At 38.7% G+C, this 144179-nt stretch overlaps 6 protein-coding genes across 7 annotated transcripts; 4 read left to right on the forward strand and 2 right to left on the reverse strand.

Moving 5' to 3' along the window:
- The first annotated feature begins 489 nt into the window (after nucleotides 1-489).
- Nucleotides 490-3173, forward strand: cox5ab (cytochrome c oxidase subunit 5Ab). The gene is made up of 5 exons (XM_035916030.2): nucleotides 490-646; nucleotides 2218-2334; nucleotides 2445-2566; nucleotides 2711-2833; nucleotides 3044-3173. Exons 1-4 carry the CDS (start codon nucleotides 574-576, stop codon nucleotides 2822-2824), a joined length of 426 nt encoding a protein of 141 aa, XP_035771923.1. The 5' UTR covers nucleotides 490-573; the 3' UTR covers nucleotides 2825-2833; nucleotides 3044-3173.
- Nucleotides 3174-4243: 1070 nt separating this feature from the next.
- Nucleotides 4244-12567, forward strand: fam219b (family with sequence similarity 219 member B). The gene is made up of 7 exons (XM_006779735.2): nucleotides 4244-4495; nucleotides 6401-6509; nucleotides 7235-7328; nucleotides 7452-7529; nucleotides 8658-8709; nucleotides 10137-10287; nucleotides 10378-12567. The coding sequence occupies exons 1-6, from the start codon at nucleotides 4421-4423 to the stop codon at nucleotides 10284-10286; spliced, it is 558 nt and encodes a 185-aa protein (XP_006779798.1). The 5' UTR covers nucleotides 4244-4420; the 3' UTR covers nucleotide 10287; nucleotides 10378-12567.
- Nucleotides 12568-15843: 3276 nt separating this feature from the next.
- LOC102790211 (AT-rich interactive domain-containing protein 3B) lies at nucleotides 15844-73290 on the forward strand. Of its 2 annotated transcripts, none has more exons than XM_087846738.1 (9): nucleotides 15844-16009; nucleotides 16992-17624; nucleotides 43582-43656; nucleotides 44330-44402; nucleotides 61737-61920; nucleotides 63852-64111; nucleotides 66452-66724; nucleotides 69113-69205; nucleotides 70502-73290. In XM_087846738.1, the coding sequence occupies exons 1-9, from the start codon at nucleotides 15974-15976 to the stop codon at nucleotides 70702-70704; spliced, it is 1830 nt and encodes a 609-aa protein (XP_087702864.1). In that variant the 5' UTR covers nucleotides 15844-15973; the 3' UTR covers nucleotides 70705-73290. The 2 variants fall into 2 exon arrangements, with proteins under 2 accessions (XP_087702864.1, XP_087702901.1); XM_087846775.1 differs by lacking the exon at nucleotides 15844-16009 and adding an exon at nucleotides 16020-16160.
- A 3765-nt stretch (nucleotides 73291-77055) lies between these two features.
- LOC102792605 (semaphorin-7A-like) lies at nucleotides 77056-93097 on the reverse strand. The gene is made up of 14 exons (XM_087846719.1): nucleotides 92585-93097; nucleotides 90278-90408; nucleotides 90128-90163; nucleotides 89926-90024; nucleotides 89531-89618; nucleotides 89158-89265; nucleotides 88917-89059; nucleotides 88634-88812; nucleotides 88158-88263; nucleotides 87553-87748; nucleotides 86055-86170; nucleotides 85682-85827; nucleotides 82188-82243; nucleotides 77056-79930 (listed from the first exon to the last, which is right to left on the reverse strand). The coding sequence occupies exons 1-14, from the start codon at nucleotides 92700-92702 to the stop codon at nucleotides 79554-79556; spliced, it is 1899 nt and encodes a 632-aa protein (XP_087702845.1). The 5' UTR covers nucleotides 92703-93097; the 3' UTR covers nucleotides 77056-79553.
- A 3312-nt stretch (nucleotides 93098-96409) lies between these two features.
- Nucleotides 96410-107582, reverse strand: LOC102793096 (semaphorin-7A-like). Its single transcript, XM_087846823.1, has 14 exons — nucleotides 107288-107582; nucleotides 105306-105436; nucleotides 105151-105201; nucleotides 104964-105062; nucleotides 102955-103063; nucleotides 102601-102708; nucleotides 102377-102519; nucleotides 102114-102292; nucleotides 101702-101807; nucleotides 101161-101356; nucleotides 100713-100825; nucleotides 100347-100492; nucleotides 99513-99574; nucleotides 96410-97415 (listed from the first exon to the last, which is right to left on the reverse strand). The coding sequence occupies exons 1-14, from the start codon at nucleotides 107385-107387 to the stop codon at nucleotides 97093-97095; spliced, it is 1866 nt and encodes a 621-aa protein (XP_087702949.1). The 5' UTR covers nucleotides 107388-107582; the 3' UTR covers nucleotides 96410-97092.
- Nucleotides 107583-119021: 11439 nt separating this feature from the next.
- On the forward strand, nucleotides 119022-130518 carry LOC118453984 (synaptotagmin-5). Its single transcript, XM_035906443.2, has 5 exons — nucleotides 119022-119048; nucleotides 120638-121638; nucleotides 127054-127225; nucleotides 129760-129926; nucleotides 130009-130518. Exons 1-5 carry the CDS (start codon nucleotides 119027-119029, stop codon nucleotides 130156-130158), a joined length of 1512 nt encoding a protein of 503 aa, XP_035762336.2. The 5' UTR covers nucleotides 119022-119026; the 3' UTR covers nucleotides 130159-130518.
- The last annotated feature ends 13661 nt before the right edge of the window (nucleotides 130519-144179 follow it).

Genomic DNA, 144179 nt, shown 5'->3' on the forward strand with positions numbered 1-144179 from the left:
AAGATTCATGTATTTAGTGAAGGAGTACATGCAGAGGGTTGGGCTGACAGAGGAAGATGATCGGGATATTGTGAGCATCGATACTCAGCTATGGCGACCCCTAAAGGAAGCAGCCAAAAGAAGATAAGTGAAAGCAAAAATTCAACGCAAAATAAATAAAAACATAATCTAATTCGAAAATATAAAACTGTAATAACTTTTATTTCTGCATATATGACCATATTGGGCATAATACTAATTTCCCATGATTGGAAAACGAAACTAAAAATAAAATGGAAACTAAAGTGAAAAAAATATAGATGAGCAAGAAGAAAAAAATTATTTTTAGAAATTTTATTGTTAAATCAATATAATTATATTTTACTTTATAGTAGCAAAAAAAAAAAAAACCCAAACAAAAAACAACAACAACAAAAAACAAAATTTAAAAAATCGCTCAAGTCAACGGCCTGGAGGAGGCATTCGGCTATCTTCGTTCAGTCACGTGACCATGGCGCCCTCGTCGTGTCCTTTCGTAGGTCCAGAGTACCCCTTTCTAGCACGTACAGGACGGTTAGTATCCAGTGCGGAAACATGTTCCGGGCCGTTTTCCGACTGTCAGCTTCAGGAGCGCGGAGTCTGACTCGGTCACGACCCTGCTACTCAGGTAGGACCGTCTGCTTTGCACCTTACGTGAAATTAAACAAACTGTGTGATAAATTAAGTAAAATGGGCTCGTATAGCTACCCAGCTAGCTTAGCTAACCCTGTGTGCTTGTATGTAGCTAGAAGCTAACATGGGGTGACATTGAATTAAAGTTGTGACCTGCTGTGTTTAAGGGTCTGAAATTAAAATAGTCTGGTGTTTTCACCTTTCGTTGTGTGATTTAAATATTGAGGCGCGAAGTGAATTGAAGCGTAAAAGTCACGACCTTGCGATGACCCTCCTCGGTTTGTTTGAGAGAGTCAGCGACCGCAGTTTGCACGCAGCTCATATCAACACGTTGGACTATGGTCAAAATTGAATGCAGATCACAATGCTACAGAGTTTGATCTAAAATTAACACCATGAGCATGTATTTTTGGCCTTTTTAATGCTGCTGTTCTCCTGAAATAACCGACCTGAGCTCACCTGTGCAGGTCATCTAATGTTAGTTGACGGTATATGGCAGACGGGTTTAGAACATTAATGAGTGCTATGTAAAAAGTTACTCATTATTCAGGATTGTTGGACTAAATAAATGGAGGCATTACAGTATTTGGTAGAAGTGGTTTTCAGTATCTGTCCTTTAGTTAGTTTAAGAAGGTGTCCGCTGCCTGTCCAGTAAGCGGTGCAGAGGGTCATCTGGATTATCCATAATGCATAACAGTTTGTTCAGTGACCTCCTCTCTACGACAAATGCTTAGTTTGCTGGCTTCCTACACTGGAAATAAAGAAACTGAAACCAAACTCGTTTACGTCTTCAAATGTACACGCAAACACCAGCTACTCGGATCTAGGCGATGTAGCAATAAATTGCATGACCCTATTTTACTTTACTCCCTCAAAATGTGTAACGACTACTGTTGTGCGTGTTTTCACTCTTTCTGTAATGCCGCTGGAATTTATAACTTTGGTACAGTACTTTGAGTTCTAAAATGCAATTTCATACCAGAGTAGAAATGAAAATGAATTAGAAGGTTTTGACAATGTGCCCTTGTTCAAAAGCCTCTGAGGTTGCATTCAGCCAGAGTGAAAAGTGATAAGAAGCAGCACTGTTAATGATAAGGCGATGCGAAGAGCAGTGGTGCTTTGGGTACTGTGAAAAAAAAAAAATCAGTTTAACAGCAAAATGAACATATTGTTTTAAAATATATTGGTTGTTAAAAATACTTGTGATATCTATTTAAAAAGGTAAATGTTTATTACTATGGTTCAGCACCAAGATGCACTTCCTGTTCATTTGTAGATGCAGACATTGTTTTTAACTTGTGGTAGATCATTAAATAAGGTCATTTTACAGTGTGTTCCAAAAGTTTAAAATGTCACTGTGTGTATGTTTGATTAAGGACCTGGAATGTTTTATTTACTTCAAGTACAATACAGTGCTTTAAAACTTTCTTTGTCTCGGGTAACAAAAGAAATAAATGTATGTTTTTTTTTTAAGTCCAAATTAGTTCAATATTAAACTGTATTATGTATGTATGTATGTAATACAAGTATGTCCTTGAAACTTATTTATTGAATCCTTTTTTTAAGCTCCCTTGGCCTCCAGGTGCTACTCCCATGGAAAGGTGGAGACAGATGAGGAGTTTGATTCCCGTTGGGTCACTTACTTCAGCAAGCCTGACTTAGATGCTTGGGAACTCAGGAAAGGTGACTTTAAGTGGATTATTTTTGTATTGTTATAGTTCAAATGAGGGTTATTCTAAAAATCATAACTTTAAAATTACATTGCTACTTCTGTAAACTAAACACACACACAGGAATGAACACCCTAATTGGATATGATTTGGTACCTGAACCCAAGATCTTGGATTCGGCATTAAGAGCTTGTCGGAGGCTGAACGACCTGGCCAGTGCCATCCGCATCCTTGAAGCTGTCAAGGTGTGTAAGACTCACTTCAATAAAATATGCCATTAGAGGAAATGAAGTCACATAAATTGTACTCTTTGAGATTACAATTGGATGTACACCTTGTTAGGATTTTTTTGTGCCTTACAGCTGATCACATTTTAATCTTTATCTTAGGACAAAGCAGGCCCCCATAAAGACATCTATCCCTACCTGATCCAAGAGCTAAAGCCCACCCTCACAGAACTCGGCATTTCAACACCAGAAGAGCTGGGAATTGACAAGTTGTAGATTATCAAGGTGAGACTGCACCATACTGCAGCATGCTACCTGGATGGGCAGTGTGGATTTTAAAAAGAATTGCTTCAGGCATTAGTAACTGATGCTGCCCAGTACTACCTCAAACTGTGCATTTGCATACTGGTCTACTTTATTGCACAATATTATTGCAGATTATGTGGCCCGTTACGTACTTTCAATTGCAAACTTGTTTTGTTTCTCTTTCCTCAGGTTATTAGATGTATAAAGAGATGAGCTTTCCCGATTCTCTCCATGCTGAATTGCCCATATTGTTTGAATCCTAGCTGTCCTGTGGTGTACAAAATAATGGACCTTATAAATAAATCAGAAATTGATGATGTGTGCTTGTTCTTTGTCTATGACTAATACATCCTTTGATGTACTTAATTACACCTTTGTAAATATCTGATGTGAAGAATAAATAATAACCAGCTGAACTCTATTTAAAAGGATAAGAACTGTAGCATTTTTTTTTTTAAACGGATGGTCACATTGAATTTGATGAACCAGTGTTTTAGATTTTAGTCAGTCCTTACAGTACCCATGTTTATTGCCTATAAATTAAAAAAAAAAAAAACCCACTCCAAAGCCTTCAGGGTCGCAAGCAAACAGGAGGCTGAAGACGATCAAAGGAGCAAAAGAAGTGTGAGCAAAATCCATCGTAGTGAATCAGAAGACTCCCTGATAGCTGCAGATCCTGACTGTAGACTATGCAGAGCTGGGCTAGTAATTACATCTCAAAGAGAGCAATTAATTTGTATTTTGAACTGTTTCTCATTTTCATATTTTTATATACAGAGATGAAACCCTAATGAAAATGTAATTTTTAAAGTAATTCCCAAATTATAGAATTTTAAGTGTTTCCTTTTGCTCCTCTTGCTTTCTAAAGAAACCTAGTTTAGATATGCTATGTTAAAACTTAAAAGTTATTTTTAATAATAAAATATTACTATTCAGATATTTAGGTGTATATGTAATACAAATGTAGACTTTTTATTTTTCACTTGGTCACAACCGTTTTAGATCTCTCTCTGGGCTCTTATTTTTGCCCATCAGGTGGCGATGAGAGGCTACAAATCATCCTGGTTGTAACTATATATTTGCGTAAATAAGATATTTAAATTGATACGTGTATTTTATTCATTTTTACTTAATATATTGCTTAATATATTTATTGTATTACTGTGACTTGAAACCAAGTCATTACTTGAAACTGCTTGGAAAAGTTTTCGTTTAGTTCCACGTGGACCGTGAACATTAATTGGCAAATATGACAGTCTAGTATTATGACAGTTTAGTGACACATTTAAGGCCCCTGTAATATTTATCCGCAATTTTCTTAATAAGCTGGGCCGGGCTGCTTTGTCGTACTTCATGATTTTATTAACCATTTAAGCAAACATTCTCGGGTCGAGCAGGGTTTTATTTTGAAATGTTTGTTTCCCGGAAGTAGTATGAAACCTGTCCCGCGAGAGCACAGCTAGCTAACAGAAGTTCCTGTTTGCTTATGGACTAAAAGTCCCTTCCCGATGGGGCAGCTGTCAACATGGATGTGTTGCGGCGTAAACTGTGACAACTAAAGCCAAGATGATGAACGACATTTTGGAGGAGCCGGAGAAGGACTCCCTGCTGGAGGCACAGCAGGATTCGCAGGGTTTGTCGGTAATGTCAGCTAAACCTAGCTAACGGGGGAGGATAGCTAACTAGCTTAGCTTTTGATTTTTGACATTTCGCTAACTGGGAAATCATTTCAAAATCATTATAAGGATGAACGAGACTTCGTTGGTAGACCTTAATAAGTGTGGGAGAAATTAATGGAGAGTGAGTGAAATTAAAAATTATCAGACGTATAGCTGTTTTTGCAAATCGAAAGGACTAAAACTATAGATTTTAATTTCTCTGATTTTCTTTGGCTGCTGCAATGTAATAGCCAGCCCTGGGGAGGAGCTGGAGCTAAATCAAAAATGAATCCAAACGAGATTCGTTGCAATATTAAACATATTAACTAATTGTTTCTGAATTCATTTTCTATTTCTGTTTTGTAAATAATATCACTAGGAAATTTTTCTAAAAAGATGACTAATTACAATAATATTTGACTGATGTACAGTACTGTGCAATTGTCTTGGGTAGCTTCTCATTTCTGTATATTTTTCTGCAAAAATGGGAAATAGTTGCAGTGATTTTTTTGAAACTTGTGCAAGTATGCATGAAAATAAGGCTGTTGCTTGGTCTGTAATACACTGAAGCCATGTTGGGAGAAAATCCTCTTGAGTTTCTGTGACAAACCTGCTACATAAAAGACAACAGTGCTGTTACAGTTTTGATTCTCTTTCTTCCTGGTTGGTGTCTGGCATTCATTCATATGCATCTTTGCTGATTTGACAAAAGTCCAACTGGGATAACCGCATGTTTTAAGAGCTTTCTTTACAAGCCTATATTACTTTTCTTTCTGTCGGTGCTATAGAGTGCTGACTATCCCAAGTTTGTGTTCCAGTGGCTGGTGGGAGTCACAGAGTAGGTGCTGGAAAGTGTGTGTTTCCAGTAAACTTAAAGGTTTAGGCTTCTATCCTCCTTAATGATCACAGCGCAGACCAGGGACAGTAACCTATTATCCTTCGTATCCTCCCTGGTGAACCTTGTTTTTATCCACTGTTGATTTGTTTGGTAAAGGCTTCTACTTGTTTTTTTTTTTTTTGCCATCCATGTATCAGTACCAGTGGCTAGGTGTTATCCCTTTGAAGGAGCCCAAAGCTTTAATTTCCACTTCCTCTGTGTAAAGGTTATGTACAATGGGTTATAGGGGGAGCCCATGGTACATCCGTGCTTATGTCTGTAGCAATTCTAATTGTTTTTGATATATGTTGTGGTAAGGCAAAAGTGTACTGCAGTGCAAATCTGATTGTAAAGCTGGTTCTGTTGTGTAAGGAACTTTCTTTACTCTTACTATACTCATTTAATGACTGTCTCCAATGCCTCGGTTGTAGGTAGGTATACAAACGAAAAGGTAGACAACATCAAAGGACACTATGGTTAAACCGGAATGAGTGCAAGTTTGCAAACCTTGTTGGTGAAGTCAGTGGAGTTTTTGAACAAATGTGTTTTTTGTAACAGGCTACTGATAAGAAATTGTTTTTTCTTATGGTTTCTCTTATGTGTAGATGCAACACTAGTTTATACCTTAAGTTAAGTGTTTTTCATGGTTGAATGTTTTATAAGTCTGTGTGAAGTGGTTTTGAAAAACTTTGAAAGACCTTCAAAAGCTGAGAGAACTGTTGCTCAAGACATTTGAAAAGATTAGAAGACAGATTCTTAGAATCAAAATACTTAAAAAAAAAATGAGTGGTGTTTCAAGACTTTACACGGTGCTGTATATCTTGTTTTGTCCTTTTGTTCCACCCTGTTATTGTAACATGTAAACCATTTTATCTTTTCAGTGATTTTCACCATATAAAGGACAGTCATTTCATTTCATTGTACAGTACATTGTATTCTAAGAGTGAAGCTGTTGATTGAGTAATTTATTAAGTAAGATACTGATTGTGCTTTCAATTTTTGAAACTTAAGGGGCCAAGTAGTGGCACAAGACCTAAGAGCATAGATGGCGGCATCAGGCCTGTGGAAAAAAGAGGACCTTACATCATGTCCAGAGCGCCAGCCATCCATCTCAAACTACGTAAGTATTTCCTCACCTCAAACAGTTGGTGGCATAAACACGTCAATTTTATAACTGTCTGTAGGTCACCAGTCCTCCTGTGATTGTTGTTTTTATGAGGTGATTTATGCTGATGTGCATGAATAGTGTTGAATGTGCACCTAGCAGGAAAACAAATCCTGAGTCATATGACACTGTTGGGCACTTTCAGCTTAACTTAGCCACAAAATATCTTCCTCTTGTTTTTTTTGTTGTTGTTGTTTGTTTGTTTTAATGCAGTCCTGCCTAGGTGCCTGAAGATCTTAGCCTAGTCTTTTTTTGGGGCCCTGTCCCTTGCACAGAGTTTCTTTTGGATTTTCTAAATCTTGTAATGATACCACGTATAATATACAATAAGACTCTCATCTTATGTTTTTCACAGAGTGGTAAACCACTCCCAGTCTGCCTCTCCCTGGGATGTTCTTTATATACAAAGTTATGTTACTTATTAACTAAATAGATGTTAGACATTTCATTGGATACAAAGCTTTTCTAGTCAATGGTTCATACATCCCAATTTATTTTTAAAAGTGCAAAGGAGTGTTTTTAGTCTGACTCACTATGAAATTCGTAGGTGTTATGAAAATGGGTTATAGGTTATATAGGTTACATTTTTCTGCCTGTGTAAACTGTCAGTGTTTACTTTCATTCTCCACTCCCTCTATGGTCAGTTCTGCCCTAACAAAAATGTATTTTGTTATCTCTAGAGAAACACAGGGAGATGGCGAGGAAAGCGCTGAAGAAGAAAGCTCTCTCACCGGGGCCTCCAGTGACGCACCAGCCTAGACAGGGAGCCAAGAGGTCAGAAGAAAAGAATATCAAAGAGGAAGCAGCTTTTTGTGATGTCAGCATAATGAAGATGAACTGTGATTTATTATTTTAATGTTGTTTCTGGTTGTCTTTTGGGTTTTGTTTTTTTTTTAGGATGGTGAAATATAACAAGGGCTATGCTGCTTTGAGTCAGCACGCTGAGGATACTTTGGTTGCAATTGACTCAGACAGGTATGGTCAAACCTGGTATTCATGTTATTAGGTTAAAACAGTAGTACACTAAGGACTAACGGTCTGGTGTTATCATTTGTGAGGTTTTTTTCAGTCTTTCAAAAAAAATCAAAAAGAACAATTCTTTTTTTTTTTAAAAAAACAACTGTAAGAATTACTGTTTCTCTGACCATAAAACCATGATTTAAAATGTTTCTGTTGTATTCATGTACAACAAAGAATATGTTCCAACATAAAAATCCATATCTACTTTAACTCTGTCCAAAGAATGTAAGATGAATCAAGATGTTAAACTCATTTAGACGTTAAATGACCACATGATGTCTAACCCACCATATGTCATATCTTACCAATTCAGGTTAGTGTCTGTAAACCTATACTTTACAATCTAAAATGTAAACCTGTTAAGAAAAGTCAAAAGGCTTTTAGTAGAATTTTACACATCAAAATGACTGAATTTATTTATGTATGTGTAAATTTATGTTTATATGTATGTAATCACAAGTCAATGTCTTTTTCAAATCGTCAAGGAGAAAGCACACCATTTCAAATATTAAACAAACCAGAACACTTCATAAATTACAGTTGCACTGTTAGGTTTGATATTTATTTATAGGAGTTTTGAACTCTTCCAGCAAGCCCAAAACATTAACATATAGTGCATTATGATTGGTGTTTGGGTCCTTAAAAGTGGAGGAATCTAGAAGAGGTAAAATCACAGCAGCTGTTTGTAAAAGACAAGCGATTACATAGAATAAGATGTGGGTATTTGTCCAGTATAGTTTTGTAAATAGAACGTATACCAGTGCTTCTGGGTTAATGAAGGCCAAGAAGCCAGATTATAAAGTACACCCATGATGTGCGATCGATAATGAATTTGATATAAACTGTAACACAGAATATACAAATGTAGTCCAAAGGCAACAGCATGTACGCATATAAGTAAAGTTACCATAATGAATAGCGTTTAATAACTTGGTCTGTACAAGTATTTTCCTAACTGTTAAATTAAAACAGGCCCATTTCTGTAATTCAGTCTAACCTTAATTTTCTTCACTGGATTCTCAATTTGCTTTCTAAAATTGTGCCTCCTAAGTTATGAAGAATCTGTCCTTCATGTCTTAACAGTGATGAGGAGATTGATTTTGAGCAGTATTCCTCTGGATACTCTTCAGCTGAGGTGAGTTATTTCCACAGGACATTTTTTAGATTCTCTTCGAATCTGTTACCACGGTGTCAAACTGGTTGGGTGACTTTTAGCCACAGCATGCGGAACTATAGTTTATGTTCTTATCAAATCTGGCTTTTTGATTTTTGTTTTAATTTTAGCTCCCTGCCTTGGTGCTTTGGTGCTTTTTTCACAAACACATTGGATTGACTTGTCAGCACACACCACTGAAAGGAGACCACTGAAAACACTACCCTTTGCACCACCAAATTACATGCAAACTTGGGAATTTTTTTTGTTGATTAGCATTCAAATCTCTCAATGAATACAGAAGAGAGACTTACCACAAAGCACGAGATAAGGCTAATCAAAAAGGTATTGGCTGAAGCACATGATTATTATGCCAACAAAGATCATTCAGCAAGCAGCTCATTTACAGCTGCACCAGAAATGCATCAGACATTCACAACTGGTAGCAAATTGTTTTTTGTTTGAATTTGTACGCATGCCAGAAACGACATGTACTGAGTACATGTGTGAATAAATGTGAGAATAAAGGATAAGTTTTACTTCTGTTATTTGTTTTTCCCAGGCACTGAGGCTCGTGATTTAAGATTATTATCTTGGTTTGTACCTTGTGGCAAACTCTGTCTTGTTCTATTCTAACAAGACATACAGAGACTGAGTCATAAAATCTGGAAATAACTTGGCATGTTTCACTTCCAGTTCCTTCCTCTTGAGGTTGGTGGGTTTTTTGAAGGTTTTCTGGTGACAAAAGCTTTAGACACTTTCAAGTTTACTGTCCAACATGCAGGATGCAAGTAGATACCCCCATCATGAATTTGGAACCTTTTACATGTCCCAGAAGTGTTTGCTAAAGAAGACTTCAGAAGTTGTCAGCTAAAATGGATACATTACAGTTGAATGACTTCCACATTGTCACCAAAATGTTTCTGACATTAGTGTTTTAAGTTTGATCAAGGCTGCATTGATTTTTAAAGATTTACATTCCAAAACTAATATAATAAAGTAACATAACAAAATAACATAACAACACTTCCAAGCTGGCTTACAAAACTATGTGCTAAATGGACTGGTACTCATCCAGTGCTTTTGTACTCTTACTTAAAAATTAAAGTGCTTTTTACACCAATTTGGGGCAGTTTGGGGTTTAGTAGTTTGCCCAAGGACGAGGACACCAAGAGCCAGGGAATCAAATCATATGCCTTCTGTTTAATAAATGAGCTGTTCTACCTCATGAGCACAGCCTCTCACAGAGTGCAGCAGCTCTTGATAGACTTGCCTTTAAATATGTTATTTTGAGGGGGGGCAGACTTTCCATGTAAAAATTCATTCATTCATTAAGTAACATTATTTTTAAGTGGTTACACTAATCTGGTTGCATCACATCTCACTTATATTCTGTCTTTGCTCTCCAGATCCATCCTGATTTGAGCAAGCAGCTGCTTCAGGATGGCTATCGCCTGGATGAGATCCCTGACGATGAGGACCTGGACCTGATTCCACCCAAAGCCATGGGCTCCTCTGTGTGCTGCTGCTCTGAGGGCCCGTCCTGCCCCATACAGTGATGTCAGTGCAGTGACTCAAATCTAACAAAGTCTTGGCTCCTGCTTCAGCTTACTTTAATGACTGGTGCCTGACGCCTTCTTTGTCACGCAGCTCCACTGCTGCACTGCTAGAGGACTTCCAGCTCTAAAGCCAAACACCTCTTCATGCAGGACTGCGTGCACTGAGATTGCTCAACTCCCTTTGAAAATGCAGGTGGACGTGAGAACAAGCCTTATCCACTGTGACCCCAAAGCTTGACCTATTTTTTTATTTATTCTTTTTTTCTTTTGTTTCTTAAAAAAAAACAGGACTGTGTGAAATGCTAACTACACTACTGCTCCTAACAGATTAATTCAACATTTAGGATGATGCCCTTGTTAACCCAAGGGTGAACTGGTTACCGTCTTTTGTAATCGGGCAGTTACTTGTGCAACCCTCTAAGCATGACATGCATACAGATATGCTATACAGTCTGTTTAAGCTCTTTGGTGAATCTGCATTACCCAGTTATCAACCAACAGTGAAGTAATTGCACCTTGTTTTATCAATGACATTCCCAGATCACTGAAGTATTAACTCTTTTTTTTCTTTAAAATTACATTTGAGTTTTATTCCTAAATGAAATGGCCACCACATAAACAGTCATGTCTCAACAAAAATAACTGCTTACAATCTGAAAAAATATATAGTTTTTGAGTGGACTTATTAATAACACACACAAAAGGTCACTACATTTTACAAGTTGTAATTGAGAAAACTACGACAAACCGAGGAGGACTAAGCCATCCTCTCCTTAAAAAAAACAAAACAAAAAAAGGTCATTGGACAGATTGGATAAGGATAAAGTGAAGCATACTAGTATTCTAGTTGGCAAATGCCACACTGCTGTTTAAGGCACAGCTGTGAGCAGATGGAATAAAGTGCTTTGATAGAAGAACACATGACATTTAACTACATTTGGACTTCATAGAAGTCATTATGTGACATTTGCATTTCAGTTTTTTTATTTGATATGCATTAAGTGACATGGTGTGGTTGAGAAAAATTCAAATATAGATTTATGTTAAAGACTTTTGTGTTCAAAGATGGATATGTAGCATTTTGGTTTAGAGCCTCATTCAGGTTATGATTCAACTAAGAGTTACTTATTTTATTTATATATATATTTGTCATTATTTGTTGAAGACACTAACTATTGTGACACGATAACATGACAGCAGATCACCATTAGAATCAAACTTTTAGTCCAGCCTTATGTTATTTTATTAAGCTTATACTATATGTTGGCCTCATTTTCTGTGTTATGTGTTGCTAATTCCTACATAATGGACACAGTTATGTACTGAAAAAAATTAAACTGGAAGACAATTTTTCCTTTTTCCACTTTTAAAAATGTATGTGTTCACTGACATGCTACAGCCTGGGTAATATTTTACTGTTAACTGTTTGAAACCGTAGTAAAAGGAAAAAATGTTAAATGTCAGAGTAAGTGGTAGTGATCACTTCTCAGGAGATTTGTTTGTGTGTATGTGTGTGCATGCGTGAGTGCTGGATGGATGGGTGGGTGTATGATCATAAATAGAAACATTTACAAAATAGAAATTAGGAAACTGCACAACGAGTCAAGTGCAGGGAGGACATGTGGCTGCTATTTTACTGAAATACTGGCCACTCTGTTACTTCCTTTGCTGTGATGGTAACTCTCAGTGGTGTGAATAAATGATATAGCATACCACTTGATCAACATAACAAATTGAGGACTGGAAAAGTGACATTTTGTGCAGTGACAAAGTAGGAACCTTGGTTTGTACTTTACAAAGTTGGAATCAGTTCCTTTTTTTCCCCCTCACACCTTTGCACTGTAAGGTATTAGAAAATCTTACCTTACTAGTATTTGTCACGCACACCATCTCCTCCCAGCACTCTTTGGTTGTAATGTGGGTGTTTAAGGAATAAAAGCTGATTCTACTATAACACTTAAGTGTGAGTTACTCGATACAGGTGTGAACTAAATGCTTTAAAATGGACCAGCTGAATTTATAGTGTATTGACGCCGCCCCTGGCTCTGCACGTTCTTATGTACATACAATTTTGCACTTAACACCAGTGGTCAGTAGCAAGTACACTTGACTCACCTGTACTATGCAACTATTGGGACAATCTGTATGGTGTACATCCCTGTGATGAGATAGTGTTGTTGCGTGCAAAATGCAATAACAGGTTGTTTTTTTATGACGGTAAATGCTAATCTTTTTATTTGAATTGTATTGTTAATTGGTTTACATTAAAAAATAAAAATCGGTTGATTATGCTTATGTGTCTTATTTTTGATTAGCTATTATTAGTTGTTCTTTGGTAAATGGGTAGTAACCACTTGCCTGCTACTATGTGGATTTTCGAGATATTGAAACTTATGAACGTAGACATTTGTAGACATTTGCAGCTTTAAATCCTGGAATTTTTGAGCCCTGGACCTTTATGAATTGGACATCCCACAGATTCTCAGTCAAAATACGATTTGTGGAATTTGTAGAACAACCTTTTGTCATGTCCTTCAAAGATTTTATGCTACTGAACCATTGTTGCTCTATCAGAATACATTTTGCTCTTTCTTTTAGTGTTTAGTTACATTTACATTTACATGAATGTTACGTTTCATAGCAGAACATTCACCAGAATAGCACAGAGTTCTTCTGTGTTTTGCTGCCATCTCTTTTAGGTAAAAAAAGATGCAAACACACCTGAAATTGTCAGTGACACCTGGAACATCTCAGAGGACGCGCACATTTTGATCACATTTTTCATCAATCAGTAATTTAAAAAAACAAAAAAATCCACCTTAGATGTTACTTTAATAATAATCAGCACAACAGCATCAATAGCCTAATTTGTTTTATTTCCCTAACAGCCCTCCCCATCCTTATTTATATTAGTTTCACTTCATATTTTTCACCAACTTGTCTGTGCCCCACCAGTGGGGACCCACCCAACCCCTCACAGTTTCAGAACCACTGCTGTCAGGAGATATTCAGTATTACAGACTGCACCTATCTGTGTCTTCACTGACACGGCTGATTACTGCAGTTGTAGTAGTTTTTACTTTTATTCAGCACTTTTGTTTTCATTACTTTCCAGGCTGCATTTTCTCATTTCAATTTGATTTTTGTTGGCAAGTTTTATGGAAACACATTATAATAACCACACACTATTAAGCATTTGCAAGATGTTAGTTAATATGTATTTCATCGTCAAAGCATTACTTCTTCTTAGTATGTCGTTTATAAACACTGATATAAATGCTTTGCTGTTCCTTAACAAGCTCACCTATAACGTGTTCAACGGCAGCATTTTTATATTTTATAAATGACGGATTAACAATTTCTAAATACAGTTACATAAATTACATCAAGCATAAACAAGTGTTTTATAAATACTTGTATTACATTGCAATTCATGAATAATTAAAATAGTTACTAGTCGTTAGTAAAGCATTTTGTGTGAATCTAAAGTGAGGACAATCTATGTCTGACAAAGCTTTACAAATTAAACTGTTAGCACTCTTTAATATGGTTATCAGCCCACCCTGTGCAGCTATAACAGCTTCAACTCTTCTAGAAAGCTTTCCACAAGTTTTAGGAGTGTGTTTATGGGAATTTTTGTCCATTCTTCCAGAACCGCATTTGTAAGATCAGACACTGATGTTGGGCAAGAACGCCCGTCTCGTAGTCGCCACTCTGATTCATCCCAGAGGTGTTCTATCGGCACTTCTATCAGCACTCTGTGTAGGCCAATTAAGTTCTTCCACACCAAACTCGCTCATCCATGTCTTTATAGACCTTGCTTTGTGCACTGGTGTGTAGTCATGTTGGAACAGGAAGGAAATTGTCCAAAATGCCTTGGAATGCTATAGTATCAACAGTTCATTTCACTGAAACTAAGGGGGTGAGCAAAACTCTTTCAAATCAACACCATACAATAATCCCCACTCCACCAAACTTTACATTTTGCACAGTGAAGTCACACAAGTACCGTTCTCCTGCCAACCACCAAACCCAGAGTCATTCTTTGGATTTCCAGATGATTTTCTGTCTAGAGAACAGGTTTCGACGGCTCTAGAGTCCGGTGATGGCGTGCTTAATATAACTGCACCTGATTTTTTGGTGGTGTGAGGTTTAAACGCAGTTGTTCAGCTACAAAAAACTATTTCATTAAGCTCTCTACACACTGTTCTTGAGCTACACATGAAGTTTAGAGGTCTGTAGCAAAAGTTGGCGACCTCTGCACACTATGTGCCTCGGCGTCCGCTGACCCTACTACTGTAGTAGTAGGGTAAATATTTAGTAGTGAGGAAATTTCACAACTGGACTTGCTGCACAAGTGGCATCCTGTCACAGTACCACACTGAAATCCACTGAACTTCTGTGTGGGTTCTCAATCACCCTGGTCATTTTCGTCTAAGGGACTACCATGGGAAGAAAGTTTTTTGAAAATTAAAGAAGTGGGTATTCGTCAGGGTTTAGAGGAATTAATGTACAACACAAACACCGAACCAACAGCCATTTACATATCTCAGTTTCAAAACACATAAGCACCAAAGCCTTGTGACCAAAATGATAAAGAATAAAAGTAATGCCAATATTGTTTATATATAGTTTTTGGTTACTTTGTATAAAGTCTATTTTTTTTTATTTCAGTTTACTATAAAATTTTCCCCAACACATTTTAGTTCTTAGTTTAGTTTTAGTTAACTGTAATGGCCTTGGATCAGTTTACGAACTAAGCAGCATGAACCATACACTGTCTGTGGTTTCCTCAAGGGGGTAGCAGGGAGCCACACTGCAATTTAATGATTATGCTGTGCTTCAACCTCAGCACAGCCCTGTCCCATTAAGTTTTTGTAGAATTATTTTAAACCTTGCCTAATAATGGTTCATGTTTCATTTTTTAAAATTAATAGAACAGGTTGTTTTCTTTAAACGGGCCGACTTACTAACCGTCTACCTATTGAGAGACCAATATCCATGTGCAGAAAGATCAATTTCAAGCTTTAAAACTATCCATTTGTAACTGACAACATCCACATCTACTTGCGCTTACATTTTCATATGTTGTGCCTGCATTTGGCACTTTAAAATCAGTTCAATACCTTCTGAAAATATACCATTTTGGTTCGAGGTTTTAGTTGATCTTATGCGAAGAATTATGGATATTCAGACCATGCGGTGTAAAATAAAGACTCGGAAGAATCGGAATTAACACATTACAGGTAAAAGAGCTTAATAAAAGTGGTGAACTGAAAAGGGCTGATACTTGTTGCTGTCGCTGGGCGGGCCTAACGCTGTAGTGCGCCATGCTGGGGGTGTCAATTGAAGGCGAGGAAAAAAACCGACTGGGAGTTACCTCAGCGCTTTCCGAGATATGAGATCTGGCCGTTTTCCAGTCGGTGCACTTTTTTATTAAAGAAGAAAACCCCGAAAATCACGGGGCAAAAAAAAAGAGCGAAAGAGACGCACACGCATTTGAAGAGGTCACCCAGAAAAACAGCGTTCAGCGGCTTTCTGCCGGCGGATCAGTCGGAATCTGCGGTGTACGCTCGGAGTCTCTCTCCCCCAACCCCCCCGTGCGCGCGCGCGCGTGTGTGCGTGTGTTTACAAGTGTTTGAACGACTGCCAAAAGAAGAAGGGAGGAAAACGCCAAGGAAGGAGGGATGGTGGACAATTCAAGCAGTAGTAAGGCACAAATGGTGAGTCGGGGTTCTGCTTCTCGCCCTTTTGCACTTTCCTAAACGGCAGCGAGCTGAAAACGCTCCAATTGTTTTTTTATTTTACGGCATTGGCTCGTTCAACGTTGTAAAATTCAAAGGAAAAAAACTTTTTGGGGTAATCTGACTTTTGGTAGGTTACTTTTATTTATTCATTTGATAGTTTTTCGACAACACTGTAATAACTTTATTCATTTTTCCCTAAAGCGTTGTTGCATATTTGGCATTTGTTGGGAGTATCCTGAAATCGTATCCAGGTTTGAGGTTGCGGCACTTCACTATATAAACGCGGAAAATGTGTTTTACCAGTTTTTTTTTCCTTTTCTTTTTTCACTTTGATGGTTGTTTATCTAGTTTAGTTAAACTAGTTGTTAATCTAGTTTATCGGGATAACTACTTTTATGATTGTAGATACATGAATATCCGTTTAACTTTCTTACTAATACACACCTCTTACTGCGTTGTCGTTTTGACAAATTACTGCAATACTTCCTTAAGAGCTTAGCAAAACTCAGAGTGGGTTACTGCATTTCAATTATTTCCTCTAATCTTAACAGAGATTTTTCTGTGGCTGGTTACTGTAATGTTTACTTTCCAAACTCTTTATGTAGATTAGTCCTTTGTGTAAAAGTTTGATTTGGCTACTTTCTAGTCTAGGATTTTTTTTTCTGCTTTTATTCATGCTCAGGTTTTAAGAGCTCCAGTTACTAGCGAGATTTTTGTAATTTTTTTCCAATTTCTTTATTTAGCTTAAAGTAATTTAAATTTCTTGTTGGGATATTGTAGGTTTAAAAGTACACAAGCGTTTTGCTTCTTTAATCTGAGGAAAATCATGTGGGTGAATTATCCAAATTTGTTTGAGTTAATGTTTAAATCGGGCTTCTTTGGCTCCACTGTAGCTTTCAGGAGTAATTAGGTTTCAGTATACAGTAAGTCATCCATGACTCCTCTCTTCCTCTCACAGCCCGGAATGTCTCAGGAGCCTGGTGTGGCCTTTCCTCCAAGCACCTCCGCAGGAGGAATGAAACTCGAAGCAGTGATGGAGCAGCTCCAACGCCAGCAGCAGGCACGATTAGAAATGGAGCGCAAGGAGAGAAAGATACGAGAAGCCCACATCATGTACGCTCAGCAGGTTGCTGCCCAACAGGCCATCTTAGCAGCTGCTCGGGCTTCTGGAGCCAGCTTCATGGGGAAAGGCCTGCCTGGAGGCATCGCTGGTGGTGGATTGCCTCCCCGGGTGTCCAATCAGAGCAGTGTAGACTCAGACAGAGAGGATGACGAGGACAGAGGTCGGGATTCTGGAGATGAGGACGATGACAATGAGATGATGGAAGGGGATGAGGGCAGCGATGATGATGAGGGAAGCGCCAGTGGTCTGGAGTTCCTCCGCAAGCAAACCCTTGCTTTACAGCAGAATGCCTCACGAATCCCAGCCCGTCCATTTGGCAGTTACTCTGCATCGGCTCCCCAGAGGACCGCTTCCCCACCTGTTAGAGTGAAGCAGGAACCTGACGAGGGCCTGTCTCCTGCAGGGGCACACTCTGCTACTTCTCCTAATGGACAAGCTGACTGGGGCTTTGATGACCACTTTAGACAGGTTAGTATCTTGCCAGTTGTTGCCCTTCTTTCCACAGGATTTCCTTTGTAATCCATCTGATCCTATTATGTCCTTTCACAGTTATCTCATTCAAATATGAGTATAAAACTTCAGAATTTAAAATTGTCCATCTTTCCTTAAATATTGCAAATCAAGGCAGAATTTTTTTGTTTTGTTTTTTTTATACTTTAAATTATCACTATAGTTTACTGAGATCCCAATGACTATGTCCTTATACTGCTTGTCAGATTTCCATTTAGGGTCTTGTTTGTATTCTCAGTCCAGCCCCCTGCCGTGAGAGACAACTTAATCTTAACTGTGGCTTGAACCGCTCCAGGAGTATCTTTGTGAGTCCCTTCAAATCTCTGCGGAGGTTTGACCGCCGATTGGCTTTTGTGGCCAAAAAAAAACAAAACTACTAAGTGACTGCTGGCAGAGGGCCAGGCCAAGGCGCAATGTTTTCACGCTCACTAGTTCTCTCCCCATGCGCTCTCATTTTGTATGCCTCTCTCACTCTGTGTCCCTCTTGGCGCTTTGCTTGGGCTCTGGTTTGGCTCTGATCCAGGTAGTGGAGTCAGGCGAGACATAGCTGCTGTGAGGCTGTGGGTGGTTTGCTGGGTCAGTTGGAGGATTTCGGGTGGGTGGAAAGGTTGGATGTAGTACACAGCAGCAGCAGCAGTCTGTCACACCCCACTCTCGCCGCCCCAAGAGTCAGGGCTCTGTGCCAAGTGTAGGCTACTTTCACTTGAAAGTAAATATTGCCTCAGCACAGTCTTACTGAACTCTGGAATGCCAACTGGGAACCAAGCCGAGCTGCATGTTTTAGCATCATGGCAGGTTAAAGAGAGCGCAGCAGGCTGCGGGTGATATAAAAAGCCTTAGCTGTGCAGTAGTTGGCAGTGTCGCAAATATATCTGTGCTCTATCAGTGGGCTGAGGGTGCTGGACTATCATGTGTCGGGATTTTATTACTGTCTATTTAAAGGTAAATGTCTTTGCATGGTGCTTCTCTAGTTCACATGTCCAAATTTAGCTTTAGAGCGTGTACATTTGGTAATGACACGTAGAAGTACCACAGCGTGAGATGGTGAGAGAAGCCAGTATATACATGTTGTGGAAGGAGGCACAATGTTGTTTATATTGTTCATTTGCTAAAGTCACCGGCTTCACATGAATCTTCACACTTTATCGAAGGGATGCTGCTGGGACTGTTTAAATGGAGAATAAATGAAACTGTCTTCCTTTGTTCTTCAATATTTATTATTTTAAGTGCTGCTGAAACTTGGCAGTAGATGTCATTGGCAGTGTCAACACCAGCAGCCTTATTTCCTTTCGGGTTAATTTCCATGTCATGCCAGCATGAGACACCATTGACTGTCATCAGATGAAGGTAGCCTGTGGGTTTAATGGCCATTGTTCTGGTATCCGGGCTAAGGGGTACATTTCCAAGAAGCTAATAGCTGATTGTTTTCAGATTGGACAATGTCTTCCTCTCTTGCTCTTCCCATGGACCGCTTGTGTGCATCGAGCCATATGCTCGCTCAAATGTGATTGGTCAGTGATACTTTCATTATGAAAGAAAACCAGAAAGCCTGTTTTTTTTTCTTATGCCCATTGCCTATAGATTCTGCATAGTCATATACAGAATCTGTACACAGAAACACACCCCTGTTCCTGTTCTTATCAGGATAATTTTACTCTTACAGACACTCTCATTGATTCTACTCTGAATGAAACCAGGTATGTGTGCAATTAGTCAACTAGATAATTTTTTTAAAAAGTTGGTAAAAACTGTTTTTACTTTATTAATATACAACGGCAGTTAACTGTTGGGTCTGAGATTTCATCCCCTGGAGGTGGCAATGGAAATTTGTGAACGGCCCCGCAAACAGTTGCATTTCTCGTGCAGTTATTTTAGAAAACTAATGGTTATATGTAGACTTTGTCAACATCAACTGGCATAACAAGGCACAACAATTCTGGACAAGCATGTGAAGTTTTTTTTTTTTTTTTTTTTTTAAAAGCTACTCGTATAGCAAAACTAACATTAGCCACTCTCTGCAAATGACACTGTTACACATGGGGCTAAGTCAGCAGCATTTAAAATGTTTTAGCAGCTTCAAAAGTCTTTTAAATACTAGAGTATTTCTACGAAAGACCTTTAACGTCTATTCTTAAAAATTGTGCTTTTTCAAATTTTCAAAGGTTTTCTTAGTGTTTTTGATTTTAGACTTGCCAATTTGTAAAACTTTCTGCTCTCATTTCATTAACAAATTAGTCACTAGAAGAATCTTTGCTTAATTTCCAAGCTAATCTGTTAAGCTAAGCAGGTATGAGCTTGTTTCAGAATATGCCTCTGGCATCAAGTGCTGCATTAATCTGAACAGTTAGAAGTATTCATTAGATTATATATTTTATTAAATTAAATTAAACTACTATTTCCGGACGTGACTAACAGGCATATCAAAGTTTGATTGTCATGTGACAAACCAAACATGTGACAAATGATGACTATATAGTTTCTGTTTCTGAATATATGTATAAAATCGGGCTTTCCTGCATTGTGTGGGATGTGTTTTAGTTCCAGATGTCAAGGTGTCAGAATGAGTGGATGAGTATTATTTGCAGGGATGAGCAGGCTTTGTCTCGGCATTGTTAGAGCTGAAGATCATAGCAGCAAAGTTGTTGCTGACCAGTGTCCTATCTGTGGCCTGGTGTCTTTTATTATAGAGTGAAGGCTGAGCCAGGGGGTTGGGGGAGGCATTATGGGACGAGAATTGGTCTGGCCTTTTTTTTTTTTTTTTTTTGTTTCCTCCCTTTTATCTTTCCTGTCATTATGTCAGCTCTGCAGTATTTAATGACGGCTCATCTCTTCAGGCAGTTTCAGGTTGCACCGCTGTAGGGGGAGGGGGGGGGGCAGTAGAGGCAGAACAGTTTTTTTTTCTTTTCTTTTTCTTTTCTTTTTTTTTTTTTTGATGTCATTGTCTTCTAGAGGCCAGAGACAAGCCTGGCGGATGCCGCAAATACCAACCTGCTGTAATAATGGGGGGAGCACATTTATTATGTTCTAAAAGCAGTGACAGAGGACAGATGAGACGACAGCTAAAGAGCCAGTTGGATGGAAGACCATTTACATTAACATTTAAATTTCATGTAAACGGTCAGATTGGACCAAGGCTTTTATCCAAAGAACTCTTTGTATGATATCTGCCATGCTTCTTGAATCATAGCAAACCACATTCAGAGAGAGACTCCGGATTTCATCTTAATGACATATAAATAAAATAATAATGCTCATGTGCTAGTTCACCAACAGTTTACTGAAATAAAAGTGTTGATTGTAATGATCTCTAAACAATAGGTAGCGTGTGTCAGATATGATAATGAACAATCAGTGTACATATGTAACATATAGATATGAAGGGTTATTTGTTTTAGTTTTTTTTGACCGCACACAAATGTTGATGGACTATACAGGTCAGACTGAGTGGACAGACATGGTAGCCAGTGTTTTCTTGTCAGTGATGTATGTATGGTGACCTCAGCCCCATCCTAAACAGCAGAGTAAATAATTGTCAAACAAGGAGATGGACAAAGGCGTCGCGTGGTGAGAGAGCTGGACCGGATAACCGACCGGCCCCAGCGCTCTGGCCTTTGGACAGAGGCTACATGACCTCTGTAATCCAGCCCCCACCCGCCCCACCTCTCCTGTCACAAACACACACATATCCAATGTCCTCCTCTTCTTGCCATAATAAGTCTGTGACTAATTGTTTTAATTGTGCCTGCAGATTGTGTACTATGTCCAACTCTATTGGCAGCGATATTGCTTTGGTTGGATTAGCTGGATGTTTAACATGTTGGGTGTTGTAGCCTTGTTTTAGGTTTAAGAGTTTACCAGCTTACATCCAGATTTTATTTGAGGTTTTGAGTGTTATGTATGTGACCTATGTCGTTGTAGAATACTGAGAGCAAAACGGTTTGGTTCAATCTTCCTTGTGTCACATAAACTAATGGCCATGAATATTAGCAGAGGACATTTAGATTATAGTTTTGCATGGTTATACATTTGCATGCAGTTGATTTACATGATGCCTGAGTAATTACCCTTTGCAGCCTGATTAGATTTGTAATTTTATTTGCTTAGACTGGATGACTTTTTGTTATGGAGATGCTGAAAACAAGGACAGGGCTGAAAACCTACTTGCCTTAGCATTTCAGGCTTAAGTAAGTCAGTGCAACAAATGAAGCCCAGTCAGAACAGAGAAAAGGCAGAATAGGTGTTCGAGTTGGATGAAGGATGCGAAACACAGGGAAGTGGTAGAAATGCACTCATTGATTACCTGATGACTGGTGTTGGGTGTTTTATTTAAGTTGATCTGCCATGGCTAGCTTGTCAGCCAGAATTGAACAATCATTTTATCTGACGTTCTCATAATGATAACAGTGTAGCCAGTAATGTCACTGCTGCCTTTATGGACTTCTATTCAGAAGATCACTGGTTCAGTTCTAGTCGGAGACAAAAATCCTATTTGGGTTTGTGTCAGAAAGGGAATCTGGCATAAAGGTAGAGGTAGAGCAGATTATCAACCAATTATAAGGTTGGTGGTTTAATCCTTGGCTGCTTCAGTCTGCATGCCAAAGTATCCCTGGGGAAGATACTGAACCCCACGTTGCTCTCCCATGCATTCATTGGCGTGTGGCATCGAAAAATGTGTATGAATGGGTGAATCAAGCAATTGCGATAGAGCACTACACCACAGAGTGCTACAGTGGAGTAGAAACACACTATATAAGAACAAGTCCACTTACCGAAACTTCCGTCCTTTATATATTGCAGCAATTTCAGTAAAAGTGATGATCATGCCACAGATGGATCTAATGACCAACTCAGTTATGCCAACATTGTTTACATAAGGTATGCAGTTGTGGAGAAGATGTAAAACTACACCTAGAAGGGATTAAAGAAAATATGCAGCCAACCGGACCTATCTGAATCCAATGTCTGGCCAATGGTCATGAATAAGCCCTGGCATCGCTATCACTCTTAAGCCCTCTTTTTGCTATTTACTACTTCTGTTGAGGCAGCGCTGTTGCATAATTTAGCTGTCGCCCCAGCAACATCAGCCAGGAAGTGCAGAGCTACACAGCTGCAGCAAGGAGATCAATAAGGATTGTGAATGAGCTTTAAGAGGTTGGAGTGTTTGCACAAATTTTCCCCTCATTTATGATAGATGAGCAGGACATTGTATTTAGCAAATTTACTTTTAGTTTGAATTTTGACAGGTTTGCGGAGACTTTACCAGCAGGTTGCTGTTTTTGTTGGGCGCATGCAGCTGTTTCTCCATGTCTTATGTTGAAGTGGGAGAAAGGAGGCCTCACTGCCATATATGCCAGTCTGACCTTGTTTGTGCTTTCTCAGTGTTATGTTGTTTTCCCATATGCCATAACTGTCAGTGGGTTTTAAAAGTACTGTGTATTATTTTGTTTACTGGAATTCCTGTTATGTTGATTTTATGAGGCTGGAATTGCTGTCTGACCTCTGCTTCCACAAACTGCCTGCAAATGGAGGTCATTCAGATGAGACATAATGAGGAAGGCTGAGTTCCTTTAAAACACGCTGCAGTGCTTGTTCAGAAGAAGAAGCTGCACGGTAATGCGTGAGAACGGCATCATTTCTGCCATGCTGTTGAGCCACACAAGGAATTGAAAGCCTCAACCCTGACCGTTCAGTTATTGGTATAAGTCCTAACAACTGCTTGCATTTTCAATTAATTAATAATTGAAAAACGCTGAAAAAAATCCTCTTTTACAGCCCAATAGGTGTTTCTAAATTTCGTGCTTGTTATTTAGCACAGTGTAGGTGGGATATGTTCGTTTGGTTCTTTTTTTAATCTTGCATATGTGTTGCACTTTTGCAAGTAAAAATTCTATCTACTTCTTTTTGTTTGTGGCAAAGTAAATTCCCCAGTTTCTTTGTTACACGCTTTACTGATTCGCACTCGAATCAAAGTCCTTCTAGATGCCACTCAGCATCTTTAGTTCCTTTTGGGCAGTCATTTTGGGATTACAGTCAGTTGCGGATTATCTCAACTGGCTGTAATTTCAGTTTCACACTGACAACCAAACTGCATGTATGTGCAGTTTATGTGCCAGATTTGATAACATGCTTAAAAGGTTTGTTGCCTAAAACCTAAAATAAGATTTGAAAAGTATTTCTTTTTCCCCACTGGAGCTTATGCTTTTATTATGATCTATACTTCTGTGGAGTCCTACAGATTTCAGTTTAGATTTTGTGTGTGTGTGTGTTTCTCTAATATTGATGGTCAAGTATATTTCTTGTTCAGTCTTTCTTGTGAGCACAATTCTTTTTAAAAACCTTTTCAGCTTTATTGTCATGTAGATAATGACTGCTTTGGACATTAAAACTATTTTACCCAATTTCTAAATCTGCCACATTGATTTCAGATTAGACTGGCTAAAAGGGTCATATTTCAGCTATGTTTTAAGCGCATTAGTGTGAGAGTCTCTTTCTTTCTGTCTTCATGTCATACATAAAATCAACCACAGCAGCATCATAATGAATGTGAATCTTAAACTGTTTAAGTTCCCATAAACATGTTCGCGTTTGTTCCTCAAGCACTTAACTCTTAAAACTCATTTCCCACACTTTGTTTGGGGGATCTTTAAACAGTATTTATAACACAGTGAGGTTGTCTTATATCCGTGGTTCAGTGCTGAGTGAACTTTGGTTTACCTCATTAAGGCCAGATGTAAGCTGGCTGATTGGATGGAGATGTCTGGGCTTTTAGCCTTGTGTTTCCATCTTTAATGTCTGATTGATGCTGCTCTTAATGTAGCTTAATGTTGGTCACTGGCTATGGCTCCACTCGAATTTGTGTCAGGATGGAAACAAATAAAGGTGACGCATAATTGTGTTTTGCACCCCCATTTGCTAGTCGAGATATTGTATAAGTAACATCAGAACATCTAACTTCACTTCGTCTGCCCGTTAAATTGATACATATGAGGAAATCAAAAGAATAAAAAGCACATTATCTAAAAATTATTAGAATTAATTCGCTTAATAATCTCAGTGCTGTTGCACAACTGTTTGCTCAAACTTTAAACAATAAAATACATTATTCTCTTTATTTCCGATAAAAGCAGCCAGCTTATCAAACATCTAGTTGAGGATGTTTTCTCATTCGAATCTCTGAATCGGTGTGTAAAGTGTAATTGCCCTGGTTATAAAACAAGCCTCATTTTGTGCAGAGCTCCTCTTAACAGTTAAGTGCAAAAGACCCCCCCATCTGAAATAGAGGTATTGAATTTAGTAGGGAGATGAAGGGGGAGGGAAAGGGGGAGGAGATGCTATGGAACTAGAAGAGGGGTTAGTGGTCTGGCTCAGCACACTAAACTGCCCCACCCAGAGGAAACATTCCAGACAGAATTAAAGAGTTAACTCTTCAAACAGTGAACATTCCCACTGGGGGCTCCCATCGAGGGGTTTGATGGGGGTGGGTGGGTGCATGCCCATGTTGTAATCGTGCCTCTGATTGGTGATCTTTCTATTCATTTTGCTCAGTGTCACAGGGGCTGTAAAAGAAAGAAAGCCAAAGGCCCTGAATGGGAGGAGCTGGATGGGAGGACACAGTAGTCCAGGCAGAGACAGTTTTTTATTTGTCTGAGTCCCAAAGGGCACATCTGCTGCTGACAGGCAGGAGGAAGCTTCTCATAGTGAAACCAGTCACCTCTGTCACAGTGTGGCTTGGTTAAACGCAGCACTAACTACCAGTCTTGAGTCTGCCATCCACGCTCAAAACTATAACACTTATAGTTAATCTTATAGTAGTGTTTCACATGCTGGGCACAGCAGTCATTTGCCTGTAAAAAGTTACATTTAAAAAAATGTCTTTGCACATTCAGAAGATAAAATCTTTTATCTTTTGAGGGGATACTCCCACTGGGTTTAAATCTGGGACTCTCCACCATTTGACCTTAGAACTGAAGAAGCTTCTCGGATGAGAGGTGAAACGTCTTCAAGCAACTTAAGGAAGTCCAGACGCTTTTCTTTCCAAGCTCCTTAGACTACGGTGACCTGGATGACTGAGAACCTTCACAGACATGTTATCATTTATTATCATTTTTGAAGTTTAAATAATAGTTTGAGTTATTACAGGTACAAGCCATGGTATCAGTGGCAACAGCTGTAAAAGGTGGTTGTGTGTAAGAGTGCTTTTACATCCATTTATGGACTATTGAAGCTTGTACATGTTTTCCTGTTTTCACTGTGATTTAGATCAAACTACGCCGACTTACACATAAGTCAGATATTAATCTAATATTTTATTTGAGCCTAGCAGATAAGAAGGGATGAAAAAAAGTTTATTCTATAGTAATGGTCGTGTATACAGTATACCTGTTTACCGGACATGATGTCTTGTTACATCAATTTCAAACAGGGAGACATCTATAGTGATGTGCAGCACATAAATACATTCAGATAGAGGAGATAATTCTGCCATTCTAAGACTGTAAAGTTCCATAAATAGTGCATAATGAAGAAAAAAAAACAAAGCTTGAAAGAGAGATACAATGTCTGCCTTCTTTCTCACCTCTAATCAGCGGGCCCCTCGTGGCCTGAATGTCGGTTTGTCAGGGTTGGAAAGTTACAGATAATAGGCGACACAGTCAGTGAAGTTGACTTTGGAAAAGTGTGGGCGTGAAGAGATTTCCAGTGCCACCTGACAGGCACTCAGACAGTTTGATGGATTGCTTCTGCAACATCATGCAAATGACATTTAAAAAGACCCATCTTGTCTGGCAGTGATGGCCACAGTTTTCCTTTCTGTTTAATTGAATTGTATAACAAAAATTGTCTCATTTAAATGCAGATTGCGCATATCCGTTGGGGTTATTACACTCTTAAATTGACCCTGGAGGATTGACTTTCTTGCTTCTAATGGAACTGGAGTTACTGATGTATGCTGTAATTTGATCGGTTTGTAGTAAAACCACAAGCCCCCACCCTTCGCACACCATCTCTGGTTCTTTTTGTTTTTTTACAAGCACTTCTACTGAACATATCTCAACACCTGCTCTTTAATGACGGCAAACATAGAAAGAGGAATAGCCAAATTAAAATGGAGAGACACCCGCCCTCAACTTTGGCAGCTGGGGGGAAACGGAGGCAAGGTCATATGACACCTTGGAGAGAAGTCTCCTTGAGTTTTATATAGGTTGGCACCATATAACAGTATGTACAGTGCACGTGTGAATCGGTTACTGTTCACACTCGTGCAGTGACTCTTGGCACACTATGTGAGGTCATGTTGTCCCCGTGATGTGTATGCTCTTATTTGTTTATCTCGATTTCATAAAATTAATTACATTTTAATGAATGATGTGCTTTATGTGACATATAAAAACAAAATGTTATAGCTGCTTTTTTGCTAGCATCAAGTCTGTAAATCAACTCACATCTAACCAGTGTTAGTTTAGTAGCTCTCACATTAGCTTTCCCCCACTGTCCGCCATTTTCCTAAGGAGGTTTCACCTTTACTGCCAGCTAATTACCATTGGTTCTTAATAATTAAGGGAGCTTTACCACAAGGAGTCATTAAGTAGTGACTCTGGTAAGTCAAACTGGTGGGTGGAATTTGTTGGAGCACCAGCATGTTCGAATGAAAGAGAATGTGAAGTGATATTTTTGTCCTATTGATATTTTGTCCCATCCTTTTTACATATCTTTGAATCTTGATGTGAATACTTTGCATTGAGGCGTATAAACAAATGTTAGTCTTTTTGCAAGAGATGCAAAAAGAATAAAATAAGCAGGTAATGAAAACATCGTCTGCCTCGATTGTGTCCTCGCTCAGGGTGAACCTTTTGCAAGGGTGCTGTCAGGGAGTTCAATGAGGAGCTCTATTCTCAAATGAGCTCAGTCAGACAAATTGAAATAGTGTATGTGAGAAAATTACTTGGAATTATTTGAATTGGAAATTGGCTTTAGTCATCTTTCATTGTCAAGTGGCTCTTTTTTTACATCATTCTTTGAATAAGGAAGCTAAATGGCAGATTTTTTTTTCCTTCTTCTGTGTGTTCGCAATAGCGGATGGAAATGCACAGAAATGCTTAAATGATTTTCACATCCATACACTTTCTTAACTAACTTCGTTGAAGGTTTTAGTGCTGTAGTCCAGATTGGATTATGGGATTATTATCCTGATACTGATAAGCTAAAAATGTCCCAGCCCTGCCAAAATCACCAACAGCAGGTGTTTCAGAAACATAATGCAATTAAGGTATAGACCTTGTCATGGGAGGAACATAAAGCAGCGTGACATTTATGAGGCTGTCTGTGTTGTAGCCGCAACATCCTCCAAATGGTAAATTGCAGATGGAGTCAAAAGATATGGTCTCTTTTTTGCACCTTGTAGAAAGGCAGAGGCTGTGATGAGGTGAAGGGTGAGAGTTGTCTATTGTTTTTGGCTTTCTTGGCCGTCTCGTGCTACTGGTTTGGCTCAGCTCCAGCCTAGTGTCAGGGGGCTAAAAGTGCTAACTGGACCACTGTGTCAAGGCACTTGGGTAAACATTGCAGCTGACTGGGACCTGGCACAAAGCCACGCAGAGTAGAACAAGTTGAAAGAGGTGCAGAAGGGTTTCCTTTCACTGTTGCCTCTCTGCTTTTCAGTCTCCATTCCACTGGCTGCCAAAATCCCATGTAGTTTATAATAGCTTGTGGCCAGATTGTTTTTCAGCCAAGTCTTCAAACACAAGCTTAGTATAATCATGTACTTGTGAGAGGGAGAAAGGAGCAAAAAAAAAAAGAAAAAAAAAGACAGACTCCCATACGCTCAGAAAATGCAATGTGTTCAGACTCCACATCCAACATTTACATTCTACGTTCAGGGATTTACATGCCCCTAAGTTTCACAGTTCCTGAATCACAATCACCACAAGAAGTGAGCTTTAAGTGGAGTGTCTGTAAAAAAGCCACAGGCTAACCGCTGGGTAAATCCTAAATGTTGTAAAGGTTTATGGAAAGTTTCATATTAAAGAAAAAAAGAAGCTTGTTTTTTCATTAACCTGGTCAAAGTCCTCTTTGTCACAACAAGTTATTTAAATGAGTTTTGGATATATTATTTGATAGTATCTTGTAGGGCTGTGCGATATGACCAAAATCTCATATCCCGATATAAGAATTCTATCGTCCGATAACGATATAAATCACAAAAATGTAACATTTTCTGTAAATTCTGTGAATCTCGGGCAGCTCGACTTGCGTGAAGTGTTTCCAGCTGCGCGTCATGTAGCTGGAGTCGAGTGTTTTAACCGATGCATGAAACTATACATTTTTAGACATAAGCTGTAACAGCCACCGTTTTCTTTGTGAGTATTTATTACACGGCGTGCTGCGGGGAAAAGCCTGTTATAACGTTTGAGTCAAAGGTTTATTTTTTAGGACCTGGCGGCTCTTTTTTTAATTCTCATCCCTAAATAATCTGCTCTTTCACGTGATTCAGTTTATTTTGAAAAGTCTCAACAGGATCTTGAGCTTTATTGTGAAAGGTTTATGTGGAACATAAACAAGCGGACACGTGATGCTGTTACCGTCGTTGTTGCTAACCACAACGCATAAAAACAGTCGCTTGTCCGTCCATAGTGTGGTTATATAAAATATAAGAGAAAGAGAGAACTTTAAGAAATTAATATAGCCACTACAGTGACCATCAAAACGATGAAAAATTATTGCCGTAAACAGTTTATTTTGCGACACCACGAAACAAACGATAGCGTAAAATGAAACAGACGTTTTTATATCGTCATCCGATATATATCGTTATATCGAACAGCCCTAGTATCTTGTACAAAACTAAATAATCAAAAAAGAAACTGATAGTATATTTTAAGAAGCGTAATGAAACTTCAAGCTTTCATTATTGTAGAGATTGTAGATTAATGTCAGCAGCATATATATTGTTAGATTCACCAATGAATTGCTTATACTGAATTATATCAAATGTCAAAAAACCCACCAGGCTCTGACCTGCAGTCGATCTGGTTAATAGACAATCGCTCTGTGAATGGAACTATGGACCACATCAACTTCAGTCGATAATTTCAAAAGCCATGGTAGTAAATGATTAAAGAGTAGCACAGAAAATTAGAATTAGTAACAGCAGGGGCTTCACTGCACCTACATTATTATAAGAAATAAGTGTAATGGCTTTAAGAAATGCAAGAAAACTACACCTCCATTGTTCAGTTTCTTTTCAGCCTGTAATGTATGGAGATTATTCTGTTGAGTTCAATTATTAGTCAAAATATAATGTATACTGCCGTCAGTGCCCAGGCATTGATCTTTTCCGAAGAAGCTCTTCTTCCAAAAAAGATAAGCATAAACATGGGACTTTTTTCCAATAATGTTTGTCACAGATTTGGGAGTCCCCCCAACCCCCAGTGGAGCCAGCCTAATTAGCCAGCCATCTGGTCAAACAAAGACAACTCAGGTTTTTCCTGCCCTAAATAAATGTGATTAGAAAACCTAAAGAGGCCCTGTGGTTTCAGTAAGTAATAAGGATGTGTGGAGGCAGACGTTCATAAATTCCAAAAGGATTAAAATATAAAGTGAAATGTAATATTTGGAGACAGTAATTTAAGTTTCTCATCTAGAATTTGGAAATAAGCTTTTGTGATTGCTTACTTTAAGTGGGTGCGCATAGATATAAAATGAAAGTGCAACAATGATGTTTGTGAAAGTTTAGCATGCTTTTCTTTTTCATATATTTGAGGCACTGGTAAAATGTTAATTGATTTCAATATAAAAACTGCACTGTTTTTTTTATTATTTTTTTATTTTATTTATGTCTTTCAAGCTGTATTTAATCTGCAGTTATGTATACTTTAAGCTGAACACCACTGTAGTAAGTGACCAAATATTTTCCAAAGTGTCTCGAGCTTTTGGTGTTGAGGTTGAAGCTGCGAGGAGGTGGGGGGTTTCTGCTTTTAAATCTGTCAATATTAGTCATCTTTAGGTATAAATATAATAAGGCATATTTAAATATTTATATATTATTTAAGTTCAATTCGGTTTTGTTTGTATCATGTCAGATCACAAGAACAGTTGCCTCAAGGCGATTATCATTACTCCCCATCCATTTGAGAGATGAAGCTGCTGCTGTCTAAATGTAGAGCAAGGTTTCAGTTCTTCATCTATAGATTTCCTACCTTGGTGTGGGCAGGTGGTCCTGCAGAAGGCAGTGGGAGGGGAAATGCATAGTTTACAAAACACAGTTTTTAAGCTGTGTAAACTCTCTATTTGCACGTTTGCCTAAATACATTGACATCTATTTTTAGTATAAAAAGCAAATAAAAAAATCGGCATGTCAAGCTCTACACCACTCTGGGTTACTTGTGTGGTCTGTAAGTTCTCTTTTGTGCATGATGGAAACAATAGTGGCATTAAATTTTAGTGGATTGGATAAATGCTAATCTTGTTGTTCAAACATTTGCTTCCTTTTAAATCTATTTTTGGAAATAATAAAGGTCTGTACATTGTGCTGTTGTACTCCATGTGCCTTTACTAATGTTCTATTAACAGTGAGCACAGTTTGTTTGCTGTGTTATCTATATCATATTCCCTGCTGCTATAAAACTCAATTCCCCCGTGGAATTCATTATATTTTATCTCATTTTACCACATATACACTGCACTCAGTTATGGCTGTTTATGAACACACTAAGCTTCATCACCGAGTAGTTTAAAGTATCTGATTGGATTCCTCATATTGAGATATGTCTCAGATTTAAATATTTAGATAGACTAAGCACAATACTTGAATGCCAAATGTAATTTCCTTTTATACCAGCCTGTGCAGAAAAAAATGAACTTGCACAGGACCTTTTCTAAACTCAGTTTTGTAAGATATGTACAGTGCTGTGAAAAAGTATTTGCCCCTTTCCTTATTTCTTAGTCTTTAGCATATTTGTCGAATTGAAATGTTTCAGATCATAAAAAAATTGTAATATTAGACAGAGATGATACACATTATGTAGTAGGACAGCGATCCGAAGCACACTAGGAAGCTCACCCCTGAATGGCTAAAATTAAGCTTTTCGAGCGACCAAGTCAAAGTCCAGGCTCACATCAGATTAAGATGCTTTGTCCCGATCTCAAATAAGTTGTTCATGCTCGAAAATCTTCTAATATGGATTAATTAAAACAATTCTGCAAACAAGAATTGGCTGTGATGTGAAAAACACACTGCAAATTATTGCAGTTGCTTGATTGCGATATTGGCTGTCATGGACGGCACAACCAATTACTGTGTTAGGGAAGTTTAGTTCTAGGTGTATTTTTTTCACACATGGCCTTAATAAATGAAATTATCAAATAAAACAGCTTTTTTTCAGGTTATCTGTATCTAGTATTAAAAATGTGTTTAATGATTAGAAACATGCAAGTGTAACAAATGTGCAAAAAACTAAAAGAAAATAAATCAGGAAGGTAGCAAATACTTTTTCATTGCTCTATATATTCTGGTACAACTAAAAACAAACAAACAAACAACAACAAAATTATGTAGGTCCCCTCATGCTGCCAAAACTGCTCTGACCTGTGAAGGTACAGACTCTATGTCTAGAGGTGTCCTTTGGTATCAGACATGATGACAGTCAGAGATCCTTTTAGCCCTAAGTTGGGAATTGGAGCCTCCTTGGATTGAACTTGTTTTTTCAAGAGATCAAGACACCAAGTCAACACCTCTTTGTGATGTTCCTCAGTCCATTCCTGAACACAAATGTGAATGGGTGCATTATCCTGCTCAAAGTAGCCAGTGTGGTTAGAGAATAACATGTTCATGTTCAAGCGGTGTATGTCTACCATTACTCCATTATCCAGTTCTAATGCCAACATGTCTATTGCGGGTACTTTTAAGTGGTGGACAGGAGATTGCGATGCAAGCTTCTTTTTTTTTTTTTTTTTTTTTTTTTTTTTTTACAGTGTTTTGAAGTTCATCGCTAGTATTAAGGTTTTCATCCATGTGATCTTCTGTGGGAGTGGGCCACAAAGACCACCCATTTCACTCCATGTTTCAAGAGGCCTAGTGTGCTGATGATGGAATCAGTTGTTGTCATTCATTTACTTGCCACTTTTGGTAGCTGCTAATTATTCCAGACAGGTAACAACATCTGTCTTTTTGGAGATGCTCTAACTGGTTGTCTGTCCATTGCCACCCTGAGATCCATGCGCTTAGGGTCAAACCATCAACTTCAAGAACTGATTATTAACTTGACATTGACAGTTGTCTTAATGTTATGGCTCATCAATGCATATGCTAAATGTATGTGGAAGCAGGTGTGGCTAAATGCAAGTTAAGCTGTTTGATCCCGATGGCCTGCCAATGGCTTACATAGATGCTCGTCTGCTTTGGGTGTGTCTTCATGTGATATTTTTGAATAAGAAATAGTTTCAAGTGCTTTGTAGAACCATTATGGTTTTAAGTTCAAGCCATTTCCAGTATATCTTAATGTATAACTGGTGACTGAGTAATGACAAGTAAGAATCTGGTCGATCAAGAAGTGTGAACAACATTATTCTATAGGTATTTGCAGTATTCTGCAAAGCACAATTGATTCCAATGAACAACCACGATATGGCATTTCTGGAAGAGTATGTTTTGTTACAAAAATAGCTTTCTCAACTGTCAACAGACGCTTTGATTTTTTACTTTTGGTTTGGTAGTTTCCACAGTTACTGTGAGTTTTAGTGTTTGTTCGTTTCAAGGTTTTGATCGTTTCAGCTATTCTCTGCACCCAGTAAAGATGTAGCATATTGTCGGGCTGTGGAGATGAGCTCCAGATGCGTGACGATTGCAACATCTCGGCCCGGATCCCCAGGGGGTGCTGGCCTGTCAGCGGTGGAATGCCCCTGCACACTTAACGCTAGCTGAGAGGAAACAGATCCCTTTGGTTCGGAAGAGAGCGATCACATCCCATCGATTAGACTCTACGGAAAGCTGTGAATTGTGCTTATGGTTTTAACATTTGATAGTGCAAATTCAGAGAGGCAGTCATAACATTAGCGTCTCAGATAGAGCGCCTACCCCCAGCCCGTATCTGCCCCACTGTTATAAGCCTGACAAAGAAGTAATTTACCCATCTGACTGCAGGCATTGCGACCTTTGTCATTTCACATGTAATTAAATGTGACGTGAAGGTTTTTTACTTGATTGTGAATGTATCAAGTTCCTGCCACTGTCAGTATAATGAAAATGTCTATAAAGGCCTATCAGGTGTGTGTGATGTCTCCAGCTGCCATTAACGTGGGGGTGAAGTGGATGCTTGCTCTTTGAAAGATGTGAGATATGCAAGGTATTTTTAACCAAAGCTTTTAACCTAGAAGTAGTAGCTAATAGCTCCTTTAGCCTCAATGCAGTGCTATGGCTTCTTGCTTAAAGATTCACCAGTGACACGTGGAGTTGAAATATACATTTATTATCCAGCCATTAGCTTTCAAGCTCTTTGAGAATCTTCATACTCTTGTGTCATTGTCATATAATCTAATATCTATCAAGTATGATAGATGAAGCAAAGGGGATAGGCACCAACTATTAGGCACCAAGGGACCAATGTTTTACCTTAAAGTTAAGTTTTAATTATAAACACTATGGTAGGGAGTTAAAGTATGAAGTACTGTATGTGATTGACTAAAATGTTTGGCTGTGAAAGGGTCTTTGAACCAATGAGTGTGAACTTCTGGCCACACCACCCTACAAACGTTGCATTTGTGTGAGGCAGCGAGAGGGGCCAGCTATGTGATGGGGGATGGGGCCTCTGCCTGTGGAATGTGGTGTCTTGGTGAAAGGGCTGGAGCTGAACAAATGCAGTTTATTTGGCAAACCAGACCTGCTGGTCACCAACAGACATGTTTACCCAAGGACTAAATAGGGAGATTCACCTCTCTCCTCGTGTCTATTTTTTTGGTTCGAGTGCAGCCACTTTCTCACACTCTCTGGCTTTAAAATTGTACAAAAGCGTTGATCCATCTGGAAGTTTGTTTTTCCCATCTGTGTGCCTGACTACCTGTCTATCTCTGTCTTTCTATCCATTACCTTTCACCCCCCACACCTTTCTTTTTCTCTGTTTCTCTTTTTCAGCTTTGTAATTGGAGTGATTAATGGAGGGAGGGGTGGTCTTGCCTGAAGGCCTGTTTTTCAGTGGCTTATTCAAAGGTGCAGCACCGCTGAGGCCAGGGCAGGTAGCAACACGTTCTGCCCCTGGACGTTTAGCCCCTTGTCCCCGCCACTTTGTCTGTTCCCTTAAAAGCCAGAAATCTCTCAAACATGACTGGACACTCAGAGGCAGGCACGCCCCTGGGTCCTGTTCTCTGCTGCCGGTCTGCTCTCTTGTGATTTGTGACCTTTTTTATGCTCCATAATAATTCTTAATGAGAGCACAGAGTAAGGAGTGGATCTGGCCGTAAGCAAGAATTTTACCATATGTTCCCGAGTGGCAGTGAGATTTACTTACATCTTGTCGCACATGGGATCACGATTAGCCCTTTGTTGGCGGTGGTGTATGACCAGCTCACCATGAGATTCTTTTCAGTAATTAGGAGATAAAGGACGCCATCCACTCAGCTCAACTTCCCATGCACCCACCACTCGCCCTCCACCCCCTCCTGATAGACAGTGCCCCTATAAATGATTCCTGGAGTCCTACAGAGGGATCAAGACCCCAATTATTTGATTAGGATTAGAGATGTCTGCCCCCCACATTGTTCGTTATTACTGCCATGCTGAGAGGAAGCACATTCACTTTCTTTGAGATCATGAAGGCAAATTGGCAGATGGGCTAATAAATGGCTAGGCTTTTATTCTCTAGTAAATGTAGGGATGCACCGATAAACATAAAGATATATAGCTATTTGTGTGTATCTGTATGTGTTTTGTGGGAAATGCGGCACAATTTCTACTTTTTTTTAGTTTGTTTGCTTGTAAGCACATGCTTGTATTTCTTTATTTCAGATCTGCACGTTGCATTGTTATCAGCTTTTTAATAGCAGACAATGAATAATATTACTGGCCATTTCAGTCAACTATCCAAAAAATCAGGTCTAACAACAAAGCAGGCCTGTAGCCTCTTTTGTGGGTACTTCCCATTTATCACTATTGTTGGCCGCAATCCAGATATGTGCTGGAGGCCTTGATTGTGATTAAATTACTGCTGCCGTGTCTGTTTAAAAGATTTTCTTTGCTGAACTGTTTTGACAGGCAGCAATTTGGCTAAAAAAGATTAGTCCGGGAATGAGATGTTAAGAGTACCTGTGGGATGAGTGGGGCTCTCCTGTTATTGTGAGATCCTGTTTCTGGTGTACAGGAATGTTGGTGAATTTAAAGCCAACCTCCCTCCTATCTGTTCTGGCAGAGCTCGCACTAACAGCACTGAACTTTCTGTTGCCCTTCATTTAGTGCCTGCGGTTGCTATAGGGATTTTGCTTGTATGAGCATGTATTTTGTTTTCATTGAGGTTAGGTGTGGCTGCCTTACATTGTTTATTTTAGAAAACGGCAATTTGATGAGGGTCCTCTTTGAAAACCTGTGCCGTGTTACTTAAAGTAAGGTTGTGTTGCTGAAGGTGCAGAGGAAGGTTAACTCTGGGAGCTGTGATCTTGCCCTCGTCTCAGTCTCTCTGGCTTGGCGGTAGATGACTGAGGATGATGAGTATTGACTTATGCTGTGAGATTGCGTCCGGAGGGGGCTGGGGACTTCCCTGTGTTTGCACATCCAGAGCTATTGATTTGGACTGCCTGTTCAATGGCTGTGGCCCAGGGGACTTGGTTTGCAATGTTCAGCTGTGTAGGGTGCGACACAGGGCTGTAACGGTGCGTGGATAAGGAAGACGGGGGTTATGGGTATGTCTCAGGGCTAACAGGGTTCTAATATGGCACAGACATGCGCCTCTTGTCATTAGCCTTTGTTTAGTCTACAGGGTCACTCTTGCAGTCTGCAGAACAACAACTATTTTGTACTCCATGCTTTAGATGAGCTTGCTTTTACTCCCATCCCAACAGTCATCAACCTGTTATCTATAGTATGAAAACGACCTACTTCCCACAGGTGCAGGACTGCTTACAGACTATTCAAATGGATGCTAATCTGTTTTAAAAAACAAATGTGGAAGTTTTCTTAGTCTATTTTTCCTCCCAGCTGCTTTTAATATCTTAAAACAATTCCCAACTAGTTGAAAAGTGATTATTTTCTAAGCTGAGTGGTTGGTATTTGAGTCTCCCCCATCTGCTTTCATCAGGAGTGAAGGCAAATCACATGATGCTTTTATTAAGAGCAAGCCCTCTTCATCTAATAACAGCACCACTATCAAATTGGAGAAGTGCTGTCAACATCCTGAGCAATCAATGCCATCCATCCCCCTCTCCCCAAGCAGCAGCCATTAACCCTTCTTGTTCCGGCATGCCTGGCCTCACTAAAATGGTGGCTCTTCCTCAGACATCTTTCTATAATGGCTGAGTAGAATTACCTCCAAGCTATTCATCAACATTCAAGTACGAGTGCGTGCTATGTTGTTTGTCCAGTGCAGGGTGATTCAAAGAATGTCGGCTTGTTAAAGGTTGTGCACTGAAATGTGTGGCAGCAATGTTGCACAAATGCACAATGCATTTGTCTGCATTTTAATTTTATTTTTTGCCAAAATTGCATGTTTTACTCAAGGACCAGAAGATTAGCACTATCTCTGTCGGTACTTACCTTTTTCTTTCTTCTTTCTTTTTACTGAGATGATTTAATTGACTAATTAAATATTAGCTTTATAGTGGAGCCTGGTTTTTATTCACCTGTGCGCTACAAAGTCTTTAAAGTCAATCTATGAAAATGTTCATCATCTCCGGGAAGCTTTGGCCCCCATTTAGAAACGATTTCTATGGGGAGAACTTGTCCAGGCACAGAGGTGTGATCCGTATGTCAACGTGTGCACAGATTTTCCTTCATCCCCCTGTGGGTTGACAAACTCCTGCACACTAATGGTCATCTACCTTATTCTTATCCCTGATTTGGCGCTGTGCCAGTCAGTCACGTATGGCCGTAATGTGATTAGGCCACCCACAGCCTGTCCAGTAAACCTGCTAAGAGCATGAGAGAAACAGGGAGAGAACACATGTTGTTTAAACATACGAAGGCTCCTGTTTATCCTCCACCCAACGCACACACACATGTATAGACATCCGCATGTGTAAGTAGTACAAATGCATAGACACACACATACACGTGCCATATGTGGAAAAGATATATAATATCATTTGACCCTAATTGAAATATTAGCTCACATAAATATACTCCGGCCATAAGTTCAAAATGTAAAAACTGTCTAGAATCTATACTGCATTAAAAAAGTTACTTGAAGTATAGGTGCTAATGTAAAGACACATGCTTCCAGCAGTTCATTGAAGCAATTACAAATTATATCAGACAAGCCAGGCCTTGTATATGACTGCCATAAATATAAGCAGGGTGTGGGAATCGCTTTCTTTAAGAACTGCTTTCTGGGTGGAGCACTGAAAGTGATGTAGGGTATGAATCGACTTATCATAAGGAGTGGTTCCAACAATTCACTATCCACTCTAGCATTTAAAACAACAACAACGTAGTGTTAACATTCCTCAGCTGACCAAGGTCTCGATTCAAGAGCCAACATGTCTATTCAGGGTTAATGGCTTCCATCTTACAATTACTGTGCTTTTTTTGACCCAGCTGAAGAAGCAGAGGGTCTTCTATAGAGCCATCTGAACGTATTCACATTCTTACAAGTGACAGCTCTAAGACTTAATTATAGGGAATCTGTCATAGTAGAGCCTGAGCTCGGCACTCATTTTTAGGGAGTAAAATATCCAGCTATTGATTTGATTTTTTTACCATATACAAAAAGATAGTGTGACACTATTTTCCATTTTTTGTTATGTCACATTTTAATAGATTTTCCAATAGTGTTTAAATAATTAGGAACCTATCATGAAAACAGGGGAGTGTCACTATGTACGTTTGTGTGCTGCAGGCATCACTGAGAGTTAGAGTATTTCGAATGACTAATTTAATAGTGTTAATCATTTCAATCATTTCAAACCGTTAATCACATTCTTCAAGAAGTAGCTTTCTTTTTCTTACTATTTTCTTTTTCTTTTTTTTTGCTTGTATGCTTGCTGACTCTGACGCTGGGTACAATGTTCATTTTCAAAGAGTGCTGAAGAGCTATGCTGTTTCTACGGCTGTGAACTGTCTTACTTTCCAACTTGCTTGTTTACAGCTTCCTGGCTCGGATAGAAAGGTGCTGTTCAATGGCAAATGGCTACTTAAAATCATGTATTTCTGTTGAAAACTAGTGAGGGAAGCAACATTTAGGCTTCTGTTCAGCATGCCACGTTCATCCCTAGTTAAGAGTAGTTTCCTTCATTCAGTTTTCACTTCATTCATCCCTACTGCAGATTAGAGTCAAAGCTACTCTGATGGATACATTATGTGAGAAGACGGTTTATAATATCATCAGTGCTTATCTTCTGTAATATAATCTGGTGATAAAATGGAAAAAATATTAATATCCAGACATATTGGACAATATATGTGGAAATGGTTATCCGTCAGCCAAAAACCGATGTCTTATTTCGCCTCTACTTTGAAGTTGTTGGTTCAAAGACCAAAAAACTATTGTAAAAACATCAACACTGATCCAGCAAAGTGGTGCAGACATTTTGTTTTAGCAGGAAGGCAGTTAGTTGTTGTGGCTTTGGTTAAGATGTCTAGTTGAAGTAACTGATAATACCTTTTAAAGTCGTTGTCTGTTTCATCACATGTTAGTTTGCAGTTAACTGTTTTTATCTTGGCCACCATCTGCTCTTTATCACATCATCCACTCCACTTTTCCTTTATTGCAGCTGAAGAGGAAAAACTGACGGTCGTGGTTTAGAGCAGGAAAGCACTCCACAGTTGCAGTAGTCGAATGTGTGTGTTTGTGTCGGTTTTAAATGTGTGGTTGTATTGTGTGTTTTTAAATTTAACAAAAAAAAAAAACAACAACATATAAACTTTAAAGTAGTCACATTATTACATTTGTCATCATCTTTCACCTTTGTTTACAACAGTGAAACTGTAATGGACCCTTTATGTGCGTTGTTCTCAGCCTCACAAACAACACCACAAAAAGTTAAATTTACATCAACTGGCACAAGCTGTACTTTGGTGTGTTTTTGGCCACTCGTACGCGTCTCAGTTTTTGAAACCTTGCTTAAGCTGTGACTAGTTTTGCTGCCATTTTAATGATATTTCAGTGCAGAAGCTCAGAGATTCATAGATTGTGTAGCGGTGTTCATTTTGACAGCAAATTTTGTTTTAGTTTCAGTCATAGTCTTTTGACTAAAATGCCAATTATTTTTAGTCATAATTTCGGCATTTATTCTGATATTTAGTCAGATTTAAGCCTAATTATCATAAGATTATCACTGATTCAGCTCACTAAAGTCTCAAGTGTAAAAGTTTGCCATGTTTTTTCCAGGGAGAGTTGTTCCACGCGTTTTACAAAGCTTCTTATTTTCCTTGACATCAAATGTTGAATGTGTCCATGTGTCTACTCTTCTCTTCCTCCCAAATCTTGACATTCTTGACATTTTGTCACGTTTTCATGAGAAACTGAGAGCACGCGAGCTCCCCCCCTCACTACATGTCTTTGCGGCAGCAGCTCAAATGTGCGCATCTAACCTTACTGCACAAGGAGATTACTTCTGATTGGATCACCTCTAAACTCCTCCTGCCTTTTTACACAACTTAATTAGTTCTGATTGGATCATTGAATCGCTTTTTCATCTTGTTTTTATTTGCTGATGAAAATGCCAGTACATTTCATCGTATTTATCATCCTCTTGCATTAGTTTTTATTTAGTTATCGTCTCGCTTTCGTCAGGAACAAAAGGTATTAGATGAAAATATGCAGAAAATTATTGATCCATGAAATTAATACTGTTGTACAGAGAGAGATATGAAAAAACAAGACTTTCTGGAAAAAAATTCTGTTTCATTGTTTCTGGTTTTGACGTCTTCTCCTCTTGTACCTCTTGTTGTGGAGGTTTTGATGTGCTTTTGTTTTTGCTGACAATGGTTATTCAGGAGAACACTGCAGAGAGTACTGACACCCTCAGCGCTGGTATAAATGGTACAAAGCGACACTGTTGTCACTGTTTGCACGCAACATGAACAATGTGGTGAGAATAATAGGCCTAAGGCATAGAGAAGGTATATGTGTGGGCAACTAGGTGGGAATGAAATGTTAATAACCACTGGTCTGCAAATACATTTTTAGTAAATTCTTAGATATTAGATGTTACTCCTTTAACTGAACGAGGAATAGATAATTAGACAAAGTAATAGAAGATCTGGTTGTATTGTCTGAAAGATTAGAAAAAGTATGTCAACTGTAGAAAGCATTTTCTTTAATATTTTTATATTCGTCTTTTAGATGTGGGACTAGATGTACTCACAAGTGAGGATATAGCAGTAAGCCTTTCATTGACTGGACACTGGTGTTCTGTCACATTAGACCTTTGTTCCAGGCTAACATCAGGAACACCTTGACCCCTGCACTCCCATGACACAAGTGTCACTCAGGGAAGTGTGATGTTTGTATGCGAGCCTGCAACCCAGACGCTACAGTCTGCTTCTTTTGTTTTAACATCTCACACCAATGAACTGGGAGCTAATTGTAATGTTGCAAGTCCCAAAATAATTTACTTTGAACAAGAGCGCCTGTTAAATAGTATGAATTTTTGGACGATGAATCAATAAACAAACATAGGTTTTACTTTGTGTCCTCTCAGTGCAGAAACGTAACCATCTTGATCTTGAAATATTGAACTCTGGGTCACAGAAGGGGGAACATCCTGTTTGTATAAAAGGTGCTGCCAGCATTTTTTTTCCTATGTAGGACTACATATGTCTGCAATGTGAATTATCTTCACTTATAATCATTTATAATGGTTAAAGTTTAACAGACGTGGTCAATTGTGAGCAAAGGTCTATAGGCCCTTCAGATGTACCATACCTTATGTTTACTTTTACATGATATGTTAATCTGGATCACATATAAGAGATTATATAATATAGGAAGCTGTTTTTGATGATGAAAAAGGTTTTGTTGTGCACACATTTTCAATACAACACTTCACAGTCTGTGAAGTCCAGTAGGATAACGTAGTGTTGATTTTTTTTTTTTTTTAAGTTTTGAACACTGAACTTTAGAACTATACGTTTTTTACACAGGGAAAACATTTTCGAACAAACCCTTTTATGGTTGCTCAAGGAAAAGAAAACATTTTATCACATGTCGTCATTGCCCCTGTTAGAAATAACAGCATTGGATCGTTTGTGCTTGTGGTGTGGTGCAGACCATGTTTGCCTTTCTAAATAGCAGATGTCTCATTTTGTCTTCATGCTTTTGCCTTGAAACCCACCATTTGCAGTAGGTTTTCAACTTGATGGCTGATGGTATTTGTATAGGGAGCAATTGTTGACAACCGTTACACATACTGAGAGTGAGAGGGTGAAAATGACTTGCTCTCAGGGGCCTTGACAACCTTTGCCCCCCTGGCTCTTGTTTCAGGCCCTGTAATTGCCACTGACCAATGGGCTCCCGGTTGAAACTAGACTCCAGGCTGCAGCTATTAACGTCCCCCTCCAAACGGATCTTGTTTTGATTCCTGATGCTTTTATAGGTTTTGTCTTTAGGAGACATTCCTAGTCGGCACATACCGTGCACCCCTTTCTGCCCTTATTTTCCTTCCTTCCCGTCTTGTGGGGCCATTGCCCCCCCCTTCCTGCACTCACAAACATACACATAGCCTTGATCAGCTTTTGCGTGTGTGTGTGTGAGTGTGAGTTTATGTGTGTGTGTGTGTATGTGTGGGCGCCAAGGCTGCTGACCAGCCCACCCTTCTCTGGCCCCTCCTGACTGCCATCTACACTCCATGAACTTGGCCACCCGTCACAGCTGCGTTAAGATTGAAGGATGGGGGGCCCTTGTATCCAGCTGGGTCGGAAGACATTGTTGGGGGCAGGGCAGGCCCAGATGCAGATGGTTTAGGTCAAATGGAGATGTTTGAGGATGAAGGGGGAGGGGGGATTTAGGAGCTCAGAGGTACCATAACTCCAGAGGTTACTACTTCAACCCCTGGACTATGCACCTTAGTCTTTGAGTATATATTTGTTTTGATAAGTGTGTATTGCAGATTGTACTTTGTCCTATCTAGCTTAGCGAATGCGCCACTTTTAAAGCTTGTTGCAAACTATTTGAAGGGAATTCAGGCTTAACTTAATAAATGTTTGGTGTAACAACAGATGAATACATTTTTTTTTCATGGAAATGAGTCAGCTTTCTAAAAATAATACATTTGTATATACATTAGTGTTGCAGTATATGTTTTTGCTTGATTAAACAAATGTTAAACTGGAAGAATGTGGGTTCAATGGGAAGCATTCACTTTTACGGCAAAGTTCTTTATGTTATGGAGTCCTAGGCAAGGGTTTGAGTCCAACACAGAGAGGGTCGTCTCCTCAGCCGATTCAGCACCCACAGACTGGAGCCTTAACGTTTTGTTGAAATTTCCCAGTGGAGATGCATTTCACAATGTGCGCGTTTGGGATTGTCAAATCAGACATTACATAATTCTGCCCACCTGAAATTAGTGCAGCTAAAGGTAACTCACCCAAATGGAGCATTTTCAGTAGTATTTTCAGTAATTTGTATATTTCAGTAGTTAGAATGCATCTGAAGCAGACTGTCTCCTGTTTTGTGTCAAAACTTGAATTACCTAAAGTTATCCAGAGCTGATGTGTGAAAACCTGCTTATTTGTTTGTTTCGTTTTTTTACCGACCTCATCTGTATTTACTCTCATTTGTTGCAGAATGGCAGTGCAGGATGGGCAGATGAGGCTGACAGCAGCAGAGGAAGAGGAGAGGCCTCCAGAGACTTTGCTAAGGTGAAAAACAAAATCAAGGAAAAGAAAACAACAAATAAAATCCCAAAAGTTTTGTTACAAAAGTAGCAAAAGGAGCCCTTTATGACAGTTACGTGGTAACATACATTCTCATTTCAGTAGCACATGTGGGACATGTATATAGGTCAACCTTTTGAAGTATTATACAATTGCAGAACTATAAAAATGCAGGATCTTTGCGTTCCTGAAACTCTAAGCCAGCTTCAAAGAACTAAAAGTGTCGAAGCCTGAAAGATTCATCTGTGCACACCTCAAAGATAACAGTTAGCTGCTGACATGTATGTTTTGTGGCTAAGTGAGATGAAAGCATCTGTTCTAAAAAGAACATTTCAGGGAGAAAAAAGAACAAATGTCTTCCAGACAAACATTATGTATAGAGTATATGAGTCATAACAATGGTGCAATTACAATGTTTTGCAATGCTATTATGAACTATCATCATATAGTCTAACATTAAAAAGAGCAGTAGAGAAAAATACAGACATTCAGGATTAAGCACTGGACAATAAACTGTATACTTAAGCACTTTGAGGCGACTGTTGTTGTGATTTGGTGCTATATCTAAAATTGAATTGAGTAGACGTTGTGGCTGAGCAGCCACACAGCTCTATTTTTAGCAAACAGTACCCTAATAACTTTCTATTTTTCTTTACAGCTGTATGAGCTTGATAATGACCCAAAAAGAAAAGAGTTTTTGGATGATCTCTTTGCCTTCATGCAAAAAAGAGGTAAGCACACAAAAATATTATTTTACTAATATCAGATCCTGTGGCTTGGCATGTACTGGATGGAGCATTGAACTGGAGGTTTATTTGGGACCTAGATAACTTTTAGACTTTAAGGAAGACTATAAGTTATCATCATTATACTTCAAAGTTATAATATTTTCTGAGATGGAAATTATTATATTGTTGCATTCCTACTCTCAAAACATGTGGGGTGCTTTAAACTTTAACTTTCAGTGTGACTCTATGGGAATTGCCACAGATGTGTCACTAAAGTTAATTTCTTTTTTAGAGAGCACCAGGAATTTCAGTGTTGATTGAGCAATGTCACACCTGCAGCACAAATAGATTACTTCTTCATACAATTGCTAGAAGCCATACAAAATCAACGAGGATGAAAGTACATACAGAATGTAACTCCGTGTCTGATGCCAGTGAAACATGTTTTGCCACTAAACAACTCACACACTGGCTGAGAAATACTTCATTAATTCCCCTCTCAAGAATAAAGGCCTTAAGGTATCAGCAGGTAAGATCTGCCTCAGCTGATCCTGTGTTTCTGTAGCATCACAGTCAAGTGGATCTGGCAGTGGCCTAGCTTAGTTGGCCAGCAGGCTTCAAGGATCAGCTGACTTTGTGCTGCTTTGACACTGCTTACGAGACCTGTCTGACCAGGGCTGCTAATGCACTTAGGCTTTTATCAGACAAACCTATTGCAAAGCAAATTACACTGCTTGAGCAATACCTCCCAAGGTGAATCACAATGTTATTACAGTGGTGCATACTTCACATTATGTTTTGGCAGGCTGTGATAGGTGATGATAATCTGTGAGTGTGCGTGTGTGTGTGGTTCACTTCAATATGTTTTGCTACAGGCTTCAGTGGTGGGTACCGTACATGAGTGAAACTTTATTTGATGCATAGTTTGTTTTGTCGGACTGACAGATGATCGCTTTGTGCAATTTTTTTTTTTTTTGGGTAAATGGGCCCGTGTGCATCGACACCTATGTGTATGTACTTGCATATGTGTGTTTACCCACTAAGGTGCACGAGAGCAGCAGCTTCTGAGAGTCTGGTTAGGTCTTACCACCCAGAGGTCTTGTTTGGTGGGTGATGAATTAAGCCGAGTAGGAGAGGGAGGGATGGGATCTGTCAAGGCCCTGTTAGCATCTCTGTCCAGTGGCAGACGCTGGGAGTGGCTGCCTGACCCTTTACTCACGCTGGTCAGATGAAGAAATCCATCAAGCTGACTAAATCGCCACCTGACAGCAGATAACTAGCTGATTACAGTGTCACATTATTTTTCATGCAGATTGAAACGAGTCAGCACAAACATTGAGTGAATAATAACGCTGATTTAAAACAAACAAATTAACATGTAACTTGTGAATTATACTGCCATAAAGTAAATTAGGAAGAAGCACAGTAGCTGGTAACTCTTTGGTGTTTAACTTGTTTAACTGAATTACATTTCCAAAGAGAATCATTGTGAGTGTAACTGGAATCGGCTTGCGCGTTTCAGGTTGGTTCCCATGTCAACATTAATACAAGCGATCAATGTTGAGTCCAAGAGTCAGTGCTAGTTGTTGCAGTTATCACTAAATTTCCAGAGTGCTCATCTTCAAGAGAAAGATACTGCAAAAGACAAAGGAAAATTATTGTGAGATTAAAAAGTGTTATTTATTTGAATAGTTTTATTTTACAGTTACAAGTGCAAAGTTGAAATCTAAATATCCATGGCTGCACAGTGCTTTAAATATAGATGCAGGATATGACATTAGAGACTGGATGAAACCATTGTACAAGAGAGGGTATAATTTCAGCTAGACTAGAGTGCTGTCTTCACCCCTCCCTTAAGTCAGGAGCCACTTGGCTGACCTATGCTGTCCCTCAAGCCGGAGTCTTAATCATAGGGCATTGCTTGGCTGGATTTCTTTTACACTCAGTGCCAAGAGTAAATGAGATGAAGAGCAAGCCTCACTAAGCTCTTATTTACGGTACCCTCTAATTTCTGTGCATTGGCTCCTCCCTCCATTTCATTTCATAGATATGTTGTCAAGATTATTGCAGTCCATTTTTTGTAATTAAAGAGCACTTAGGAAGCATGTTTTTTTTTTTTCTTTAAATGCAATGTCATTATTTGAGACTTTCTAAGAAGGGCGTAGCAAAGGGAAAATACCTCTTAAATTGAATGAGATTACAAGTGGACTCTGAAAAATGAGGCAGAGTGTGAGGTTAAGTTAAATCCAGTGGAAACTCTGGCGAGAGTGAGACAAATGGTGAAGTGCTTTTCCCACCTTGGCGTGGGGCCTCTGAGCCCTGAGAGGGAAGCAAACGGCGGAAGGAAAACTTACGAGGGATTCGCATTTCCTGCCTCTGCTGCTTAAAAACAGGCACATGTGTTTGTGTGTGTGTGCGCGTCTGTGCGTTAATGCTTGAGGAATTTTACCAGCTGTCCTAAATAGAGTCTGAGTGTAAAGGGAACCCATTGATGGGCTTTGAATCACAGACATGACAGAAGACACACATACAACCCCCCCGCCTCTTTTTGTCACAGATGATCACTGTAGGGTCAGAGGAATATTTGTTACATCCATTACTGAACCCAGCCAGCTTTCACCACTGACCTCTGTGCTATTTGTTGCTTGTAAGGAGCTCAGCCTCATTCAGCTGGAGACCCTCATGTATATATTAGTCATTTGGTCCAGGTAGAAACATTAGCTAATGGCCTGACATGTACATGTAAATGCACCAGGGCTGCTCACATAGAAAGAGCGCGGGTGGAGGATATTAGCCAAGATGAGTTACGGTGACATCACTGTTCATTACATCCATTACAGGTTTTCCTGTCTCACCCCCAGTTGCTGCAAAGAAAGCTTGGCGGTGGCTTGATGCTTTTAACCACCTCAAAGGTTTCGATTAAGCATATGGGTGATTGTTTGTTTTGGTTTGACACTCGACCGCTTTGTCATTGGGGATGGGGGTTTGGACCAGGAGGTGGGCTTTTGAGAAGGTGGGGGAGCAGGCAGTAAATGAGGCAACAGTTGCTCGATGAAGAAAAAAAAAGAAGGGAAGAAACTCAGAGAGTGATGCAGCCAACTGCCTGTCAGTGCTGTCCACTTGAGATGATTAATGGCCACGAGCTGTGATGGACAGAGCCAGAGAGAGAGAGAGGCTCCTGTTCAGTGAAGTCACCAGTCGAGAACCGCCGCCCCGCCCCACGAAGCGTTTTACTCGTTCTCCTCTCACCAGAAAACCACACACATCGTGGTCAGAGATCAAGATCCATCTCAGTGTGACACTCTTAATTGGAAGTGTAGCTTCAGCTTAAGAGGGACCACATGCTGTGCTATCACAGCTTTAGAGTTATTTTAGTGGAAAATCCCAGATTTAGCTCTGTTAATAGTAATAAAGTGGTAAGCAGGACTTGTCTGTGTGATTAAATTATAGTCCTGATGTTGGGGCTAGAGGAAGATTTATAAAATGAAATGAAGGGTTCTTATTTAGCTGTAGCTCCACGGTGAAATGCACGAGGAGAGCAGTGTTTGTTCCTTTGAAGCTCCCAGAATTTGCTGCAGGAGACAGAAAAATGGCACTAAAGGGATTTTGATCAAAACAGAGCAAGTCAGCAATTTAGTGACGTAGCAATATTTGCATATTCCTTTACACTCAATTTTTTTTTTTGACTAAATAACAAATGTTAAACATGCCTTTGTATTACCTTTTACAAAGCACAGCATTTTTCCCCCCCAAGGTTTAGATGGATTTTATTTGAAGTATTTGTGGTGTGGGAACAGTGGCCTCTCAGCAGGACATTAGAGGAAGTTCCCCAACTGTAACCCAGAGACCGAGCGCTCTGTCCACACCAATTACAGCATGAATGGGCTCTGGGGGATCCACGTATGCATTATATTACTCCCCTGGTCAGCCTCACACTGGCCCTCGTAACAGGCAGCCCCTCTGTACAAACACCACACCACAATAGGAACATTCTCTGGCTCTGTGATATGGACTCGTTTTCCTTTAGTTAACACCCCACAACTTCTGGAAAGTGGCAGCACCTGGTTGGTTTAACAACAAAGCCCAAGGTTTTGTGAGCATATTTGTCCATTTCAGATGAAGTGTTGGGTTATAGTTAAAAGGATTTTTTTTTTTCGGGTGGTGGTGGCGGTGGTGAGGTGTAGGGGCAGAACTAGAATCCTGCTAATTGGTTTGGCAGGTTAAAGGCTGTAGATGTAAAAGTTTTCATTCATAATTTTGTAATAACCTTGTTTTCCTATTATATTTATAATCTGAATCATGACAGATCTTCTCCTAATAGATGCTATTTTTTAAAGCCTGTGAAACGTGTTTTACACAGAGTCCACCAATAAAATAGAAAGAGGAAATGACATTATGTCCTCTCTTTTCTTTCTTTTCATTCCCGTCCTCTTCCTTTGCACCCACTGAATTCTCCTCCCCTCTCTGTTTATTGTGCTACAGTTACAACCGCTGAAACTTGATAACACCATGGGGGATAGGGTTGGAGGGCCGCACTGTGGCCTGCTTGCTTGGTGAGACCGGGGGAAGGAAGGACTGGCTGGATTAAGGGGCCTCCTGTCCTACGCACGATGATTAATGATCTCTAAATAAGTGGAGGCAAGTCTTTTAGATATGGTAACCCTGATAGACATCAGACATGTGACTGTCACATGTCTGATGTCTGTGAAAAAGACAAAAGAAAGGATGAGGGATGAATGCGGCCAACATGGAAGTAAGAGACGAGTGCAGACGGGGTGCCAGGGTTACTGAGGAGAGGTTAAAGGAGACATCAGGCAGCTTGTATGGGAGAACGCAGTGTTCTTTGATTTCCCTTTCAAAGCACTTTGCCAGTGGTCTGAAACTGACTGAGGTTACCAATCAGACTGAAAGATAATGAGGGAACTGTACAAGAAGATTAGAACTGGTAGTAAAGGGGCCCTTCTCTCAGCATAGGGTGGAAACCCAAATGATACATAGATTCCAACCACCGCTTTCTAATCATTTTCCAAAAGAAGAGATGAAACTCTGCCTTTTGGACACATCCTCCCATGCATTTTTCATCAAAGATTTGGTGGTAATTACCCTGATACATTTGAGGGTTGAGATTGTCTTTGGTTTGGGCAAACCCCACCCATCCCCTGCCAAATTACAGCCCAGCCTTAAGGGCACAAGCATCTAGAGTGGTTATCCATTTCCTTCAAAACAAAAGGAAATAGTAGTTTTCCTGATGTTTTGCGTGTGGGATGGTTTATTGTGGGAAGCTTAGATTAAAATCTTGTGACTTTTTAATTTTTTTTTGTTTTTGCTTCTTTCTTTCCAACTAAGGCTACTCTTTGTGTCCTTTCCTCTCTGTGTTTCTTCATCCCAGCCCCCAATTGCTTCCACCCCCTGTTATTTCCTCTGTTCTGTGGCCAGACTATTCCACGGCCCTAGATTGCCACTGTGCTGTCCATCTTTAATTACGACCGTACTGTACTGGGATTTGAGACCCTAAATCGCCATGGTCATATGACCAGGCAAGAGGACAAGTGCAGGCCCTCAAACAGATTCATGCTTCCCAGTGAGGTCATCGGTCAGGGTAAAAATAATACTGGCTGGCTGCTCTGTTCATTCACCCATCTTGTTTTGCACTCACTGAAAAATACTTACAAGTGAATGCTCTTATGGGAAATGGGAAAGTAATAGGGTGGAGGATGTTATTGAACGGAAAAAATAACATGACTTGTGATACAAGTTGGATAAAATAGTAACGGTTTGAAGAAAGAAATTCAGAAAACTGTGGCCGAAAGTGAAACAGTAAGAAATCTGTTCCTCAAACAATGTATGCAATACAGGAACTTAAAATGTAGTATGTATATTCCTGCTTAAAGGAAGTAGGCCGCAGTGTATATTGTAAATTAAGTTAAAGAAACGCAAAGTTAAAAGTAAGAGATTTCAATAATTACAAATGATTTGTGTTGATTCAGCATAAGCACATTAATAATATGGTGCCAAATCAAGCTTTTCTGTAAATATATGTATGCTTTTAATTTTGTATTTGTGTTAATTGGAAACTTGTTTACTTCATTGTGCTGTTTCATATGAAATATATTTAATCTTTAGGCAATCAAAATGGGGTTTGTGGTTCCATCGTAAAGCTTTCTGCGCACAGAATTCTCCTGCGATCGACAAATTCCCTAAGCCTCTGCTATCTGTATATCTGCATGTCTTGCTTCTCCATCTGTGTCCTGTGTGTGCTCTTAAAGCAATGTTTCCTGGCCTCCACACCCTTGTGATGGATGGTATGAAATGCATTACAGCCCCCAGAGGAGCCCTACACCCGTACAATAGCCCTGAGCTCACTTCCACTGCAGCTTTGCAGCCTTGCTCCATAAGCCACACAGCAGCAGAGGTCTGAGTGCCTAATGGAAAACGAGACGCTTGATTTGAGGGAAGAAATGGACATGAAACACACGAGTGCTGTTGCCTCTTTGCCAGTGGCGCTTTAGTTGATGTGGTTTATTGTTTGGGGTACATGATTACATAAAGGCAGTGGTTACTTAACAAGTGGTGATATACGAGTGTGAGATGAGTTATCATCATTTGCAGTTAGGCTTAAAATAAAATCTTTAGTGTTGCAGTATACAGTGTGTCATCATCAGTTTTCTAGTGGTTTACTTTCTTTTGTATCGTTGACGCCAAAAGAAAAAATAAATTAGAGTTTTAAGCCCTAAATTAACAAATAACCTTTATCGTGAATTCACTAAAAGGGTTTTATTGTACATGTGTTACTTGCAAATTAAAGCTTTTTTTCTGATGTTGATTTCATTTTCAGTTACTCTGCATTAGCATCAGCTAAGACCCTGAAAGGTAAACATATGACCCACTCTCATGGATCTTAGAAGTCAAAAGTAATTAGCATTGACACGAGGTAAAATTTGCAAGATGAGTGCACAACCCCCAACAATCCCCTTATGTGCGTGAACAGATTCCCCTTTCTCCCAGGCTTATAGCATTTGATGTCTCCGGTATTGATCAGTGGTGCTCGGCCTCAAATGGTGCTCATCAGCTGATGGCTTTATCCGTCAATCCGGGTGGTCATTGATTGAAGCAGTTAGCTGTGTTATAAAGCTTGCTTTATGGGACAGAGGGGCCCCTCAATGCATCAGTAAAGTCATCACTGCCTCGTGTGTACTCTTTAATCCAGCAAAAACTAGTTTGACTAGTCACCAGTGTTGGCCAGGCATATTTTGGTCTCAGGATATCCTGCAGAACCCAGGTGTCCATAGCCAAAAGTTTTATTTATGTCCACTGTGGAATAGTCAGACCCAGGCATCTGTAGCCAACAGAGTTATAACACGTGAAATGCTGTTTTAATTCAAAAGATGGCCTTTCTTAAACCTGAAGTACTTTTGTTACTTCAACTAAAAATAACTAAAGGAGAAAAAAATGTTTTTTTGTGTAGTCCTGTCCTGTTTGTCCTGTTTGTCTACCTCACCACTTCTTTCTCTAGAAAGGCTTTCTTCCCCTTGTCTTTTTTTAACCTCCTAGGACTTGGCGTCCACATACGTGGACATCACATTTTGGATTATTTAGACCAAAATATTCCATTTTGCTCTACAAGGGCCTGATATCCACTTACGAGGACATTATACTGCTACTGTTCTGTCGAAATTTTATACGAATATTCTCATACGTGGCTCTCATTTTTCTTAGAAGCACAAATCAGGTTAAAAAAAAAAATCTGGTAATTCTTTGTTTTTACATTCATTGGGTCCCAATATGCTGTGGAAGAGTTCGAGTATTTGGAGGTTAAAGCAGAAAGACCTGAAACCCAAGTTTTCTCTATCACACTGCCTTCTGTTCTTAGAACTTATAGCCCTCAACTAAAGCCATAAATTAACGTGCAAAAATGCATGTAAAACAGTCCTTTTATGAAGCCTGGGGGGGCTGTTGTACTTACTAAATAGCTGTTGTGTGTCTGTTTGCACCATGGCATTTTCCCCTCTCTCTATTTGTCTCCAGGCCTCCTTCCTCTAGTTGTTGTTTTTAAGCTTTATCTGTGTTCTTTTTATTTGGTCTAAATATTACTCCTTCCCCTCGCTGTCGTACTCTTCCTGGCTTCAGTTGAATTCGAAGGGTGGAAAATTTTAAGCCTCACCTCAGCAGCTTAATCAGTGAATGCTGGGTGGAGGTGCGTCGGTTAATGGCGAAACCCCTCCACCCCCTTCTCCCCCCTTTCGTGCGTAGAACAAGCTGTATTCTTGTAGCTGTCACATATACATTCTTTACGCTTTTTACTGGACGATCAGAGATCTTTGTTTTCAGCCAGTCTGCTCGGTTACTGTAGTCTCACTTGATTTTCAAGTTAGGCAGAGATTTAGAGCAGAAGTTATCCTTGATATATGGCCTAGTTTTAAAGTTTGACATTAGGATATAAAAAGGCAACATGAGATTTTATATTCTCTTGTTGAATACGAGTTCCAGCAGTTTTGGCAAACATGTAAATAGCAATCATGCATACTAATTTTTAACCTATATAATCGCTTTTGAGGACTAAAAATATGTGTACAAAACAGCTTTCACTAATCTTTTTTCCAAGTGAGAGTAACTCATAATACAGGCCTGTATCATTAGTTTTACTACATGTGTTAACAAACATTTTTCCTCCCAACACTCTCACACTGTAACACTCTTGCTGTTTTCTGCTTTTAGCCCCTGTATCTGTACCATGCTCATAGATTTCTTTTTCTAATCCGGTCATAGCTATAAGTCACAGAAAAGGAAACACCAGCACACATTTTTAATAACGTCAAGCTTTAACAGAACAAATTGTAAATACATTTCATGCATGAGTTGCACAACAGGTTTTAGTAGTTCCTGCAGCTTGGCTGGAAACATACAGCCTGTAATGATAAACGTTAGTTGTTAGAGAACATTCAAGCCCTTCAACAAGGTAAAGAATTGTTAAAAGAACCTCCTGACAATCTCTCTGACCACATAGATGTTTTCAAATGCATTCCCGTGACAATGTTTGCTTAGTTTCAATTAAAAGCTGTTGGGTGGAGTAACTTAACCAGATCTGTGATAAGTAAAAACACCCTGAAGGACTTGTAGGTGGATCCATAAACATCTGCTGACCATTGGTCAGTCAATAATCTTACTTTTTGTCAAACACTAAGCAGAGCAGAATTTAATGCATTTAATACAATTTATAGGAGACGGACAGCAAGCATCTGTCAGGATGTCGCGATCAATCAGTTACTTTAAATATATACCTAACCTTTGTCTAAATTTAATATAGCCTAATCTTATTATTTTAAACCTTGAAGGAGTTTTTCCTTTACTGCTTCGGGCTTACTTTGAAGGAAGCAGAAATACTACACACATAAATAGGTTTTCCCTCGATATACTTATCAACAAGCAAAATATTCTCTCTCTGGACTGGGATAAATGTGCTGAATGTATGTTTCCCTTCTCTCTTTCTGATGTACAAGACATTTTAAAAATACCAGTGACTTTGAATAACCCTGCAGCATAAGACACCCCAACCACCACTTTTATCCATCCATCCACCCGTCCACTCATCCATCTCTCTGATGGCTCCGGTGTTGATTGGGGTCTGGTCAGTTGATCTGCCTGGTCTCTGGGAATCGAGGGGACTTGAGTTACAAATGGAGAGGCCGTCTCACTTTTCGCGCTATCCAACCTTTTCAATCCCCCTCCCCCTCTATTTCAACAGGTGACCCATCTTCATGACCCACAGAGAAGGAGTCGTGTTTCTTTTCTTTTTGTCTTTCTTTCTGTACATATATCCATCTCACCTCTGAGATACTTTACTGACAGAGCTGTCAAAAGATTAAGGAGGTCAATCCACCAATGGTACTTAAAACACCATATAAAATCTTGTCCACTTTATCATTGCAGAGATTTCTGCACTTGAAAAATTGTCAAATTCAGCTTCTAATAGTGTCATTGTGTGTGATCTTGACAGACTTCCCAGTGTGTGAACAGCAGCCTTTGTGATTTACAGCTTCTGACTTTTGTCTGGAGACTTGCCAGCTTTGCGATGTTTTACACGAGCCCAGAGCAGTTGACAGTGCACAGAAGACAGCTCCTTTAATATACTGGCTGCCTGCTGACTGTAATAATTCTTACTAAGAAGCTCCTCTCCCTGTTTTCTAAGCAAATATAGCTTCAAGTGAATTATCCATCACTGAGTGTTTGCCTTTTTTCCCTTAAGCATTGTTCTTTTTATTGAGGTAGAAGGAAAACCTGGATGAAGGAAGAGAGAGGATCTGCTGGCTTTTGAATAAAAAAAAAAAAAGGAATTTATTAACCTTTTATTTAATTTTTCATCAACAAAGGGACATGTTAAATTCGTCATATGAAAAAATGTTATTATTTGTGTAAGTCTGCAAGCTGATAATGGTGCCTTACGTAGCCCTTACATTGGTTAATCTCTTTACTGTGCTGTTGTTGGTATAGTGACATCATGCAGTGGCCGGGCTTGATAATGTTGTCACACATTATCTCTGTAGATGGATGAATGTGGCTTAACTTGTTCCAGTGTAATTCATTCTATGTCCTTTATTTTGACTTCAAGCTCGCACAGCAATAGAAAGCCTTTGTTTTTCTTGGTTTTTGTGTTCCTTATCACATCAGCGGTCAAATACAGTTGACAGAAGATAAGTCATTTCTTGGCTTTTCCTGTCTTTTCTTTTTTTTCCTTTGTCTGCCTGTCAGCTCACATTAATTGCATTTTATTGACATGAAAGTAATGAAACCTCTGCAGCCAGAGATACAGGAGTATATTGACTGACTTATATTATATAGACTTTATTAGACGACTCTCTCTCTCTTTATGTGACTCTGCCAGCTGCAGCTTTAGCTTCATGCTTAGAATAGCAATGCATCTATAGTGTAATGTTACATTTAACTTCCCTTAGGTGGAGGGCACTACATATCTTAACACTTGATATGAATTGGTCCGTCGTGCGAGGCTTGGCTCTGTCTGGACTAAAGATAGCAAATTCCATGCACTCAAGGCTTTTTTACCTTTTATGTCCCTGGTCGTGCATTAAAAATAAAACAAACATGCCCCAGTGAACACCAGGGTCCTGACGATATTCTGGCCCGAAGTATGAACATAAACTAAACAGCCAGGGGCTGCCTACATAAAGTAAACTCCCAGCATGTGGAGCCCAGACACTTATCTCCCTTGTCAGTGTCTCCCTGCCCCAGGTTAATGAAGGGTTTGGGCTGGTCTGTGTTGGTATTCTCTAAAAATGAAAACATATTTTTCTGTATTTAGATGCAATGTCATCAGACAAAATTCCTTCAAGATGGATGGGAACAAGGATTTCTTTCTATTGAGACTAGTATCTAATATACATGCACAGAAAACATCTGAAGCAGCACATTAGGGATTCATAAAAACTTCATCTCGGCACTTCAGAGTATCAAATATCATCAGTAAGACCGGAGCAGTCTCAAGGAAATAAATATTCTGGTATTATTGTTTAACTAACAGTGAATGTACTTAAATTCAAATGAGGAAACATAAGTTAAAAGAAACAAGAGATTTGGTTTAGTCTGATCTGCTGTGTAGACGTGGTGTTTGAGGTAGTGGGGAGGAAGAGGAGAAAGGTCTCGGTCAGCGGCACACTAAAAGGGTTCAGACACTGCTACAAGGCCAGGGGCTGTTTGTGCTGGCTGACACCTTTCTTACTGCAGTAAGAATCCAGTAATCCAGTCTTTCTCCAGCTGGCTAGCTACCACACCTCCCCCTTCCTTTTCTCCTTCCTTACATCCTTCCTTTCTTCCCTCCAAAGGGGACTTTCAAGATATTAAAGTCATATTAAAAATAAAAATAAAAAAACCTAATCATCCCTGTGAGGAATTTCTAAATTGATCAGAAGAGGTAAAGAAACCAAAAACGATGAGATGATGTGATGTGGTGTTTAATCCTCTCCCTCCTCTTTTTCCTGTCTTTCTTCACTGTAGATGACAGTGAAACCTCACACCAGTCAATGTTCATTCAGTAAAAAATTCATTTCCTGTGTGTTGTCCGCTGTAAGGCTGTCAGGCTGTCACTTAATTATTTAAAGAAATGCCCATCAAGTGAAGTCAGCAATATTTAATTTACCACTACTGGCGTCAGGGGCACCCAACTGATTTATTATACAGACCCTTTAATGTGAACAGCTGTTTCCTGCTAAAAATAGGTCAGAGGTCAGATAAAATGAACTTGTTCTTTTTTTTTTGGTCATTTAGATATAAAGTCATACATTTTATTCTCTCTAATCAGTAATTATAATACATCAAAAGGGCAAAATGGGTTCTTTTTTCTTTTTAATTTATCTGGTTTATTTCTGCCATATTTCCTTGTGAAGTGATCACAAGCCTTATTTTTAGATACTGTTTTCTTTATTTCATATGATACTGTGTTATTGTGAGTGAGCATCCGTGTGATTTATTCACATTGTTTTTTAGATGAGGAGTTTATATTTCATAGTTTAAAGCACTTGAATCATTACGGGAAAGCATCTTAATTATAAAATATAAGAATAATGATTTGTTTTTACTCTTCAAAATATTGTTCCACGAATACATTCCTCCTGCATTTTTGTCCTTATAATCTGCATCCGTTATCGTCTGAAGTCTAGTTGTTTGAAGGCTAGCCCTGTGGCTCTTGTGTTCTTGGTGGAAGTTGGAGGAAAGAGTTGGGTGGTGGTTCGGGGGCCCTCAGCCACAGCACTTCCCACCAGAGCGACCTCTGACCTCTGGTGCCATTAATCACTAGGCTTCTGATGGCCGTGTCCCTGGGGAAAAATCAGTCCGGGGCAAAGGATGATGGGAGGTGAGGCCTGCAGCCAATTACAGATAGACTCAGAGCAGACGAATGGACAAATCAGGTCTTTACAGAGAGATGAAACACCCAATAGCTGTCTGCTTGAGGAAGAGATGGTCTTGTGTTGGTAATCATAAAGTCTCTAGTCTTCTCTAGTGGAAATTAAGCATTGAGGTTGAAGTGGGAACAGGTATTCCACCAGAGCAGAGTGCATGCGAGGCAGAGTGCCACTGTGATCAAAAGAGATGTTTGGGCCTGGTCTAATTAAGCCTGTTAGAGCTAAATGTCTCCAGGGTTGGAAAGGGAGCAGATGTTGAACACCAAAGGCTGGTGACATGCTGGTTTTCGCAAATGAGGGAACTGTCTCTGGCTAACTGCCCAAGCCTTGCTAATGTGATTTTTGGTCAATTACAGTATTATTAAAGGTGTTTTCCCACTGCTTTCACACGTGGCTGAGCAATGTTGAAATGTGAAACGTGACTGATGTCACACATGGAATAATTAATCCTTTTTTTTGTTTTTTAAAACCACATCTGGTCCACTGAAGATGTATAAATTGATATTTGTGTTTGTTTTCTTCTGTCTGAACTTTTTGGCTTTATGGGTTATGTTCTAAAATTGTATGTAATTAATAAAGTCTTGTTTTGACTTTATTGTACAGCAAATGATGACAGAGGTGTTGGCGTGAATAAAAATCCTAACCAGCTGCTGGCCTGTCACTATGGGGCCAGCGTTGTTGTCTCATTTGTTGTGCTGTCATTGTTCACAGCCTGGCCAGTATGAAAACATGGCTTCCTGCTGACCTGCAGTTTAATTCACACATCAATAACCCCTGGCTGATCTCTGACCCCCTTAGTTGTATTAATTGTTTAATGTAGGATTGATGTCCAGCACTGCATCAAAGAATGATGGTCGCAGCGTAGCGCTGCTGGTCCTTTTGATGCATTGCTTGTTAGTAGAAAATTTAGTAGAAGCTCTCCATTCTTCAACTGGTACATTTGAACATGTCAATTGGCCAATGGCAGCTGTTTTGCTGGTTTTTGCTTTGTGTTGATGTTGTGTTTTTTAATATATATACAATTTCACTATCAGTCAAGCTTTGAAGTCAAACTTTGATGGAAGCTGGCACCTTCACCCAGATATTAGCGCCAAAGAAAAAGCTGCATTCCAAAATGAAAACAAAACTGAGTGGTTTAAATCATTCTAGAAATTTTTATTAATTCATTTATTGGGGTGAATGAGCAATTTATCCAAATCTGTTTAAAAAAACAACATTGCAGCAATATAAATTTAAATTTGGTGTTGCTCTTTCCACCTTACTCCCCTCTAATCCACAGCAACTAATCCACACTATTATTACTCCAATTCTTTCCTTCCTTATTGCACATATTTCATCATTTTAGCAGGTTTTATTTACTTATTTTGATAATCAAATGATCAGAGATAGTGGCGCAATAATTGTGTAACCAAAATAAAAATGTCCCAATTCTAATTCACTAATTCGTCCTTCGATACTCTGGTAAAACTTTTAGTGCCCAGCTAGTCTGGTGCAAACAAATGGGCTGTAAATATGACACATTAATAGCTTAAGTTTTGTTATTCATGATCTTATAATGATTAAGTGGTTAAAAATACTTCCCTCTAAATATACCCCTCAAAAGAAAAAGTGAGGTAGGAGTTTTGTTCATTAGGATTATGGTTAATTTAATGTCTTGCTAAATCCAGTGGAAATGCACACCTGGTCTTAAACAGAAACCTTAAACAAATTCTTGTTCCTTTCTACGACTCATCTTCTCTCTCTTACCACAGGAACTCAAATAATCTATAAAAGAAACTAGCATCTTGTCAAGCTCACTCTTGATTTTCTATTAATTGGCTGTGAAGATAAGATCCCCTTTTCCCAGAACAATTTTGTGCAGCTTTAACAAACTAAAAAAAAATCCATCAGCTATAAATACTACATTAGATGTCACCATCGACTGTGTTATTTATTTATATGGATAAAGGTGAACTTTTTAATTTACTTCATTTTACAGGTACGGTGGTCTGTTTTGTGTCTGTGTGTGTGTGTGTGCGGTATTCTTTTAGGTGTTTTCTGCTTTTTATGTGTTATCATACCTACCAGCTTTCTGGACTGTCTTTAAATGCTTAACCTTTAGCAGCAGGTTCCAAAAGCCTTCAGGCTTCATTAGTGCACAGAATAATGAAAAAGTAACACCAAAGTTAGCCTGTACTTCCAAAGCCCTTTTAAAGAAAGATTTGTTAATAGTGACTTCTGTGTAACAGGTTAGAGACTATTGATTTTCAGTGGATACAGTAGTAGTAAAACATTTCCTTGATCACTAATATTAAGACACCTAAAAGGTCATCGTGCTTTGCTAGTGCCATCATGGTGTCTTGATCTCCCCACTGCAAAGGTCCATGTGTTCACCTAGGACCTTTGCACATGGCTTAAAGACATGTTGCTAACTTAGGAAAATGAATCGGGGCTAATCTTCATGGCCTGATCACACTGCTATTTCACAGAGTCATTAATGAGTCCAATTCCAGGTCAAGAGCAGCCTGTGGAGGGGCTGGCGGATTGACTGGCATTAACTGTGAAGACAAATCTGTACGATTCCCCTGTGCCGGGCCTGGCAGCAGTAACGCAGAGGGGTGTGGATTTACTCAGTGCAATCCTCTAAATAAGCTTCATTATACCAGCCTATCCATGAGCCCCCCCCCCCCCCCCCCCCCACACACACACACACACACACACACACACACCCCCACACACCCCCACACCCTACCCACCGCTGCCCGTGGATTAGCAGGTTGTCACGATCCTTCAGTCCCCTCCTCCTGCCTCATGCTTACACTGTTGCACATTGCACTTTTTGATTCTGTTTCGTACAGGAACCGCCCACTACCCCTCCCTCTTCATCCACCCACCGTATCCGCCCCTCAAGCTCCCAGCAAGCTTCGCTGCAGATAAGCTGTTGACAAGATTAATGCATCTGTATCAAAAGTCTAGAGCAGCTTTGCTTTGTGTTGTTTGTGAATCCCCTTTTCCAGGTCAAGCTAAATTGCTTAACTGGGCTAATGTGTTTTCAAAGCAAATTTCACAGGAAATAGCCCTCGCCACCCATGTCTAACCTAACAACCCATAACAATATGTAGAGGTCACAAAAGTATATTGGGTGCTTCACCATCGACTGATATTTTGAAGCAGAATCCAATTTACACTGTAAAAACTTCAAATCAAAGTTATTCTTGCCTCTAGGCCAATTTGTGTTGGCAAGACAAAGTGCCTGTTTTAATTAATGAATTAAGAGTCATAACTTTCACTTCAAATGTCACTCAGAAACTGTATGTGTATGTAAGGCTGATAAAAATGCTTAAAGTTTAGTGTTGTTGGCCCAAAATGAGCTTAAGCATGTTTTCGCACAGGTTATATTTATAGTACACACGCTCAGTGTTTCATCACAATACAGCTTTTATTTCTGGCTCAATCCAGACTGCTGGCCTAATCAGCCTCACTCAACCTACCAGAGCTCTGAACAAACGCTCACATGTTTATTTGCGATCTGATTACCAGAAAGAAAAACGGTGAGGACGCTTTAAAACATTACCACAATAAAAAGTAGATATGCCTGCCAACACACATTTCTATCTGTCGTGGAACTCAACTGTGTAATTGCATCAATGTAGCAACATGATTGACTCATATGATTCCCCTATCTCACATTTGTTTGACTCTTTGTGGACAGGGGAGGGGGGTTAACTTCCATCTTTGCTATTAAGATATTCCTTCAGGACTTTCTCCTCTAGTGTCTCTACAAGTCAAGATATTTCAGCAGAAATTCGAGTGTTAAACACAGGTCCTTTTCCATTGTATTAACATTTACACCTTTTTGCATGTTCCAACCACAGACCACTCTAAGGGTTGTGCTCGTGGGAGTTCACGAGTGCTTCTGAGTGGCCCTGGAAAAAGAAAAACTGCTGGCTGGGCTCACTGTGACTAATTAAACTGGAAACAACTACCATTTTTTTAAGATAGCAGAGGAAAGGTTTATGGTCATTAAATTTAGCCATGCACTGTGCTTAAATAGCAACACAGCCAGTATGTTGATTCTCTCTGCTGCTTCTGTTATTGTTGCTGCTCTGCCTTGCTTTGAATTGACGTGGCAGTCAAAGTGGTTGTTCGCTGCATTAAAAACAAAAAACTTGAAACGGCTGATTAGGATTGTTCCACCATGCTCCCGCCTTATTTTTTTCCAAAGTAAAGGTGCCTATTGGTAAAAGTATTTCATTTTAGAGGGAACTCCATTGTGTGTCAGTATTTGGTCAGAAAGAGCCCATTCTCAGCATTAAGGTTCAATGTCTGAGTATTAAAAACTTTATCCATGTGAGACATAAATGCACTTTGAACCAAAGACATCCTTTGTAAGATATTGCTTAGAATTAACTGAGCCATATTTGTTTTCTTTTCCTGTCTTCCGTAGGAACCCCAGTCAATCGTATTCCAATCATGGCCAAGCAGGTCCTAGATCTGTACATGCTGTACAAGCTGGTGACAGAAAAGGGAGGCCTCGTCGAGGTTATCAATAAGAAGATCTGGAGAGAAATCACAAAGGGACTCAACCTGCCTACCTCCATCACCAGTGCTGCTTTTACTCTGCGGACACAGTAGGTCTTTGCATTTGTGACACAAAGCTAACTAATTAAAGGTGCTGGAACCGATTAAAGAATTTCAGCAGCTTTCCTCACCGTGTGGAAGCCAAAAGCTTCTTCAGGCACTAAATATGTTCATTTCGGGAGCATTTCAGCCATCTCTTCCAGTTGTCCTTCTCACTATGTCTTTTATTTTAATAATTCCAGCTGTCTAGAGAATTGTTGCGACAGCTAGTTTTACTTCCTAGTATACATGCGGAAACACGCCTCCTGCGTGCACATGCAATGATCCGCTCTGGCTGCAGCTTCTAAGTAGACATGTTGTTAGGAGTGTTTGGATTTGTGTGTTGGAATGAGTATGAATGTCATTCATTGGAACCCATACCTGTGTATTTATACACACACACAAGTTTTCTCCACTGGCCAAACTTTTCTCTTTACCCCCAACCCCTCAGTGCATTACATCACACATGATTGATTTCCATCGATTTATTGATGTGAATTTGGTCAGAGTTCACAGTGACTAAGGTGGGGTTTGATTGACAGCTTATAATGTCGAACCCTGACTAAAACTATATCGCTCTCTGGATGGAAACCCTTTAGCAGAGGTAACACCTCTATCTTGTCCAGCAGTACATATCCCTAATGAGCCTTGATGTATTTTTAATGTTGCTGGACTGTTGTGTAGCATTGGTCGGCTGGCTCTGTCTAATGGATGCTGCTGCTCGTGCTTCTTATTGATCCTTGGTACTTCTATCCCACCATTATGCAGTAAGCACGCATAATGTGTATAGTGTGCTCATTTATGGCATGGAAAACATTGCAGAGCTGTGACTCTGCATACTTGCAGTGCTGCTGTGATGTCATGCAAATATAATAAGTACACCAAACATGTTTTGAGCAAAGCTTTAAAGCAGTAAATTCTATATAAATTCATACATTTAAGAAAGGAGATTACTTTCAGTTTACTGAAGTGGCTTGATTTATAAATATGCAACCTAATGTCTGTTGTAAGGATCAAATATTAGAGAAATAAAGTTGCAAAAGGATTTGACACGGGGGGCAGAATCATTGTGACAGCACTGCTGGAGATAAAAGGTTTGGTCTTTATTCAAAGCAGTCTGTTTTTTGTTCTAAACTAAGGTACAGACAAAAAACAAAAAGTCGCAGTGAAATAAAACAGAGTTATCTCTACTATCTGAACAAATACACTGAGCTATATACACATTCGGATAAACAGTGCATCTCTCGGTGCACATGTCTTCGTACTGCAGCTTTAAATGTTCCCATGTGTGCTTTTTTATGTTCTGTCACATTTATAGAGAGCTGGATGCTCATCTTAAAAAAAAAAAAAAAAATTAGTCAGAGTGTGTTAGCATATGTGCAAGTAATCTTTGTTAGTCAATAGGTCAGAATAATTTTTTTGTCTAGTCTTAGCTCTCTGTGTGAGAGACAATTGTTAATGTGTTCATCTCTCACTGTGGTCAGAGAAGCCCCGCCCATTTGCTGTGCAAATATTTGTTTGCAGCCAGTCAGACAAAAAAAAAGTCGTCTTAAAGTTAAGGGAAATGGAACTAACGCTACTTGCTTTAGAAAATAAGGACTATTTTAAACTGTAAATGATGGGAGCCTACTGTAGAAGAGCCCAACAGTAGGTAGGAGTAAATTACCAGAACAGGTTCCCCTTAAGTCAAATAGCACTGGACAGTTTTTTAAGGACCAAAATGTTAGACTATTGACAGGCTATTAATGAGACATATTCAGTTTCATATTGGAAGAAGGAGAAAAATGTTTTCTTTTCTTACATATTCATAAAAAGGGTGCTGACGCCACTGCTGTACATGTTAACAGATGTAGTCAAATATTACAATATTATTTCTGATATTTTCTGTGCAAATCTTTCTGTCGTGATCTCACGTGTTACTGTGCTTTCCGTTTTCCTTAAGGTACATGAAATACCTGTACCCGTATGAGTGTGAGAGGAAAGGCCTCAGCTCCCCAGGCGAGCTTCAGGCTGCCATCGATAGTAACCGACGTGAGGGTCGCCGTCCGTCCTACAGCAGCAGCCTCTTCCGCTTTTCTCCCTCTCCCAGCACTGCTCCCCACATCCTCTCACCCCCAAAGATGCACCTTTCCAGTCTGGGAGCGGGGGCCTCAGTAGCTATCAATGGCCTTCAGGCCTCACCGGGACCCTCTTTGAAGAAAGGTACGTGCTTGAAAGCTTGAGGTTAAAGAAAACACCAGAATCTGATCTATGCCCTTTGGTTAATAAATAGAAGTGGGGTTTACTTTCTGTTGCCTATCTGGCAGCTCTCAGATGTATATACTGTGTGTTAGTCTAAAGGTCCTTTGGATCAATTAAGGCCACAATGAACTAAGTAAATGTTTATATCAAAAACTACAACTGCTTCATACTGGTTACTATAGCTGGGTGCTGCTTGTTAAGACCTTGAAAGAGATTGTAGAGAAATGCTGCCCTCTGTTGCAGTTTTGAAAAACTACACCTGTGAAAACAATTGATAAAGGATAAAATAAAACATTAGCTACAGGAAAGGCTCTGGTTTTAGTAATTTGATGAGGACTTTTCCCTACATATGGAGCCTGACATGTCGCAGCATTGTGGTCTGTTTTTGTCAAATATCCATGTGAATGTGAGTGTCTGCTTCCGCGTGTGTCCCTGTGTGTTTGTGCATTTTTAGCGTTCATGTCTTTGTATATGTATGGAGTACACCCAGTTATCTGGGTGGAACCAATTCTGCCTCAGGCTATCGAGGCCCTCACCTTTATTACTGCTTAATAACATAGTTGGGGACACTTTGTGACCTTTGCCTTTAGTCCACATAGCTGGAATCTGGTTGATAACTGTCATTACACTGCTATCTTTTCTGAAGTTACTTTAACTTTGTTGGTGTGTGACTCAGTTGTGAACCCCAGCAGAATCTGTGCTTTAATTTAATTTTTAATTTTTTAATTTTGACTCATATATTGGATGTAGCTACAAACCAGTTCTACTTTGTTATAAATCAGTGTGTTAAAAAATATTTATAACAACAGAAATTAAATCAGATGGCTAAAGATCAGTTTAATCAAAACGTTTTAGAGAGATGTAGAAGGCTTGCAGTTTCTTCTTTGTTTCTCTTTTTGTGTACTTCTACTGCTTTCATTACAATCTGAACCAAAACACAGCCAAATGTATTTGTTAAGAAATGTAAAGGAGTCCAGCATAAAGTTTCAGACACAAATTTTGCATGTCTTCTGCAAAAATCTGACATTCAGGCTGCTTTTTCTGCTGTTCAGCTAAACATTTTTCTCACAAAATGCAACTTTTTTTTAAGATTACAAAGTGGAGATAGATGTACATACTAGTAAAATATAACTGTAATCTATACTGAGTTTTCCATGGTTTTTTAGAGGTTGCGTTTCTGGGAAGTGGTGGTGTTATTTTAAGGTTGTTTCCCCGTGTTTTTTTATTTTATTTTATAACCCTTGTAGTACCCCTGTACTTATAGTCCAAAGTCTTTAATCTTCACAAAATAACATGTTTTTAGAAATAATGCAAACTTATGTGGATAACTTTAACTTGCATACATAAAAAGAATAAACATGTTTTATCAACACAACTCCATTTGTGGAGTAAGCGTAGTCGGGGCCTACAAGTTTCTGGCTGTTGTATATATTTGTTTTTGCTGGTGAACACCCAGTTACCGGAGTATTTGTGTTGTGTTACCAGCGCCTCTGTTTAGAAAAGTTCAGTCCTGGGTAACCTGTTGTAGTTCAAGTGTCCCATTGTGTGAAGTAATGCTGCCTACTTGTAGCCACTGTGAAACGCATGCCGATAGGGGTGATTGGGTTACTATAATACGGCTGTGAATAGGAGACATTTCAGTATAACAGTTACTCAGATGTTGCGTACTATCTTCACTGCCCCAGAAAGGGAAATGACACATGTAACCTAAAACCAGATGTCTCCCTACTTCACTTAGAAATTGTGGATCTTCTTAACAGATACATCTGGGGCTTGTCTAAACTCTGGTGTCTTGCAGAATTTGAGGCTCTTTCACACAGCACTCACATAAGCCTTTCTTGAAACATAATAATCATTTGTGATCATTTCATTAAAATTTGTAGTTCCAGTTGCCAGCTTACCTTTTGTCTGAGAGCAAGAAACCATATATATATTTTTGTTTTGTTTTGTTTTGCCAACACACAGACCTCACACTTTTGTTTTTCCATCCATTCTGATGTATGTTGCCTAAATACAAAATTGGAATCATTTGGCTGAGCAAAAACATTGAGGTCCTTCATATCAGCTTTTCTATAGTAGAAAAAAACCCTTAAGTACTGGGTTTAGTACAGTACTATGGATAGTACATATACCCACTTGTCCACTCAAGGTGTGGGCTTTACTATTATAGCTCCCATTAGGTAGGACTGATAACCTTTCATATTCACCTTGATAGATTCATGCATTTCAGTTTTTAAGTTACACAGAATCACGAATCACTCCTTTTGACTTATTCAGACTAAACTTCAATTTCTCCTCCAGATGACCTGACCCCACCGATTATGGCTGCAAGACCTTCCATGGCGCTGGCTCTGGGTCAGCAGCAGGTTGCTGGCTTGGCCAGAGCTGCCACACTGGAGCAGCTTAGAGAAAAGCTGGAGACCGGTGGTGGAGAGGGGCCAGAGAGGAAGATGGCCCGCCTGGCAGAAGAGCAACAGCGCCTGATGCAGCAGGCTTTCCAGCATAACCTACTGGCCATGGCTTCCCATATGCCTATGAACCTGCGTCTGGGAGCCCCTGCTATGCCTACCAGAGGTCAGTGTTGAGACGTTTGTTGAGATTATGTCTAAAAAAAACCCTGGAAATTAAATACAGTGTTTGTTTTTCTATTGGAGTTAGAGGTATTATATTATGGAATCGCAGTTTTAGTGTGTTTTGAGACATCTGTAAACTTTGGTGAATGTTTTTGGTGAATATCCATCAATATTCTCCAAAGTCTGTGGATATCTCTAAAGAGCATGCTGCTATCATGGACCCAAACCTATTGCTGTACAATGTACAGTGGGGCAAAAAAGTATTTAGTCAGCCACCGATTGTGCAAGTTCCCCCACTTAAAATGATGACAGAGGTCAGTAATTTGCACCAGAGGTACACTTCAACTGTGAGAGACAGAATGTGAAAAAAAAATCCATGAATTCACATGGTAGGATTTGTAAAGAATTTATTCGTAAATCAGGGTGGAAAATAAGTATTTGGTCACCTCAAACAAGGAAAATCCCTGGCTCTCACAGACCTGTAACGTCTTCTGTAAGAAGCTTTTCTGTCCCCCACTCGTTACCTGTATGAATGGCACCTGTTTGACCTCATCATCTGTATAAAAGACACCTGTCCACAGCCTCAACCAGTCAGACTCCAAACTCCGCCATGGCCAAGACCAAAGAGCTTTCGAAGGACACCAGGAAAAGAATTGTAGACCTGCACCAGACTGGGAAGAGTGAATCTACAATAGGCAAGCAGCTTGGTGTGAAAAAATCAACTGTGGGAGCAATCATCAGAAAATGGAAGACATACAAGACCACTGATAATCTCCCTCGATCTGGGGCTCCACGCAAGATCTCATCCCGTGGGGTCAAAATGATCATGAGAACGGTGAGCAAAGATCCCAGAACCACACGGGGGGACCTGGTGAATGACCTGCAGAGAGCTGGGACCAAAGTAACAAAGGTCACCATCAGTAACACACTACAACGGCAGGGAATCAAATCCCGCAGTGCCAGACGTGTTCCGCTGCTGAAGCCAGTGCATGTCCAGGCCCGTCTGAAGTTTGCCAGAGAGCACATGGATGATACAGCAGAGGATTGGGAGAATGTCATGTGGTCAGATGAAACCAAAGTAGAACTTTTTGGTATAAACTCAACTCGTCGTGTTTGGAGGAAGAAGAATACTGAGTTGCATCCCAAGAACACCATACCTACTGTGAAGCATGGGGGTGGAAACATCATGCTATGGGGCTGTTTTTCTGCCAAGGGGACAGGACGACTGATCCGTGTTAAGGACAGAATGAATGGGGCCAAGTATCATGAGATTTTGAGCCAAAACCTCCTTCCATCAGTGAGAACTTTGAAGATGAAACGAGGCTGGGTCTTCCAACATGACAATGATCCAAAACACACCGCCCGGGCAACAAAGGAGTGGCTCTGTAAGAAGCATTTGAAAGTCCTGGAGTGGCCTAGCCAGTCTCCAGACCTCAACCCCATAGAAAATCTGTGGCGGGAGTTGAAAGTCCGTGTTGCTCGGCGACAGCCCCAAAACATCACTGCTCTTGAGAAGATCTGCATGGAGGAATGGGCCAAAATACCAGCTACTGTGTGTGCAAACCTGGTAAAGACCTATAGTAAACGTTTGACCTCTGTTATTGCCAACAAAGGTTATGTTACAAAGTATTGAGTTGTATTTTTGTTATTGACCAAATACTTATTTTCCACCCTGATTTACGAATAAATTCTTTACAAATCCTACCATGTGAATTCATGGATTTTTTTTTCACATTCTGTCTCTCACAGTTGAAGTGTACCTCTGGTGCAAATTACTGACCTCTGTCATCATTTTAAGTGGGGGAACTTGCACAATCGGTGGCTGACTAAATACTTTTTTGCCCCACTGTATTGCTGGGATTGGCAGCAAAGCATGCATTAGCCAACAGAAAAAAATCTTTAAGTGTAAGATATTGTTATCATCTTTTCACTGCTTAAGTTTTTTCTTTCTGTGGGGGAACCTGAGCTCGTTTCTTGTTCTCATCAAACCCACCAGGCTAACTCTTCTGCCAAAAACAAATGTGTTTTCCGTTGCAGAGCATGTAGCTGCAACCGATTTACCAAAGCCCATCAGTTAATATGTTTTAAGCTGCTGCACGACTTTGCAGAAATCTGCATACATTCTATTCTGTAATTATTTGAATAATTTCATGTATTTCAGGAATAGCTGACAATGCTCTTCCCTTGGTTAGATGTTGTTAAGTTGTTTCTCTTGACCATGGAAATAATTCTGTCATCATGCACATTAGTTGTGTAGTTCGGCATAAACTGTCATGGGTCAAGGGTCAAGAAACTGACTAAATACATATTATGTATTAATGGTGAAATTATCAAGAAAGAAACAAAAATACACAAAAATAATCTCTCCACTCTTATTTATGTTTTTCAGAAGAGAAGCAGCAAGACATGTCTCTGAGTATCTCAACCAATGGAAATTCCAGCATTACTGTCTCAGTAGAGGTCAATGGCACAATCTACTCAGGTGTGTATAATAATAATAATAATAATAATAATAATAATAATAATAATAATAATAAAACATTTTATTTATAGGCGCCTTTCAGACGCTCAAGGTCACCTTACAGTAACACGTAAACAATACCATAAAAAACATAAGAAAAAAATATATATAGCAAACATGGTAGATAAATTTAGACATAAACAGTCATAAAAGTATAAAAGCAAATATAAAACCTGAGCAAGGTAAAAATGGCCTAAGACAGATCAGGTGTATGCAATTCTAAACAGATGGGTTTTGAGTAGTGATTTAAAAGTGGTGAGACAGTGTGTGGTCCGTGAAGCAAGTGGAAGTGCATCCAAAGTCTCGGGGCAGAACAACTAAAGTCTCTGAGTCCCATGGTAGTCAGGCGAGCAGGTGGAACTGACAGAAGGGAAGCTGAAGAAGAGCGGAGTGTACGAAGGGGTGAGTATGTATGGAGAAGATCGGATAGATATGGAGGAGCAAGGTCATGAAGCGCTTTGAAAGTGAGAAGCAGGATCTTGAAATTGACACGGAGGTTAATTGGGAGCCAATGGAGCTGTTTAAGAACAGGTGTTATATGTTCAGTGGATCTAGTTCTGGAAATAATACGAGCAGCTGTATTTTGAACCAACTGCAGTTTATGGAGGGATTCATAAGGTAAACCATAGAGAAGAGAATTACAGTAATCCAGACGAGATGTGACAAGAGCATTGACAAGTATGGCGGTACTGTGTGGTGTGAGTGAGGGACGAAGACGGTTAATATTACGGAGATGAAAGTAGGAAGACCGAGTGATATTATTTATATGTGCTGTGAAGGACAGAGTGCTATTGAGGATGACACCAAGACTCTTAACCTGAGGGTGACAACAGAGTTATCAATGGATAACGAAAGACTGGTTGGAACTGTAGTCAGTTTTGATCTGGTGCCTATTAAAATGAATTCTGTTTTATTGCCATTAAGTTTAAGAAAGTTGTGAGTAAACCAGACCTTGATTTCACTTAAACAGTCAGAAATGGATGTGGGTGGGAGAGTAGCTGTGGGTTTGGAGGATAGGTAGAGCTGGGTGTCATCTGCGTAGCAGTGAAACTGGATGTTACGCTTCCTAAAAATATTACCTAGGGGTAGGAGATAGATGATAAAAAGTAAAGGACCCAGGACAGAGCCTTGGGGTACACCGGAATTAACTGGAGTAGATACGAGGGTGGGATTAGGTAAATTATTTTGTTTAACCTCTGGAAGGATTCAAGCATCAATGTTCATTTTTAACTAATGACTTTTCTCCTTTTTCTTTAGGAACCCTGTTCGCCCAGAAGTCTGGTGGGGCCCCGGGGCCATCTGTGTCTGCTGCTACTGCTACTGCTGTTTCAGCCTCCCCTGCTGGAACCAGCGCAAGCTTTGGTTTTTCCGCACCTCAGGCCCAGAGCCTCAGCCCCGCATCCTCCTCCTCCTCCAAGGGTCCCGGCTCGGCTGAGCCGACCCCCACCGGGTCACCCTAACTCAGGCTGCCCTTTGTACCTTCTCCCCAGGCCTCTGCTCCTGCAGGAGGCCCAGCATGAATATACAGTACAATAAGAAACCGAAAAGAAACTGTTGCACAACAAATACCTCATCAACCTGTCTTGGCTGTCCAATCATGAACACAGAGCCTGAAAATTTAATGATATATCTAAAATAAATTGCTATGCATTTTATTTTTGATCTAACACACACACACATGCACGCACATACACACAGGAACACAACACTACAACCACATCATGCACAGACACACATCACATATATATATACTTGTTAATCCTAATCGACATGCTAAACACAATCAGCTCAGCCAAAACCCACTGACAGGTGTAGTCACAACCGAACTTGAAAAGTTTTATCTTAGAACATTTTGTTTGTTTGTTGCCATTTTGTTGTCTTTTTTGATTTTGTGTTTTAGAATGATTTTTTTTTTTTTTTTAGTTTTTCTCCTTTTACATACCTCAAATCAAATAACCTGCAGTGGTGTCTTTACCTCAGGAGCTGTAGTATATTTAACCTGAATCAACTTTATTTTTATATTCTTTTTGACCTAGTTGCAATCAGGGGAAGTTGGGTAACTGTCACCAGTGGAAACCTGTGTACAGAGCACCCCCCCTCACAGTGATGGGCCTCCAACTGGGGCTGCTCAGGTGTCTTCAACGTGCTGTGGCGTCAAACTGGTGATGATCTGATACTGTAGATCAGCAGATTAAATACCTCATTTCATCCTTTCAGCTGCCCTCAGTTGAGCTCTGGAGAAGTCCATTAGAAAGGTTGCAAAGCTAAAGTTTAAGTAGTTTCAGCTCCACGTGCGCGCACAAAGTTGGGTTAACAGTAACAGGCCGTTAGAGCCTGAGCTTTGTGTTTCACCCATAGCGGTACAGAGAGGTAATACTGAGGCATTCCTAGCTCCTGCAGACCAGATTTGAGTTTGTTGTTCCCCTATTTTTATTTTTTTTTGTGTGCATCCTTCCTCCAGCTGCATCCACAGAGCTGAATGTCGAGTTGGGTGGCATCGTCATCTCTGACCACACATTGGCCTCTCTGCTTTGGGGAGGGGGGGCGGCGTCTCTCTCAGGAAAAGCAATGTGACAACTGCAAGGAATCACTGTCAGTTTAAAGAGACACAAAAAAAAAGAGGATTAATACGTGAAGAATGCACATGACTGTTTCAAAAATACCTCATCAGACTCTCTGAAAAGGAGAGTAACACTACATACCTCAAAAGGCTGTGAAGCCATCGAGACTTGACGCCCCGAATCCTACGTGAACTGAAACTGTTATGGATGTGCTGTCACACTGCTGGTGGTTTTTGGGGACAAAGAAGTGGGATGGGCTTGATATATTTCTCCTGTATTTACTTGTAGAACGTGTTTCATGCTTTCTTCTTCTTTGTTTTTTATTTTTTTCCCCCCCTTTTTTAGGTTCATCAGGTTGTCTGAGAAGAATGATATATCTGAGGTGCTTTTTCAGCAGAGAGGAACAGACAAGTTATTTTTTCATTGACATGTTGATTTTCTTTCTTAAAAAAACAAAACAAAAAAAAAAACAATGGTGTTTCCATAGGGGTAAGAAAACAACCTTAAGTTTGACTGTGTATGTTGAAATTGCATCTTTTTTGTGACAATGGCAAAATCATGATATGCATTTGAACAATCATGTGACCAGTGTTTTCTTTTTCTTTTTTTACACCTCCATCCTCTGGTTATTGCACAGCTACATACCAAAGACTAGCACAGTCAGTCCTTATGAACGTTTTGTACAATCCTGCTAACAGGATGCTGATGCATAGCAAGCAGGTCTCTGTTGGACTGCAAAAGGTGTCTCTTTCACACTCTTTCAAACTGACTGTGAGGTTTTTTTTCACAAGTAGTTAGCGGAAAGTGCATTTAAAACTGTAAAGACTGAAAACCCAATTACATGACTTGTACAGGTGGGCATATTCGACCCTTTTAACAGATTTCATTATTTAAAACTGAAGGCCGGATACAGTGGCCTCATTAACAGTTGCATTTGAGTAGTTTGTTTAACCTGTTTGCGCAGTCCCTCACAGTCAATGTGGACAGTACCCCGCATTTTCTTTTATCGATTTACCCCAGGCACAGCTTGATTATGATGAACATGTTATTGTAGGATGCTTTTCTCCCTTTAAAGTTTTTTTTTTTAAAAGCATTGAAACCCCACAAAAGAACAACATTTTCTAGCTTTACTTGTGTTGAATGTAAGGCATTTTAACTGTTTAGACCTTTTTACGCCTAGTGTGGTCTGAGGTGGGCAGCCTTGTTGCTTTTCTTAGATTGTATTTTAGCAATTATGTGTCAGGTTTTGCAGTGCAGATCGCAGGTCAGGGTTTAAGAACCTTTGAGAACTGCGCTGTTAGTCTGTCAGTATAGCCTTCGCAACCTTGTATGACACATAACTGTATTTTATAAAAGGTGAGGAGTATAGATGCTGCCTTAAAATTAGTTGCTGGTCAGATGCGGTCCATGCAGGCTTCCCTATGAAAGTTTTTCTCTTCAGGCTTAATCCTTTTGCTGCCCCCCCCCCCCCCCCCCCCCTTTTTTTTTTTTTTTTTTAAATCACACGTTAGACACAAGTTATCACTCAGTTTCTTGTGTTATCAAGTGAGTTTTGATATTTATTTGTTTTTTTTCCCTTTTCCTGGTGGACCTTGCTTTTAGTAACAATCTTCATTATTTAGGCTGCCACTAAAATATTTTCTGTTTTCCAAGTCCATTCTCTCTGTTTCTTGTGCTCATTCTAAGCAATGACTGTTTGATGATGTAGCTTCACTGCCTTTGTACATTAGTGTGTTTGTGTGTGTGTGCAAGCAGGTGCAGTATATTGAGTAAGTAATAACATTAAAGGCACTGCAGGTGGCGCCACTGGTGAATTATTTTTTTTTAATGCTGAATGAGGAGGTGATAAATGACTTTTAAGAAATATTTAAGTAGATAAAGGTTTATCCACATTTTTCTGCTCAATACTCGTACAGTTCCGGTTTGTTCCGAGGTTGAAGGGCATTTTTTTGGTGGTTCCTCATAGACTGACTAAAGGGTCACTTTTCTTCCTCAGTGTTTGCTTCAACCCAGCAAACCACTCTGGTCACTGTCTTTCAAGGCTCCTGTCACTTGTCACTTGTATGGATAGGTGCATTATATATAATGTGTTGTGCCTGTATACCTGCATCCATGTGTGGAGTGTGAGTGAGTGTGTGTCCCCCCCTTCCACTTCTTCATACCACATTACCTCAGGGCAGGGAGCTGCATTCAGTGTTGCATATGATGTTGAAGCTGCATTGAGGGATAAATGCTGATAGAAGCTGCGGTCACTTCGCAGAATGCTACTTTGGATTTGGTGTCTCTTTTCTTTTTCTTTTTGTCGTCAATAACTGCATTATGGCAAGGTCTCGTTACTCAGGAAGCTGTGAAGTTGGAAGTATGCGGAACCTTTTGATTTTGGAGTCAGTTCAATTTTAAATTGTTTAAAAACTAACCTGATCTGTGTACAAACAGGTGCATATGCAAGTGGTTATTGAATACCTCATTTATCAATTTTATGTTGTTTTTGGCTTGTACAATGCTCCGTATATTAATTCAACTGTGGGGTTTGTGCATATTTTTGTACTGTTATTATTATTATGGACATGATAATAATGATATTACTGATATTATAGTTTTCTCTTTGATTAAAGCAAACAAAAAAAATAGGACAAAACATGAATGCTTGTAAAAACTGGTTTGTGCTGATTGTATTTATGAGGAGCACTTTTCTAAAGTGGTTTTCACACATTCAGTTTTGTTCATATCAGTTAATATAAAGATATGGTTCTCAGGGCTTTTAACTTGTATGTCATGATAAAGTTTTACTTTATATCCTATGTCCCTGTGTGTTGGTTAGTTGCTTTCTTTCCCCCTTTTTCATCTGAGATCACCATATAGGAACACACTAACATGCAATCAACACTCTTGGGGGGGCTTATTGTACATTTTTGCCTTGAAGCTTAAATTTTGAAAAGCATTTTTACAATCCTTCAAGTTAATTTCCAGTAAAGCTGACGTTCTCTTCGTAAACAGTCCTTATTAGGTTCAGTCATTTCAATACCAAGAAGTACAGTATTGTGCAAAAGTGTTGAGTCACCCTTTGTTTCTTTATACTTTGCTTCACTAAATTGCTAGGGTGTCTTCTTTGTTGTTCTTGTTTTCTTAGGTAATCTTCAAGATTTTGAAAGACAGCAGGTCATGTGGAATCAAGAATATGCAAATGTAAAATTTTTGATTTGAACTGTAAAACACATTGGAGGCTGTGTCATGGCTTGGGCCTGCATTTCAGCCAGTGGCAGTAGGGATGTAAAAGTAAAAGCAGGCTTTTGCCTCACTATATTATTCAGGCACTGTGTGATCTTGACAGCAAATGGAATAAAAGTCAGCAGGCCTCCAAAGACTAGCGTTGAATGTCCTTCAAGAAGAACATTTCTGAAGACAACTTAAACAAATTATACAAAGGCTTGCTTGAGAGAGTTCAGACTATGTGGAAGAATTAATGTATGTAGTAATATCAAATATAGAATTCTACACACTCTGTTTTATGTCTTATATATTGTATTTTCATATATGCTTACACATTTAAATAAATAGCTGCACCTATTGTATTTCCTCTTTTTACTAGCAAAATAGAAATAAATGTGAGGTGGCTCAAGGTTTTTGCACAGTACTATGTCTCAAGACTGAAATCTTTGGTTTAGCAGTGTGAGTTGTTATTGGTTTCTCAAGGGACTCTGACGCCACACCACTTGCAAACCAGCAAGTTCCTGGAACATTGTGTTCAGGAAATAATGTAATACAAGCAGTAACAATTCTTATCTTTCCATCAGCCCAGTGTGTTTCGTAGACTTAAAAAGAACACAAAACAAGTTTATTGATTATTAACAAGCAAACATGAATTTGTATTTTGAGTTGATGAACGTGGAGCTGTGGGAGCTGAGAACGTGACGTTATGTAGGTGGAGCCGCAATGAAGGAGGATCCGGTTATCTCAGAGCTCTCATGTTAATATCTGACAGATGCTCAGCCAGATTGTTCCTATTGATGGCCCCTTAAAATCTCTGTTGGGATGTTCACGGCATGCTGGGGATGATGCTTCACCATCAGATCCACAGTTTGGGGGCAGTCTGCCCTCTCCAGTCTGCCCCCAGACTGTGTCTCCAGTCTTGAAGTTCTTAAACTCTTTCTGAGTCAATTTATTCAGCCCTTCAAAAGCAGCACTTTGATCTGTGTGGTTTCTTTTTTTCTTTTTTTTGCATGTTTGTCACATTTCAGATCCCCATGTCATTACTTGAAATGGCCTAGTCGAAGTCCTGACCTGAAGCCGATTGAGATGGTGTGGCATGACCTTAAAAAGGCAGTTCACACTTTAAAACCCTCTATTGTGGCTGGATTATAACAATTCTGCAAAGAGGAGTGGTCTAAAGTTCTTCCACAGCGCTGTAAAAGACTCATTGCCAGTAATCACAAACACTTGATTGCAGCTGTTGCTGCTAAGGGTGGCCCAACCAGTTATTAGATTTAGGAAGCAACCACTTTTTCACACAGAGCCATGTAGGTTTGAAATTTCATGTCCTTCCCCTTAATAATAAACACTTTCATTTAGAAACTGCATTTCATGTTAACTTGTGTAAACTTTTGTATATTTGTGTGATAACATACAGGAAGGGGGGAAACACTTTTTCACACCACTATACAGAAACATATGAACATATTTTTCAGGGCTGAAAAGCAGAAAAAAAAACTTATTAGTAATGCCCAGAACGAAGGAGTGACTATAATCTTAAACATGTCCACAGCTCTGTTGATTTTACTGATTACGGTCCTAACCACTTTGTCTCCATCTCTAGTTTTAAGCCTTATTAAATATATCATGATCACTGTTACAGCATGGTAGAGGAAAACAGAGCACAACACAAATGTGGCCCCCTGCACCTTTGCACCCACAGAAGGACCAGTGTGACCACAAAATTTGCTGTCTGGACAGCTGTTTTATTTGTCTTTTTCACACAGAACAATATTAGCGTGGGTGCAGCTAAAACAACAAGCAATATATATATATATATTTTTTTTTTAAAAACAACAACAACAACAATGCAACACAAAAAATGAATTAACCTAGCACGTGGCAAGGCTGTTGAAAGAAAAAGACTACACCTACCAGGACTGCTTGTAAAAAAATATATTTTGAATATGTACAAAATTGCTGCCACTTTGCAAGTCAGAAAACACACACACACACACCACTATAAACACATTCACACAGCACCCACTGGCTAGAAATCAAGTGCTAATTTAAAATTAGCACTTCAGTCTCCAATCAATGTCCAGCTGCTAAATAGAGCTTGTGAAATCTAAAACATAATAAACAGTTTGTTTATTATGATCACCATTACTGCAACAGACTGACAACCTGTCCAGGGTGCACCCCGTCTCTCACTGTTTTACAGCTGGGATAGGTTCCAGCCTCTTGTGACCGGGACCCCCATTCAGTGTCTGCAGAACAAGCTTCACTACCCTATGATTGTATTCTCATCGGCTGGCATTTTTCCAGAGTAACTGGTTCTCAGTCAGAATGTCACGTTAAGTTTCACAGTGTCATAATGATGATGTTGAAAACACTCAGGCGGAACATTCAATAACTGGTGTGTAGCATTACAATATGTACATTCAACTTTCATATGCAACTTGTGGTATAAAAGTTATTACTTCTAAACTGTGTGTGTGTGCTTTTTCAATACAGGTATGTTTTAAGGAAGGTAAATATCACAGTTCCTCTGAGACTGAAACATGGAAATGGGAAACGGTGGCAGCTATTCTCTTTTTAAAGTTGTGATTTAGTCAGGTTTTGACGAACTAAACTCGATATAAACAAAGGAAGGAAGTTGCAGCATAAAAAAGAATTATCCTTATATGGAGATGGAAAAACTATATACATAATATAAGATGTATGTTTTTTTTAAACGTACAGATCAGTTCAAAAGCTCAAAATTCAAAAGTGAAATTCAGTGGTACTGAATAGATTATGAAAGATTTGCATGAAAATGCGCGCACACACACACACACACACACACACACACACACACACACACACACACACACACACACACACACACACACACACACACACACACACACACACACACAACCCTGTATTTACAACCTCCATCTACAAACAGCCCCACACATCCATCCACCCAGTGGTCAATTTCATTAATGATGGCATATTTAAAGGTAACAAGGCCGACCGAAGTGCAAGTTTAAAATAAGCAAAATAAAACCACGGATCAAACAAATAAATACAAAAAAGATAAAAGCAAACAAATGAAATATAATTAACTACAAATAATTTATGACCTGCGATTACTAAATGTGGAAAAGCTTGCTGTGTTGGGCCAAATTAGAAATCAGAAAGTGAGTATTTTGGTAATTTTGCAGCACAGCATTAATTTAATAACACACTGTATTCTCTCCTGTATTTTGCTAGGCGTCACAGAACAAAAGATCTAATAAAATTAATTTGGCATTTGTCCTTTGTACTGTCAGCTCAAGTATTTGGCAGTGCAGCAACTTATTTGCAATTTGAAACCTGAGGGACAAAAAACTGTGTTGATGCAGAAACAGCCTTCAACAATAGCTGCTATTAACAAAAGATATGTGAATGTTAAAACTGACACAGTGTCTCAGTCTTGTGAAATCTAACGCTTGAGGTAGCAGACATGACAGGAATTTTTAAAGTGCGAAACATACATTCAGATAAAATTTCACATTACAGGAAACCGATGTAACATTCAGTGCTGTGAAAAAGTATTCACTTCCATATTTGTTACACTTAAATGTTTCAGATCATCAAGCAAACTTTAGACAAAGGTTCACTTAAATAGAGCCTGTCTGACAAAGAGAAGCAGCTAAAAGATCTCAAAAAGCAACCCATCAGGCAACAATCTAAAGACACAGCTGAGAAACAACATAGTGGTGGGAAGTGTGATTGCCTGGGGACCTGGATGACTAGCCATAACAGAACCATGAATTCTGATCTCTACCAGAGGATCCTGAAGGAGAATGTAAGGCCATAAATTTGTAACCGGAAGCTCAGGTGCACTTGGGTTATGCAGCAGGAGAATGATCAGAAACACACTAGCAAATTCCTCTCTGATTGGCTCAAGGCCACTCCACAAAATAATGTGTCTGATTTAAAACAATTATGCAAAAAAGAATGGTCAAAAATGTCTCTACAGTGATGTGATTGCCAATTATTGCAATTACTTGATTTCAGTTCTTGCTGCAAAGGTTGGCAGAACCAGTTACTTTTTCACAAAAAACTTAAAAAAAATCACGAAGGGGCCAAATATTTTTTCACAGCACGTCAATAACAGTAAAGATTAGAAATAGAAAGTTTCATATTGCATCACGTACATGAATAAAAATGCTCTAAAACACTGGCAGTCTTTTCAAAACACATAAGGGCTTCTCAGCAATTTGTGAAGAAAGAGGTAAAAGAACGTTTACATTTTCATACAATTCATAAGGTCATTATTTGTTTAAAAAAAACGACATATATTGCAGAGAGTTAATATTGCACTGGAAAAACCAAACAAAATAACGCGAATGGCTTGCATTACCCGTCTGAGCCACAGCTGTTACAGATGTTTACACAGATGTCGGAAGTGCAGTTAATTAATGGAAGGAAAGAAACAATAACTGTCACTGAAAAAACAGTAATTGTAACAAATTTAAGATTTTAGAATATCACAGATTTAGCCTCTAACTTACATCACTGAGGAACTAAAAGGACAAACTCTTAATCAGAGCCATCATTAGACAAACCCAGATCACTGGGCTTGTCTTTCGGCCCTCTGCCTTATTCGGCCACAGTTGTTTGTACTGTTGGGTCTTCGCGTCATTCTCCACCTGTAGTTCATACTGTACCAGGACTTTACTGTAACCCATCTCCTGTGATATACATTTGTAAGTTCCCTTGCACTCACTGTCCATGTTGTCAATCAGATAAAGGCACTGCTCTTTCCCCGAGCTACAGGCTGTAGAGTTTTCATCGTGCTGCCAACTGTACTGAGCATGACGGGATGACACTGGGCATTGAAGGAAATACTTTGAGTAACGCGGGACTGGGACTGGGACTGGGTCACCTGTATAATTTGATGCTGTGGAAACAACAGAAGAGGGACAATTTCAGTTCTGATTTTCATTTTTAAACCAGTCAGATTTCAAATGCAGTGTAGTAAACTTAAATCAAACTGCTTTCCTTCCCTCAGGTGAATGTTCATATATGGACCAAGGGCGATGTAATTTTAAAGCAAACAACAGAGAAAATGCGGTTGTATATTTTAACAATCATTGTCTACATAGTGGAAAACTGACATTGTGTCTATTTATGCATTTGACTTTTCCACTGCAGTCAGCTCAACAAATAGAATAGATACAAAAGATATTACCTAATGGTGTGTAAGTGTTTCAGTTGTTAATTATAGAATATAAAGCATAAGAGAACTTCTCCTTTTAAAGCCTTCAAGTTAAAAGAGGAAGTTGATCATCAGGGTTGGAAGCATTTATAAAGAATAACAGAATAAAATAGAAGAACTATATCATATGCAAATAAACATAAAAGGATTACTAAGAGATATTATTAACGTAAATTATTTAAATTTTAAAGGGTAAATGTTTGTAATGATGAAATCACAAGTTGTGGAATAAAAACTTTTTTTAGTAACTCAGATAAACATGATCTTAAGATGTTGATAAGATTAAAACTGAAGCACATTTGACCACAGATGGCACCAATGATGAGTACCATTGCAGAAGCGTGTGGCATACAGATGCACAGCTATAAGGAGAAACAAATCTAGTTTTTGTTCCCCTTAACGTGTGACCTATATGGCGAGACAGGAAGCTAAACTATGATGAATAAAGGTTATGCTGTCTGGGGTGCATTTGAATCCCCCTTGCATATGGAGGAATACAATGTGCACACTCTCACCTACCAAGCTATTCAAATGAGTCTTACCAGTGGTAACTGGTTTCTGGTTCTGTCTTGAATTTGCGGTTTGCATCAATTTGCTGGAAAATTTGTGTGTTACATTACTTGTGTAGGTTTTCTGAAATATGTCACTCAGAAATGTGCTGTGAGTGTATTCATTTATCCTTTTAACATACATTTTACTGTTTTTGAATTGTTTGATATTAGTGTATAGACAGAGCTTGTGTTACTTGTGTTACTGCTGTTGATTTTTTTTTTGTTTTTGCTTTGTATATGAGGAAACAGCGCCATGGGTTACTAACGGAAACCACAGAGGAAGTGAGAGCGGGGTCTTTATGCTCTTGCATATGCTCATGCATCTACACAGTATATTTTGCAAAGACTTTTTTAACTTTAAAAGAGATCAGTTTCCTACTTATAATTGAATTATTATAAGTGTATTGTGATTTTTTCCATTCACTTATTTTGCTCTTGTTTTGACTCTGCTAAAGTAGCTTTACACAATTCACACCAATATAAGATAAAAAAAAAATCCTTATTTTTCTTTCATGCTGTCCATTCTGCATTTAAACAATCCACATTTTAGCCGTGTTCCCTCTAATGCCAGTCAACAGACTTTACTGCTCAACTGCATTGACTCAGCTCTTTGTGAGAGTTTGTCAAGTTAGTTAATAATTAACCACATTTAAAATATTTTTTTACATGTACGTTTGATAATTACTGTTATGACACCAGGCATTTCTTTATCAGTCAGTTTTATAATAGAGGAAGAGAAACTGAACTGAAGGGCTTCTTCATGATCTGGTATAAGTTAAATAAAGATTATTTTGAATGGCAAACCATTCAAATCCATTCAAGTGAACCAAAGACTGAAAATAGTAGGACATTATGATCATGCAGTCTCCTGGGCTACAGCTAAAAAGGCCCTTTTACTCAATCTTAGATTTTTAGACTACTTAATAAAAATTAATACATTTATATTATATGATAAAGCCAATAGTGTAATTCTTAAATATCAGATAAATATATAAACAGTTAAAGGACAGTTAATGATAACACTAACAGGCCTCACAAACTTTGTTTAGTTTTTGTATTAGGTTTCTGAACTAGCATCACAAAAGATAAGAAAGGGAGAGGATACATTTGGGTAATTTTCAGCCAAGAAAGTACCAACTACCAGTATATACAGCACTGTATTGTTTTGTGGTGCATCTAATAGTTCTTGTGTTTGGAATACAGGAAAATAAACTTCCAAATACCCCCAAAATATTTAAACAATTCCTTCTATGATTGTTCATAGACTATCGTTTGATCTTTGGGTTTTTCCTCTGCTATGCAGGGTCTTCACCTTAAAGTGTCCCAAGATTAGTTTTGTTGTCAATAGGCATTATGCAGTAAAGTAAAACTGAAATGAATTTAAATACCATTGTGCTCATTACAGATGGAAAGGTCCCCAGTGGCTGCATCATGCCAGCTCCCCCTGAAAAAGATAATGTATGAGTAAATTAGGCCATATGGAATGATTATGTTTAACAATTGATTTAAAAAAATTAACATGTTACTGGAACCAGTGGAAACTTTGTATCTGTGTATATTGTTTTCTAACTAAAACATCTTTGATTAGAAAATAATTTTTGGTAGTGTGTATGATAGTACAGTACCAACTTCAGTATTTTTCATTCACACAACACTCTTTGAATGTACTGGGATAACGAAGCAAAAGGAAATCTAAACAGATCAAAAGAAAAAAAGTGGAATGATTCAATAACTGTAACATTACAACATATAATACTGTCCCCACTCATAAATGTGCTGCAAGAGAGCTTCACATCTACATGGTTTGGAGTTTTTAGGAGTTTTACTATTACTAATATTCTGAAATTTGTTATCCCTCTTAACTGTCAAGAAAAAGGGATTTCTCCCCATCTGTGGGCAACTTAGCCTGATCTCGATGCCATTTCCTCATATGTGGAGGATTAATATGAAGTGAACCTTGACAAAATTTATCAGAGAAAAAGATCCTTAGCGGTTAGTAATCTCCCACATAAAACGAAAAAATCATCTGCATGTGTGGAGCTGCAAAAACCCAGCTGTATTTTTGCATGCAGTGTGGTTGTGTTTGTAAGTTTGTTGGTTGAGGTTTGAGTAGCACTAATTTTACCTCACTAGACCCTGTTCTCTTTTCACTATAATGTTTCTTCCCATTTACAGTTAAAGGTGCCTTCCCTTTTAAGAGGTAAATTTCATCGTCAAGTCAAATTTCTGTGGAACAAAACTAGAATCACAAAGTGAGAATGAAAATACCAGTGCATTGATCTAATTCAATATAGTTCCTATAAAAGTATTTACAGAAATTAACAAATTGCCATGTGAGAAGAAAACTATTGGGAAAGTTTAAGTGAACACATCTCTTTAGAATGAAAAAAAATTCTCGTGTCGTTATCAGACTTATGTTGAAAAACGTAATTTCCTTGATAGTTTGCGCAGTATGCTTTTTTTAAACCCGCATTTCCTGAAAGATAACAGCTGCTGAATGTGAAAAACAAAAGCACACATTTTATTACAGCAACGCATTTTTAGGTGTACGAACCTAGTGCCATTTCTGAATTGCTGTGCTTAATAATAAGATTAACAATAGCATTACTTTCATTGAGCCATGCAAATGATCAGGATTACGCTCGTGGATGGGCAGGGCCGTGGACCACAGAGAAAAGGATTTGTTACCTCGATCAATGTGACAATGTTATTAGTTCATTTGTAGACTGATTTGCATGAAAACTGCATGACTAGAATGAGGCTTGGATCCAGGAATTTTTGGAAGGACTAACATTGCAAAACAGGGAAAAACGTGACATTTTGCATCATATCTTCACAAATACATCTTAATCAAGTTGGGGGAAAAAAAGGGGAAATTAGTGCACGCTGTCTTGATGTTTAAGAAAATGTCACAAACTAATATAGATATCCATCTGAATCCAGATATTCAATCCTTGCAAGGTGTGCAGGGAAATATTCTTGTTTTTTTCAGTCTGAGTCTGCCTGTGTGTGCACAGGCAAGTCTGGAAAGTCACAACAGACTGGAGGGCCTGCAGGGAATCTTGCAATCACCCACCAATGAAATATGCGTTACTCATACTAAAGTAGACACATGCACACTGTAGACATGGAAACTCTGACATATTCTTAGAGCTCAGGTTCTGTTTAGTTGCCAAAATCCTTATTGCATACATGTGACACAATATCCTGTACTCGACTAAAGCAAAATGTCTTGACACACGGCTGCATATAACTGATTTGTGGTTACTGGTCCAATTAAACTGCCTGGAGTTGGCTGTTATATTCTTTGTTGTTGTCTGTGAAGGTTCTCAGTCATCCAGGTCATTGTAGTCTAAGGAGCTTGGAAAGAAAAGTGTCTGGACTTCTTTACGTTGCTTGAAGATGTTTCACCTCTCATCCGAGAAGCTTCTTCAGTTCTAGGGTCAAATGGTGGAGAGTTCCAGATTTAAACCCTGTGGGAGTATCTCCCCAAGAGGGACAAAAGAACCCCATAATGATAAAAAAAGAGGCCATTTATGTCCACTGTGAGTGACCATCTTTGAAGAGAGGCGGTGGCTTATGACACCAACTGTCTGCCATCTATAATCCAGTTTTGAGATCCCTTCCCAGACGCCTTAACGCCCACTCACATCCTGGGCCATCTGACCTCAGGAAATCACATGATAGGGTGGGGCATGTTTCACAATGAGCTCACCCGAAACCTTGGCTGATTGTGACCTACACCCGTTTTCACAGATTGGCTCATGTGATTAGGTAGAGGATTTATAGGGGGTCCTTTTGTCCCTCTTTGGGGGGACAATCCCACAGGGCTTAAATCTGTGACTCTCCACCATTTGACCCTAGAACTGAAGAAGCTTCTCAGATGAGAGGTGAAACGTCTTCAAGAAATTCCAGACACTTTTCTTTCCAAGCTCCTTAGACATTCTTTGTTGTTCTATGTTTCTCTATGCTATCTCTAACTCTAGTAGTATCTAAGACTATACAATATAAAATGCATTGAGATCACTCTCTTTTGTGAACTGGCACTATGTAAATGAAATTTGCTCAATTTAATGCACATTATCTTGTTTTTTTGGTATATGTGCTCTTTAATCTATGAGTAATATACAAAATATACTCATGATTTTCTTGGTTATTTATGTTAATATTTTCTCAGTTGAACAAAAGTCACCTGTTGGCCGATACCTGATCGGTACACAGTACACTAGCCTTTCATAAAGCAGTAGAGCTACAATAGGACAAATTCACAAACGGCTACAAGTGTCAATATGTGCTGAAATATTGTGACAACATGAATTACGGGACATTGTAATTCCCGAGTGTTGCTTCATCCTGGATTAAGTTTGCAGTGACTCATCTGTCGAGCTTTGTCAGGTGGCACAAGACAACTGGCAAAAAGTACGCTAATGATGTTGCATAATCATTTATACTCTTCGGGGCGTGCGAGCATGACTTTGTAGTATCTGAATCAAACCTGTATATGATTCAAAAGGTACACTAATGAGTGTTTAAATACTACGGAGCAATGTTTGTATAAATATGAGCATGTTTTTACATGCCTTTTGCCTTTGACTGTTGACCATCAGCAGCAGTAGTAATGGGCAAAGAAACATACCAGCATAGGCAAAGAAAATTAAGGTGACTAAACATGAATATAAAAAATGAACATATTTCTGTTTAGGGAAGGAAAAGCATTCAACACAACTGTGAAGCTGACTTGTTCGCTTGGATGACTTACCTCAACTATGGTAAACACTTTTATTTTAATTTACTGTTGGAAACATTTAATGTAATTGTTGGCTGTGAAGAATTATTCTTCATATTTTATAGATACAAGTTCCATAAAGCTCTGAGGACTTACTCTGTTTCACGTATGCACTGGGTGCCATTCCAGCCACAGTAAGGATCTCTGGATAACATACAGTCCTGGCAGGTGTCTCCATACTGGGAACAGTCTGCTACATCAAGTTGGACCAGTTGACTTCCATTGTTCACATACAGCTTTTTCTGTAACGATGGACAAGTTTTCTTAATGTACTGGGGCTTTTTCGTAAAATTCATTGGAAAAAAAGATTGAAATCATTTCAAAGTTATTGATTAGATGCTACAGTAGATTCTTTAGGAGATAAAATTGTTCATTTTTCCCCTTTGGTCCACAAAAACCATTTATTCCATATGAGTAATCTTTGTGGTTTGATTGGGACATTGGTTACACAGTGATCATCGTTACTCACAAAGGTAGACTGAAGGATGATGCTGAGAACGTGTGCTTTTTGTTTGAATGGTTGATACTCAGCAATTACAAAGGTGTGACTTTCATTCTGCAGCACCTTGTGAATCCCTCCATTATCTGTGGAAAGACACAATGGGGGTGAGGGGTGAGGGAGGAAATGACTAACAGTTAAAAACTGTCTAACCACTCTAACCCACCTCTGCCATCCCACTCACTCTCTGGATCTGTTACCTTATATGACACTACATTTTGTCTTCAGAACCTGTATAAACTCATCAAATAAATGTGTTAACCAGTGACTAACTGTGATCTCAGCACCACACACATCACAAGGCGCAATCCACTGTGTATAGTAGCCTGTGGGGTAGTCATTCAACAGTCACATCTAACTCATCGCATACTTTAATACTCTTCTGATCATATTTAGAAAAGGCTGACTTAGTAGTCATGGAGGTCAAAGTAAAAACAGCGTGCATTGACTCAACATGTTATTTTAAGGGGAACTGGAGTAAAAGGAAAACCAAAAGTGTCACGCCCTGCAGAAGGGAGTAGACGACACATAACAGGGACAGAGACTGCAACTAACCAAAAACCTAAACTGGAAAAACACTAACCTGACTGAAAGGAATAACTATGATCACTGTGAACAGAATGCTGTGCAGATGCATGGAAACTGTGAACCAAATGGTGTGATGAAACAGACATGAACATGACCTGCACGGAACCTCATCGTGCGGCTGCATGAAAAACAACATAAACCAAATGGCAAACATGAACTGCACAGAATCCTGAAAAACAGGTACACAGACGACGCGACGACAAACAAAGGAAGACTGAGGACTTAAATACACACATACTGTGATCAGGGGAAGTGGAGACACATGAGAACACAGCTGACTCGAATGAAACATAATGACAATACAGAGGAGAGTAACACTAACTACAATGAACAAAGAACACCAGACTCTTACAAAATAAAACAGGAAACACGGAGACATAGACATGGAGATAAAACATGACATGAACTTAACCGCATAGACATGAAATGTAGACAAAAAATACATAAAACTCAAACACTGGGTCACACAACCCAGTACTGTGACAAAAAGCCTGTTATGTCAACATAAAAAAGGAAAAAAAAGAAAAAAGAGGAAGTTTATATCTGGGAGTTTTATATTACATTCAGATTGTACCACACCTGTTCTTCTACTTGTCACCTTTGTGTGAAGACCCCAGCAGGTGTGATCATACAGGAAACTTTCGGTTTCTGGTTTTGCAGGTTACACCATCCACCTACGCTTGCCCTTTAGTAAATAATTCCTCTTCATTACAACCCAGTCCCACTCAGTCTGTTCTGTGTGCCTTATTTTACTAGACATATACTAGTAATGACTACTTTAATATTATGCCCTGTTTCTACTCACCTTCCAGTGTAGACAAACACAGAACATTCTTCTTAACATTTAGTATTTTATCATTTAGATTTTTTTTTTACTCACTTAAAGATAGGAAGATGACGTTCTGATTTCTACTGCTGTTGTTTGGTTTACTGTCAACTTGGATGTGGGTATAGTTGCGATGATTAAAGAAAAGAAGGCCAGGGTTGCCGACAGGATGAACCAACTGCTCCATCTCTGAAGTCTTGTCAATGTTCTTCAGGGTGTCCACTGAAAGCTTGGAACTATCAGGAGCGCACTGAAGGAAAAAAAAGTGCTCTATTTAATAGAGCTTCATACCAGGTGTGGCCCCATTTACCCCTTGAAGATGTCAAGCCTTTTTTTTCTCTTGCTGCATATGAAAACTTTACTCTGATAATGCTGGCAGATTAACCATTTAAAATTCAAAAGCTGTTATAGGATCAGTGAATTAGGAGAAAATCACGTCTCTAATTTCCAAATTACTTGTTTTAAACATGTTTAATACACTTGATTTATTTGGCATTTTAATGAGGCCTGTGTTTACCAAAAGATATAGCTAAAAAGATCAGGCCAAGCAGTTTGTGCTTTTAAGTATAATTACGCAGTTGGTTTGAAAGATATCAGCCATAAAATACATGAATCTTTTGTTACACTTTTCTCTTCAGACCAGTTTAAATGTCTCATACCATCCTTGGTCTGTCCATTTGTTTTTTTGTGTAGCCATTGAAAGGAGAGTTTTCGAAGATTTTGCTGATGTCTTCAATCGTGTAGACACAGACAGCACTCATCCCCCTGCAGGGAGACACATAGTCAGCAGGTTTGTCTGACACATTTAAAGCAGAATGCCTGAAAAAACAAAAACAGCTGACCATACAGACTGAAAAAAAAGAAAAATAAACATTTTACTTCTGTGTAAAAATTCCAAATCAAGCAGCCAAGTCATTCTGGTTTAAACCTTTGGTTACTGTGACTTTATCCATGTGATGTTAAACCAGTCATGATCATATTTTGAAAAACAGCACATGACTCAGTTACAATAACTGTATTATAACTATTATTTCATGTTAAATCAAATGTAGAAATGTGAATAATATTACCATAACAATGACATATATTAACTATGATAGAGTAGAAGCATCAAAATCAATGATAATAGTCCTACCATTCATTTCTAAAGAGTGCATAGATCTTTGTATCCTGCCATCGATCTGCATCCACAGTGGAAACATCCACCAGCTCAGAGAAATGCTGTTTTCTCTCCTGATCTCCACAGAAGAGCCTGGCATTCATCTGGGATGTCCAAGTATACTGCAAGTTGTTCTTAGGACCACCAACATCTGTCTAGAAGCAATGGACAGTCAATCTATCATTATATATTTGTTTATTTATTTATTTTTTATTGTTGGTGGCACTTAATACAAATTTTCTAACTATTTTGGTCTTACCATGCAAACCTGGGTCACAAAGGGGAGCCACATTTCACTGAACAGTCCATCGTCTTTGGTTTTCTCCCTATAGAAGCCATAAACTCTGTTCTGGGAGGGATCCTCTTCACGTTTGCTGAGCACCAATCCTACATAGTGCTGCTCTAAACATTGAAAGAGAAATATTTATTTGAACCCAAACATTTATAGTGATGTGATTTCACTAAATAAGGTCTCTGTGGCTCTAACTTTATGAAAATACCTTTATGGTGGTTCTTTGGCCCCACTCTTGCTTTACCAAATTTGTGAATGCCAACAGATTCATCAGATCCAGAGCGTGTTATGTAGAGATCTGTACTTTGTTTAGGTTCTGGAACAAACAGTGGCAAATTGATGTTTTATAGGGATGTACAAACAGGGAGAAACTAGTTCAATATTATAGTAATAGGGAGAAGAAGCAACCTTTAAAAGGGACTGATTTAAATAAAAGATGTTAGTAGTTTTGACAAAAGTACAGACTTTCTGTAAACACACAAGAAGGATTAAAATTACAGACTCATAGAAAAAGGTGAAAGAGGAAGGAGGGATTCATCAGCAGATTTCTTCAAAAGCATCTTGTATGTAAAAACACTCACCTGCAAGGGCCGACAGGTCACCCTCCTTTATGTTAAATGAGCTTATATCTTTTATATCCTTGCATATTGGTGGCTGCTTTGTTAAATTCTATTAAAAAGAAAGAACAGTTTATCTTAATGTATCCCAACTAATGTACATCACAGATGATAAACATGTATAGCCAACACCCAGTATCTAACAGATAGTTCAAAAAATTATAAAGCAAAAACAAATATGGCCAAACAGGAAGTGCTGTGATGTAATTGCTTTGTTTGCAGAAGAGGGCTGTTTCAATTAAACCAAAGTAGAAGTAGCTTCGCTTAGTATCAACCCTGAGCAGAAACACCACAACTACCAGTTCCCAGTATTATATCCCAGTATTATATCAGTTCTCTGTCACAGTACTCTGTCCTACCGAGTTACAGCAAACTGTTTCATCGTGAATGGTTCCACACACAAACAACTTTTTAGCATCTTCCATAAGGTGGGCCAAAGTGATGTCATAGCTGCAATTCTAAATAACAAGATGAAAATTGTTTGTTAGATTTCTTGAGTGTTCAAAAAATACAGTTTAACAAACGACTTAATTTTGCTCTGTTTATCTTTTCACTGCTTACCCTGTTGCAATTCTCCAACTGCATACGTGTTTGATTCTGTGGAAATACATAATGCATGACTATTACTTTCCCATGATATTAATATGACGATCCATTTATTTCAGAGCATTCAATACATCAATTTAGTGTGATTATACAGCTATGTTCTACCTTGTTCTGGTTTTTAATGTTGTAGGTATTTAGGTATGTTTTTCCAACAGCTAAGACAGTGTCCGGCTTCTCTTCTAGAAGAATCCGCACAGGTGGACCATGAAGAAGATCTAACCTATTCATTGCAGCTTCTAGAATTAAGAATAAAAAACAAACAAACATATATTAAAGGATAAACACAGCCAATGATGTGAAATTGCCAAGCACAGCACAAGGACAAAATGTTACTGTACAAATGTTTATACATGATTAACCTATTCTCAGTCTGTCTGGTCCTGCCTGGAACATCTCCCAATATCTATAGCATGTACCACAATGAGGCTCAACAGTTAACCCATTTATGTAGTATAGTGCTGCCACTAAAGTCATATATTTTTTGTTTTTAATTACTTTTTCCCCATCATCCTGAGAATGAATCCTAAACACTTTGGGGATTCATTTTTGTTACTTTGTTACGCCCTCACACACATTTCAGAAATCAGAATGTGAGAGTTTTAAGGTTTTTTCAGTAATAAACTTGCTAATATGAGCTTTTAGTTATAAATATTAAGTTTATTCTGTGTTTAAAGGTGAAGGTTTTCTTTTTGTTTCAAACTATTACTTTTGTAATCTGAGAAGAAAAGTACACATCAGCAGATGTTAGTGCTTACTGAAAGTACAGGGCGTTGACCTGATGTTAATCAACTGACTGAAGCAATTTTTTGGTTTGCACACTTTTACTGTGAAAGTCAGTGTGCTTTATAAGCTAAATTACTTCTTCTAACTGCAGCAATGACGGGGCTTTCTGAAAAATGTAATCAAAAGAGCAATGGTCTCATATGATATAAAATGATATAAATATTAATGTTAATATTATATAATATATTAATTAGCTAAACCCAGTATGAACTCTATCAAATCCCTGAAACTGGAGAAGCTAAATGGAATTCAGTGTAAGTGTCAAAATGTGGTGAAAAAGTCAATAATTAAACTTCCACTAATTGAAACCCTAACATCGTTATTCTTTTACATGCATTCCTTTGTACATAGAACCTTTTAAACATTTCTTTAAATGGATGCAACTCTTTATTTCATGGGACACTTGACCAGGAAACAATGTTATGAAAATATAAATTAAAGCAACAACACATAAATATAGGAAATCAGAACAAACAAAGAACATTATCGAAGTCCAGCTTAGTAACACAATTTGCACTCTGCAGCTACAGAATTCTTTTTAAGTGCTTTGGGCTCTAACACACTTGTCCCATGAAATAAGACTTTAATGTCCGACCAAGTTGTAGAATTTGGGCACCGAGCATAAGCAGCTGCACATAAGTGATAGCAACTTACATAGATAAGAAGGAAATGTATCAACATGGCTTTGGGGTTTTTTTTACCACGATTGAGCAACTTCTTGGTATACAATAATGTCTGCAGCTGTTCAAAAACAGTCAGACATTCCTCAAGTTTGACTCAGAAGAGCCTAAAACATCTGTGTAAAGATTCTCTTTACATGTTAACATAGCATTCCAGGTGTTATTTGCAAGTATAGAAGAAAAAACTAAAGAAAAGGGGGTCTAAAACTGAACAGCGTGGGAGTCTTTCTGAAAAAAAAAAAACAACAGGAAACTTAACGTCTGTTCATCCAAAGCCACGTGTAGACCCTTTTTAAGGGGTGCACAACCACCCCCTAAATTTCATCATAGCGTCCCTAAAGATAACTTTAGCAAAGGTAGTAATAATAATGCAGTTTTAGTATTATATTCTGACATTGTATTCTAATGTTATGTTAACAGTGTTCCTTATCATTAATAAATAAGACTTTTGTTGCAACAGCTGGAGAGACGAACATGAAGATATTTCATGACAAGTATCAGTGTTGGAGACTTAAAACACACTTTACCTGAAACATCCCAAAGGTGCAAACTATTCTCATAATACGGAGACATTGCTGGGGGCGCTGTTATCAAGTGTTTGCTTATGTAGCCCCCGAATAATGTAAAAATATACATTTATGTGCATTTTTTTCTATATAGCGTCAGAGATGATGATCTTCTGAGCCATATCTATGGTGGACACACACTTTAACGGGATTGAATAATACCTACTGTACGTTTGAAAGAAATACGTCGTGTTTTTGTCCTGAATCACAATGATTCACATTGATTATAGTCATAGACTATAGACTTTAATAGACGTAAAGTATGCAAGGAAGTCACTTAAGATGATTAAGAAGAATTTTCCGATTTTGGGCTTTACGACTCATGTTTACACTATTTTTTATCTTAGTTAAAGAGAGAGAGAGAAAAAAAAAACATTTCCTACCTTTCTCTGTGAATATCATCCTCGGAGAACGATCGTTTCCCACAGCCAGACAACAGATGTGTAAAAAAAATAGACATGCCACTAATGAGAACCGCATCTTCCAGATCTCCAGGAACATATTATAAGATGGATCCAATAGTTCAGAAAATTATTTTCCCAATTACTTGTTCTTGATCTCGATAGAAAATAGCATTGAACGAGAAATGTGTTCAGATCTAGAGGTACTACACAGCTGCACCGCCCATATATGAGAAAGCCACGTAATATTTTTTTTTCACGCCTACGGCTACATTTTATGGTCTCATGCATGACGTTTCGAGAGGGCGCAAAGTCACAACAAGTCGTACCTTTTTCTAAGCACGTAAACAGGGAAGAGCAGAAAATGTGACCATCTTTAAAAAATTAAACAAAAGAGGAAATGTTTGAAGAGTCCACCTTTCTCCTTTGTATAGTCCATCTCTTCCTAGACTCTGAAGTTAATTAAAAAGCACTTGTGCTCTTGCAAGTCTCCTCTCTCCTCTTTCCTCCTGGAAATGAAGGAATTAGGAATTGAGACACTCTTTAGCGTGATGTACTGAGATTAATTTCTGCGTCACAGTTAGTATGAATGAGAAAAGTAAACACACCGTATCCGTATTTGTTTTCCCTGCCATATTAGGGACTTGTGTCAAGCCAGACTCCAGTTTTTTTTTGGGAAGGAGCGAGATGAAATGAGGCACGGCTGGATCCTGTACTACCTGGGTGGGTGCGGTCAAAAAGACAACGATGTTAGTTTTTTACTCTTTATTTGTGTGTTTATGTATGTCAAGAGTGAATTTTCTAAGAGTGAGCTCCGAACTTAAAATAAATAGTCAGGTTGCAAAATGTGAAAATACTCAAGTCTGAGAGTGCACATGTGATGACTGATAAACATTAAAGGGAAATCTTAACAAAAGGATGCATGGATGTGACAGGTGAGACCTGGGTCTGGGAACCGCCCCTGGTAGGCGGGGCTGGGTACAGGTAGAAAACTTGTAGTGGACTCCGCCACCTCTTAGTGAAGGGGTAAATAAGCAGTGAAGTAAGGAATGCGTTACCATATTGGAAAGCCAGTCTGATTACACTGAATGCAAAGTGGAAATGCCTTAAACAACTGTTTTTTTTCGCATGGCTTGCTTATGGCCTCAGTTAGTCCAAAAAGACAATGACGCGGGGACCTTCTTGTGATGGTCAGGTCTCCTTTGGTTTTTCAGTCTGATCTGTCCATCTTTTGCAATGTTCTGCTTGAGAACAACAAGATGATGGATCTCTTACAGACCTCAGTAACTGATGAGATAACCTATCAGAAAGGTTACCTATCAGTTTCCTATCGTGATGGCTATGCTCAATTATATGTATAGCAAATCCATCTTCACTACATGAAACATATTTTTTCATTAACTAGTGTTGAAGTAATATTCTGTTATCAGAATCAGCATACTTTATTAATCCCTCGGGAAATTATGTGGGCTACAGTTGCTCCAATACAGTAACAGAAACAGACGAGACTATTTAACAATACAATATGTTACAGATTTACAAATTTAAGAAATAGCACAATATAGACAAATCACTCAATAATAAATATCAATGATTTACTGAGGTAATTATGAATTAATATCAAGAATATTCACAGCAACATTACTGAGTAGAAAAGAGCGTGTGCATAAAGGGTGTAACTATTGCAGTGTTTACAGTGTATTAGATGGAGGAGTTGTACAGGGAGATGGCCACAGGCAGGAATGATTTCCTGTGTCGTTCAGTGGTGCTTTTTGGTAATCTCAGTCTCTCGCTGAACGTGCTCCTGTGGCTAGCCAGCATGTCATGGAGTGGGTGGGAGGTATTATCCAGCATTGTCTTTATCTTGGACAACATCTGCCTCTCCAACACCACCCTAAGCGAGTCCAGCTCCATCCCCACAACATTACTGGCCTTGCGGATCAGTTTATTTAGTCTGTTGGCATCAGCAACCCTCAACCTGCTCCCCCAGCATGCAACAGCATAGAGGATAGCACTGGTCACAACAGACTCGTAGAAAAATCTTTATCTTTCTTAATGTAACAGTGCCATCCACAGCCTGGTTTGTGAAAGGAAGTGTTAGTGTTCGCACACTTACTGCACAACCTCATTAATAGTTTAATGTTTCTATCTGTATATACTATGAGCACTATATGCAGTTTACTTAAGTGGGTTTCTGCTTTTGCTGGCACTTTAAAAAACAAAATAAAAACATTGTAAACCTATGTGTTCTGATTTTTTTCCCCCAAGTAGCTTCAGCTAAAACTTTCTTTTGGAAAGTTCTGCTGTAATCCAACTTCTTCCATTCAATTCAATTCAATAAAACTTTATTGATCCTGAAGGTTGACCCAGAAGGAAATTGGGTTAAGGCTGCCAACCTTCGCCAGCGCCATCTTACCCTTCTGACCATACATACATGACACACACATCACATGGGGAAGACAGGTCAGAGAGGTATAACAATGGAAAATGCACAACATGAGGAAAGATAAGGAGAAAAAAAATAACTCCCCCCAGACTGAGCTCCAATAGAGAGATCAGTTTGAGAACAGAAAAAAACACCTCTGCACATAGCACATGAAAAAAAACCCCTCTTAATACACCAAAGAAACACATGACAAGCAACAGGGGTGGGTAAAGGGTGAGACACAGCCAATGTAGACAGTACATCCGGGCCTGCAGCAGCGCTGGTCTCCTTGATCCACCGTCAGCATCGGAGGGGAATAAGCGTCAAAGGCGTTTGGAGGGGGAGGGGGGATGAGTGTACATCTGCATGTGTATATATGTACAGAGTTCAGCTGAGACAGTGTCCTTCGCCCTGCCAGGCTAAGTAAACAGTCTTCCAGCTCCATTTAGCTGTGTGCTTCGTGTGTCCTGTGCTTCTCCAATAAAGCCTAGTTAGTTCCTAGTTTCTCCTGAATGAGTCCTAATCTGCCTGGCACATGTGCTCCATAACAACACCATGCTAAAGGTTTGTCTAAAATACACCACTATATATGAAAAAAGGGTTTGGCATCACTGTGGATCAGCACTAGCATGAATGCAGATGAAAGATGCGAGGTGCCAAAATAACCCTTTTCTTTATGGATGTTAACCAGGAGGTTCACATGGTAATGGTCTGTGTTTATATTGTGAGAGGTGTTTATTCACTTTATGGAGAATGAGACCCATCAGTGCGTTTTTTGTGGTAACATGTTTGGAGTTGTTTATCATCAGACACTAACATGAGAGACTTTGAAAAAGACAGACGCATGTTGTAAACATTTGCAGTTTATTTCCTTTAGTTTATATGTTGAAAAGATGGTTGAAATGTTTAGATGTGGTATTTTTTTGGACTCATGTAACCGCAAAAATGTGATAAATTAAATCTTTTTTTGTTTTGTTTGTAGCTTCATTTGTACTGCCAGGTTAAGGTTTGAAAAGCAGCAACTTGCTTGCTATCCTAAAGCACTGTGAGGTCCAAAGTCTTACCTTTCTACTTGGAATTTATGATCAGGTTTCACTCAAAAATAGGGGAAAAATGTCTGAATGTTTCTTCCATTTATTAACCGAACTCTGAACAAACAGAAACTGGGTCAGTGTTTGGAAATCTACATGAGCTAAGAGACATGGCCGGAAATTTATAACGTGCACTGTGTACATTCTGGCAGAATTTCAAATGACAGGAAACAGATGCAAGAGAGTTACAGGAAAGAATAAAAAAAAATGAATCAATCAATATTGATTAACATGCGTGCATGTACTGCATGCAACACTGCAATTAATTTCTAAAAATTACCACAGACAGCATTTTATACCACTGAACTTCAGCTTTTAATACTGTCAACAAGCCTGAGTCCAACTGATATTCAATATATTTTTTCCATAAGAAGAAGAAAATGAATGAATTAGCCCCTCAAAAAAAGAAAAGCTTTGGAGTGTGGCTGTGAATAACTGTAGTTTGTTTTTTAATCTATCTCACACACACTAATGAATGCATTGGTGGCAATTTATCTCGTCCAAGGACATTTGGTAAATGGACTGGTTCTTATACAACGCTTTTCTACTCTGAGCACTCAAAGCGCTTCATACAACTAATTCATTCACCCAATCACACCCATTCACACAAGCACTTCTAAGCTTAAGTGCTAAGTATCTAACATTCATACACATTCACACTCCGATGGATGCATCGGAGAGCAACATGGGGTTAGTATCTTGCCCAAGGATATTTGGCATGCAGACTAGAGCAGCCTGGGATCGAACCACCAACCTTCTGGTTAACCTAGTGGCTGATCTGCTCTGCCACCTGAGCTACAGCCACACATTTGCAAAACCAGATATCAAAACTCTACAATAATGGCTCGCTCTACATCCTGAGCTGCAGCTCATAGTATTAGAAGTAATAGAGTTTTATTTGAGTTAAAAAATATAAAAATAAATTAAAGAATAATGAATTGTTTTTATAGTATCACAACTCTGAGGAACTAACATCACAACATCTGAATCAGAACCACCATGAGACAAACCCAGATGATTGGCTTTGACTGTAAACCAACCACCTTGTTCCCCAGCTGTAGTTGGTACTGCGCCAGGATTTTCCTGTAACCCATTTCCTCTGATACACAGGTATGAGTTCCTTCCTGCTCAGGTCCCATGCTGTTGATCAAATAAAGGCAATGATCTGGCTTCCCGATGCAAGATGCGGAGTTTTGAAGGTGCTGCCAACTGTACTGAGCATGACGGGATGATACTGGGCATCGCAGAAAATGCTTTGCGTGAAATCTGACAACATCTTTTTCTGGATTTGGAAATTCTGTGGAAAAAAACACAAGAACGCCCATTTAGTTAGCCATGTTTTTGCTTTATATCTTTTTTTTTTTTGAAATTTCTGATTTCTTCTCACAAATCCAAAGTATTAGCTCTTTGGAAAAATGGTTGAAACCTTTTTTTTTAGGAAGCAATAGATAAGCCATCAGATTGAAAATGTATCAGTAAAAAGCTTTCAAATGTCTCATTAAAAGTTTTGATAATGTCAGAAATTTAAGATAACCATGTGACTGCTGATAAAACCCACATCTACATTCCAACCAATATGAAAACAACATGAAAGAGAGCATATTGTGAAAAAAGCCTCAAAGCGCTTTACAATACCACTATTCATTCACTCTCACATTCACACACTGGTGGAGGCAGCTACAGTTGTAGCCACAGCTGCCCTGGGGCAGACTGACAGAAGCGAGGCCGCCACGCATCACTTTCACTCAAGACCAGGTTCAGAGGCAAATGAGGAGACTCCACTCAGGCAAGGCTGCTGGACTGAGTCCCCGTGTCCTCAAGGCCTGTGCCCCCCAGCTTTGTGGAGTCTTTCATAAACTGTTCATGTTGAGTCTGAGTGTGCAGAGGGTCCCAGTGCTGACCCCCAGGATTACAGGCCTGTGGCACTGACCTACCACATCATGAGGACCCTGGAAAGACTCATCCTTGACCAACTCAGACCCATAGTCAGACCACATCAGGATCCCCTTCAATTTGCTTACCAGTCCTTACTCGGAAATGAGGACGCCATCATCTCTACCTGCTCAATCGTGTCTACACCCATTTGGACCAGCCAGCGAGTGCTGCATAGGTCATGTTTTTTGACTTTTCCAGTGCATTCAACACCATCAGGCCGACCTTCCTGGGTGATAAACTAACAGCAATGCAGGTGGATGCTTCTCTGGTGTCCAGGATTGTTGATTACCTGACAAGAAGACCACAATATGTGTGGTCTTGTTGTGTCTGACAAGGTAATCAGCAACTCAGGGGAAACATAAGGGACTGTCCTCTCCCCCTTCCTCTTCACCCTCTACACCACAGACTTCAGCCACTGCACAGAGAGCTGCTATCTCCAGAAGTTTTCTGATGACTCTGCAGTGGTTGGATGCATCAGCAGGGGTAATGAGTCAGACTACTGCGCTGTGGTCGACTCCTTTGTCATGTGGTGTGAGCAGAAACATCTGCAGCTCGACATGGTAAAGACCAAGGAATTGACTGTTGATTTTAGGAAGACCAGAAAACCCTTGACCCCTGTTTCAATCCATGGGGTCAACGTGGACATATAAATACCTTGGAGTACACATAGACAATAAACTGGACTGGGTTAAAAACACTACTGCACTTTACAGGAAGGGCGAGAGTCGTCTCTATTTTCTGAGGCGGCTGAGGTCCTTCAACATCTGTCGGACAATGCTCAGGATTTTCTACGAGTCTGTTGTGGCCAGTGCTATCCTCTATGCTGTTGCATGCTGGGGGAGCAGGTTAAGGGTTGCTGATGCCAACAGACTCAATAAAGTTATCTGCAGGGCCAGTAATGTGGATATGGAGCTGGACTCTCTTAAGGTGGTGTCAGAGGGGCAAAAGTTTTTCCAAGATAAAGACAATGTTGGATAATACCTCCCACCCACTCCATGACATGCTGGCTAGCCACAGAAGCACGTTCAGTGAGAGACTGAGATTACCAAAAAGCACCACTGAACGACACAGGAAACAGTTCCTGCCTGTGGCCATCTCCCTGTACAACTCCTCTATCTAATACAATGTAAACACTGCAATAGTTACATCCTTTTTGCACACACTCTTTTCTACTCAGTAATGTTGCTGTGAATATTCTTGATAGTTATTTATAATTGCATCTGTCAACCCTGGATATTTATTATTGAGTGATTTGTATATATTGTGCAATTCCTTGTATGTTAACATATTGTATTGTTAAATAGTTCAGTCTGTTTTTGTTAATGTTACTGTGCTGGAGCAGCTGTAACCCACATAATTTCCAGAGGGATTAATAAAGTATGCTGATTCTGATTCTGATATATCTATGCAGATAGTTTGGGGCTCTGTCCAAATTTTGCAGGTGCCTGAATTTAAATACCTTTTTCAGTGTGTTCTTGACAGATGGCTAGGTTCCCAGTGGCTGCATCATGCCATATCCCACTGCAAAACATAGTGTATGTTTACATTAGACAGTATGTAACCAACATCCTGGCAGTGGATAGGAAACTAACATTTACAGGAACCAACAGGAACTTTACTCCTCTCAAGTATATCCCTTTAAATTAATTGAAATTATGCTGAAGTATCTTGACTTGCATTAGCTTCAGTTAGTTGAACAAAAAAGCCTAACACCCGTTGGGTGATAACTGGTTGTTACACAGTACACTAGCCTTTCATAAAGCAGTAGAGCTGTACTACAGTAGGACAAATTCATAAACAAAAGCTCCAATGAATGTCAGTGAGTGTTGAAATATTGTGATAACATGATTTACGGGACATTGTATTTCCTAAGTGCTGCTTCATCCTTGATGAAGTGTGCAGTGATTCATCTATCAAGCTTTGTCAGGTGGTGCAACTGGCAACAAGTAAGCTAATAATGTTGCATTTTATGTACACATTTCAGGGCGTGCTAGTATGACGTTATAGGATGTGAATCACACCTGTGTATGAATCAAGAGGTACACTGAGGAGTGTTTGAATACTAAGGAACATTGTTTTTTATAAATATGACCATCTTTTACAGTGTACATGATCTTGCAACCTATGGTGGTAACATTGGTAGGTTCTTAATAATGTTTGTATTAGTAAACATTACATTTTTATTTCAGCTTGCTGTTAGAAAAATGTAAGGCTACTTCATGCAATCTTTGGTTGCAAAGAATTATTCTGCATATTCTCCAGATATGAGTTCCATAAAGCTCTGAGGTCTTACTTTGTGTCACGTATGCACTGGGTGCCATCCCAGCCACAGTAAGGATCTCTGGATAACATACAGTCCTGGCAGGTATCTCCATACTGGGAACAGTCTGCTACATCAAGTTGGACCAGTTGACTTCCATTGTTCACATACAGCTTTTTCTGTAACGATGGACAAGTTTTCTCAATGTACTCGGCCATTTCTAATTGACTGGAGAAAAAAAAGGAAAGGAAAACAAACAAACAAAAAACTCCACTGGAGTTAATTTACAGATCTAAGTTTGATGTTCCTTTTCAGGAGCATCTAAGTTGTTTTCCATACTCACACACCTATATGGTTTAGTGGAGGATATATTGTTCTGTAGGGAACACTGGTACTCACAAAAGATGGGTGAAGGATGAAGCTGATCTGTTCTGTGTAGCTGAATGGTCGAAACTCGGCAATGAGATAGGTATCATTTTTATTGTGCAATACTTTATGAATTCCTCCATTGTCTGCGGAAAACCACAAAAAGAAGCAGGGATGATACTAAATATTAAAACCCCTCTAAATGCACCTCAGCCACCCCACTCTCTCTGTCTGAGGTTCTGTTACTTTATACAAAACAATTTTTGGTCTTCAAACTCAGGTAAACCCGTTGAATAATATTATATTCTTTTAATACATTCATAATTACATGGCTGTGATCACAGCACCTCCCGCATCAATCAAGGAGATTTGGTTACTGCACTATTTTCGCCCTGAGGTATTATCTCAGATATACACAAACATACATTATAGCATATTCTTCTTAGCATTTTTACTACTTCAGATTATTGTTTTTACTCACTTAAAGATAAGAAGATAACAGTGTGGTGACTGGTTCTCCTGTTTGGTGAGTCGTCAATTTGGATGTGAGTATAGTTCTGGTGATTGAAGAGAAGAAGGCCAGAGGTACCCACAGGATGAACCAGCTGCTCCATCTCTGAAGTCTTTTCAATCTTCTTCAGGGTTTCCACTGGAAGCTTGGTGGTATCATCAATGCACTGAAGAAATGAAGTGCTTAACTTAGAATGGCTGAACACCAGATGACTGGTCAACAAGCATGTAAACCTAGGGTTTACTTTTTCAGTTTCCAAGTGACTGTTTTAAAAACAAATCTAAAACCTTTTAATTTAGTATTTTAATTAATTTAATATCGTAAAGGTGAAAGAAAAATATTTAAAAGCTATTTTTCACTCAGTGACTACACTTAACCATTGGTTTAAATTATAATAAAGGGCTATTCTATTCTTGTCTATATACTCTGACCCCCCAAAAAGGCAGGGATCTTCTTGTGATGGTAGCTGTTATTAAATTTTTCACTTTAGACCAATTTGAATATTCCATACCCTCCTTGGCCTGTCCATCTCAGCTTTTGTGTAGCCTTTGAATGGGGAGTTTGTGAAGATTTTGTCAATGTCTCCTATTGTGTAGATGCAGACAGCACTCATCCCCCTGCAGGGAGACACATTGTAGGTTTGTCTGAGACATTTGCAGCAAAATGAGTAGACTGGTCCAAGGTAAGAAAAAAAAAGAGAGAGAGAGAGTTGAAAAAGCAGCTGACCACACAGAATGAGAAATAAGAAACTGGTAGGGAACGGCTTAAAAAGAACAAAGTGTCCTTTTATCACCATGAAAGGATATTGTTTGGAAGTTTGGAAGCAGATGATTCGATTACACAAATAGCTAGTCACAGAAACAGAGTAAATGATAATTATATTATTATTATTAGCATCAAAATAAATATCATCAGAGTCCTACCATTCATTTCTAAAGAGTGCATAAATCTTTGTATCCTGCCATCGATCTGCATCCACAGTGGAAACATCCACCAATTCAGAGAAATGCTGTTTTCTGTTACGATCTCCACAGAAGAGCCTGGCATTCATCTGGGATGTCCAGGTAAACTGCAAATTGTTCTTGGGACCACCAACATCTGTCTAGAAGCAATGGACAGTCAATCAGTCATGATGTATTTATGTTTATTTAATTTTTTAATGTTGGTGGCACTATTTTGGTCTTACCATGCAAACCTGGGTCACAAAGGGGAGCCACATTTCACTGAACAGTCCATCGTCTTTGCTTTTCTCCCTATAGAAGCCATATACTCTGTTCTGGGAGGGATCCTCTTCATGTTTGCTGAGCACCAATCCTACATAATGCTGTTCTAAACATTGAAAGACAAAATATTTATTTGGCTCCAAACATTTATAGTGATATGTCGCCGGCTCTAACTTTATGAAAATACCTTTATCGTGGTTCTTTGGCAGCACTATTGCTTTACCAAATTTCTGAATACCAACAGATTCATCAAATCCAGAGTGTGTTATGTAGAAAGCTGCACTCTGTTCAGAATCTGGAAAAAACAGTTGCAAATTAAGGTTTTATAGTGATGTGCAAATGGGGAGAAACTAGTTGAATATCATAGCAATAAGAAAAAGAAGCAACCTTTAGAATGGATTGAGTTGATTAAAGGATGTTAGTAGTTTTGACAAGAGCACAGACTTTCTGCAAATTACACAATCATTGAAAACAAATGAATGAAATAGCAGGGATTCATCCGGAGATTTATTATAGAGCTTCCTCATGTAGAAAAACTCACCTATAAAAACTGATGGTTCACCCTCCTTTATGTTAAATCTTTCTATACCTTCTATTAAGTTTGCGATATTTTCAGAGGGAAGGCACATGGGGGCCTCCACTGTTAAATCCTATAAAAAAAGCACAGCACATCTTAATATATGCTCCCCAATGCACATCACATATAGCATACATGCATACTCAGCACTCAGTTTCTATATATATAGTTTTAAAACAACCACATGTGGGTAAGCAGGAAGTGCTGTGATTTATTTTCTTCATTGCATAACCAAAATATTTTTGATTTAAATATGTAAAAGTACAAGTGGCTACTCAACCCAGTGAAAGGCACCACTAACAGTACAGGGTGGGCCATTTATATGGATACACTGTAAAAACATGGGAATGGTTGGTAATATTAAAGTCCTGTTTGTGGTACATTAGTACATGTGAGCGGTCAAACCCTTCAAGATCGGTGGTGGTGGCCATTTAGAAGTCGGCCATCTTGGATACAACTTTTGTTTTTTCAATAGGAAGAGGGCCATGTGACACATCAAACTTATTGGTAATGTCACAAGAAAAACAATGGTGTGCTTGGTTTCAACGTAACTTTATTCTTTCATGAGTTATTTACAAGTTTCTCTTTGTTCACAGCCATTGACATGTCGAAGAGGTTAACACGTGAGGAGCGGATCAAAATCATGTTGATATTTGGTGAACGCAGTAACCGGGTCATTGCAGTAGATTTCAATGCAAGACACCCTATGAGACCACCCATCTCCCATGCTACAGTTAGCAAACTGCTTGCTAAGTTTCGGGAAACTGGTTCAGTGTTGGATTTGCCAAAATGTGGATGCAAGAAAACTGTCACTAATGAAGAAACATCAGTGGCTGTCCCAGCTTCACTCAGCAAGAGCCCACAACGTAGCACTCGCCGCATGTCACTGGAGAGTGGCATTAGTCGAACATCCCTTCGGTGGATATGAGCTACTCACAAATGGCACCCTTACAAACTCCAGCTACTGCAGCATCTCAACGAGGATGACCCAGATCGGCGCACAGAATTTGCAGAATGGGCAAAACAAAAATTGGAACAGGACCCTCAGTTCACGCAGAAGATTTTGTTCAGTGATGAGGCAAACTTTTATGTGAATGGTGAAGTTAACAAACAAAACCACCGCTATTGGTCTGACACTAACCACCATTGGATGGATCCCTCCAAGACTGTTGGAACAACAAAAGTGATGGTTTTGTGTGGTATATGGGGTACAACGGTAGTGGGTCCATTCTTCATCAATGGAAACCTCAAGGCCACTGGATATTTGAAATTGCTACATGATGATGTGTTTCCCTCTTTATGCACTGAAGCTGGCACGTTCCCTGAGTTTTTCCAGCAAGATGGTGCACCACCACATTATGGGTGCCAGGTCCGAGCATTCCTAGATAAACAGTTTCCTGGAAAGTGGATTGGTCGTCGTGGGCCAGTTGAAGGGTCATCTGAAGGCAATTGTCTATGGTGTGACGATACGAGATGTGCAGCACCTGAAACTACAGATACTGGATGCCTGTGCTGGCATTTCTCCTGCGGTGTTGCTATCAGTGTGTGAAGAGTGGGAGAAGAGGGTTGCATTGACAATCCAACACAATGGGCAGCACATTGAACACATTTTATAAGTGGTCAGAAACTTGTAAATAACTCATGAAAGAATAAAGTTACGTTGAAACCTAGCACACCATTGTTTTTCTTGTGACATTACCAATAAGTTTGATGTGTCACATCAAACTTATTGAAAAAACAATCTTCCTATTGAAAAAACAAAAGTTGTATCCAAGATGGCCGACTTCTAAATGGCCACTATGGTCACCACCCATCTTGAGGAGTTTGCCCCCTCACATATACTAATGTGCCACAAACAGGACTTTAATATCACCTACCATTCCCATTTTATTACGGTGCATCCATATAAATGGCCCACCCTGTATTTGTGGTGATGTTAACAGTTCTCAATGACAATGATGCCAGTGTCCTACCGTGTTACAGCAAACCCTTTCATTGCCATCTGTTCCACACACAAACAACTGGTTAGCATCTTTCTTCCGGTGGACCAAAGTGATGTTATAGCTGCAATCCTTAAAGACAAGACAAATATTGTTTGTTATATTTCTTCAGTGGTCAAACAATCAAATCTAACCAACTAAATTTGTTTATTTTACTTACATGTTCACTGCTTATGCTGTTGCATTTCTCCCACTGCATAAACTTGTGGCTCTATGTAGATATATGATGCAGGACTATTACTTTCCCATTATTATGAATATTATTTCAATGATCTCAGTATAATCATTTACTGTGGTTGTACAGATTTCTACTACCGTCTTATGGTTTTGAAAGTTGTAGGTATTCAGGTATGATTGTCCAGCAGTTAAAACAGTGTCTGATTGGTCTTCTAAAAGAATCTGTACAGGTGGGTCATGGGGAAGACTGAACCGTGTCATTGCTTTTTCTAAAAACAAACCCAGCAAAAACAAGAAAAGAAAGATAAAATGTATGAATTTATTATGAGATTCATCAGGTAAACCCACAATGTAGTATCATAAACAACAAGAATGATTTTCCGCACCTGGAAGGCAAGGAGTATGTCATCAGTTCATTTTATTTATCTGTTTGTTAGTAGTGCAAGATCCACATACCCATAACAGTTTGAGCTGATTAAATGTTGTTGAAAACCAGGTCAAGATCACACCAAATGTGAAAATCAGTAAATCTTTATATTACGCACAATTTTTTTTATGGATCCTCTCCAAACTTCACAACAATATACTAGACTTGAGGGACATGAGTATCCAGGTTGAATAAGCGTTTAGCCTTGAACTTCATTGTTAGTACCCAGTATATACATATATTTGAAATGCTTGATGTATGTTAGTACAGTTCTCCTAAAAATGAAAATCAAACACTTTGGTGATTTTCTGCCATCCCTCTTGCACTTTTTTGTAACTACAAAAACCATTGGCCTTGTCTTACAGTGAGAATAATAATGATAATCTTGCATTTTTAAAGGCACATTCTTAACTCTTTCCCACATAAAGATGGCATTTGTAAACAACAGGTGTCCAAAGATCTATGGTGTCTACTTGAAGTAGACAGTGGTAACCTAGTTTCATTAAGTAAGATGTAAAAAAGCTGAACAAAGTTTTTTCCCACATTACTGTCAATATGAAAGTGACACTGCTTTAGAGGTCCAGTTACTTCTTGAAAAAGAGGTTTCTGGTAGCATTGTTGGTGCTGTTTTGAAAACTTAGTTGAAGGGAGAAAATGAAACCTATCCTCTGCAGTTGTCAGAAGAGTTTACCACTGCTTACATAAAAAAAATAACAAGTGCAAAAAGTTTCTTTGAAAATTTGGTGAAAAAAAAAGAGTCAATGATGAAGTCACAACTTCATCTAACTGACACTCTACTAAAATATCACGTTGTTCTGTTAATGTTATACAGATAAACTCTTTTTGAAATCTTTATTTAATCATTGAGTCCCTTAACATTAAAATCGTGGGAGACCTGCCCAAGAAAGCACGTCATGAAAAGATTTCAGAAATATAATAAATGGCAAATAGACTAAAATAAAGTATAACAAACAAAAACATTTTTTAGAAATAAAAATTGCACTCCACAGAATTCTTCAACTCTTTAACTTTTAAACTCTATCAGGGAGACAAAACCAGTGAGTCTGAGTCTTGTAAATGCTACCATAAGCAGCTGTCTGTGCACGATAAGAAATTACATAGATAAACAGTTTGTCCACCTTGTAAATAAAAATATGCTAATGCATTTAGCTAAACGAAGTCAGTGACGTGCACTGGAGGGTGAAGTAGAGTTTTGTTATTATTGTTAAAACTTAAAGAACTGTGATACAGGGACAACATGTAGAGTCTTCACAGCCATTTCTGCCCTGAAGAGGGTGTGTAAAAGCTCTCTTTGCCTTTATACGTATCATTCCTAATTTCTTTTGTAAATATAGAAAAAAAAGAAAAGAAAAAACAACATCTAAATCTAAAGTCCTAACCACTACTCATTGTTGAAAAATATGTCAACAGACAAACAAAGCAACATTGTAAGGCACAAAGCTGCCTTCTGTCCAACACATCGCCTCTGACGATAATGGAACTGCATAATACGGACTGTACGTTTGAAAGAAAGACTTGATGTTTTTTTTCCTGAATCACAATGACCAAGTCATTTAATACATATTCATTCACTTCACTGCATACTTTAAAGCGCTGATAAAAATCCCAATCCCTTTTAACTTTTTAGCATTTGATATCTCATAAATGAAGAAAAAACATTTCCCCTTTCTACCTTTTTCTGTGAAGATCATCCTCGGAGAAGGATCAACGTTCCCCATAGCCAAATTACAAAGATGTAAAAATAACAAATATGTAGCTAATGAGTGCGTCATCTTGGTCGTTACTGTCCAAAACAGTATTTCCGTCCCTAATTACTTGCCCTTCACCTCGATAGAACACATTCTCTGGAAGAAATGCACTCAGGACTTTGGAGAAGTGCATGCCAGCTGGGGTGTAGTTTACAGTCAGAGTCTCTTCGCCCGCCCACGGGCACGAGGAAGAGAGGAGTAAACAAACCAACCCTCTGAACAATCATTTTGTCAGTTGCATAATAAAGTTATCATAGTTGACACAGCTGCTTTATTAATAATTTAGCCCGCCCACAACTGCATTTTATAATGTACAGTGTAACAGTGCTCATGATATTTAGGGCTAATTTTAATTATGAAGAGATTTCTTACCTTTTTTTCGAACACGTAAACAATGGGCAAGCAGTTTGATTATTTCAAATAACTGAAACAACATATGAGTATAGAGGAGTTATTTGAGGAGTTCTCCTTCCTTGGATGTTCCAGCTGTGTGCCACACTGTCTAGACTCTATAACACACACATCCTCTGATATGTCTCCACTGTCCTCTTTACTCCAGAATAATTTCAGAAATTGAGAAACCCTTCAGATGAGACTGATTTCTAGGTCAAATGGGGGACGGTGGAGGAGAAACGAGACAAAAAAGACGCACAAATTGAAGAAACGAGAAAGCACAGGTGTATTCACTATTACGTTTGATCCCATTTTCACTTTTTCTCCTTTAACATTACTCGTTTTTCATTACCTTTACCTGTATGATTGAAGTTAAGCTAAAGCTCACCTCCCCTCCTTTATTTATGCTGTAAAACAGCTTAAAGAAGATTATAATACCAACATCATAGCGAAGGACAGATAAGTAAAAATGTTTAACACGAGTCATCTTCCAAAATTCTCCCGTGATCACATGCTGTAGATCAGCTGCTCTCGACATGATACAAAGCTTTCTTTTATCATATCCTGTTGTGCATCACAATTACTAGTCAGCTGACCCCCCCCCCCCCTTTTTTTTTTTAAATAACAGGTCGAGTTTTTAGAACGGATGCTCTCGCTTAATAAACTCATACGTGAGTAATGCTACAGTGTGTTGAATTTAGTGGTACATTATCAGCATTTGTAAATTTGCATATTTTGTGGGTTTAAAATGTTTTTTTTGTTGTTTTTTTATTTGTTTGTTTGCAGCCATAACTCATAATTCATTTTCAGAATCAACACCTGCAGTTGCTCTAACATGTATTGTGTTATTGTGTCAGAATACTTTGGATGTCAGACTTCAGTGACACAAATCTTGTGGCAAAAGAGCATATGACAGGATTACATACACTGCATACAAGTGCTGACCAAATAGAAACCTACAAATTCGCTTCCCCTTCATGAAACGCACTCAGCTACCGGAAAATAAGCAGGTGGTTCTGTGTAGCTCAAGCAACTAAAAGGAAACTAGAGGAAAATCTCAAATTCAAGAAGGACTATGTAAGGTTTTTGGAAAACGTCATCAAAGAACGATCGACTCAAAAGAGAATCAGCTGATGCAGCACAGCGGTACTAGATCGATATTAATCAAACGACTCTAGAAGCCTCATTGTTGCAGAGCTGTTCTGTTCAAACTGGCTTTCGGGACCTGATTTTCAGTAGGACAAAGAGTTTGGGAGTCAAATAATCAAAGTCAACTCCAAAGCATCTAGTGGGCGATTCTGAGGTCAGAATAAGACAAGAACTACAAATAAAAGCAGTGAAAAGCCTTAAAGGATTCTTAAAATAGCATGCAGCAATAAAATTGCATTCAACAACTCGCCAAAATAGCAAAATAACGTGTCAAAGAGAGGAAAAACAGAAGTCAAATGCTTGTAAAATTGGCACAAAGGGCTAGCTTAAAAAGGAAGTAAAAACACTGAATCATGGCAAACTGTCAGGAAGCAAGATGTTGTTCTAGGGGTGAGAGGTCAGTTACCAAACGTTTTCTTATCTCTCAACTTGAAGCATCTAGTAATTCCACCAAAGTGTGGCAGTTACACATTTGATTTTAGATAACTGCCATGGAAAGACTCAGCATTAAGGCAAAGGACAACCCATGAATCAAATGAGAGAAGAAAATTCATGGATAATATATAAAATATATATAAAAACACAATACAAAACCAGAAGGTGGAATCAATCATTTCTCTGTTCGGCTTCACTTGGTCTGTCAAGTTTCTACCATGACCCATGGAAAAACCTACTGTCCATCCACGTTCCAGTAAATGAAGTTGATTAACACTGTGAGGTGAGTTACAGATGATTTGATGATGACTATGATGATGATGAAGGGCAAAGTTCCCTTAGAGGTGAGAAGATGCAGCAGGGGTCAACGTGAAGCATCAGTATCTGATAGACTTGTAGTCAAGACCGCCTAATCCGAGACCAAGACAAGACCAAGACCAGAGGGTATCGAGACAAAGACAAGACCAAGTCGAGACGAGACCAAGACCGACACCGTCGAGACGAGACCAAGACCAAGACAAAAAAGTCTTTAAACTGCAGCCAGATGCTGCTTTGTTTATGGGTGTCAGGCATATTTATGTGTTTTTGCTTTCGCACAGCCCTCCTCACCACTGTCTACTGTCTTACTCACTTACTCAGAGGACAGACGCACACTCCACTTGACTGTCGCGTCTCTCACCCTCTCTGTTTTTCACATAATGATATTATCCTATATCCTCGCATGTAATTGGACACAATATGGAGGGATTGGAGCATAGCTGAGCCACTGTGTGAGAGCTGAGCAGCGAAAGGAAATTAAGTGAGGGTAGAAATGACTGAAAGATTAATAAGCTCTGTTTTGAATTTTGTTCAAAAAACAATGACTCCATATAGGAAAAAAATATATATCACATATGCAGGACACCTTAAACAAGGTTTTTAATTAAGCAGCAAGGCAGAACAAAGTCGGGGCTGTATCAAAACATGAGGACTAAACCTCAATTCAACCAGACCCAGAACTGAATCGGAATTAAAACAGGACTACAACAGTTCAAAATCAGGACTACTTAGGACTTAACCAAAGATCCAGAACCAAAATCAAAACTAGATGATAGTAGCACTAAAATCATCATAGACCTGCACTACACATATTTTTTTTAATTCTACCAAAGTCCATTATTTAGATTCAGAAAAGTTTATATAATTATTTGAACTTGTTGTGCAAACAAGCCTGCATAACTTAATAAATATAGAATTTGAAAAGTAACAAATAGTATCTAAAAACAAACACTAGGTACTGGATACATGTTCTTATGAGTTTTGGCAAACAACCATTTGACTAACATGTCTGTCTCACCTGCTCTTGTTCCATCTCTGCTCCTCTGCTCCCTTTATTCTCTTTATCTGATAGTTTGTGGGGCCCAGGTAGACTGTATAACTGCATCTCTACCAGGTTCTCTGCACTCCAGCCTCTTCTGTGCCATGTGAAGGGATTTTCCTTAAGGCAGGAGAAATTATCTCCACGAAAAGGAACAGGTTCGGCCATCGCACACTAGAACAAATTCTCTTCTTAAATAAAAATGAAAAAGGGTTACTTTAAATGCATCATGTTTTTAATTTGCAAGTTCATAAGCATTTTCCCTTTCCATTTCACAATCAATTCTACCCCCAGGTCAAAAATATGTCTGGGAAAATTTCCCTAATATAATATTATTTATAAATATACCTGTCTAGCGGTTAATTGCATAAGTGCATGGAGGCAGGACCTCAAAGCAGAAGAATACTCCATAATGTGTTATTGTCATATGTATATTTTATGCAATGTGGTATTTTTCAATTATTGTATTTACCAACATCAATAAGTCACAAGCAAAGAAAGACCACACAATGGTGCATGTTTAAACAAGGAAAGTTTACTGGTCAAAATTATTATTATTATTAAACAAATAAACCACATTTTTTTAACCACCAAAGAATACACGTTCAAAGCAACACAACGGCGGCCCAATATCAGACAGAATTCCACTCTGTAGAGTGGGCAATCATAATGAAGCAGTTGGTTTTATTTTGTGGATTCAAGCCACTCTTCATATTTTTGGCCACCAGATGTCACCAGAGAGGACTGTGTTGAAAAGCTTCGAGTAATGAACTATTTTTCAATACAAGCTTCAGTGCTTCAGAAAGCTCCATTTGGCCATCACTATTAATTGCAAATGGCACCAAATTGTATTCAAAATTAAGCCACACTTATGGAGCTCCACAATTCTTTTCCTGGTGTTTTGGTTTATATCTCTTGATTTTTCCCATGTCAAAGAAACAGGCTCTGTGTTTTGGGGGTGTCTTATATGCGTCCACAGGTGTGCCACCAATTTACTCACATGGACTCTACTAACCTATCAGAAGCTTCTTAAGCTCAGAATGGAATCTTCTGAAGTTTTCTTATTAATTAACAATAAACTTAGTGTATATGTACTCCTAAATGTGATGAAAGTGATTAAAATAGACAGCTCTCTCTTTTTATTCTGACATTTAACTAATTCAAAAGATATTTCAACATTTATTTATCTAAAACAAAACACGTTTACTCTAAATTGATGTTTAATAGTAAACACTGTGGATTCAATGTTGGTTGGTACAGCACAACTTGGAAAAAAATGCTATGTCAAGATTATTGGATTATTGGTAGTGCTATAAGGTTTCAGTGTAAATGAGTTGGGGCTCTGTGAGATTGCAGAAACCTTGACAATGGTGCAGCGAGTAACGGTGATGACATTGCTTCAGGTATTTTTCTAAAACTGATGAGAAGCTAGTAAGCATTGCTAAGGGTATCCCAAAAGATGCAAAATACACATCTAAGGATATCCAAAATGAAATTATCCCAACACTGGCTGAGCTGCACCCATTTTATGTAACAGTACGGGTAATTGGTGTGTCTTCAGCATTGTGGGAGAGCAGTTCAGTTCCAAACAGAGTTCAGTTCCTTGTAAAACAAGCAAGCTTAAGATAAGAAAAAAGAAGAAAAAAGAAGAAAAAAGTTAAAGTGTTCTGTTCTAAATCTGTTGTGTTGTACAAATTAGTAGACATGGTGAATTGTTGTTGTTGTTGTCTTTAGAATTACTATGCCAACCCTTTTTTGTTTTGTAAATCTGGCTATAATGAGAGGTCTTATTTTATTCCTACTTTAATTTGCAAATTTATTTGAGAATTAGGGCATGCAATTAAGATAAATATTATTTTGTTGGTTGCAAAGATCTGGATGGATCATTTATTTTATTCTTTATTTTTTATTCTATTTTTCTGTTTTATTTTTCAAGACTTGGTAAATTTACCTTTTTTAAAGAACTTGGCTCACCCTTTTTAGTTTTGTTAATATTGGCAATAGTGAGAAGTGTTACTGTTGGGTTTGAGTATATTTGATATAGGTTATCCAGTTGAGGTAAATGCCATGTTTTTAGTTGTTATAATCTGATGAAGAATATTTTATTTTATTTTTAAGTTTCCCCCCTGAGGGTTTGCCACCTTAACGTGGTCATGGGGTTTGCTGTGTCAGTGACCCTAAGAGCTAGACCAGCAGAAGCATAGCCTTCATGTGGGACAACCAAGTTGGACAGGTCTTAGGGTAGCGGCTTGACAAAGTGCAATCCAATTTCATGACAAAAACAGTTATCCAGTCTGCAAGAGTGGAAAAAAGGTCAGGTTTTCAACAAACCCACTTCACTAACAGACTATAATACACACAATGTGGAAATGTCTTAAACACGCATTCCTTATAACTTGCAGAAGGTGACTCTTTGTCTTAAAAAGAACTCCAGTTGTTTAGAAGACTGCAACAAGTTGCTCAAGTACTCAACTGGTATATGATTGTTATGTGTTGCGCTTATGCACTTCTAGTATTGCTCCTTCTACAGTTTTGATGGGGATGTTCTCATATTGTTCCCACTGAGAGTACACCTTGGATGGTTCAGTGGAATTATCTGCTTTATTCTTCTGGTTTCTCTCTCTTCTATCTCTCTTAAAGTGGCTAGCCAAGACTTTAAGTCTTCACTTCATAGCTTCCACGGCCTCAGATATGGATAGCTTGCTGTACTTCTTACACATCCCTTTCTTCATCACACCTGATGTTTGTATTTTTTTCCTTTATGGCATTAAATATTTGAATATTTCAGACCTCTTCGTTTCTGAGACAGGTGTTATAGACAATATTGTATACCAATATGAACGTTACCATCTATCGTGTAGACAACTTAAATCTCCAGCAGATGGCAGTGAATGATCATATGATTCTTCATCTGCAATTCAAATTAAACACTTTCTAGACTTTAGATAAAACAATAGCAGCACCAGTTAAGTTATTTTTATTCAGGTGAGTTGTAAGAGTTCTCATTATTATGTGGATGCCCATTAACTGTTACTTTAGCAACACCGTTTCCTTTAAGGTCACACAAAATATTTTCTCATGCAGAGGAACGTGTGCAAAACTGGCTGAAAGAGTTTAACTGTCATAGTGGTGGTAAAAATATTATGACTGATCTTTATAATTGCACTAAAAGTCTTAAATTAAGCAGGATTTATTGACTATACAGTAGTGTATGCGTGTTTGCGTCTTCAACCAAGAACTAGACTGCAGTTCTTACTGGAAGGAGGCCAGTCCTAAGGTAAATGCAACTGCAGCATGTGCAGAAGACTTTCTGCAGTTACTAATCAGAGCAGGTGGCTGAAATGAGTAAACCTGTGACGCTCAGGATGACACAATGTAAAGGAACAAAAGGAGCATTTTAAATGAGTGATGTAGGGATTTCATCATCCAGCAGACCAACACCCAGTGGAAGTTGACCGAGGACGAGTTAAAATGCTCGGCAAATGAGCTGACCATTTAATCAGCAAACATTTTCCTGTAAATGCACACCGGTAGATTGGCAGCTCTGAACAGGAGATAGAGCCTTTCTTTTATGTCCTGCGTGTGCAATTACTTAAAAATCCCCAGGCTGAGACTTGCTATGCGTTAGATTTTGAGAAGGAACTTGCATTTGTCAGGTAAAAATAAAAGCCTGCAGGAGAGCACGTGAGTTGAAACAGCCATTTCATCCTAACCCTAACCCTAACCCTCCAAAAAGAAAAATCTAATTTATATTAGTTTTATTGTCTCAGTATGAAAACTGACCACCAACTTTCAACATAGCAGTGAAAGAAAAATACTGGATACAGTGAATAAAAACACATTATAATAATGTCACCAATTTTCTAAATAAATATATTTCTAAGGGTGCTATTGACATGAAATTACCACCCATCTAACCCAAACATTCAAAGAAATCTAATCATAGATGTTCATAAATTAAGTTAGTTGTAATAATAAGAAAAGACACAGGGAAAAAAGAGAGGGAGATCCAAAAAGGCATGGGAAATCATGACACCAGCGCAAATCTATCAGTAATTACACCTTATGGTGGGTTGACAATGAGCTCTCGTAGGAACTTTGCAATCTTCTGTTGCAAAAAAGTGATGGAATTGGTTACAGACAAAGTTCTAAACTACTGAAGGTTCCAGTGAATTCTGTTGGGGCCATAATCCAGAATTGGAAAGAACATAATTTCACCAAACTGGCAATGACAGGGTGCTCCTGCAAGATTTCAGACAGAGGAGTGAAAGGAATTATCAGAAGAGTTGTTCAAGAGCCAAGGGCAACAGAAAGATGTGGAATCAGCAGGTACAGTTGTTTCACAGAAAGTAAGTAATTAATGCCCTCAAACTTTAAATGCATGCACCACGGCCTGTTTGCACGCGCAACATGCAAGACTCCATTGCTAAAGAAAAAGCATGTTTACGTGTGTTTAAAGTTTACTGAACAACATTTAGACAAGCTTGTGAAACACTGGGAGAATATAGTCTGGACAGATGAGACCAGAATTCAACTCTTTGGATGCCATAATGCACACCATGTTTGGAGGTCAAACATATTGGTATGGTATTTTGGGGGTGATGTGCACATTATGGTGTGAGGATCTCAATAAAGATATGCTACCACCTACCAGGATGATGAAGATGAAAATGAGGGTGGACATTTCAGCAAGACAATGATCCCAATGCACAACCAAGGAAACTCTCAACTGGTTTCAGAGAAATAAAATAAACCTGCTTTGCCCAGCCTGAATCCAACTAAAATGGACTAAAAACAAAAATTTAGAGTTCATAGAAGGGGCCCATGAAACCTTCAGGATTTGAAGACTGATTGATTTATTTGCATATCTCTTCTCTGGTGAGAATTTTATGTCAATAGCACCTTTGGAAATATTGACAAATTTACTTCAAATTTAAGTTGAAAATGTGTGATGTGTTCAGTAGTTATTTTACCTCCTGTATATGGTAACCAGTTATCCAGCCCTTATTTATTCCATACTTTATCCCAACACCTTTGCACTCTGCACCATTGCACATATAAATATAAATACAAAAATGCTACACATGTTATTTTCTGCATTGCTATCTTATGTGTTGTACATTTGTCTATTCTGTTTAGTACATCGAGAGCAAAGAGAGAACCAGAGCCCAGGTCCTTGTAAATATACACACTTGGCTAAGTATGTGCACATATACACATACTTGATTTGTATATAAACACTGATTCTGATTCTGGTTGTGAAAAGAGAGCACAGTGAGCCAGACTAAGGAAAAGAGAAGACAACCTTTAATGTTGCAGTGGTATATAAACATGTGGGGAGTGAAACGAGGTGAGTGGAGAAGACATTTTCAGTGCATCACATGAAGTCTTGTTCCAGTTTGAGCCTAAAACTAAGGGATGGTTCAAGGTACAAGCTTTATTAAAAAAGTTTTAAGCCTGATCTTTAAATTCTAGATACATTGTAAATTGCCTGTTTTTTATTTAAAATATAGTGCTTTTCTAATGCACTTGGGAACTCAGTGTTTCATAGAAAGAATGGGTGTCTGTCTGTAATCTATGACAGACCATTCCTCAACAAGCAGAGGGGACAACCCCAACCATCCTAGGTAGCATCTTATTGTTTCTCTCTACCTCCTTATGGGAAGGATGATGTTTCATACAACTGTTTATTTGCAGTTTATGTGCAAGAGAAAAAAAGTTGTACTCCCAAGTGGAAACAGTGAGCCAAAATTAAAATTGTATTGTCCTCCATTCAGGTATTTCTCTGCAGGGAGAATGTGCAGTGATTCTTTTTGATTTTACTACCTACTTAATGTTTGTAGGTAAGTCAACTAAAGCCATGGCAAATGAGGATTTTATTGTATTAGACCCAGGCTCACTTTACCAATGGATAAAGGGGCGATCGTGGAGTTGGGAGTTCGCCTTGTAATTTGAAGATTGCCGGTTTGAGCCACGGACAGTCTCGGTCGTTGTGTCCTTGGGCGAGACACTTCACCCATTGCCTACTGGTAGTGGTCAGAGGGCCCGGTGGCGCCAGTGTCCGGCAGCCTCGCCTCTGTCAGTGCGCCCCAGGGTGGCTGTGGCTACAATGTAGCTTGCCACCAGTGCGTGAATGGGTGGATGACTGGATGTGTAAAGCGCTTTGGGGTCCTTAGGGACTAGTAAAGCGCTATACAAATACAGACCATTTACCATTTAATCACATCAGTTTATATTTCAGAACCATAATATGCTAATCATAAATAAATGCACATAAGATTCCTGTGTTTTTTCTCCCGTATGATAGTCAGTTGTGATAATCACAGCTGACTATCACTCTTGCTTCAGGGAGAAGTCCTCTAAAACCATGTGAGTGAGTGTGTGTGTGTGTGTGTATTAGGCTGACCTTAAAATATTTGTTGTTGCTGTAAGCATACTGCTAAGATTTGACCGTCAATATTTTTTCAATTGTCTGTGGAATTTTTGAAATTATTGCATTAAAAATGTGCTTTTGCTCTATTGCAGTTACCTCTCAGCACATCCAAATGGCCAATCTGAGCTCAATTTTGAGGTCAGGTATGAAATATTGCCAAAGTTCCAGATGGATCAAAATCGTATGATCTTTTTCTAAGCACATCCACGTTCCCAGTTAGACTATGAATGCACACACAGATTTTCATTTCTATTGCAAATGTGTTTCAAATATCAGTCTCTTTCATAACCGATAATTTCAGAATGACCATACTCAGTTGCCCTAAAATGTTCACGTACAAAAATATTATCTTATTAATTGGCAGTCATATTATAGTTGATTCATCCTTGCAAAAGCTCAGAAAAAGTGACCCTCCAGGATATGTAATATTTTAATCTGGAAGAGCATAAAGCTTCCGTTAAGGCCCATTTTTGCCTTAAGATAAATGTATTTATAGCACAACAATACCCATGGTTCATGGCTGGACATTGTTGCTTTCAGGCATATAATTTCTCTCTAAGACTGAGGATTTTGAGGACAGACTTTTTTTTCTCTCTTGAAGATTAAAAGGGTGTGACACGGTGTGGAGATAGGTGAAAACGAAAAGTCTTAGTCTTATTTATAGTTCAATTTGAATTTGTATTTATTTTTTTAATGTAGTAATGGTGGTGATGATTATGGGGTGTGTAGCTCGAAATGAGGCATCTGTCTCCTTCTAAGTGCCTGCAAGTTCTACACAATGCGTTATATACTCGATTTGTCACGAAAAGCAGCTTCTTAGTAAATGTAAAGTCACTTGTAGCCTTGCGTAGCATTGTTGCAGGGCACCTTAAAGATGTGGCTTGGAGGAAATGCAGGTTTGATTCATATTCAATGTGGTTTAATAGGGTGTTTATATACAAATAAATCTGGATTGGTGCAGCTATTTCTACTGATTTTCACAGCTGGCTTGCAAAAATCTGATGGCCCAACTGATGGCACTAATTAGCCACAATATTAAAACCCACTTACCTAATATTGTGTCCAGATAATGTACTGATTTATTGGGCATGGACCCGTGGTCCTCTGGGTGTGTCTTGTGATGTTTGGTACTAGGATCTTTGCAGCAGAATCTGTGGTATTATGTGGGATGCTCTTGTGTATCCCTATGACACTTGATAAGAAATTTGTAGTAGCCATTATCTTAGGTGTTTTGTTCTTGAACAGTTTTGTGTGTGCGCCTGATCTGCAGGTGGAGAGAGCTCCAATCAGAGTGCAATGTCATTGGGGTGTGCTTGGTTTATAACATAAAAAATTGAAGCCGTTAAGATTTAGCCGTTTTAGTTTTTTAAGGCTTGCAAAAAAAGCACATGGTCAAATACCTGATTTCAGTAAATCACATTCAAAGATTTAACTTTAACTAGTTTAGCACATTCTCTTTTTCTTCGACTTCAGCTTACAGTAATTTTCAAACAGTCCCTTACTATTGTCACGAAAGATCGTTACTTAGAGATGGATGTAATCAATAGCACGCCGTATCTGACTTATTGATAGGCATGCATGAATTTTAATATGATATTCTGCCTGAGCATTTGTTTTACTTTTAATTTGGTTACAGTTGCAGGACATCTAGCATAAACCTAACTGCTGTGCCTCATAAATTTGTAAAGTGAACAGTAACGTCGGTTGGCTGAACTGTAGTAAGGAGGCAGCACCTTTTTATGCCTTCAATGCACGGTCAGTGCAACTGAAATAAAAGCCCAGTTACCCGATGAATCTATTGGCTGGAAGGCTTCAGGTTCCTGCGCACTGGCGATGAACCACTCTCATAAACGGTGCTCACAGTGACTCCACACACAAACCAAACGGCGTGGGAACATGTCGCAGTACACGCTGGCAGGTAGGAAATGTTCGGTGTCTTTTTAGATTTTTACAAATTTTGTCAATGAACAATCTGTGTTTGCTTTAATTTGTACCTTAGTCCCGATGGTCTATTCTTCAGACAGGGAAAATATCAGAGCATAACATCGGTTTTTTTTTTATTTGCTTGCTTGTTTGTTTGTTTTTTCCACTTATGGCTGTTAAAAAGATTTCAAACACAAAAAATAACCGAGAGGAAAATAGAAACAGCTTTAGCTTTTTGCATTGATACATGAACTGCAAAAACAGAGTGGGAATGTATCCTGGTTACAGTTGTTTTAGATAATTTGGTATGCCGAGAAAACAAACTAATGGATAAATAAATAAATAACAATAAAAAAAACAATATAGGGAGTACAGTGATCTTAATTCAGTTGTTTGCATGCCATTTAAAAATGTTTAGTGTAGGATTAGCTATGATGCATACCATGTCAAAATGCACACACATCCTTCAGGATTAAAAAAAGAAAAAAGAAATCTGCATTAAATGCTGATTTATCTCTACTCAGGTTTCACCATTACATCATTTGGTTGGCAATAACGTCCACTGGCTGATCAGGCTGACTCATATTTTAGAGCAATCCCATCAGCCTTTAATTTTCAACATCACTGCTGCATCCACCCACTCTGTACTGTCATGACTGAGTCAGAGTGAGGAGCTCCCTGCTCCTGGACTTTGACAGGGCTGAAATTGATCTGCATTGATCTGGGATCACAAACACTTGCTTTGATTGTGATCCCATCTTAATGTAATAAATGAATAATTGTGGTAAGTAATAATTGTGGCGTTAAAGGGTGCAGAGTGCGTTGACTCTCTAAGTCTCCTGTAAAAATCAATTTTATAGATGTGAGGGAGACACTCCTTTTGGGGGTAAGACCGTAACACCTCTTCATAGCAAAACTGTGGTGGACCTACTCTTAATACTTTCAAAAACACAAGTAATGGACTACTGTTGGCATTGTTGGTTGTTTACCTCACAATAATCATGCTTACTGCCCTGTCTACGAGTGTGTTTGATGCATGAGTCATCTCAATACATTATCCCATTATCTGACATCATCTGAATCAGCATCAGGGCTCTGTTTTAACAGCTTCACTCTGTGGTTGTTTTGATATTCTTTCATGTTTTAAAGGTGTTTAAAACACCAAAGTGGACTTTTAGCTCATCATAATAACTTGATGCAAAAGAAAGGTGATGTTACAATACGCAATAACCTGTTTTATTTTTTAAACATGGATGCTTCTAAGATAAATAAAAACAGAAATAATTGATCTTACAGCAGTGCAGTGCTCCCTCGGATCAAAAATGCAACTACAACAATATAAATTATACCGTTATCATGATGACAATTCTTCCAGAATGCAGCCACAACAAGATGATGTTTTGCAGTAACTTTGTTTGTAATGAATATGCCTTCAATTTTCTGAGCCTTCAGTCCAACAAAATCCTTTGCTTCACGTTTCAAATACCTGTATCTATACCCGTGTGCTTTGATTTCCTGTTCCTTTCTAGTTTTTGCATTTTTACGACATAATATTAATGTTTTATATTTATACCTTTTTTCTAGTTCACTTGCAGATCCTGCTGGCTGTGGGTCTAGCTGTATTCTGCTATTGTCTAGTTCTTGGCTGCATCCTTTGCTATCGCAAAAGGAAGAAAGCCTCATTGGAGGACAAAGAAGCAGTTTTTTTGTCTCCTCATCCTGCAGAGTGTGTGACTGTGACACTGACTCCTTCTCCCTGTATGCAAATTGTGAAACAGCAATATGAAGAATTGGATGGGGATGTGTTTGAATTTTCTTTCTCTAAGAGCAGCTCTTCTCCCTCTGAAGATGACCTCACTGCTCTGCCCTTTGACTCCAGCCCTACCAGGTCAGCTGAACTGGTAAAATCTCCTAGATCTTCTTTTCCACTGCGGCGCCTCAGCACTCCTGCAGTTCCCTGTTCACCCAATAAACCTCCAAGACATGGCCGAGCCTCTTTGCCTTCTCTCACCAGGTTGAGTTTTGTGTCTAAATCCCGTCGAGCAATCGGCCGGCGCTGCACTGTGACTGGTGAAAATTTTATTTACAGTGAGAGCAGTTGTCTGACTGCAGGCGCCGTCAGACCTCCTGTGGAGGAGGGAGAGCCTTGTCCATCACAGTATGGCTCTAACTCTCTCTCCCCTCCCAAACCAGCTCCACTCCTTCACTTCTCTGTGGTCTTCTCTTCTACTTGTGGCACCCTGGTGGTCAACATCCTAGGTCTCTTGGGGGTCAGTCGAAGGCGCAGTGGGGTGTTTGTTAGGGCAAGCCTTCCTCCACTTTGCCCTTCCCCACAGCAGATATCCTCACGACAGCGCAGCCTCAGCCCAGAGTTCCACAACCAGAGCTTTGCACTGCAGGTGAGCTCTGTGGAAGAGCTGCGGACCTGTACCTTGAAACTGGCTGTCTACAGTAAGGACTTCTCTGGTCTAAGAGAGGCTGCGCTGGGGATAGTGGAGTTGCCTTGTGACAAGTTGGACTGGGAACCTGACATTGCTACCACCTACACCAGGCAGCTCAGCCCAACTAAGAACAAGCTGAAAAAGGTATATGGTGAGATGATTTGATCATGAAATTTGTTTGGCATAGGTATTACAATTACAATTAAAAAAGGGGCAATGCAAGTTCCAAAACACAACAGATTGTCCATAAAAGCTTCTCTGACCCTTATGCTTGTAGAAAGTGACTTTAAACACTTGAACTTGAGATTAAAAGAGACCTAAAATAAATGCACAGTACCAGGGAGCATAGTGAAATACCATAGAGAGTATGTGGTAATGCTTTATCTGGTAACAAAACCAAACAAATGAAAATTATTATTTTTTAAATATCTCCTAACAGCATTCAGGACTTTTTTCCTTCAGTGGGGTGGTTTCAGTCATTATACAAATGTCATTATGCAAATGTACTGTTTATAAGATTGGGGAAACCTGCAGTCAGCTGAGACTGAAGAAGTCACTTGTATGAGTGACGAAACGTTTCTCCCACTAAAAAACGCTACGGCCAGATGAACAGAATCAACTTTTGGAGAAATTCAAGACTTTAGAACTTCAATAGAAATAAAGAGCACAAAGTAAAGAGTTACATCTGAAACTGTCTCTTCGCCACCTGTGTTTGCTTAGAAAGTATGAAGCTACAGCCAGAAGATGGTTAGTTTAACAGAAATCAAAGGGAAAACAGACAAAATGACTGGACTGCTCACTCAAACCAAGATGCAACTATTCCCTAATGAGTATATGGGTTCTATTGCTCTCCAGTCATATTAAATGCAATTTAATGTAGATTTTGCAAATTATAATCAAGCAGGAAATGGACAGTGCTGCCTGCAAAAGGTGGACACTTGGGTGGGGAGTGTCCTTGAGTACTTACCCAGATTGTCATTTTGGTAACCACCAAAATCTAGGGCAGTTAACAAACCAATGCCAACTGTTTAGATGCGTGACTACAACTGTACACATGATCAGTGATGGTATTTTAGAGGGGGTAGTTATAAACTCTCTCCATTGCTTCCTGCAAGTGATTCTATTTTAGATTTTCTCGGTTCATTTAGTTGCCGTTTTTACAGTTCAATTGTAAATGAGTTTTTAGTGATTAATTTTCTGTAAATCTTGTGAAAATACTGTTATTACAATATATATATGTGATGAAAGTGAAAGTGAAAGTGAAAAAAAAGCAACATTATACATGATATGACACATCAAAGTCTGCAGAACTGTTGGTTCCTCACATATGCTGCATGTGTAACTAAATTAAAAGTACTGTGTCTGCCCTAACTCAGTCAAAATTTCTATCAGGTAAATTTCAGTCAAATCCATAAAGAAAAAAAGCATCAAATGGGACAAAATGGGAGAACAGCACATTGAAAAGAGATCTGCTGTGGGCTGCGTCAGGCATCTGAGCTTTTTAATGGGCTCATGTTTCTGATGTATCTATTTCTGTGGGACTGTAACTGATTTTTGGGTCACTGACCATACTTTTGTTCTCCTGGTTTCATTGACTTGATAGTATAATTTCAGTCTCCATTTTCATTTGATTTAATAGACAGGAAAACTACACTTCAGTCATAAATAACACGTATCATGGTTTTCCCATGAAGGAATGTAGCATCTAATCAGCTCTTCCATTAGCCTGTTTTTCCACTGTTGTTAGTCATGGTGACGCTGTTGTTCGCCACTGCAGAGCAAACAAGTAGAGTGCAGCAAATGGGCAGTGTGCCCACGCTGTGGCCTCTGCGGCTCTGCTGATACTCTGCCAGGAGACATTAATAACAAGCTTTTGAAGGGAGGTGAGCCTAGTGTTTCAGGTCACACTGAGACGTGCCGGACTCTCTTGTGGTGTGCCAACTTGCTTTTTACAGTAAAGTGACAATCAGCTGGGTATACCCACCTCAGTCTCTCACCTTTATACCTGATTCAAACTCTCCACATAAACACACCTTTACCTTCATCTTTCTTAGTAACAGCAGCTGCCTGGCACAAAGGTGTGTGCATACAAAGTGGGAGTTTACTTAGAAAAAACACAGCTGCTCAGCAATCTGAATAATTCTTGTGTATTCTTGTTCATGTATATATCGACTGTGCACTGGAAACTGTAGAAATCTTCTGCATAGATAGTAAAGGGACAGTTTTCTTAATCAGTGTAATGGGATCAGCTGAAATATTGCTAATCATTCATCTGCATTGCCTTAGTTATTTTGACATTTTATGGGAATGAGGGGCTGAACTTGGTTCAAGCATCAGGATGATCTGCAAACTTTGATTTTTTTCATGTAAATGCACTTTCTCCAGTCGCTGAGTATAGGAAGAGAAAAATACCTAACATTAAGGAAGCCTTTCTGAAAAACAAACACAAAGCCAAATAAACAAAACAGAGAACTGTTTTGCTTGCTTAGCTGGCATTAGTAGCAGAAAGCTGCAGGGTTGGAGTTTCACATGATATTTTCCACCAGGGTGCAGAAAGTCTACAAAATAATCTAAGTATCGTATTATATTGTATCACTGCATCAGTCAGCTGTTACAATTAACTTATTACTTTCCCTTTAATGTAATGTAACTTCTCGTTACATAGCAAATAACCTTTCAGCTACTGGGGGGCAAAAAGCATTCATGTTACTGAAAGAAGGTTAAAAGCACAGACTCTCACAAATTTAAAGTGACCTTTTTACTTTATAGGTTTAAGGTTAATAGTGTTGAACTGGTGTAAAACATAGATTTTTTCCTTTCTTATAAGCACCGATGTTCCCAAGTCTGTCACTAAGCTTGGAGGGCCGGTTGAGTGAGCGAGCACTACACCTGTGGGTGAAAGAGTACTTTACCTTACTCTATAAAGTGCCTTGAGGCAACTTTTGTGTGATGTCCCGCTCTATGGTATAAATAAACCTGAATTTATCTGATGTAATGGGAAGCTAATATAAGTTGTTGCTTACAGAATATCAATGTGCAGTCAATTGTTCCTACTTATACACAGAAATTAGGTTGGAGGAAAATATTTCAGAGTCTCTTTAGGCATCTGTTTTTTGGAGATTATTGGATGATTCATAGAATCTGTTTGTTATATAACTCGAGATGATTTACAATTAAGAAGAGACTTTCATAGTCTGTTTGCAAAAATAACAGAAAATTACATAACGCAATGTTTTCATGTAAAATATATTCTGTGGGTGGAAAAGAATTTGCTTTGGGATTTTTTTTAATTACAGAGAAAATTAAATATTTTTATACAGTGATATAGTTGCAAAACTTGATTATGGAACTGACTCCCAAACAATCTCATATTTGCATTAACAATGTAAATCACATATTGTAATCCTGAGTTGTGAGACCTCTGTTCTATTTTACACTTCAAGGATTTTCGTTCTCCAAAAATTCTGATAAAAATATTTGTGTAGGCTTCCTGAAGGGACGGCCTACACAATGGCTTCAAACTAATGATGACTATTTGTTGAACATTTAGTAAGCTGTCTTTAAACAGAGTATAAAATGACCAATACTTTTTGAAAAGACCAATTGTGTCATGAAACTGTGTTATGATCTTCTGCAGTTTTTTTTTTTTAATTTTTGGACTCTGCTATAGTAGCTTTAATTCACAGTTCAAAATAATCCTTCTCTATCTCTGACTGGGACTGATTCCTATAAGGTGACCCTCTTCTTAAAAGCCAACAGCAGTTGGGTGGGACTGCTACGTTTACAGCCAGAGCTGTGATGACCATATTAATTATATTCTATTCTAAAGATATCACATAGCGCAAGAGTAGAACTGATCTAAAACATTTAGAACAGGATGAAGCTGGGAATTCATTTTTAATTTCAAAGTCTATAAGTGAAATCAGTTGAGAGAGCTGCAAGTACTTCTGCAATGTATCCAATGATGACGAGGCAGAAAAGGAGAAAGTGTTCTTTCCAAGTTCTGCACAAACTGATGGAACACTGAATGCAATGAATTCCTGAGACTGTAGACTATGACTAAAATGTTTATGTAACATGTAATCTGATAAATAGGAGGCGAGTATGCAAATAGATTTATGGATAAAATTAAACCAATGAACCTTCCTGCAAATGGGGAATGAGGACCAGTCAACAGTCCAACAGTCCAAAAGTCTAAAAGATGAAGAGAATGAGCAGAGGCATTCATATAAATTATATAACCATAATCCAGGAGGGGTTAAAAGGTGGTAGCATCAAGCCTTTTTCCTTGTAGTGAAAGAGAAATAAGATGCATTTCAGAAAAAGAACCCTAACTTCAGCCTAAATTTTAGTTGACTTTTGTGGTCTTTCATGCCCTTTGGTGTTGCTCAGATGACCGGTGCATTCCTTACTTTTAAAAAATCCACCAGGTTGTTTATTTGACGGCCCTCACTTGCACTTATATTTCTTTGTAACCTTATATTCAAATAACAGCTGCTACTGTAAATGCACTAGAAGCTTAGAATCAACCCCAGATCTTTTTTCTGCTTATTTTGCCAATAATGTGGGGACATGCCTCACTGCACCCTGAAACTGCTTTTCAGTCAATTGTTCAATTTTTTTATGCTCTGAAAACTGGGTACTATGTGTAAAAATGTTTGTAATTCCTAAACAGAAAAAAATAATTGTTAGATCCATTGAGAGGCAAAAATGTGTCATCGTCCAAAAATTTATGGATCTAACTACAGTACATGTTTGACAGAAAATCAGAAAAAGAAGGATAAACCTACCCACAAGGCAGTGCTACTGAGTGACAGTTTCTGAGGTGAAGTGTTAGTGACAGTCAAAGGCAGTGAACCAAAACTCTCTTGTTGAATGAAATTGACTTCACACTCTGCTACCCAGCATCAGCAAGTCGCTGACGGGCTAACACAGCAGCTTGACAGCAGAATGTGACTCACCAACCAATGAAAGCTAATGAAAGCTGACATGAAGTCAGATGAAAATTTGTATCAGATTTAAAGATGAGCTATTGCTCCTATTCACAGTGTATGGATGTCTTTATTGTTTAAGGATGACTGGTCAAATGAAATCCTCAAGCATGACAGCTGCACACAAAAGACAACCTCTAATATCGATGATTTGATTTAAGTGACTAAAAAAGCGACGTAGATTTAGACCTGCTGAGTTCCTCTGGCAGGTAAACCCAAGATGCCAGATGATGTTTTGCAGTAACTCATTCAGATTTAAATTTCTGACCTGTTCCTTTATATTAACAGGCAATGATTCACAGCAAACTCCATTGATTGAGAACTAAAACATTGATTTTCACAGATCTGAGCCTTACTGCTTTGATCGACTCACTCAGTGATAGCACTATAGAAGCATATTCATCAGTACTTCTGGTTGTACTGCTTGAATCACCTCTTTCCCTTGGTTTTTTATCCACAGTTCCCCAAACAGATGAAGCAAACATCTGCTGAGTGAAAGAAAACTTTTTCCCTTCTTCCTAAGCCTCACATTTCTATCTCTTCGTCTTTCCGTCCTTTCTACCCTTAGAGCGTGAGTTCTCAGGAAACGCTGGGCCGCAGGAAGAGCTCTGTGTGTGTGCCACGGGCTTTGGGGCAACTGTTCATCCTGCTGCAGTACCAGACACTGGCCCAGCGCATCAAGGTGATGGTTCGAAAGGCTGAGAATCTGGCCAAGCTCACAAGGATCCCAGGAGCTCCAGGTGAAGACCACGCTCATAACTTTATCCATTCATCCATTCTGCTGGCTAAAGCCTATCCCAGCTACCATAGAGCGAGAGGCAGGATATACCCTAGACAGTTTGCCCGAATGTCACAGGACTAACACAGAGAGACAGTAAAAACCATTCACTCTGACACTCACACCTATGGGCAATTCTATTTAAAACTAACACCACTAATTGCATGTCTTTGGGCTGTGGGAGGAAGCATCATACCTAAATTACAAAATAGACTATTTTTGCCATTGCCTCCCTTAAAGCCCGATTTTAATCAAAACCGTAATTAAAAGGCACAAACACTGACTATTGGTGGGAAACTCGTGATAACTCAGCTCACAGTTAATTGATGTCACTGTCAGGTGCCATCAAATAACAGCAGCACTTTATTTGATAAGTTAATGTATTATTATCTCTGGATGTGAAGTACTGGTTTTCTGCCAGATACCTGTGTCATCTTTAATTTCACACTAAAGTGTCCCAAACTGACTAACTAACCCAACTACATTTTGAGGCAAGTGAAAACAATTAAGTAATCTGCCTCACTTTACAATAATTATGTATCATTTGCTTACTTTATCAAAGTCTCTGACCTTGCGGATTTTATGTTTTTTACTCTGTAGGCATTTGGTATTACCTTTGAGAAATTTCTCCCAAAACGCTGACCCCAAATTAAATCTGTTTAATCCTAAAGATGACCAAAAGCAACAAACGTTTTGTCCTGCTTGTCCTGCTCTGCTTGTTTTTTTAAAAAAAATCAGTGGTTCAGTGTGAATATCACAATACTGAAGGCTTCTGTAATAATTAGATAGTGTAATATTCATTTTGTTTTAATAATAAGGTGGCAGAGTGGTGCACTGGAATGCAGTGCAATGTTTCTTCGTTCCTGACTGGGTTTTCTGCCACAGTCCAGGGATATGCTTGTTAGGTTAATTGGTCACTGCTCAAGATTATAATTATAATGATATTACTGCTCATAAATTTGCCTAAGGTGTGGATGTGAGAGTGTGTGGTTGTCTGTTTCTTGTGTTATGTCTGTGATGGACTGATAACCTGTCTAGAGCGTACCCTGCCTTTTGATCTGTGTCAGCTGGTAGAGGAAAGAAGGAAAAAAGACAACTCTACCCACGCTCAACAAAGCTAGCTCACAAGTGTGTTATGAATTTTCTTATATGTTAAGTGTGGATTATTTACCCTTTCATACATTTTGCATTTAAAAAAATGCATATAGTTTTCTCTGCACTAAGCAGTAAAAAGATGTAATTGCCCCAAAAAGTAAATGTTTGTATTTTTTAATATACAAGTCACACACACTCTACTGCCTGGCTGGTTATGATCTGATTAGTCTTCCGTCCCTATGCCCAGATCAAAGCCCCTTGAGGCAACTGTTGTTGTAATTTGGCATTATATAAATAAAATCGAATCAAATTTAATACATCAGAGGACCAATTTGGACCCAAGGACCACAACCAGTTTCCTCTGGCTTCACTCTTGCCCAGTGGTGTCGGTGAGACAAGCTGGTGAAGCACTTTGGGCATGGGGACCAGGGATCCCACTTCACTTTCACTGTGCCTTGGGATTTCGCTGGACTCTTTGATTCACATGTACTGTAAACTTTTGAAGCCTTAGTCTATGTTTTTACTGCCCACCTCATTTTCCAATTGATATAACCCGGGACAATCCAAATTTACAAACCAAAAAGATAGTGAACCCTTATAATAATCATAACATTTTTTTAAATATATTTTAATAGTCCAGAAAAAATACTAATAAAATGTAATGCCTGATCGCTCTGTGGTGTATTGAAGTAAACCATAATCTCCTCCAAGTAAAGGAGAAGGGTTAAATTTCCCACTAGCACATTGTAAGTATACAGATCTATTGTTCTGTCTCCTGTTTGCCCATCTATGGTCAGACAGACCGGATCTCTGATTGGTTTGTTATATAATCAGATTAGGAACAAATCGCCCTGGTGTCATTTCCCCCCGTCTGCGCCATCCGATTTAAAGCCTCGCTGAAGAGCAGAGGAGGAAGTAGGAAATTGTGTCAAAGTAAAAACAACAACCTAAACTGACACTTTGAAGCATAAAGTCAGTTGTGTTTCTTGTGAGCTTTAACATCAAATCACCCGCGTCAAATATATGAATGTAAATGGGCTTTGCAGATGCACGATTGCACATTGCTTTTAGTTTTAGTAAATCGAATTAGTATGCTTGACTGGATTATTGAGATTATGTATTTATAAGTGATCATGCAGATACGCAACAGTTAGAGAAGAGAGGAGAGCAGAGGGAATTTTAAGGATATAAATAAACTGTTGCAAATCATTTTATGTGAATCTAGCAACACAGCCCTGCAGCGAGGTTGCTTTGGTTTGTTAGCACCAACTGAAAATGTTCCTGTAACTGATGTTTGCTGCTCCTTTTTATTTGTTGACCTTTCTAGAAAGGAAATGTAATTTAATAAACTGATTCAATCTGATTATAATCATAACTAAGGATGTAATTTTATTCCAACAGACCACTATGTTGTCATTAACTTGCGTCAGGATGGGAAAGTAATTGGTACTAAGGAGACTAAAGGGGCCAGTGGTCCAAACCCCATCTGGAACGCACCATTCCTATTTGACCTGCCTCCCGGTGACATAAATCAGCTACCGCTGGTGCTTGAATTCATCGTCATGCAGGTAAGTTCTACAAAAGTCACCAACCAGTATCGTATTATTCTGAGATCTCTGTCGCATCTTCATTTTCTTGATTTATCTACAGGGGCGCCTCTACACTAAGAGCAGCATTCTGGGTCGGGTGCTGATTGGCACTGACGCTTCAGAGGAGGGACAGAAACACTGGAGGGAAATTTGCAGTCGGGGGCAAATAGAAACTACTCGCTGGCATACCATCCAGTCAGATGCGCTGTAAGAGTGAGAGTGTGAATGACTGACACAGCGTGGGACGCCCTTTGCTGACTAGTGAGGAGGATTTCAACAGCTATGATCACAATTTCTGCCAATTATCAAAAAACAATTATTAAATAATATTCATGATTTTCTATGTTCACTGACAGGCTTGTACAAGTAAAAAAAAAAAGAACACCTCATCTGCATCCAAAACATTACATATATTTTAAGGACAGCTGTGAAGCTGTTTTCTCTGTATCAATAATATTTTTAAACCATGCATTTACTTTTGTGATTCCTTCCATTGTGACTTCTTAACCTTTATTCCGTTTTTTTGTTTGTTTGTTTTTTAGCAAAAAAAACCCAGGGACACATATTTAGTTTTCTTTATAGCCACTAGAATTACAAATGAGGGGACATTTTGATCTTAATTCAGCTGAACATTGTATTTTCATATTATGTATTATGTATATGCATATTTAACATTAATGAAGAGGAAATTATTATAAAACCTGCACATTTTTCAGACCCCTGTTTTCCATTCTGTCTTACTGTAGCAGCATGACTTACTGTTATTGTGCAGCATCTGTCCATAGCAGCTGTTTTGATGTTTCTGTTACTAACCATTATCTGAAATAGATAAGATTACCTACAGTACTTATGATTAGATAAGTAAAAAATTAGGGAGCAAATAACAAAACTAAGGAAACCACTTCTGTTTTTGATAAGAATGTCATATTAAAAGATACTAGAACAATTTTACAATTATGCTATATATATATATATATATATATATATATATATATATATATATATATATATATATATACATAAAGATGTATAGTTATTCACATCATTTGGGAGCATTCTCATATATAATAATGATTCTTTAATTATAAAATTTTATCAAGGAATTGTGTGGTTGTATGTGTAGTATACTGCCCTTGGGAATGCCTACGGTGACTTGTCTTATATCTGAGCTGTGTACTGTATGTTTTCAGAAGGATTAAAAAAAAAACAATAAAGGATTTTTTTTCCAAAGTACAATAGATTCTTATTGATCAATAAAACTGTTTCTTGATGGTATGATCATACAGAAACATATTACAAACGCACTGGTCTAAATAATAAAATTAACAGTGACTAACTTTCATTCAGCTGTGACAATGTTAGGTGTTTCGTTGTGCATGCTAGCTCATTATCAATGAGGATTTTCCTACTGTCACAGTACAAGGCTTGTTGTTTCATGTTGGCTTTGAGTTGTAATGTTTACGTTTTAGTGAAGATCCTTTTATTGTTGGAATGAAAATGCTCACAATGCCACGTGACAATTCTTCTACTTGATTTTTATCAATGGCCACCAGGGGGTGACTGTTGTAGCTGAAAAAGTTTTTCTACTGGCCCTCGGTTTCTGCCCTTTTTGATCTCAGCATACACTTTCCTCATGATTTTAGTTTCTCAGTCACTGTTTCCAGTCAGGAGACGTGTGTGACTGAGGGGGTGTCTGTAAAACTATGATGTTGCAAGGAGTAGAAGTAGTGAAGGTGGCTGCATTTAAATACCTGGGGTCAACCAGCCAAAGCAATGGACAGTGCACAAGAGAGGTGAATAAGAAAGAGCAGGATGGAGAGGATGGAGTGTCAGGGGCGGTTTGTGACAGAAGGATGGCATGTGCAGAAGATGAATTGTTGATATTTTACAATCAGGCAGGAGGATAAGATTAAGACCACAGAGATGATTCATGAATGGAGTAACAGAGGACATGGTGTGACAGAGAAGGATGAGATGGAGGCAGATGATCAGCTCTGGAGACCCCTAAAGGGAGCAGCCAAAAGAAGAAAATTTAAAACTTGAAGTTATTTTGTATTTTGTATTTTGCTTGATTGATCCATTAGTTCTGTCCATGAAGTGGAGCTGATGTTTTCTATTTCTTTTTGAACAACTAGTCATCTGATCCACTTCAAACTTGGCTAGTCTGCTTGCTGGGGATCCAGATAGGTGCACTGTTGAGTTTGAGGTCAGTTAGAGCTGTTGCTAGGCAATTAACGGACAAAGCCTGTTGCTGATGCTAGGTGTCATCAACAAAGGCAAATGCATGACCTGAAGAGATGATATCACAGTTCAGATAGTATTGTAGATTCTCTGGCTAATTTGTTTCTTCACAGATGATGTCACATGTCTTTGTGGCTGTGTGTTGATGCTAGTCCAGATACTGTAGCTTAATTACCTGAGAAACACGAATGCTTGCTCAACATTTCACGATAATCCATTCAGTAGCTGCTGAGAGATGTCGCTTAAAGAGGTCTTTTGAAACTGGTAATCCCATTAATCACATTGAAATGTACAATTTACAGCCTCACAGCCCTGAATTAAATAAGTGGAAGAAAATAGGTTGATACATTTACTGTGACGCTGAACAGCTGTATGACATCCCTGAAATAAATACTGGAGCAGCTCCAGAGTGAAAAATGGTGAATAACTGACTGTCCTCAGCCATTATTATGACTTTATGGGAAAATGGAAACATTTATTTTTCACTTCACAGCTCAAGGTTCTGCGCTCAATAAAAGAAATGTAAAATAATAATAACAATAATAATAATAATAATTGTGTGTCATTTTTCCAACTAAAACTCCATAGAGACAGTCACTAAATGGTAGTTAGTAGATTGAAACCTGCCCCCTGGACTAAACCTGGTTGCATTCAAATTATGTGGTGTTGGCAGAAATGTGGTAAATGTAAACTTCATGACAAAATCTTCCAGTCACTGTTTCTTGTTGCCAGCATTGTGACGTCCACCCAACGAGTTATAAATATCCATAGGATGTGCAGTCTAATGGTGATGCAATCTAGCTCCTGGGGTGATCTTATGTCATATCAGATCACCAACTGAATGTGACCGCTATCACACGACAGCACAGAGTTATGTCTCAAGTGTTTGTGACTTGCAATATCATGACTTCTGAAACTTTAAGGCCAGTTGGCTGGAAAACACATTCTTGCACCCAGTTATACTCATCATATCAGGTCAGGCTTTGTATTCTGCATCTGATCCATGAAGTGGGAAAATGCTGTAGATATGTTTGAAACGTCAGATTATATTACATATACGTGGTCCCATGTAAAACCTTAATTTGCTTGATTTATTATCATCATCATCATCATTTATTTATTTATATAGCACTTTAAAAACACACCTGGTAGACCAAAGTGCTGTACAATACTAATATGCATATAGTAATAAAACCAGACATAGCAATTAAAAAAACCCAAAAAACAATAAAAAATATCAGTTACCCACAGAGTTAAAAGCCAGGGAATAAAAATAGGTTTTTAATAAAGACTTAAAAACTGGCACTGATGTAGCCTGTCTAATATGGAGAGGAAGGTTATTCCAAAGCATCGGCGTGGCAACAGAGAACGCTCAGTCTCCTCTAAGTTTCAGCCGTGACTTTGGGACCGAAAGCAGCAACTGCTCAGCTGACCTAAGGGAACGAGTGGGGATGTGGGGCTTCAACAAGTCAGACAAATAAACAGGTGCCAGACCATTTAGATATTTAAAAACCAATTAAAGGACTTTAAAACGGATCCTGAATTCAATTGGAAGCCAGTGTAAAGAGGCCAAAATCAGAGTGATGTGATCAAATTTTCTTCTGCCAGTTAAAAATCATGCCGCAGCATTTTTAAGTATATTTATTTTCAGGTAAGCATGGTTTTAGAGCCTTTTTAAGCTTTTGATATAACTTAATATATGCATACTAAATGTAACTGGTAAATAATTTAAATCTACTAGTGAATTATTAGTATCCTCTGTATTCCAACATATGTTAACTTTACTTGACTTTGGATGTTTTTTCCCCTCCGAAGTGTTTCTGTGGTGCTGTAATGGGAATAAATCATTTGAGCATGAAAGCACAAAAACCTTTTTAGTGAAAAGGACACAAATGAAACCTGCTGGTGTGGGGCTGTAAAGCATTTGATACAGACATGCTTCTCTTTCTCCATCCCTCTGATCTGCCCACTCTCCTGAGGGAGACTAAATAAATGAGATTTTGCTGATCTGTTCGCAGTTCTCTCTGTGTGGGCCTGCAGCAACTCTGCCACTCAGGTTCCCTGAATCTGTTGCTGAGAGACAGAACATTTATTACTTTGAAACCATTAAGATGTGTAAGTGAAAGAGATAAGTCCAAATAATAATCATAAAATGTATTATCTTCCTGTTTTCAACGCAAACCTGATTACATTATTCTGATATGATCAGACACTCATTTCTAAGCAAATAGAAACATTTATATCTATTAATATTTGCAACCACCTGGCTACCTATGACTTAACAGATGAGCTGAAGTTAGAAAGAGGTCTCATCTTTTTGTGACACATCAGTTTTATATTAGTAATAATAAATCAAATTATTTACTATTAGGTAGACAGATGTGAAGCAATGCAAATAAAGGGCAGGCAAAATCGCAGTACAAAAAAGTAAAAACCAAAAATACACTAAAACAAAATGTACTAATAACCGGATGAAAGTTAAAGAAAATGATCACAGAAAACACAATAAATGGTAAAACCGATGACAAAGAGTTAAAAAGAAATTGAATGGATAAAGGAAGCAGGGAGTATATTTACAGAAAACCTTGATTGAATAATTTGTGATAGGTGGTGCAAAAATCTAATTTGGCAGAGAGTTTATTGGGACCAGCACTAGGTATACACTGTCTTGATTTATCATTAATTGATTCAGCTAGTTTTTCATATCTTGGTACAACAGAATTGACCTTTAATAAAGTATTGTATTGTAACAGTAAACAACTAATAAACAATGAAGAGTTTCTTATGTGAAAGTGGTTCTAAATTTCTCTTTCCCTACATTGTGTGTGTGTGTGTGTGTGTGTGTGATTTTGCTACACAGTGAACCACAAAGGCAAATGTTGTACCTTCTCTACTGTAAGAAATTAGTGGTGTAAAATAAGCTACCTGTACTGTTACTCACCTGGACTCTGTGTTCTCACACCAGTGCAGAGAGCAGTGAGCTGCTGTCCCTCACTCATAGTCACTAAACAATCCTCCATTAATATGCTGTTTTGATCCACAGTGTGTCCACATGTCGACCTTTCTGTTCAACACTCTGAATGACCTCTGAGTAGATATTATTAATAATTTCTCTCTGAAACAGAACATAGTGCAAAGTTTTATTAATTTGTGTGCAGGTAAAAGCATCATTGATGTTTTGTGTGGGTTTACTTAGACACAATATACCCGTCAGCAAGTTAGACAGTAATGATCTCTATCCTCACAGTGTTTGAACATCACAGCACAACAGGATGCATCCATGACTCACTGCTTCGCTTGGCTGCCTTTACTAGACCCACGTGCTGACATTTACTGTCACTGAGCACCTGCCTTCACCTGAAGAGACAGCAGGGCCTTTTAGAACCGGGGTGGAGGTGACGTGTCCACCTTCTCTGTTTTATTAGACTAAATTGAACGTTGAGGCGTGCCACCTACGTTCTCAAACCAACTGTTTTGCTGCCCCTCCATGACAAACAAGATTAAAAAGTTTCTGTCTTCTTCAGGAGTACTGAAAAAGTTCACCGGGAGTGAACAAACAAAACAACTTTCCACTCACATCTACTCACTGTTCAGTTTCTTTGGTCACTGAACTCTAATGATGTAATTCTGACCAAACTTTTTTAATGATGCATGCAGAGGGCAGTTCAAAGAAACCAAATATCTTTCAGAAATAATTCACAGATTTGATCTGACCACAGTCTCGAACAAAATCCCAGAACGAAGTTACACTTCCAACTTTATACTTTCCATCACCTTTCTACCCCTTCCTGGGCAGAGACAAAGCAAGACACAGCAGGTAACCTGTCTTCTGTCAGAGAGCCTTGGCCTTCTCATAACAGACCCTATGTGTTTAATAATATTAAAACATCAATCAATAAAGCTAAAACAGGAAATTCCCAAGAGGAATATCTACATTTTGCTCTTTTTTCCTGACTCTGAAGTATAGAAGTACTATAGATGTGTTTTCCACAAACAAAATATTATTCTATACAACAAGATAAAATTATGAAAACAAAATGACAGAACAGCCCTGGTAATGGAGTGACCTAAAGACACATAGGGGGTAATGCAATTATATATTTGCATGTATTACTATTACTTCAGTGTCAATAGGTGTTTTCTTATTGTACGCTGTACATCAGTGAAATGTAAAAACCAAAATCTCATGCTTTTTGGGAACTTCAGTTTTTTTTATAGATAGAAAGCAGTGAGTAGCACCTGAGGCTGACACATGGGAGGCAAATAATAACGGTGACTCAGTTCCATTAATTGTTCCATTAAGCCATGATATTAAACATGAATACACAGAAGAGGGATCTCCCTAAGCAAAACTCAACCTTCATACCATTACACCTGTGCTTTCCCTACTGTGACAAGTCAAGATGTTTGCTATGAAGCAGAGCAGCTGCTGAGCCTCCAGCTGTGACTCGGTCCTGTGTGCACCAACTGGATCAAATAAAAAAAAACTCACATTTTCTAATATTATAAGTAAACATGTGTTTTTAATGCCAGCTTAATTGTAAAGCAGTTACTAATGAACCATAGTTGCAACAACAATTTCAGTTTTTCATAAATTATGTTTTTACAACACAGCACACGAGCACTATTACTAGTTAGATCGTTCAGAATCACAGCAAAGATTTGAAAATGCCGCACTGGTAAGAAAGGCACAGCTATAATTGATAACAATAATGTTATCCATACTGCATGTGCTTTTCTCTAGGTAAGTTTTAAACAGATTTTAAAGTGGTGTGCAAAAGTATTACAACTGATGGAAGTTATATTACATATAGATAAAGGTGTTATATTTTCTATATCTTCTATATATATCTTTCTATAACTTCTGCTTTAAAGCAGATGCTTTGAAGTGAGCTTTCATCAGGCAATTTTTTTTCAAACCATGAACAAATACATCTGTGAGTGTTAAATACATCTGTGTGAACATTGCCACCTAGAGGCTGTCTGAGACAAAACATCTGCAGGCTGAAAACTGCAACTGAAAACCTGTGAAACCTGGCGTTTGTCAGTGAGGTCACATCTACATGACTCAAACTTACCTGAAGAGTTTGGGCATGTGTCCTTGTATTCATGTAATGAACAGCGCACTGATAGAAGAAACAGCTGCTGCCCTCGTTGACTTCACAAGATGGTTGTGAAGTTCACAGCAGCTGCGTTTTCCAGGTGAGAACTTCTCCATATTGATAACACAAGAAAGCCACATTTGACCTACATTGTTTCAAAGCAAACACATGCCTCATTGCACATCATGTTATGCACAAGGCATTTTGCGTGCTTGGAGATGGGTGTGTGAGTGACTTCACAGTCCACCCGCACATCTGGAGCCCACTGCAACCTGGTACAGGATCAGAGAACTACAGCTAGGATCAGATCCGCCTCCTTTTCTTTATTAGAAGTCTCTGGGACCATGATTAATGAACAGTGTGTCACGATTAGACCAAGTTTCACGCCCCTTTGTGCCAGCTCAGAACTTTAACCCCTCTGGCTCAGGTTGCTCTGTGCCTTAAAATCGCAGCACGGTCAGAGGTCTCAAGTCCAACTGCACTGGATCAAATACTTGGCGGATTGGAGTAGACATGAAAACCGTTCATGTTTCTCAGAGATTGGCAGAAAAAGAGTGTAAACATGTTGACATGCTAACTGAGTTCTTGACTAACCATTTGAAGACTATAGGAAAGGTCCAAAAACTGGGTGGGGGCTCAAACTAACTCTAATCACTGCCAAGACCCATTGCAAACTCTTAATCATTTGGCTCAGGGTGTTTAAACACTTACAAAGAACAACTGGAATGTATTTACGATGCACTGATGAGGCTCACAATAATTAAACCAAAGTAATGGTGATGATAAAACAATGCTCCTGTTTTTACAGCACTGATGTATGCTCAAGGTTGAGGTAAGCAGATGATGTAAGGTAAGAGTGATCATGCTCTTGCAGGGGCAGCTGCAAAGGTCTTAAACAGCAGTCCTCTCACAATCCCAAAGTAGGCATCTATGACTCTTACGAAGTGCAATACATACATGTTTTATCAGTTGTTGCATGAGTTTTCTTTACATTTCATCATCACTTGCTTTAATATCAATCCAGTCATTTATTGCGGTTAGGTATTATTATTATTATTATATTTCAGTCTACATTTTGAAATAAAGTAAAAATATGCTTATTTTATTTGCATAATAAAAAGTTTCATGTTTTTCTTAAGTTTGCATTTTGCTATTTATTTTGTTATCTATCCCATAGTTGTTGTGTAAAAAACATTAATCTTCTCAACCAAGTTCATAATTTTCTTGCAGTCCTATAATGAGTTTTCTTCTCTTTGAAACAATGCATCCTCACAAATTGTATCATTTTAATTGATTTCTTTCTTTAACTAATGACTGACAAATGATACAATTCATTTGCCACTACTTTCATAGACTCTTACACTTGGGCTGAAGGTGATAATAGCTAATGAAAGATATCAAATTGTTAGTGTCTGAAAAGGCATAGCATGTTAGCACAGATCTACACTGCCCTAAAGAAGGTTTGGTGTGCATTCAGGGGAACAGCATGGTGCATGACTACAGCTGCAGAGAGGGCTGGTGAGCACTACAATGAAGATGTGTTGAAGACGGTGAAACTCAAATATTCCAGAGCAGCTGGACTCAGTGTGCCTCTCTCTGCTCTATGTAAACAATGGGCCAGTTTAAGCAAAAACAGATGAGATTCATTTCTACTTAGACTATCTTTATTGTTGTGTTTGCTGACAGGCCTATCTGCACAAAAAGACATTTTTTTAAACTCCACAAAATTTTTAAAGCAGTTAAAGAATGGAAAGGATGACATTTGCGGTTTTAACTCTAAAGAATGTCAAACCAGTTCAATATCTCATGAGACTTATTTTCTAAATACTTCACTGTAGGAGAAATACAACTGAAAACAATGGAATTGATCACATCCAAAATAGATTAATGTCAAAATTCAATGATTTTCCTTGGGTAATACAAGGATTATTCACTTTGTCATTTGATATATTATGAGACATCCACAATGTTGGTCCATTTTCTGGCGAGACAATAAAGGATTTCTATGCCAATTAAATGATAATATAAGTTCAGTTGGACAGTTTAATGGGACAATTATATAGCATTGTAAGAAATAAGAACCATATCCCTATAAAGGGACATCATTTCCCATTCTCACATCCATAGTTATCAGGTGTCAAGAATGGTACAAGAATAAAACATGTATAAAGAGACATGAATAAAAAACCTACAAAGAATGAAGGCACTGATGTGTACTGTATGCATTCTTAATTCAGTCATTATGAGCCTTGTTTTAATTTCTGAGCTGCTGACCGAAGGCTCCATATACACCACTCCCAGGCAGCAGACTGTGTCGACTCTACGTCACCTCTGCTCTGTTCGTCTGCCAGGGAAAATAAATAAATAAGAGTAAACCAATAATGGGAGTCAGATGATTATGTGACAATGATGTTACGGGAAATGTTTCGGGCTCAACATGTGATATGCAGAAGGTCAACTGAGTGTTTTACATTGTCTAGAAAACACAGAAGGAAAACCCACAATTACTTTTTACTGTATTTTACTACGCAGTTACAGTACATGTTGTAAGTGCTTTCTTTTATATTTTATTACCTCCACTGCATTTTATTTTATATTAAAATCATATCTCATGATTTTTCAGTCAGTCAGTTCTTAATTATGAGTCTCAGACTACAATGAGATCAAAGAGAATGAGACAAATGTTCCTGTGTTTGGCACTAATGTAAATCACAGAGAGACTAATAAGGAAAGCTTAAAAAGTAAAACAAAATCAAACAGGAGCTCAGTTTGACCATCTTTGTATCTGTGGTCATGACTATGACTAGACTAATTGTTGTTCCCTATTAACATTTTATCTGCCTTTACTCTGCAATGTGTTGTAAGGTGAACATCTGATGACCATGCAGATTCAGTCACAGTCCTGTACCACACAGTCAAAAAAGTTGCACGCACATACGAGTGCCTGTATTTCACAAATGGTGCTAAACTCTCAGAAACAAACCTCTCTCTGATGTTTATCTAATTAACTTGACAGAACAGCAATCTACACATGAGAACAATATCTTAGTTTAACAGGAAAATTACCACTGTTTCTTTTTTTTCTGCCTCTGCTGTCTGACACAAAGAACCTTCTTGTTTAGATGGCACGCTGCAAGCAAAACGAGAGCCTGATGATTAGAGAGGAAGCTATGCACAGTGCCTGGTTCCCCGGCCAAAAAGCTAATTGCAGAAGAATAAAATTAACTTTATAGGCTATTTTGTTGAGTCTTAATTTAAAAAAAAAAAAAAAAGGTCTCACTGAACATTCTCTTCTCCTGGTTTTTGTACCACATAATGTATATGAAAATATGCACACAAGCAGACAAAAACACCACAGTCAGGATCATTAGAATATAAATTATTTGTTATTTTAATCTGCAGTAAACCTTGAGGCTGTCACATCAAAGCTGTTAAGTCAGAGAAAGAAAGAAAAAGGAAAAAAAGAGGAGCTACAGTGGAAGTGTTTTGCAAAGCAACTTGCAAATGTGCAGCAACAAATAGGATTCAAATAGATTTGCCACTTGGAGGTGTAGATGGATAATAGCCTTGGCATCCGGTGATGTGCATTGGCACTGTGATCACCTTATCTGCCTGGCTTGCCTGCTTGAGTTTATGCCCTCTCTCATCTAATACCCTGCTAAACATATAGAATACATAGAAAATCATTTTACAGTAGCCTGCATTTTATTTTTTTCCTTCAGCTGTTACGTTTACGGGTTGCCAAAGCAGATCATCTGCTTCCATCTCACTGTATCCATTGTGTCCTCCAACCCTTCTACATGTCCTTCTTCACTACATTCATGAATCTTCTCTGTCATCTTCCTCCTTTGTTCCTGCCTGGCAGTTCTTCAGTGTCCTTTGTCCAATGTGTCTGCTGTCTCTCACCAAATATAAGTCACTGCATATTAATCATTCGAGCAAATAAGTAAAGTATATATTTTTTAATTTGTATAGCACCTTTCAAGATAAACATCATAAAGTGCACTACAACAAAATGTTAGAACATGAAAAGAAAGTTAACCAAAAACAAGTTTAAAAAGATGACGTAACCTTCATGTGGTGTACGCTGCACTAATTAACTGATGAGTAATGAGTCCTGCGAGTTCAACGGCCATAACCAGAAATGCAGCTGCAAGGATGTTTTCCTTCTTAGCTTTGTTCAACAGAGAAGCTTCACAGACATGTGAAAAAGGTTTGTCCATCTGTTCTCGGAATTGTGGACTGTTGTTCTGTGCAAAATAAAAGACACGTGGGCACAGTAAAAGTACAAACAAAATCAGTTAGGGAATTTATGAACTATAAGATGACGATGTGAAAGCTTTCAGGGGAATGTTTGTGTTTTCTTTTCATCCAGAGTTAGACTTTAGAGTTAGAAAGACAGTTGCACTTAGGTACAGATGTCTGCTGTCGAGGTTTCGCAATTGATCTCTTCAGCGCACTTTTTCTCTCTTGTTCTCTTATTCTCTTGTTCATTATTGTATTGTTAACAAAACAAAATGGCTTTAATTTATCTGCAAATCATCAGTTTTTAACGACAATGTCCTTGGTTCTGCATTTTATCCTGATGACGATGTTCACAAAATCGAAATTTTACAGGGAACAGTAAAGACAGCCAAATAATAAAACCAAACATTTAGATGGAGCAATTTGAGGGCCGCACCACAAAAGACTTGCCTGCTGTCCCCATCTGCTCCTGCTTACTGGTACCTTTAAAGTTTTAATATCACCAACACAGACCCGTTTCCAAACTGCCTGCTTTGTAGAATAATGCCTGGCTTGTTAAAAAAAAACAGGAGTCCAGTTTGTTCGGTATTTATTTACATTGCATCTCATATATCTGTATTGGGTCTACAAGGTTTGACCTGTAAGTCTGCAGGGATGTGTGCATATTCATCCTCATAAATGGAATAATGGGAGGGGGGCTTTTATGTGGGTCAGTGACCACAGGAACACTGCATCTCTCTCTCCCCCTCTTTTCTTCATGAATGCAAGCAAAAGGAAACTGTAAAACAACAGGTAGCTTTAACCAACCAATCTGATTGGTCAAAAACATGTTCCATTCATAATATGAATGCCTCATAAACAAAGCTAATATTGCAATATAAACTAGAAAGCGCCTATCATGTCAAGTATTCTACTAATTTGGAAACGTAAACTGGTTTTAATGTGGACTCTAGATACTCTAGATAGTTTGATTCATCACCCCGCTGTAATTAGAGAGGTGACCGGTGCATTGATGTATTAAAACAATAACAATAGTAAAAGAAAACTCTTTATTTGCCCTTTAAAATTTTTTTTGCCATTTCATGAGTTTTCATGACCAAAATCATTCTTTCTCAGAAGCAAACACTGTAACTGTGTGGGCTTGTTATGTTGTTATAATGCTCTAAATTCTTGCAGAAAGTGAGGCACACAACAGTGTTTATCGATTGCAAATGGAACAATTGCTTCAAATAGTTGATTCGAAACACTTCTGGTAATGTAAATCTGAAAATTAAACAATTGCTTCAAGAAAAATCCAAAAGAAGAAAAAAACAGATCCAGAAACCAGGAAAGACTGAAAAGTACAGAATGAGATCAGGCAGCAAGACAGAGCAACAAGCACAGTGATTAAAACAAGATAAATAATAGATGATATAACAATACGTCTGAGGCCAGCAGAGATGGGCAGTTACTGTAATCCGATTACTTTTTCAAGTAACGAGTAAAGTAAGGGATTACTATTGCAAAAACGGTAACTAGATTATCGTTACTTTCCCGTAGGAACGCTGCGTTACTGCGTTACTAAAACCGTGAGTTTTTTGCGAGAATGTCTCATGACAATGACGTAAGCGAGTGCGACGTTCGTAATGACAGCTGTCTGCAGATCAACAATGGATCATATATCGAGTGCGGGAGAGAGTATGAGTGTGCAGCGTTTAAAGCGTGGAAGTACTGACCTTACTTTAAGTTTGATTCCATAAAAAGTGACAAAAACATTAGCGTCCATTGTGCATGGGACGAAAACTTCTTTTTACAGCGAAAAAACCCTAAACTTCCAAGCAAGCGCCGAGTGTGCTACGACGTAATGGGAAATTCACAGAGAAACTCGCAGATTTTTCCACTGACCGCTGCGGCACACCTGCACCAGGGTAAACCTCCGCCTACTCTACTCCTGCTTTACAGGTGAAGCTAGAGCAACAGGACCGCTAGTCTTTGACTTTATTTATTTTCTGCTGTGTTTTACTTGCATCTATTTGAAAGACTGAGTGTAAACACAAAAATATATATATATATTTTATGTGCTGGAATCTGCAGAAATTAAGTTTAAATGTTAAACAAATTTCTTCCAGTCAGAGAATGTTGCATATAATTAAATTTTTGCTTGATGCATAAAGTTAAAATGTTAAAACTAATAAAACAAGTTTTAAAAAGAGACTTTTCCATTTGATTACATTTTGTATGATGGATTATGCAGAAAAAGTAGAATTGGGCTGAAAGATCTATCGGTTTATCACCTATTCACGTTGTAAATCGTGTTTTTAAAAAGTAACTAAGTAACTAAGTAATTAATTACTTTTGATAATAAGTAATCAGTAAAGTAACGGGATTACTTTTTGGGGGAAGTAATCAGTAATTAGTTACTGATTACTTTTTTCAACACTGGAGGCCAGTTATATGTAATAAGAGACTAATTATGGAAGATTAAAAGTGTGCTGTAAGATGCCTGATTACTGACCACTGCTAAACAATAAAATGATGGCTGATGTAGCTGCTTCTCTTTCAGGTGCCTGCACATGACAGCTAATGGCATCACTGTTGAGGCTTACTAAACAGCTTTAGTGTCTGCTGTAAAAACAACTGGAGTGTTTCCAACTGGTTTTGGTGG

This window comes from Neolamprologus brichardi, chromosome 1 (genome assembly GCF_056152115.1).
Source record: "Neolamprologus brichardi isolate AB-2024 chromosome 1, ASM5615211v1, whole genome shotgun sequence".
NCBI classification, from domain to species: Eukaryota; Metazoa; Chordata; class Actinopteri; order Cichliformes; family Cichlidae; genus Neolamprologus; species Neolamprologus brichardi.

Bases quoted from the DNA above. Each gene is read 5' to 3' on its own strand.
- cox5ab (XM_035916030.2), top strand. From the start codon at position 574: ATGTTCCGGGCCGTTTTCCGACTGTCAGCTTCAGGAGCGCGGAGTCTG. The intron at 647-2,217 runs GTAGGACCGTCT...CCTTTTTTTAAG, and splicing joins GTCACGACCCTGCTACTCAG to CTCCCTTGGCCTCCAGGTGC. The intron at 2,335-2,444 runs GTGACTTTAAGT...ACACACACACAG, and splicing joins TGCTTGGGAACTCAGGAAAG to GAATGAACACCCTAATTGGA.
- fam219b (XM_006779735.2), top strand. From the start codon at position 4,421: ATGATGAACGACATTTTGGAGGAGCCGGAGAAGGACTCCCTGCTGGAG. The intron at 4,496-6,400 runs GTAATGTCAGCT...TTGAAACTTAAG, and splicing joins AGGATTCGCAGGGTTTGTCG to GGGCCAAGTAGTGGCACAAG. The intron at 8,710-10,136 runs GTGAGTTATTTC...TTTGCTCTCCAG, and splicing joins CTGGATACTCTTCAGCTGAG to ATCCATCCTGATTTGAGCAA.
- LOC102790211 (XM_087846738.1), top strand. From the start codon at position 15,974: ATGGTGGACAATTCAAGCAGTAGTAAGGCACAAATG. The intron at 17,625-43,581 runs GTTAGTATCTTG...CATTTGTTGCAG, and splicing joins TTGATGACCACTTTAGACAG to AATGGCAGTGCAGGATGGGC. The intron at 43,657-44,329 runs GTGAAAAACAAA...TTTTCTTTACAG, and splicing joins CCTCCAGAGACTTTGCTAAG to CTGTATGAGCTTGATAATGA.
- LOC102792605 (XM_087846719.1), bottom strand. From the start codon at position 92,702: ATGTTCCTGGAGATCTGGAAGATGCGGTTCTCATTAGTGGCATGTCTA. The intron at 85,828-86,054 runs GTGAGTAACGAT...CCATCGTTACAG, and splicing joins TCATCCTTCAGTCTACCTTT to AAAAAGCTGTATGTGAACAA. The intron at 79,931-82,187 runs GTATTTAAATTC...TTGTTTCCACAG, and splicing joins CATCTGTAATGAGCACAATG to CATCAAATTATACAGGTGAC.
- LOC102793096 (XM_087846823.1), bottom strand. From the start codon at position 107,387: ATGACGCACTCATTAGCTACATATTTGTTATTTTTACATCTTTGTAAT. The intron at 102,520-102,600 runs GTATTTTCATAA...TTCAATGTTTAG, and splicing joins GCCAAAGAACCACGATAAAG to AACAGCATTATGTAGGATTG. The intron at 101,357-101,701 runs GTATGGAATATT...TCATTTCTTCAG, and splicing joins AGATGGACAGGCCAAGGAGG to TGCATTGATGATACCACCAA.
- LOC118453984 (XM_035906443.2), top strand. From the start codon at position 119,027: ATGTCGCAGTACACGCTGGCAG. The intron at 119,049-120,637 runs GTAGGAAATGTT...CCTTTTTTCTAG, and splicing joins GTCGCAGTACACGCTGGCAG to TTCACTTGCAGATCCTGCTG. The intron at 121,639-127,053 runs GTATATGGTGAG...TTCTACCCTTAG, and splicing joins CTAAGAACAAGCTGAAAAAG to AGCGTGAGTTCTCAGGAAAC.